At 46.9% G+C, this 142,353-nt stretch overlaps 3 protein-coding genes across 18 annotated transcripts; 1 reads left to right on the forward strand and 2 right to left on the reverse strand.

The window, feature by feature from the left end:
* Positions 1-16,525: 16,525 nt before the first annotated feature.
* Gak (cyclin G associated kinase) lies at positions 16,526-77,677 on the reverse strand. 9 transcript variants are annotated; one of them, XM_045161481.1, is made up of 29 exons: positions 77,452-77,676; positions 69,004-69,065; positions 67,977-68,036; positions 66,652-66,766; positions 62,854-62,996; positions 59,741-59,866; positions 53,282-53,371; positions 51,105-51,240; positions 50,601-50,713; positions 49,813-49,903; positions 47,928-48,051; positions 45,782-45,831; positions 44,928-45,076; positions 44,150-44,272; positions 43,126-43,259; positions 38,376-38,570; positions 37,922-38,039; positions 37,435-37,514; positions 30,830-31,023; positions 29,860-30,006; positions 28,590-28,786; positions 28,307-28,484; positions 27,736-27,906; positions 26,689-26,811; positions 25,009-25,125; positions 18,942-19,166; positions 18,586-18,731; positions 17,209-17,385; positions 16,526-17,139 (listed from the first exon to the last, which is right to left on the reverse strand). In XM_045161481.1, the coding sequence occupies exons 1-29, from the start codon at positions 77,594-77,596 to the stop codon at positions 17,008-17,010; spliced, it is 3,861 nt and encodes a 1,286-aa protein (XP_045017416.1). In that variant the 5' UTR covers positions 77,597-77,676; the 3' UTR covers positions 16,526-17,007. The 9 variants fall into 9 exon arrangements, with proteins under 9 accessions (XP_045017416.1, XP_045017415.1, XP_004656112.1 ...); XM_045161480.1 differs by having other exon boundaries at positions 28,307-28,786; positions 51,162-51,240; XM_004656055.2 differs by having other exon boundaries at positions 16,526-17,109; positions 28,307-28,786.
* Positions 77,678-77,845: 168 nt separating this feature from the next.
* Positions 77,846-99,518, forward strand: Tmem175 (transmembrane protein 175). 5 transcript variants are annotated; one of them, XM_004656053.2, is made up of 11 exons: positions 77,846-78,000; positions 87,259-87,438; positions 87,614-87,652; positions 91,120-91,217; positions 92,608-92,659; positions 92,992-93,027; positions 93,777-93,860; positions 94,182-94,346; positions 96,974-97,052; positions 97,341-97,476; positions 98,738-99,518. In XM_004656053.2, the coding sequence occupies exons 2-11, from the start codon at positions 87,286-87,288 to the stop codon at positions 99,402-99,404; spliced, it is 1,509 nt and encodes a 502-aa protein (XP_004656110.2). In that variant the 5' UTR covers positions 77,846-78,000; positions 87,259-87,285; the 3' UTR covers positions 99,405-99,518. The 5 variants fall into 5 exon arrangements, with proteins under 5 accessions (XP_004656110.2, XP_045017659.1, XP_045017660.1 ...); XM_045161724.1 differs by lacking the exon at positions 93,777-93,860; XM_045161725.1 differs by lacking the exons at positions 91,120-91,217; positions 92,608-92,659.
* Positions 99,519-99,844: 326 nt separating this feature from the next.
* On the reverse strand, positions 99,845-112,405 carry Dgkq (diacylglycerol kinase theta). 4 transcript variants are annotated; one of them, XM_004656134.2, is made up of 23 exons: positions 112,138-112,405; positions 110,466-110,545; positions 108,650-108,749; positions 108,290-108,375; positions 108,087-108,212; positions 107,693-107,846; positions 107,540-107,614; positions 107,358-107,458; positions 107,009-107,247; positions 106,837-106,927; positions 106,655-106,709; positions 106,369-106,430; positions 106,063-106,213; positions 105,637-105,675; positions 105,366-105,481; positions 103,435-103,586; positions 103,106-103,254; positions 102,826-103,004; positions 102,455-102,555; positions 102,217-102,363; positions 102,007-102,118; positions 101,777-101,929; positions 99,845-101,501 (listed from the first exon to the last, which is right to left on the reverse strand). In XM_004656134.2, the coding sequence occupies exons 1-23, from the start codon at positions 112,373-112,375 to the stop codon at positions 101,400-101,402; spliced, it is 2,808 nt and encodes a 935-aa protein (XP_004656191.2). In that variant the 5' UTR covers positions 112,376-112,405; the 3' UTR covers positions 99,845-101,399. The 4 variants fall into 4 exon arrangements, with proteins under 4 accessions (XP_004656191.2, XP_045017656.1, XP_045017655.1 ...); XM_045161721.1 differs by having other exon boundaries at positions 108,087-108,225; positions 108,290-108,329; positions 112,138-112,268; XM_045161720.1 differs by lacking the exon at positions 101,777-101,929.
* Positions 112,406-142,353: the final 29,948 nt, after the last annotated feature.

Below are 142,353 nucleotides of genomic sequence, written 5' to 3' on the forward strand. Positions count from 1 at the left end.
GACTCTAGGAGCTCCTCGGCACTGTCTGCTCCTCTTACTGAGGCTCCTGCGCTGTACCTGCGCAGATGACAGGGGAGGGGAGGGCACTCAGGAGAACAGACCCAGCATGCCCCTCCTACTAGTGTTCTGGCTGACCTTAGGTACTTGGAAGGCACTGTCTATATCGGCTCACCCTTCACCCAAAGGGTGTGGGTCCAGGACTGGTGCTCTGTGGCATGGTGCCACCTGTACCCAGATCGGCCCGTCCTGTATGATCAGTAAGGTAGCCAGTAGGACCTTTCTCAGTGACGGACATCATGTCTCGTTGGCCATTCTTACCTCCGGCCCTCCACCAGTGCGTCTGACCTCCTTGTAGCAACCCCACAAACCCCCTGGGCCCAGACTAAGCCAGTTCCACCTATTCCGCACATATCCCCAGCCCAGTGAGAGGCCCAGGCCCAGAGGATGGCAAGCTACTGCTGGCCTTGCAGTTCTGCCCCATCTCTTAGTCAGTTTCCCTCCCTTCCGCCCTCCTTTCCTTCCTCCCTAGTTCCTACCCCTCCTGCTTTCTCTCCCCCTCCTTTCCTCCTACCTTCTCTATCTCCTCTTTCTCTATATCTGTTCCTTTCTCTCTCTATTTCTCTCTCTCTGTGTATTTCTGTTTCTATCTTGTGTGTGTCTATCTCTCTGTTTCTCTGGCCCAAATTGTTTGTTTTTGGAGAATATCTCATGTAATGCAGGCTGGCAGCTAAGGATGACCTTGAATTCCTGATCTTCGTGTTTCCACCTCCAAGTGCTGAGATTACATGCTCAGTTTCCCTGTCGTAATTTCTCCCCCCCCCCCCGTCTTAATTTCTAAATCCATGCATCTATCAGCATTCCTCAGCTTTTACCTGTCCAGGAACTGAATTAGGAATAACAGCTCAGACTCTGATGAAGGAAATAGGCAAGGGTGGGGCTGGAGAGATGACTTAACTGTGCTTGCCTGCAAAACCAAAAGACCCAGGTTCTCCCCAGGACCCAAGTAAGCCAGATACATAAGGTGGCACATGTATCTGGAGTTTGTTTGCAGTGGCTGGATGCCCTGCCATGCCCATTCTCTCTCCCTCTCTCTGCCTCTTTCTGTCTCAAATAAATAAATAAATAAATATTTTTTTTTAAAGAAAGAAAGAAAGAGACAAGAGTAGTGACAATCTTAGGTTTTAGTGATGGAACCCTGGGACGGGGCACTTGTTGGGGCCTGAGAAGGCTTTCAGTATAGTGCCACCTTGGGGAAGAGAGCCCCACAACTGCCAACCCAGCTGGGGTGGACCACAGCAGAGGCTGGCTGCTACAAGCCAGATAGACTTCTGCTCTCACACTAGTTACTCTCCAGTTGCTGGGGAACAAAATCCCTGATCATAAACAACTTAAGGAAGGAAGGATTTATGACGGCTTACACTTCAAGGTTACAGTCGTCGGCAGGGAAGGCATGGCAGCAGGAGCTTGAGGCAGCTGGTCACATTCGTCATGATGAAGAAGCAGAGAGGGATGAATGCTGGTGTTCCGACAACTGCCACCTTTTTCTTTGTTTGTTTAAATGTTTATTTCCTTTGCAAGCAGAGAGATAGAGTGAGAGAGTATGGGCATGCCAGGGCCTCTTGATGCAAACAAAATTAGGATGCATTTACCACTTTGTGCATCCAACTTTACATGGGCCCCAGGGAACTGAACTCCAGACTGCAAGGTTTTGCAAGCAAGCACCTTTATTCACTGAGCCATCTCCCCAGTCCAGAACTCCAACCCATAGAATGGTGTTTACAGTTAAGATGGATCTTCTTACCTTTTGTTTTTCAAGGGGTCTCTAGCCCAGGCTGACTTGGAGTTCACTATGTAGTCTCAGGGTGGCCTTGAACTCATGGTGATCCTCTTACCTCTGCTTCCCTGAATGCTGGGATTAAAGGCATGCACCACCATGCCCAGCCTGGGTCTTCTTGCTTTAACCTAATCAAGATAATCTCTCATAGGTTTGCCCAAAGGCTAAGTTTTCTAGGTGATTCTGGGTTCTGTTAAGTTGATAATTAATATAAACTATCACAGTACCCTTGGAGCAATATGACAGGTTGTCTTCACCTGACTAACTGGTCATCTGGCCACACCTAGTGGCATATGAATTGGCCTGAGAGCAGGACACATGTCAAAGTCTCCAGACCCCTTGTGGTATGGAGGGTCCTGGGAATTTAGCAAGAAAATCTATTGAAGATCAGGAAGTAAGTTCCAGGAGTCCAGAGGACTTGGATACAGCCCTGTCCAGGGCCACTGGAGCATACAGGGGGACAGATGATAGTGGGACAAGGGGGAAATGGCCAGGAGGCCAGATAAGGAAGCCACAGAGTAGAAGGTTAGAGCTAGAGGGAGTGGGTCCCAGAGGTCAGCATAGGTACTGTGTGCATTTGTCTGAAAGCAAACCTTGGCTGAAGGACTTGGGCCAGCTCATAGGACAGGGGCAGAACCCTTGCTCAGTTGTGTCTTTGTGGGTGCTTCAAAGGCTCCATCCTCCCAAAAGCACAGAGAGGGAGATTTGGGAGGACCTCCTGGCATTGGCAGGAAAGCCCCCATGTATGATTGCTGTGCAGTTCAGGTCACTCCAAAGGACAAGAGGAAGGAGGGACCTCCTTTATCTAGCCCTACTCTGGACAGAGTAGTTGTCACTTGTAATAGCACCTCCTAGGAGCCAGAATTATTTCTGGGTGTTTCAGTCCTCGTATGGGGTCTGGTAGCAATAGGAGGTAATAGTGGGGAGCAAAAGGAGGGTCTGTGTCACATGACATCCGATCCAAGGCACTAGTCCAAGCACTTCAAACACAAACTTAATAATTCAATACCCTGAATAATTCAGCCTCAGGGCTGGTGCCATCTGTGAAGATACTTCCCACTGGGTCCCGAGATTATTCAAAAGAGCGACATGGGAGAAGCAAGACAGAGAATCAAAGTTGCTCATCAGAGCTGGGCAGCATTAAGGGAGCCTGGTGGAGGGGTTCAGGATGAAGGAAACCCTGGAGTATTAGAGATCTCTGTGGGCCTTCTGATGCTGTCACCAATTCTGGTGGTCTGTTCCCTTCCACCACCAGATAATAAAAGTCTAGCCCCTGGGGCCCAGCTGCCCAGTCAATGACTAGAAGCAAAGATGGTAGTGCTGTCCTCACCTGAGGTGACCTCTTGTGCTGCAGACCCACCCTGGACTCTACTATTCCAAAGTCTTAGGCTCCTAAAATTGTTCATCCTGTGAGAAACATGGCAGCTGCCACAAAGACCATGACCCTACCTCGCTCGGACCTAAAGTCTAATCAGTCAGGCTTGGGGCTTCCTAGGGAGCTTAGACAGGCAAAACCTAGGCCAGAAGATGCCTCTTTCTGGGTGTCAGTCTGGAGCATCTCAAGTCTTTCTGAAGGTTTGTGGGTTTAGGGTCCCAACCCTCAACAATAGTGGTCATTTCTTCCATCCTTTTGGAGAAACCTTAGGGTGCAGACCAGATAATCCTAAAAGACAAAGTATGCCCCATGGCCTCTTTGCATCCTCTAAGAAGTCAGTCCTGAAGACCTTCCTGTCCCCCACCCTGAACTTCCCTTCCACCTGCTCAGAAGCCAGCCTTGCCTACAGGCGCAGGGCCAGAACATACAGCCAGATCATAGGAGAAACACTTCTGGCCGCCCTGGGCAATACAGGCTTAGACTTCTGGCTGAGTGCTGCCCAGCGTGGGGGATTGAGGCCAGCTGGCTCCGGGAGCCCCTGCCTTTCTGCTACCATGGAGGCTGGGCACAGTCAGATTGGTTCAGCATGGCCTGCACCTCGCCTAGCCCTCTTCTGTTCCTAAAATCTGGACCCTAATCCCAGGCAGACCCTGGGCAAACAAAGAACTGGAAGTAAGACATGGGCACATGCTGGGAAGGTGCGGATCCTGGAAGGACAGAGTTCTAGGCTTGCTCAGGGACCTTGTTCCCAGCTGAGGTCTCACATCTAGCATGCCAAGGCAGCTTCAGGTCACACCCCATGAGGGTAGCAACTGGACAATATGAAATATTCCATTTCTCCTGAGATTCAAAGATGGCCCAGGCCAGGCCGCTTTCCTAGTCAGTGAGGCTGGGTCCGTGGTTGCCCATCCAACCAGGTCCCACCAGCGGCGAGGCAGAGCCCTGTGCTTCCCTGTGCTTAGCTTCGGGCAACTGTGTAACTTCCTTCAGTGGGGGGACTGAGCTGACCCCTGGGGAGTGGGCTTCAGGAGGAGGCACTCTCCAGACATGATGGCGGCTGTGGTAGGGGGGACGGGTAGGCCAAGACCTTACTGTAGGCCATGTCTCCCAATGCCAGAAGTACCCTGTGGGCCTCAAGGGACCTTGGAGACTAGGCTGGATGTGAGCACGGGACCCAGCAAGGGTGCATCTGTCTGATGGCCAGTGCAGTGGGCCAGAACCCTGGGATGCTGCCTCTTCTGGTACCTCATGCTGGCCCCACAAGATGCCAGTGGATGGTAGGGTGGGAGAGATGAGCCAACTTGTGCTCAGAGGACACATTTCCTTGAGCCCACTCTTCTCAGTGATGTCACAGGCAGGTATTTCTGGACTGCCACACACCGAGGAGGCAGAGGGAGACCCTCCACAAGCCTTTTTTTTCCTCAGGCAAGGTTGGCATCTCCTGGGAGCCTTTGGGCTTAGGCTTTCTTCTGGCTATTGGGCCTCATGTCCACATGGACATCAGTTTCTGGATTCAAGTCCCGTCATGGGAGGTGTGACCAGGGCAGAGTGGGGCCAGGTGGGAGGTAGAGAGAAGGAGCTTGCTCCATCCCACTGGAGGGAGGCTGTCAAGTAGACAGCCACAAAGCTTGGCAGTTTGAAACCAGTCAAGAGGGAAATCACCACAGTAACCAGCTGCTCTTCCCGCACTGCCACCACAGAGGAGAGCATGAATGAGAGCGGGCTTGTGTTTTGAAGCCCTGGTGATTGAACCCAGGGCCTCATGCTTGAGAGGGAAGCTACTCTACCAACTGGGCTATATCCCCAGCCCGTGGGTGTTTTCTTGTTTTAAAATTATTTATTGATTTATTAGAGATAGAGGGAGGGAGAGAGAGAATGTGTGTGCCAGAGCCTTCAGCCATTGTAAACAAATTTCAGATACATGCACCACCATGTGCATCTGGCTTATGTAGGACCTGGAGAATGGAACCTGGGTCCTTAGGCTTTGCAGATAAGCACCTTAATTACTAAGTTATCTCTCCAGCCCTAAAGTTTTAAAAAATATTTTATTTTTATTTATTTATTTGAGAGAGAAAGAAGGAAGAGAGAGAGAAAGAATGGGCACACCAGGCCATCCAGCCACTGCAAACAAACTCCAGATCCATGTGCCACCTTCTGCAGCTGGCTTACATAGGTACTGGGGAATTGAACCTGGGTCCTTTGACTTTGCAGGCAAGTGCCTTAACTGCTAAGCCATCTCTCCAGCCCACTAAAATTTATTTTTAATTGTGTCAATTAACTTTTTCATTTTTAAAAAGTATTTTATTATTTATTTATTTATTAAAGACAGAGAGAGAGAGAGAGAGAATGGGCACGTCAGGGCTTCTAGCTACTGTAAATGAACTCCAGACATGTGTCACCATGTGCATCTGGCTTACATGGGTTCTGGGGAATGGAACATGGGTCCTTAGGCTTCCTAAGCAAATAACTTAACTGCTAAGCCATCTCTCACAATTAATTTGTTTGTGTGTGTGTGTGTTTTGGTTTTCTGAGGTACGGTTTTGCTCTAGTCCAGGCTGACCTGGATTTCACTATGTAGTCTCAGGGTGGACTTGAACTCAAGGCAATCCTCCTACCTCTGTCTCCCAAGTGCTGGGATTAAAGGAGTGCGCCACCATGCCCGGCTCCCTCAATTAACTTTATATTGGTAAGTTTAAAAAAATTTTTATTTGTTTATTTATTTATGGGGGGAGAAAGTAGGCACTCCAGGGCTTCTAGCCACTGCAAACAAACTCCAGACGCATGCATCAACCTGTGTATCTGGCTCTATGTGGGCACTGGGGAATCAAACCCTGGTCCTTATGCTTTTCAGACAAGCACCTTAACTGCTGAGCCATCTCTCCAGCCCTTATTGATAATTTTTATACATGTATAAGACCTATTTTGGTTATAATCCCCCCATCTCTTTTTCTTGTCCCCCTCCTTATCTCTCTTCATTGAATTCCTTCTTCCCTGTGTGTGTGTTTTCCACTGTTTAATTAGGGTTACCTACATGAGTATAGGTGGGGGAATATTTATCAGAAAACGCACAATAGTGTCTACAACATTGCAGAAAATGTGTTCTCTCTTAGCTAGATATGATGGCATATGCCTTTAATCCTAGCACTCAGGATGCTGAGGTAGGAAGATTGATATGAGTTCAAGGCCAGTCTAGGGCTACAAAGGGTTCCAGGTCAGTCTGATAGTTCAGATTGTGAGCTCAGAGTGAGACCCTACTCAAAACAACAACAAAAAAAAATTGGGCTGAAGAGATGGCTCAGTGGTTAAGGTATTTGTCTGGAAAGCCTCAAGACCCAAGTTCAAGTCCCCACTTTGTGCCAGATGCACAAAGTGGTGCGTGTGTCTGGAGTTCGTTTGCAGCAGCTAGAGGTCCTGACACACCCATTATCTCTGTCTGTAACTCTCTGCTTGAAAAAAAATAAAGTTTTGAAAAACAAAATTAGGGCTGGAAGCCGGGCGTGGTGGCGCACACCTTTAATCTCAGCACTTGGGAGGCAGAGGTAGGAGGATCACCGTGAGTTCGAGGCCACCCTGAAACTACATAGTGAGTTCCAGCCTGGATTATAGTGAGACCCTACCTCGAAAAAAAAAAAAATTAGGGCTGGAGAGATGGCTTGGCAGTTAAGGCACTTGCCCGCAAAGCCTAGGGACAAAGGTTCAATTACTCAGGACCCAAGGAAGCCAGATGCACAAGGTAACACATGCGTCTGGAGTTGGTTTGCAGTGGCTGAGGCCCTGGCACTCCCATTTTCTTCCTCTCTCTCTCTAATATACAAAAATATTTTTAAAATCAATGTTTTCAAAACAAAAATATTTAAAAATGTTTTATTTCAGCAACCATTAGCTTCTACCTCCTCAGAGTAATGTAGGGTGAGTCTCATGCTGTCTTCCACCATCATGATAGAATGTTGATGGGTCCAACATTGTGCAGGTAACAGTTGCTATAAGGTTATTAATGCAATAGCTATGTCATACTGAAAAGACAGCATTCTACAGCCTGCTCCTTATCCTCTGGCTCTTAAATTCTTCCTGCCCCTTCTTTCATAATGTTCCTTCAATCCTGAAGGAAATGACATAGGTATCTCAGCACTGAGCATGGTCTTTGTTAAGACGAGATTTTTTTTTTTTTGGTTTTTCGAGGTAGGGTCTCACTCTGGTCCAGGCTGACCTGGAATTAACTCTGTCATCTCAGGGTGGCCTTGAACTCATGGTGATCCTCCTACCTCTGCCTCCCGAGTGCTGGGATTAAAGGCGTGCGCCACCACGCCCGGCTCAAGACGAGATTTTAATATCAATTTAAGCACAGAGTCAATAGAGGCTCTTAGGAAAAGGAGGGCACACACTCAAGTGTGAATGTAGGCTTCTCAAAAGAGTATTTTTACAGTAACCATATACACAATTTAAAAAATGTTTGTTCTTTTGAGGCAGGGTCTTATTCTAGCCCAGGCTGACTTGGAACTCACTCTGTAGTCCCAGGCTGGCCTCAAACTCACAGCAATTCTCCTACTTCTGTCTTCTAAGTGCTGGGATTTAAGGGGTGAGTCACCATGCCCAGCTCATATATACAATTTTTTTTAAATATTTTTATTTATTTATTTGAGAGTGACAGACACAGAGAGAAAGACAGATAGAGGGAGAGAGAGAGAATGGGCGCGCCAGGGCTTCCAGCCTCTGCAAACGAACTCCAGACGCGTGCGCCCCCTTGTGCATCTGGCTAACGTGGGACCTGGGGAACCGAGCCTCGAACCGGGGTCCTTAGGCTTCACAGGCAAGCGCTTAACCACTAAGCCATCTCTCCAGCCCTACAATTTTTTTTTGCACTTTTTTTTTTAATTTTTTATTAACATTTTCCATGATTATAAAATATATCCCATGGTAATTCCCTCCCTCCCCACCCCCACACTTTCCCGTTTGAAATTCCATTCTCAATCATCAGCCCTACAATTTTTGATATACATTTCAAAGGGTTGATACAGTACCTTTTCTTTTTCATACATGAGATCATAAGGTGGCCCCTAAGGTGCACTGTCTAGGAGTAGAGCTGACAAGGTAGTACCATAGGTCACAAGGGTTGCTCAAGTGAGTTAAAATATGGTTTTATGGATTGGAGAGATGGCTTAGAGGTTAAGGTGTTCACTTGCGAAGCCTAAGGACCCAGGTTCAATTCCCTAGTACCCACATAAGCCAGATGTACAAGGTGGTGCATGTCTGGAGTTTGTTTGCTGTGACTGGAGGCCCTGGCATGTCCATTCTTTCTCCCTCGCAAATAAATTATGTGTGTGTGTGTGTGTGTGTGTGTGTGTGTGTGTGTGTGTGTGTGTGTGTTTTGAGGTAGGGTTTCACTGTAGCCAAGGCTGACCTGGAATTCACTATGTAGTCTCAGGGTAGCCTTGAACTTATGGTGATCCTCCTACCTCTGCCTCCTGAGTGCTGGGATTAAAGGCGTTCGCCAACATACTCGGCTCAAAATTTCTTTATAAATCAATGTGTGTGTGTGTGTGTGTGTGTGTGTGTGTGTGTGTTACTGAGAATTGAATCTTAGGTTTTGTGCATGCTAGGCAATTGCTCTAGCACTGAATAACATTATCAGACTTCCTTTTTATATTTGTTCAAGGTAGGGTCTTGCTCTAGCCCAGGCTGACCTAAATTCACTTTGTAATCCCAGGCTGTACTTGAACTCACAGTGATCCTTCTGCCACTGCCTCCCAAATACTGGGATTAAAGGTGTGTGCTGCCATGCCCACCTAGTTTTTTATATTTATATTTTTTGTTTTTCAGGGGAGGGTCCGGTTTTAGCCCTGGCTGCCTTGGAATTCACTATGTAGTCTCAAACTCACAGAGATCCTCCTACCTCTGCTTCCAAAGTGCTGGGATTAAAGGCGCGAGCCACCATATCTGGCCTGACTCATTTTACTTTTTCTGTTGTGACAAGGTCTCACTACATTGTCCAGGCTACACTTCAGCTTAGTCTGAAGCTCAAGTAGCCCTTGTACTTTCAACAATGTTTGTTTCTCCTTCCGTAGCCTCCTGAGGGGCTGTGACAGATCTCCAACACCTGGCCTGGCATATATCAGTTTGGATAATTTAGGTCTTTCAAAGAATTTGTCCATTTAATCTACATTGTAGATTTCTGTTAAAAAATACTTTTAGGACTTAGTGGTTGAGACATTTGCCTGCAAAGCCAAAGGACCCAGGTTTGATTCCCAGGGCCCACATTAGCCAGATATTTTTAAAAATATACATTTAAAAATTTTTTTCAAGATGAGAGGGACAGACATACAGAAAGAATGGGTGAGCCATGGCCTCCAGCTGCTACAAACGAACTCCACATTCATGCACCACTTTGTACATCCATCTGGCTTTATGTGAATACTAGGGAATCAAACCCAGGTTGTTAGGCTTTACAGGCAAATGAGAAATCTGTCCAGCCCCCATAATGGATTTCTTTTGGCATAAATTTGCTCAATTGTTCATAATATCTGTTGTCCTTTTAGTGTTCGTAGGTTCTGCTGTGATGTTTCCTTTTTCAGTGGTATTTTTTTTGTACTCATTGTAGGCATGAATCACCTTTCATTCTTTTTTAAAAAAATATTTACTTACTTGCAAGGAGAACGAGAGACAGACAATGAGCATGCCAAGGCCTCTTGCCACTGTAAATGAACTTCAGATACATACACTACTTTGTGGATCTACCTTTATGTGGATACTGGGGAATTGAACACAGGCCATCAGGTTTTACAAGCAAACCTCTTTAACTCCTGAGCCATATCTCCAGCCCCTCTTTCATTCTTTTTTTTCTTTTTTTTTTTCTTGTTTTTCAAGGTAGGGTCTGGCTCCAGCCTAGGAATTCACTATGTAGTCTCAGGTGGCCCAAACTCACAGTGATCCTTCTACCTTAGCCTCCCAAGGGCTAGGATTAAAGGTGTGTGCTATCATGCTCAGATATATACATACATACATACACACACACACACACACACACACACACACACACATACATATACACATACACATATGGGTTTTTGTTTTGTTTTATTTTGTTGAGGTAGGTTCTTGCTCTAGCCCAGGCTGACCTGGATTTCACTATGCAGTCTCAGGGTGGCCTCGAACTCATGGCAATTCTCCTACCTCTGCCTCTGAGTGCTAGGATTAAAGGCATGCACTACCATGCCCAGCCTCTTTTTATCTATTTTGCAAATGACCTTTAAGTTGTGTTTACATTTTTTAAAATTGTAATTATTTCACAGAAGGAGAGAGTGAATGAATGAATGAATGCATATGGGCATGCCAGAGCCTCCTGTCTCTGCAAACAAACTCTGAACACATGTGTCCCTTTGTGTGTCTGGCTTTATGTTGGTACTGGGGAATTGAATCCAAGCAAGTGCCTTTAACTGCTGAGACTTCTCTCCATCCCCTGTTTACATTTTGATTGAATCTTGCCATTTGTTTTTCAAATTGTCTCCATTTATTCTTTTATAAAATTAAAAATTACTTATTTTGAGAAAGAAGCAGATAATGAATGTGTCAGGGCCTCTAGCCACTGCAAATGAACCCCAGACGTATGTGCCACCTTGTGCATCTGGCTTTACCTGGGTACTGGGGAATTGAATCCAAGTCCTTTGGCTTTGCAGGCAAGCATCTTAACTGCTAAGCCATCTCTCCAGCCTCTCCATTTATTCTTTCTTATTTTCTCTACTTCTTTTTGATTAGTTGACTACCTATGTCCATGTTTATCTCCTTGTGACTAGAGATTTTTTTTTTCAAAGTAGGGTCTCATTCTAGCCCAGGCTGATTTGGGATTCTGTAGTCCCAGGCTGGCTTCAAACTCATAGTGATTGACCTCCGGAATGCAGGGATTAAAGGCAGGCACTACCATGCCTGGCTAGTGACACCATTTTTTTTCAAGGACTCTTCAGGGATTTGCTTTACACAGCTTTAGCTCATCGGCTGACCTTGATGTGCTGTTTCTCTTTGTGTAGGAGGTGCTTGCAACAGTATTTCACTTTTATGTATGTCATAATTCTATAACACATTGCTATTGTTTTTGCTTTAGCAATTCTTTTTATTTATTTATTTGAGAGCGACAGACACAGAAAGAAAGACAGATAGGGCTGGAGAGATGGCTTAGCGGTTAAGCGCTTGCCTATGAAGCCTAAGCACCCCAGTTCGAGGCTCGGTTCCCCAGGTTCCACGTTAGCCAGATGCACAAGGGGGCGCACGCGTCTGGAGTTCGTTTGCAGAGGCTGGAAGCCCTGGCGCGCCCATTCTCTCTCTCTTCCTCTATCTGTCTTTCTTTCTTTTTTTTTTTTTTTAAATTTTTTATTTATTTATTTGAGAGCTACAGACACAGAGAGAAAGACACATAGAGGGAGAGAGAGAATGGGCGCGCCAGGGCTTTTAGCCACTGCAAACAAACTCAGGAGGCTGTGAGCCCAGTACAGAGGATAGACTGCTGGGTACTGTAGGTAGAGCCAACCTACAGGATCCCTTCGTTGCTTAAGTAGCATGCCAAACTGGATGCATACAACCTACTTCACCCTCCTAAGTTTCTGCCTATCCAGAGCCCCAGGCACACCCAGCATTCCCAACCCAGGACCCTGCTGCCAATCTGCTTCTGTTCACTCTTTCAGCCTGGGGAGCCAGGCTCCCAGGCCTGCTTGGGAGAGTGCTCACACCTGCATCCTCAGTGCTCTGAAACCAGTTCCCTTGAATGGGAAGACTTAGAACTTACCATGATGGTGTTTGTGGAGTAACCTGAGGGGTCCTAGCTCCACATGGCAGTGTGCTGAAGCCTTGCCAGACATGTGGGAGGAAGGTTACATGGTTGGAGTATTTAAGGAATGCAGCGTCTGCTGCATGACTGCGTCTTCATGTGCAGGTGCTTCTCGTAGCCCAGGGTGTGAGCCCAGTTTCCTTTTGGGCTCCAGTCCTCTTGGACGGAGCTTTCCTGTCCAGCAGTCAGGAATCCTCCCATGAGCCTTTGCCCACTCTCTGTGGTGACTCTCTGCAACCTGCTGCTTCTCAGTACAACTGTGGTTCATGTGCTGACTGAGGGCTTCCAAGGGGAGGAACAGATACACAAGGAGGGGCGGGGAGATGATCCAGCTCACTCTGGGGAAGAGGTGCCTGGTGGCTTTGAATGAAGATTGAGCTGCTGGAGGAATGTGGGGTCTGATATTCAGGTTTGGGGTGAAGAAAGGGGGATTGTGAGCACTCTGTGGAGTGGGATGGGGTGGGCAGAATGAAAGCCACAGACCCCAGGACACAGAAGTGGCCAGAGACAAGGCCTGGTCCAACCCTGGATAGAGGGGTGTCAGCAAAAGTCCTGGTTTCATGGCTCCAAGGACCCCCAGGTCCAGAACCACCCTCTTCCCATCACTGGAGGCTGTTTTCCTGCCTCGTAGGTCCATTTCACAGACCCTGGTTCTGGATCTGGGGTGACACTATAGGAACCCCTGTCCTGACACCCACCCCCAGCAGGGCCTAAACTGGGAATCCAGTGCTTGCCTGAACCTCATGAGGCCCTGAGCCTGGAATCCAGAGCAGCTTTGATGTGAAAATCTCTGCACCTTATTCAGGCTACTCATTATTTTTTAAAAGAGCTGAACCCTAAAAATAGCAGCAGTGCATAAGAAATGGGAGTTGTTACCCTCTGAAAACAGAGGCAGTGACAGAATCAGGCTTGTAGCTCAGGGCCAGGTTTGGTGGGGGGGCTCAAATGTCCACCTGTGGGACAGGGTAGGTGGTGACCTTCTCATTCAGACTCTGGGCCTGTGGTCGGCAGGGCTGAGTGGCAAGGCAAAGGGCCCAGATGCTGCTGAACTGGAGCTCTGAGCACCAAATGAGGCAGTCACAGAGCCAAGGCCACCATGGGGTGCTCCAGGCAGGACCAGCAAACTTCCAACTTTCCAGGACTTAGTCAACTCCACTCGAATCAGACCCACCTGGCACCCACCCTGGTGGTGGTACCTAGGAAGCCCAGAGCTGGTGTCCACAGGCAGCCACCTGGTCTTCCTCCTCTCTGGTCCTGCCTAGTGTCCACAGCTTAGGTGACATCTTCTGTAGGGGCCCTCAAGGTGACAGTGACCCCTCATGGAGCCAAGGCTATCCCTCTTGGGCAAGGACCAGCCCCCATGATATGCATGTTCCCTTAACATCCATGTCCACTCACTGAAGTCTGCTCTCCTGTCCCAATTCTCATGGAGGGTGTAATCTGCTAGGCATTTGGGCCCTCCAGTCTAATCCGTCTCCAGCCCTGTCATTACGAGGACCATTGGAACAGGCAGACCCTCCACCCTGAGGTGGTGCCAGGCTGCCTGTGCTGACCTATTGCAACTTCACCACCTCTTGCTTCTCCAACCAAGTTCCATTTGTGTGACCCTCACCTTCCAAGTCACAGAATGATAGAGGTCCTGGCAACAAATGGTGGATTTGAGGTTCTAGGTCAAATGTGCCTAGGAAAGCCTGTACCTAAGGACCTGTTGCGAGCTTCCTCCATTTTCCTGCACCTTACATTCATGACCATTTTCATTATGACCAAGTGGCTGCCATGCCTTGACGCAGGCATGAATAGCTCAATCCCATTTACTCTACAGGACTTGCATGTGTCTTTGGGTTCCACCTGGCACTAGCATCTTGACTTACATTCTGGGTGGAGGACACACAGGAAAACTCAAGGGCCTGTGGCACTGACCTAGCCACAGGATCTTGGCCACTATTATAGTGAGGATCTAGGGCAGTGAGATGATCCCTTAGGCTCCCATAGACAGACCCTGCTTACAGATCTTCAGGAGAAGCTAAAAAAGTCATGTCTGGCTGAAATCAGTTACTACGTCTGAGACAGTTTACCCTGTGAAGCTCCCATCCTGCTTGGATTTCAGCCCTGAAGCCGAAGGGGAACACAGGGGCTCTGAACCCGGTGTTTATACAGATCCAGTTTAACACTGACTGCAGCCATGGTATGCCTAAGTGCCATGACTGCCCCAGGAACCCTGGCTGGCTTCTCCTGCACACTTCCAGTGAACTACAAACAAAATAAAGCATTATAATGTGTTGGGCTTTGCAACCAAACCCTGATTCTGACATTAGCTTGAAATAAACCGGGGAAGATGTTTCCATGGTTAAAGGTGCTTTCTTCACAAGCCTTCCAACCAGAGTTCAAATCCTTAGTACCCACATAAAGTCTGGTGTAAAAGTGGTGCAGAAGCTTGTAATTCCAACATGTCTACAATAGGAGGCAGAGTCAGGAGAAGCTTAAGGGACAGCTAGTCTGGCCTTCCCAGTAGCTGTACAGGAGAAACTTTGTCTCAAACAGGTTCAAGAAGAGGACCAACATTCAAAGGTTGTCCTCTAAACCCCCCAAATGTGCACCATGGTAGCTGATCACACATACATACAAACAAACAACCCAGGAACATCCTGTCTTGAAGTCACTTTAAAAAATACTTTTTGAGTAATTTTTTAAAAATATATTTTATTTATTTATTTGAGAGAGATAGAGGGAGAGAGAGAATGGGCGCATCAGGGCCTCCAGCCACTGCAGACAAACTCCAGATGCATGCACCCCCTTGTGCATCTGGCTTACATGGGTCCCTGGAGAGTCAAACGAGATCCTTTGGTTTTGTAGGCAAACGTCTTAACCGCTAAGCCATCTCTCCAGCCCCTTGAGTAATTTTTATATTTGTAGTTGTTTATTTATTTATTTGAGACAGAGAGAGGGAGGGAGGGAAAGTGAGAATGGGCACACCAGGGCAAATGAACTCCAGATGCATGTGCCACTACGTGCATCTGTCTTAAGTGGGACCTGGAGAATTTAACCTGGGTTCTTAGGCTACACAGGCATGCACTTCAGCCACTAAGCATCTCTCCAGCCCTTGAGTGATTTATTATTATTTTTCTCTAGTTCAGGCTGACCTGGAATTTACTATGTAGTCTCAGGGTAGCCTTGCACTTATGGCCATCTTCCAACCTCTGCCTCCCAGGTACTGGAATTAAAGGCATACGCCACCATGCCTGGCTTAATTTTTTTTTTTTTTAATTAATTTCCAAGAAGAAAGAGCAAGAGAGAATGGGCATTCTAGGGCTTTTAGCTGCTGCAAATGAACTCCAGATGCATGCATCACTTTGTGCGCCTGTCTTTATATGGGTACTGGGGAACTGAACCCAGGTGCTTAGGCTTTGCAGGTGAGCACCTTAAGTGCTGAGCCACTTCTCCAGTCCCTGAAGTCACTTTAAAAAAAAATATTCTTTAGTCAGGCATGGTGACACACACCTTTAATCCCAGCACTTGGGAGGCAGAGGCAGGGGGATTGCCATGAGTTCGAGGCCACCCTGAGACTACATAGTGAATTCCAAGTAGCCTGGGCTAGAGTGAAATCCTACCTTGAAAAACCAAAAAAAAAAAAACAAAAAACTTTAACTATTTCATTTTTATTCATTTATTTGAGGGAGGGAGGGAGAGAGAATGGGCGTGCTACGGCCTCCAGCTACTGCAAATGAACCCTAAACACATGTGCCACTTTGTACATCTGGCTTATGTGGGTCTAGGGAATCGAACCTGGGTCTTTTGGCTTTTTAGGCAAACGCCTTAACTGCTAAGCCATCTCCCCAGCCCCTGAAGTCACTTTTGTTCTAATATGTACATCCTTTCTTCAGACCCAAATCCTGCTGCTCTTGTACATCCCCAATAAGCTGTACTGGCTGCCTGCCTCTAACCTCACAGCACTCTGGGGCTGTTCCTTTAATACCGGGCTATGTTGTTCTGAAACACAACTAGACTCTCACAAACTATACTCTTTGTCTGGATGGTCAGCCCAGTGACAGCATCTGGCACCTATCCTATAGCTGTGTGCAGTTTATACAGTGGTCATGTTACACTTGTGCTCACATCAGCCTGCCTGTTGCAGGTGACTTCCAGGTCCAGGCCATCCTAGAGGTCTTGGAGGCCAGCAGAGCAAGTGTCCCAGAGCCACATGGCCAAACTCTGCACCCCTGGCAGGTGAAAGGCATATCACTGACATATCAGTGAGCCTTGGCCAAAAGCTAGGATGCACAGCAATGGCATCAGGGCACAGAGAAGGTGGTGTCAAGTTCTGAGCCTTAAGGAGGAGACTCAATGCTGCAGCCCAGGATCCTCTCTGATCTGTCTCTGGAAGCTTTCTTCAGCAAAGTGCTCACATATGAAGATGCTGTCACTGCTGACCACAGTGGTCTGTTCACTCCAGGTCAACATCCACAGTGGGTAAGAAACTGAGGAAGAAATGGGCTACCAGGCGCAGTGAAGGAGTGGTACCCAAGCAGGAGATGGCAGCAGCCATCAGAAAATAGTTTAATTATGTACAGACGATTGGCATAATGATCACAGAGTGGGATGTGGATGCACACCCAGATTCGGAAACGTGACAGCAGCATAGTGCTAGTGACACCTGCTACTCAAGAGGTGGCAGCTGTCAGATGCTGAGCAAATCACAGATGAGGGCAGCTGTGAAAGGAGCATAGATCAGTACTTTCCTCTGGGATAAGAAAAAGGAAAAAGAAATCAACAAACACCCGAGTTGTGGAATGCTTTCTCTCCCCATTGTGGAATGGCATCTGTCCAGGAGGAATGAAGGGACTGGATTGGGTCATGGGAAGTAGATGGTCCAGGCCCTTAGGGCCATTTCACCTGCCACACCTGCTATAGGTCTGTGGCCACCCCACGGTCAGGCTGGCAACCTTTGCACTCCATGAGCAGCTTGTGCAGCTGTAGCCATCACAGACCTCAGAAGAGGGGCCGCGAGCCCTGGTTCTCAAACTCAGACCATGCGTCATTCAGCTCCATGAAGATCATCTTGGCATACTGTTCATATGGCTGCCCTGTGGCCTGTTGGGGATGGAGCAGGGTAGGCATGACCTATCCAACAGCATGTGGAATCAGCACCCTAGGACTGGCAGCCTGAGAACTGCCCCTCCACACACTCACCTTGTCAGGATGCACGACCAGCACTGCCCGGCGGTATTGCTTCTTCACCTGCCCTGGGGTTACCAAGTCAGCCATGCTCACGGGCGTCCAGCGGCTCTCCCCATCCCAGAGCACTGTGTGCAGCGTAGACAGCAGTGCACGGATGTTCCTCTCCTTGCCTTCAATCCAGTCCAGGAGCTGTGGAGACATCAGCATATGTTGAAATTCAGCCACAGGGAGGAGCTGCAATTTCACCCCACAGTGTGGGGAAATAAAGCAGGCAGCAGGAGAAGTGCTGAGGGAGATGCAGCTGCCAGAGGTGGTGGGGTACTGGTCATCCAAAGGTCCCTGGAAAGACACCACCTGCAGGTCTGGGGAGCAAGCTTCTGTGGAGGCCCCTTGAGGACCTATGCACCTTGAATCTGCCCACTTACCCTACCAAGAGTACAGGGCAGACATGGCCCCACCCCACCCTGCTCCACACAGCCAGGCCCCAATCAGCCCCTTCCACTTCTTGCACAAACCAGGTTGCTCAAGCCACAGTGTCACGTGGACAGAAGTGATTCAGCCAGCCATTCACAGGGACATAATATCTCATCCTTTAGCACAGCCTGCCCCTGACCATCCCAGGCACAGGGCTGGTTCCTACAGCTGTGTCCCTAAGGGCATGACTACACTTGTGTCCTAAAAAGCTGATCACACCCAAACCCACAGACAGTTCTAGAGTGGGATATTCTGGCCACTGAGCCATGCTGAGTCAGGACCAAAATCCAAAGAATGCTGTCCTTGCCAATCACATGAACATCCCCCCTCTTCTTTCTTTGAGGTACAATCTCTCTCTAGTCCAGGCTGACCTGGAATTCACTCTGTAGCCCTAAACTGGTCTTGAACTCACTGAGATCCTCCTACCTGTGCATCCCAAGTGCTGGGATTAAAGGTGTGTGCTTGACCATGCCTGACTCCCTCTTTGACTTTTAAAATTTATTTTATTTATTTAATTATTTGTGTGTGAGAAAGACAGAGAGAAATGAGTGGATGCACCAAGGCCTCTAGCCCCTGCAAACAAACTCCAGACACTTGTGCCACTGGCTTACATATGTACTGGGGAATTGAACCTGGGTCCTTAGGTTTCACAGGCAAGTGCTTTAACCACTAAAACACCTCTTGGTAGTGATGGGCACAAGTCTGAACTATGAATTCCTGCCAGGGTTTTGCCATTCTTGTGAGGAACCTGCAATACTCCCTGACCTCCAGTTCTCCTGAGAAGCACTGATGTAAACACTGAGTGTGAGTGCCTGGCTGCCCAGGAGTAAGGTGTGTAGAAACCTGGGTGGCCCTGATCCAGTGACCTTCAGGCTGCCAGTCTTTGGCTAAAGACACTGGCTTGTGGATCCCTACCTTTAGCTTGAGTGGGTCTGTGTCTCTGGTGAGGTCCTGCTTCCGCATCTCTGCCATGGTCTTTGGCCCCTTCTTGTCAGACTTGGAGAAGCCTTGATTGGGCAACAGATCTTCAAAGTCATTCTCTGAGACCTTTGGCTTTTGGGCTGGGAAAAAAACAGAAAACAGATGCTTTTTCTTTTTTTTAAATGAGAGAGTGAGAGAGAAAGAACTGGCACCCTACTTTCCTCTCACCTGTGGGGCGGCCACAGCCAGCAACACAGCTGAGGTGGCTGGGTTCAGAGATGAGGAACAGAGGGCCCCACCCACAACCCTCCAGGTGGCTGTGCCAACTCTTGGATAGGTACAGGACTTACCAAAGCTGGGCACACGGACACCCCTTTCCTCTCGACCTCCAATTACACTGAAGTTTGTGGAATAGTGAGACCGTGGCTGTGTAGAGGCTTTAGCAGCTGGTTTTGGTTGTGGGGGCCATGAGGTTCCCTGGGCTGTGGACCGAGTTGTTTGCCAGGAGCTGCTGCCCTTGGGAATGGAAGTGGACGTGGTTACAAAGCCCCCTGTAGGGAGTCCAGCAGTTGAGCCTGGGAAGAGAGCACAGGATACTTGAAAAGGTGCTCAGTCAAACGAGGGGCTACCCCTCCCAGGGCTGAAAGCACTGCACTGGAAGGTGAGCTCACAAACCAAGCAACTTGACACTCAGTCCATCAGTGACCCAAGCAGCTGGGAACAAGCAAATACTGTGTCAGCTAAGCACATTCTGGATCCAGGCTTGATGACAGGACAACCTTCACATCCATGTCCACAGGGGTCTGGTGTCCCCTTCTGCAAAGAGGGGTCTGAAGACTCCTTTGTGTGGGCACTGCCTTACACAGCCTCTCAAATGTGAATCTTTAACTTTTTGTGAGACAAATAGAATCATGAAAGCTATAAAACTAATGCTGCAAGGTCCAGAGCACATTTCCACAGCACCCCCAACCATGACATTTCCCCCACCAACCTAAGTGAACCACAAGACAGGCAATGGCCTCAGCCTCTCCAGAGAGCGGGAAGGTGTGAGTTGTTTAACTATATGTGCACACCACAGCACTCAGCCAACGGTGTTACAGAAGGGCAGCCAACAGCAGGGGACCTTGGCAACTGCCCCTTTCACCCATGATTATGCCCATCTGGGCTGATCCTTTTTATTGCTGAGAACATCTCATGGTGTATAAGGGACCACTGTTGACCCAAGCAGTTGGGAACAAGCAAGCACTGTGTCAGCTAAGCACATTCTGCATCAAGCAAACCTTAGCCTTCATCCACAGAACACTGGTATGGAGTCTTTTGTCCAGCAGTTATGAACAATGCTTCTTTAAATACTTGTTTGTGGATTTTGGCACAAATATTTATATTAATCTTTGCTTTGGGATAAATACTAGGGTCCTGTAGTGGCTAATGCCTAGTTTTAAAAGAAACTGACCAAAAGTGACCATCATTTGACATTCTTGCTAGTGTGTGCAAAACACTCAGTTCCCCAGGCACACAATGGCACTGCGTGCAGCACGACTGCCACCTGCGTCTTCCAGTGTCTGGTGATGCAGCACTGGTTTGTGTACTTATCAGTATCCCAGTGTTGTCACTGCTGGAACCCCTTCATGCCTCTTCTCATTTCTGCATCGGGTTGCCTCTTTTTTGCATTTTACTAGATTTATATATTTAGATATAAGCCCTTTGTCAAATTACTTTGGAAATACTTCCTGTTCATATTTGGTCTTCCCACAGGTAGGTCTCAGCCCTTCTGTGCTCTGGTCTGCAGGTGGTGCATGGCTTCACATTTGGTCTTGGATGAGCCCAAGTTAGCAGTAGCGAGGTCTGAAGTACAGTGAGTACAGCAATGATCTCTTTTCTTGCCTTTGTGAGTCCAGTGGCTCCAGCTATCTACTGAAGCTTTTGCACCTTTGTCTCCTTGTGTGGGTTTATTTCTTGGTTCTCTCTTCCAATCCATGTGCTGGCATCTGTTGCTCTGCCATCACCACAGTCCTGCTTTCTGCAGCCAGAGTAAAGCCAGAGAGAAGCTTCTTCCACTTCATTCTCCATTACACATTCTAGCCTGATTGTCTTTCCAAATATATTACAATGAGTTTGGCCATTTCTAAAAAATCCTAGCTGGGACTGTGGTAGGAACCATGTTAACCATACAGATCAATCTACAGAGGGCGAAGGGGCACCTCTCCATCACTCTCAACTCTTGCTGCTTCTGTATGTAGTGTTTGCATTGTAGTTCTGCCTCCTTGGAGTTGGGGGTGTGTGAGAAAATGGGCACACTAGGGTTTCTGCCACTGCAAATGAACTCCAGATGCATGCACCACTGTGCATCTGGTTTTACCTGGGAAATGGGAACTGAACTCAGGCCATCAGGCTTCATAAGCAAGCACCTTTAACCACTGAGCCATCTCCCCAACCCTAGGTTTACACTTTTAAAACGTTTTTGTTTTTTTGAGATAGAATTTCATGTAGCCCAGGCTCAAACTTGCTGGACACCAGGGATTGCATTGAACTCACAATTTTCCTGTCTCAGCCTCCTGAATGTTAAAAATTATATGCAGAAGTTACCAGGCCTAGCCTAACAGCTTCTATTAAAAATGTGAATGAGAGCCAGGCATGGTGGCACCTGCCTTTAATCCCAGCACTCGGGAGGCAGAGGCAGGACGTTCAAGGCCACCCTGAGACTACATAGTGAATTCCAGGTCAGCCTGGGCTAAGAGCAAAACCCTACCTTGAAAAACCAAACAAAGAACAACAAAACAAAAAGTGAATGGGTCAAGCCGGGGCGTGGTGGAGCATGCCTTTAATCCCAGCACTCAGGAGGCTGAAGTAGGAGGATTACCATGAGTCGAAGGCTACCCTGAGACTACACAGTGAACAGATCAGCCTGGGCTAGAGTGAGACCCTGCCTCAAAAAAAAAGAGCTGGGCATGGTGGCACATGCCTTTAATCCCACCACTTGGGAGGCAGAGGCAGAGGTAGGAGGATCATCGTGAGTTCAAGGCCACCCTGAGACTACACAGTGAAATCCAGGTCAGCCTGAGCTACAGTGAGACCCTACCTTGAAAAAAAAGGAAAAAAATGTGAGTGGGCAGCTGGAGAGATGGCTTAGTGCCCATGAAGCCTAAGAACCCATGTTCGAATCCTCTATGTCCCAGGTAAGCCAGATGCAGTGATACAAGTAAGCAATGTCGCACATGTGCACAAGGGGGAGCATACATCTGGAGTTTGTTTGCAGCGGCTGAAGGCCCTGTAATGCCTATTCTCTCTCAAAATAAGTAAATAAAAGTAACTGAAAGCCAGGTGTAATGGTGCAAGGCTTTAATCCTACCACTTGGGAGGCAGAGGTAGAAGAATCACTGTGAGTTCAAGGCCACCCTGAGACTACATAGTGAATTCCAGGTTAGCCTGAGCTAGAGTGAGACCCTACCTTGAAAAATCAAAAACAAACAAACAAACAAAAAAGTGATTGTAGCTGAGCATGGTGGTACATGCCTATAATCCTAGCACTCAGGAGGCAGATACAGGAGGATTGCAGTGAGTTTAAGGCCAGCCTGAGACAACATAGTGAATTCCAGGTCAGCATGGGCCAGAGCGAGACCCTATCGTGAAAAACACAAAGAAAAAAAAAAAAGTAATTGCTGCCATTTTAGATTTTCATCTCCTTGGGTCATTCCTTGTAAAACAAGCTACTACTACAGACTCTGTCAATCTTGTATCCTATGACTTCACTGAGCACAGTTCTAAAAGATTTCTTCAGATCTCGACAACCATGTCATCTGTTAGTGAGCAGTTTTACTTTTTTCCCTTCTTCTACATGTAACCTCTACTTCCTTTTCTTATGGTGGCAGCTGGGTCTCCCAGTGAGCTGAGGGTCAGAGAGTGCTCCCATTAGCCATGGTGTTAGCTGTGGTTTCTGTTCAGTTGCTGATGGACTTACTTGTAGGCTGCTTTCAGCAGTGCAGGTAAATCATATGACTGTTCTTTGGATGACCCCTTCACTGAGCCTGGAAGGCGGTCCAGCGTTGGGCTCCCAGGATGAGGAAGGGTGGTGCTAAGTAATTCTTTTAGGCATGGACAAATCCTTGTGTCTGTTCTTGAAGGAACTGGCTGGCAGCTTTCCTTTTTGGGCTGTCTGTGACTTGGCACTCCCACTTTGTAAAATCAGTTCCATCTCTTCTATGTTTCAAAACAGCCTATGTGGAACTGGCATTCTCTAAACATTTGTAGAATTTTCCCTGACCCACTGGGGCTTGGGGATTTCCTGAATCCATTCAAGTTGACAGAGTACCCAAAAGCTCTGCTTTGTGCTGCAAGTTCAGTGGTAACTACATGAAAGCCCTTGTCTGTCCCCATGCTGCTAGCTTCTAGCATTTATTTGCCTTGGCCCTCACCGCCTTCTAGACCAAGCTGACTCCTGATACTGCTGACTTGTGCTATAGCTTCCTTTGGTCAGTTTTAGATCAATTTTACAATTATCAATTTTACAGACTGTTTCAAAGAACCAGTCTCTTGTTTCTTTTGTCTTTTTTTTTTTTTTTAAGAGGGAGGTCTAAGGTAGGGTCTACTCTAGCCCAGGCTTCATTGGTTTTGTTATTTAATTTTTTTTTTTTTTTTTAAGGCGGCTCTCATTCTAGCCCAGACTGGCCTGGAGCTTATCTGAAGCCCCAGGCTGGCCTTGAACTAATGGTGATCTTCCTACCTCAGTCTTCTGAGCTGGGACTAAAGATGTGCTCCACCATGCCCAGCTTCAGGCTTACTTTTCCTAAAGCAAGCTCTTGACACTACGGGCCCCTCCAGTGCTCAGCAGTATGACCCAGGTTTCACTATGCTGTGCTGTATTCACTCAGTCCAGTGTACTACTGCTTCCTGGCCTTGTATCCTGATACACTTGCCATTCACAGTACTGTGTTCTTCCACATTCTTACTGTCACTAATTTCTAGCCTCACTTCCTGATGGCTAGCAAACAATTTCAATTCTTTGGTCCTGGTAGAGGCTCCACAGGTATGTAGTATGTGGAAGACACATGTGCTCTGTGATACCAGATGGACAGTATGTGTTGCTTACTCTATCTGTGATTTGACTTGACAACTTCTCCCTAAACTGCTGGCTTCCCTGGGACTGATGTTTGCCCAGTGCAGGCTACACAGGGACAAAGACCACAAAGGAATTACTTTGAAACCCACTGCAATCTGAAAACACAGTAGACCATTAAAAAAAAAAATCTTGCCGGGCATGGTGGCGCACACCTTTAATCCCAGCACGTGGGAGGCAGAGGTAGTAGGATTGCCGTGAGTTGGAGGGCACCCTGAGACTCTGTAGTGAATTCCAGGTCAGCCTGGGCTAGAGTGAGACCCTACCTCGAAAAAAAAAAAAAAATTCTCTAGGGCTACCGAGATGGTTTAGCAGTTAAGCGCTTGCCTGTGAAGACTAAGGACCCGGGTTTGAGGCTCATGGCCCCGGTATGAGGCTCCATTCCCCAGGACCCACGTTAGCCAGATGCACGAGGGGGTGCATGCGTCTGGAATTTGTTTGCAGTGGCTGGAGGCCCTGGTGCATGCATTCTCTCCTCTATCTGCCTCTTTCTCTGTCATTCTCAAATAATTAAAATAAACAAAAAAAAAATCTTTAAAGAACAAAAAAACTCTCACAGAATGTAATGCCTTGATAAGACAAGAATACTTCTTTCAACCTCCCTGAGAACAGAATGAAGAGTGAAATCAGAGAGGAAAAAGGACTGGATAAGGGCTGGAGGGGAGGGAGTGGAGAATAGCACTGGCAACAGAGATTCAAAGGGTCAGAGAACCAGAGACAATCACAGAACTTCCCAGAAGTGGGGATTGTCAGTGTTGAGAGGGGCTATATGGAGACCTGTAGCTACTCTACAGCAAAAGATGATGTTGCCACCAGAGCAAGTGGGTCACTAGCAACAAGCATTCTGATTATGTCATCAACCTGACACCCCAAGTGCCCTGCTGATACCTGAATGTACAAGGCATGTTTCTCTCTTTCCTCCTTAGAAGGTGAACCTGAGAATGTTCAGCTGGCAGAGACTAGAGGTACAGAGTGTGGGCCAGGCCCAAGGCAGCCATGGATGCTGCAACAGGTGGCATTCAACACTTGCAGGAACCCTGGCAACACACACTAAGGATATCATCCCATAGAGCCTCATCAGCACCCAGGCTGGTCCCCACTTCCTAGAGACACTACAGCCCACTGGTGGCCTGTGCACTCACTGTTCTGCCATGAGGCCAAGTGGTGGCACTTGTTCCAGCAACTTCTACTTTTAGCCTGTCAGTCAGCCAACATCTGGAATGGGAGGTAACATGAGTCCCCAGGTTCCAGGCACGAAGCTGAGAATGAGCTTTCTTGTGGCACACAGGGTCTGTCCTCATTACCTGGGAGGCTGGAGCTGAGGTCTCCAAGGTCAGCAAATGGGTCCAGGCTCTGAGACTTTGGCTGACTGGGCAGGGGAGCAGAAGGGACTGACTGACCCCCAGGAGAAAAGCGGGCACCTGAAGAAAGGAGTAGAGGCTTTAGTCTGGCATCACACAAGGGGACACATCCTGTGAAGCTCCTGTTCCTCCCGGCCCAGTACCCCAGGCTCTGCACAACCTTGAGGTCACCCAAAGGGACACAGAGCACACATGAGGAGGAGTGCCTCCAGGGTACATAATGAATACATAACTCTTTATGTGAACTGGTACCAAGAGCCAAAAATGTTTTCCTTGTTCTGACTTTATAGTACAACTTGCTAGATCTAAAATGTGAATATTCTTCATATGATATAAAAAGTATAAAACAGAATATTCTAAGTATAAAATTATGAAATAATTATAGCACATTGAAATATGAAATTGAAATGAAATGAAAATGAGGCCAGGCATGGTTGGCACATACCTTTGACCCCACCACTTGGGAGGCAGAGGTAAGAGGACTACTGTGAGTTTGAGGCCAGCCTGAGGCTACATAGTAAATTCCAGGTCATCCTGGGCTATAGCAAGATCCTACCTCAATAAACAAACTGAGCTTGGTGGTGCACACCTTTAGTCCCAGCACTCGGGAGGCAGAGGGAGGAGGATTGCCTGGAGTTTGAGGCCAACCTGAGACTATATAGTAAATTCCAGGTCAGCCTGGTCTAGAGCGAGATCTTACCTTGAGAAAAAAAGATAGGAAGGAAGGAAGAAAGGAAGGAAGGAAGGAAGAAAGAAAATAAATACATGAGGGGCTGTGGAGATGGCTCGGTGGCTAAAGGCACTTGCTTGCAAAATCTGATGGCCCAGGTCTAATTCCCCAGTACCCATGTAAACGCAGACACATAAAATGGTACATACACCTGGAATTCGTTTGTAGTGACAAGAGGTGTACCTGAACTCCATCTAATCTCACATAAATAAGAAATATTAAAAAACTAAAATGACAGCTATTCATATATAAACAGCTCTCATAAATCATTAATAAAAAGGAATTTCTGATGTGTAAAGGAATAAAGAACATGAAATAATTCTGACAATATATACAAATAAGCAAAAACATATAAAATAACAGCCTCATTTGTAATAAAACACAAATTAAAACAATCTACTCTGTAAATAGGACTGTGTTGGATGAGAATATGCTAGCAAGATGGAATTTTGGATGAACACAATAAGTTGAACGGAGGTTCACAAATGTGAGCCACTCCAGGCAGCCTGTGTGCCTGACAAGGCCATGGAGACATGGGAGACAGTCTCAGCCTTTCAAAGGTTTACCCTTCAGGGGTGTGGAGAGGCCGTAGGATCCAGAACATGAAGATGCAATGTGGGCAAACAAACAGGGCACTTAATGGCACCAAGGCACAGAACTATGTTCCAAAACACTTGCTACAGTGAAGAAGGACCAGCATGCAGGGCAGGAGAAGTGGGCACTGCTGCTGCATCTGTGCCCCCATCAACCAAGCAACAACCTTGTGGTTGACTATGTATAGGCACCTGTGTGCAAGCCCTGCCCCTTCCTCTTCTCAGAGGGACCCAGGAGACTCCATGGCTATAGCAGGTGTCATTCAAGAGCCCAGCCCATATTGGAGCCAGTGGTTGTACCTTCTGCTGCGGGCGTGGGGGCCATTCCAGGCACAGTGGCCTCGGCCCAGGCATCCCATCCTCCCAGCAGATCTGGGTGGCTGGATGAAGCTACCACTTTGCTGGGCTCTGCTGACAGATCCCCTGGAAGGAGCCAGAAGAAAGCAAACCTTGGCACGTTAACCTTTCCCACTCCACATGCTGCCCAGGAGCCCACCCCTTCAGCTGTCCCTGTGAGCAAGAAGCAACCCTGGTCCAGCACACAGCCTGACAGACCATGTGCTCCTTCTGCTGGGGCTGTACTATGCTTAGAAACCTAGTGACTGAGAACTAGTGACACTCTGAATGTTCAGGGCTAGGAACCAGAACAGGCTGAGCCCTCATTGTCTGACCTCTTTCCTGATGGCCCAAGGATACAGCACATAGCTACTGAGCTGACCAATGAGACAGAGGGGTCAGCAGCCATGGCTTCACAGGGCAGTCTTGAGAACAAGAACCTGCATATCACCTTCTGCAAGGGTACAGAGACCTCCCAGAGCATACTTTGGGCCACATGCTCCCTTTCTGGGAGAAAGAACCAAGTTCCCTCTCTAAGGGTTGGCTCCATAGTCCAGTATCTTCTCACGCCTTCAGCTCTATCTAAATGGGCCACAACTACTTCCCCTCCTCATGTTTCAGCCCTTCTGTTGCCTCTTAGTTAACTTCCCAGATACTTCAAATCCCATAGAATCTTCTGGCAGATGTCCCTTTCACAGCCATAGTCTTGGGACCTCAGGAAAAAAATAGCCATGTGCACTGTGGGGTTCAGAGCCTGTTCTAGGCTGGAGGTGATCTGGTGCTTGGGGAGAAAAAGGCATGTGTTCTGACCAAGGTTCCTGCCAGGCCTGAAGCAGTCCAGGACCAAGGGAAAGGTACCAAGGGGCAATAGACATGCTTGATATCCCAGAGCTATAGCACTCATATGGACTCCTCTTTCTCCCACCTCCCAGTAGCCTGAAGAAAGCCAGGACCCAGGACCAAGCAGAAGCCTGTGGCTCTTATGTACAGACCCACAGTGGCCATACTCACCCAGGTGCAGAAAGGCAGTGTTGCAGGATGGGGGTGGGGCACTGTGAGTAGAGGGGAAGGCAGGTGAGGCTGTTGCACAGTCAGGGTTGAGAAACTCGCCAAAGAGATCAGGCTTCGAGCAAGGCTGGGTGCTGGAGTTCGAGGATAGCAGTAGTGGGTCAAATGGGTCAGCTAGGAGACACAGGCAGGGCAGGAACAAGTGTTATACCACAGCCCATGCCTTGAGGGCCCCACTCCACTGTCCTTCTCACAGGCCTCCATTCTCCACAGCAAGGTGAACTCAGACCACCTAGCTACCCTCCCAGGGATCCTTGGTCATCCCAACGCCCTGCAATTTGACAGTCCTAGAACCACAGCATCACCCTGAAGGTCGAACTGGTGACCTTGGCCTGTGGACTCAGGTGCCAGTAGGAGTTGGTTCAGGCACAGGCAGCTTCTCCAGAGGGTGACTGCCTCCCTTCATGTGCCTAGGCAACAACGATGCTCTTTTTTTTTTTTTTTTTACATGATGAGAATGGCTACACTGCTCATTTATCGTGAAGCCAATTCTCTGCAGAACTGAAGTGCATACCAGCAGTAGAAACTCCTCCTTGTGGGGCGCTCTGTACACCCAGAGGAGGAACTGGGTTTGCCAGGAGAAGAGGGGTCTCGCCACCAAGCAGGTCATCAGGGGGTCTCACTTGAGCAGTGTCAGATGGCCCAAGAAAGCAGCTTAGCAGGTCAGTATTGCTGGAGGGGACCCCACAGGCCTGTGAGGGAGCAGTAGGTCCTGAGTCCGCCTCAGAGTGCAGACCCAGGAGGTCAACACCCTCTTCCTGCTGGGCAGGCTCCTGTGGGGCAGGTGGTGCACCCACATCAAATAGTAAGTCCTGCTGTTGAGCTCCAACTGCTAGGCCTGGTGCATCCTCGCCAGCCCCTGGCTCTCTGTCCTCACTGAGGAATGGAGGCTCCTCTTCGTCTGATGCTTCGCTTCCGTCTCTGTCAGCAATCAGAACAGAACGACTCTCCTTAGGAGAGGTATTGTCCACACCTGTCTCTGGTTCTTTCTCCTCTGTAAACAGAAAACAAAACCACAGATTGGTAGATCCACAAGCTGGGATAGCTGGAGGCAAGGGCATGAGCAGGTGTCTCAACAGGGCCCAGGTGGCAGCCAATGGTCAGCATCAGTACCACCATCTTGGTGGCCATCTGAGGCCTCAGTGCATGTGTCCCAAGGCTCAAGCTGCATAAGACCACCCAATGCCCTAAACCCTGTGCTACACTGCCTGCAGACAATGACGCAGGCCTTCCCTGAGTCCAGCCTTCAGCAAGGTCCATCTCCTGGCCTCTCAATGTTTGGGGGGAGTGCTCAGGGAGTTATAGTCTTGCAGAATATCTTGGCTTACCATGGCACCCTTTGGAGAATAGCATTGTTGAGTGGCAGTGGTTTCTCTTGGGATATAAGCTAGGGAGGAAATGTGGTAGGTGAAAGGTCAAGGTGAAGGCTCTTAGGTGTCTGGGTTGTTGGCAACCAAGCTATGAGCTTTGTGGACGGGCTTGGGGATATGGTAGGGACTAGGGTCTATGAGGGATGTGGGAGCTCCCAGGTGGGGATGAGACTTCCCTGATGACTCAGTCATCCCTCTGTTCAGGGTCCTCTCTTGATCATCGAGATTCCCTGGGCCTATTAACAAGACCATCTACAGAGAACCTTGGCTACAAATGACTTCAAATCAACAATGGGCACCTCAGCCTTTGTGAGCGCACATACACACGAGTATCTTAGTTTGTGAGCCATTAAGACCCAGGAAAAAGGATAAGGGTGTAACTTAGTGATAGACCATTTGCCTGATACGGGTGAGATTTTGGGTTTGATCACTACTGCCACAATTTCCTTACCCCAAAACAGGCTATTTTGTGTGCGGGTCTGCAGCCCCTCTGAGGAGATCGCAACTCTGACCTTCCTGTCCCCATGCAGTCTGCTCTAGGCATCTGTACTCAGCACATGGCCTCCACAGGATGCCACACTTGTGTGGTGGACCATCTTGATGCCTGTGAGTGACTGGTGGTGATCAGTGAGCTCGAGGCCACACAACAGACTGGACCCCGTGGAAGGGTGGGTGGTTGAGCACGCCCTACTCCTACCCTGCCAGTCCAGCGTGTGCAGAAAGTGGTTGGTGTCCGTGCTGCTGCTCTGCGGTGAGTCCGATTCTGTGATCTCAGCCTCTGGAGAGCCCGCCTCAGCGTCATACTGAGCTGTGGAGCCCGGCTGCCGGGGGAGCTCCGGCTTCCCTGCCAGGAGAGTGCTGGCATCAGGCTCCCTGTGCCAGCCCACAACCTCGGGCAAGGCACAGCTACAGCAGCAGGCCAGGCCACGTCACGCCATAGGGACACCCGTACCAGCCACCTGAGAACAGCAAGGTCCAGCTTCAAGCAGATTTCCACTGTCCTTCTGCTCAAATGCTGCACCGATTCACAAACACACAGCACAGCACACATGCATGGACACACAGAGAACCCTTTCAGGCATACTTAACAACCCTCAGCTAAGAAAATGTGAAATGTGCACACCCAGACCATGGGGAGAGCATGCTGGGCAGCAGGCTGCTGGGGTACTCTACTTTCATTGCAACTGCTCTGAAATAAGCAGAAGACACCAAAGCTGGAGGTGGGGTGGGGGATTACTGCCAAGAACTACAGGTCCTGCAGCAAAGCATCCCACCCTCAAGATATTTAAAATGGTCCAAACTCCCCAAGTGGCACAAACCTAACTCACAGTATGACATAGTCCAAGCCTCATGTTGATCCTAAAAATAGAGCCTGGGTTCATGCATTCACAGAGTGATGTCATCTCACTCTACAGCAGAGGTTCTGCTTTTGCTCAGCAGATAGAAGTTTCCCGTTGGGCTTAGGTTGGGTGGCTCAGGTGTGGGGTGTGGCTTGTAAATCCACTCAGGATCATGGTGGTGGGTGCCTTCCTTTCCTAGTGCCATGGCTGAATCTTTATCCAGCAGTGATAGTTGGGTGGGTATTTTGTTTTGTTCTGTTTTTGCCATTTCCTATAACCCCCCAACTGAATCTCTGTAAGTACCCTGGGAACCAGGAATCATCTTACCAAATTTAGACAGGATATCCTGCTGCTCCTCTCTGCTGGAAAACAGGATCTTGGGATTTAGGCCCCTCAGGCTAGCATTCTCCCAGGGAGGGGCTTCCCGACTGGGCTTGTCCCTGGATTCCACCTCCACTTCCAGGTTCACCTGGAACAGATCTGGGTACTTCTCCTGAATGTCACATGCATCTAAGTCATACCTGCAGGTACCAAGGAGACATGGGTAAGAACTGGCATGGTGCTTTATAAGTCCTTTACAATCTATAAAAGTCACGAAAGACTATCGGCTGGTAAGGAAGCAGGCACACAACCATCCCTACCCATGAGATACCTGATACCCACCAGCAGGGCTGGTATGCCCCAGCATCACTGCCCAGTTCCCATAGCATCAGGGCAGGCTTCCCCTGGCTATTAAGGTTAGACAAGACTAGGCTGAGTACTTGAGTTCCCTAAGTCCACAGGAGGCCAGGTGCTCAGAGTAACCAGAGCAGGCAGCACAGCTGCCAGCCAGACTCCACAAAGCAGGGCCCCTGGCTCCACCATCCTCAATCCCAAGTGAACATGCACTGTGCACACTAATTTGGTTTAGATCAGGTGTTTTGAAATCTCAATACATTGTTTTTTTTAGGTAGGGTTTCAATCTAGGCCAGATTGACCTGGAATTTGCTATGTAGTCTCAGGGTAGCCTCAAACTCATGGCGATCCTACCTCTGCCTCCCAAGTACTGGGATTAAAGCTGTGTGCCACCATACCTGGCTTCTTATAATTTTTGTTTATTTTGATTTTGACACAAGGTCTTGCCATGTAGCTCAGGCTGGCCTTGAACTCACAGCAATCCTCCTACCTCTGCTTCATGAGTGCTGAAATTAAAGGCATATACTACCATGTCCAGCTTTTAAACATTTTTTTTTCTGTAAAAATATGTCCACCTTGGCAAAAACTTCTAACTACCATCAGATATTCATAAAACCAAGACCTCTGGGTTCAGGTGCCAGACACTTGAGAGCAAGACTTGCTGTAGGCCCAGGGAGGCAACCCAGTCTTCCTGTGCCTGCTTGACTACAGGAAGCAGGACAGGCATGGAGGAGTGGAGGATGTTGCAGTGTCTTCAGACATTACTGGAGCAGCTGCCTAGGGTACAGGGGAACACTGGGGGGAGGGCGAAGGGCAGGGAGCAGGCAGCAACTTTGGCCATTTTCCTGAGTGCTCCACATAGCTCTAAGGAATCTAGTGTCCACATCAGAGCCTGACACCCTGGCTGCATATCCTCATTCTCTTGTGCGCCATCCTAAGATCTATATGTACCAGCAACACTACCCAACACACTGTCACCAACAAAACTTAGGACAGGCATACAGCAGTGGGGGCTTGTTCTCAGGAGACCCAGATAACAAGAGCGGCCACCTACTTCTAGCCCTGAGGGCTTCTCTGTGTCTGCGCAAGGCTGCAGTTATTAGCACCATGGTGCAAGGAAGGCTGGAGAGGGCAGGAAGGGTGGCGGCTTAGGTGGTAAAGCAATGGCTGATGTTGCTTCTTACTAAAAGAGGTATACAAGTGAGACTGTGATGCTTACAACCCCCAGTTCACTCCTTCCTGCCTGGGATACAACTCTCTGCACATGAGAAAGCACAGGACACAGTGAGATGGCTCTGCTGCTAGATTTTCTTCCCTCCACCTGAGAGATCATTCCAGTGGCTGCACCTCATCAAGCAGGAACAGCAATGTGTGTGGCTGGTGTTTGCAGGAAGAAAAGGCCGAGACTTGCCATCAACGAGCAGAATGAAGGGATAAGGTAGGACTCACACAGAGGACCACATAAGCTTGGCAGACTCGGTCTCTGGGACAGGTTAGCACCAGCTCTGGACACAGCTCATCTCTAACCTCCCTGTCCAGCTAGCCTTGAGACAGTCTAGCCCATCCAGCAGGGCAGTGAGGGCATAATGAGGGTCTGTGAGCCACAGGGCAGGAGCTGGGCTTCAGTACACAGTTCAGAGACCCAGGCCTACAACAGGGCAGTGAAGGGGCTTTTCACATGTATGGCTGATAAACAAAAATGCTTTTGTTTTTTTGAGGTAGGGTCTAGCTCAGGCTGACCTAGAATTCACTGTGTAGTCTCAGGGTAGCCTCAAACTCATGCTGATCCTCTACCTGTCTCCCAAGTGCTGGGATTAAAGGCATGCGCCACCATGCCCAGCAACATTTTGTGTCACGACTGTAAGACAGAGCACTGAAAAATCTCTGGGACCCTCAATCATAGGACACATCAGGCCTGCTGTGTGCCCTATCTCCAGAATGATACACTCAGGTTCATCGGATGGTCTCTGGCTCTGATGCTCCAAATTCTACAATTGAGGTTCAGGTGCCTCTGCTGAGCAGTCCTCCTGCACCTGGCCTTGCTGTAGGTGTCTATAACCAGTACACTCAGATAAAATTACAAATGGGGTCTTAGGTGCCTCTCAAACTTGTGTGACTGAGCACGTCAAACAAAACAAGTATCTTCTCAGAGTCTGCTCAAGTGTATGAAACTTGGGTCAATGTATAAAGCTCTCCCAAATTCTAAGTGATATGTTTATTTTTCTCTGCTGGCCAACAAAAGAAATTATATACATGTAGGTGTATCTTGCTACATGTTTTGATGTTCGGTTTTGGTCTGCTGCCCCACTGGTCCTTGAGCGTGCAATGCTGCATTGTCTGCTAAAGCACCTCATCTGGTCTTTACCACTGGATGCCTACGGTGAAGACGACAGTTGATGTCTGTGTGGTAGGCATCATTTCACCACCTAGGCTTTTCTAGTCTTCACATATATGTCTTTAAAGTGTCACTTTGAAAAAATACACACATGAGGTTATTTGTTTGATTAGCCCAACAGTGGCATCTCTCACTGGGAGCATGCTGTCACACACAAGAAGTGAGCCTGCTAGCGCGTTGCTTGCTGGCTATTTTCTCTCCTGGCTCTATTTCTTCTCCACTTTTTTTGTTTGTTTGTTTGTTTTTCAAGGTAGGGTCTCACACTAGTCCAGGCTGACCTGGAACTCACTATGTAATATCAGGGTGGCCTTGAACTCACAGCGATCCTCCTACCTCTGCCTCCCCAGTGCCAAGATTAAAGGTGTATGCCACCATGCCTAGCTTCTTCTCCACTTTTATCTAGACTTATCAAACACAGTGTTACATTTTTCTTCTCTACCAGCTCTTATTGTCCTCTTATGAATCACAACACACACCTTTGTTCTGATGGGTCTGAAACCAGCACTACAAACTTCTGGGCCTTCAGAGGCTGATGAGGGAGCACTCCACTGGTTACTGCTCTCAACTCTGTTGGTACTGCTGTCATGTATTTTACTACAAACAGATCTTAAGACCCATTGCAATACATCACTACTGATGCTTGAGGTAGTCATAACTCACTCAGTTTTACCCATGTGCTTCTCAGTCTTCCTCACATTTTTCCATGGTTTCAGACTTGCTGCAATTGCCCTTTAGTACTTCCTACAGCACAGCCATTTGACCACAAACTGTCCCACCCCACTTTTCTAACACATCTCAAGTGGATCGTAACCTTTAAGAGTAGTTTCCCTGACTATAGAATTCTACACACACTATCATTCATAAGCTATCAGTCACCCAGATGATTTCTAGCCTCTGTTCTTTTAGATTACTCCCAACTGTCAGCCTTGTCACTAAGAAAATCAGGACAACCCCCTCACCAAACTGTCTTTGGCTTTCAGTAACTTAACAATGTCCTGCAGCAGGGGTTTCTCTTCTGTGTGGTGTGTGCTGTCCCAGAGCTTAGGAATTCTGCTGATCTCCAGGTCCTAATTGGCTCTCTTCCGGTCAGCATGTCTCTCTCTTCAGATCCACTGTTTTCCCCATCTCCTCTGCGCAGACTGGAGTCATTCCTTTTTTCTTTTTTTCGAGGTAGTGTCTCGCTCTAGCCCAGGCTGAACTGGAATTCACTACGTAGTCTCAGGGTGGCCTTGAACTCACAGTAATCCTCCTACCTCTGCCTCCTGAGGGATGGGATTAAAGGCACGCGCCACCACGCCCGGCTTGGAGTCATTCTTTATAATTCACTGTTTGTTCTGCTGCCAACATAGCTCCTATGTTCTTCATTTCAGCCATGGTACTTTTCAGTTCTAGAATTCACACCTGTCTCATCTTCATATGCTCCAGGTCAGTTTAAACCCCCCACCTTGCCCTCTCTTTTCATGAATATGCTGCCTGGGTTCATTTTCTGATGTTAACAGACCACCATGACTGATCTACAGAGAATAAAGGCTTATTCTGCACATGGCTTTGAAGGAAGTTCAAGACTAGTGGCTATATCTGGTGAGGGCTTCTGACTGGCAGCAGCTCTGCAGAGGCCCTAGACAGCACTGGTATCACATGACTAGAAAGAAATGTCTGAATCCAGGCTTCACCTCCTTCACATAAAGCCACAGTCCTAATGGATGGGGTTCTACCCTCATAACTTCATTTAGCCTCTCAAAAGCCCTATATCCACATACTAGGTTGTTTGAAATTCCAGCCCAAAGTATTTTGAAAGAAAGTATTTTGAAATACTTTTCCAATTATTAGGTGATTAAATCTCAGCATGAGTTTTGGTAGAGACATTCAAATTATGGCAGTCCTAATTATTAGGAGCTATGAACCAAACCTCGGCCACGTTAACAGAAACCGCCATACAGCAAGTTAAGTTTCTACTTCCTCACCTAATATTCAACTACCAGAAACAAAGGGATCGTATGCTTGGCTGATTACTCCCCCATGCTGCCGGTAGCTGATGAAGAAACTAAGGCATTGCGGCTTAACCAGTAACTCTGTGATCTTTGGCCTGATTACGTCTCCTTCCCCCTACAACCTTATATAAACCTACATGTAAGAATAAAATCTCAAGGCCTTGACAAACACCTAGAATGGTCTCCTTCTTGTGTCTGTTTGCCTTTTCCCACTCAGGTTAACTTCCCTTCAAGTCCTTGTTCAACTCCCCACTGGCTGGGGCAGCTAATCATAGCTATTAAAAGTTCCTGCTAGCCAGGTGTGGTGGCACACGTCTTAATCCCAACACTCGGGAGGCAAAGGTAGGAGGATTACCGTGAGTTCGAGGCCACTTTGAGAATACACAGTTAATTCCAGGTCAGCCTGGGCCAGAATGGGACCTTACCTTGGAAACCAAAAACAAACAAACAAGTTACTGCTTATTGTGGTTGGGAAGATGGCTCAGTGATTAAGAGCACTTATTGTGCAAGCATGAGGACCTGTGTTCAATCCCCAGCACCCACATAAAAAGCCAGGTGTGGTCACCCATTCCTGTAACCTCAATGCTAAATAGGAGTGCAGGAGATAGGATTGTTGAGGCTTACTAGTCAGGCAGTAGTCAGGCAGTATAACTGAAAAATGATGTGCTCAGTTTTAGCCAAGACTGCCTTAGGGAAATAAGGCAGAAAAGCAGCAAAAGAGGACACCTGATGCCCTTCTCTGGCCACCACACAAGTATGCACTGGGCATGTGCATCTGCACACATCTATGCATACACCATATACACATATACCACACATATTCCACACACTCCTCAAAAATAAGTTCTTGTTTATTAACTCCAGACCTTGCACTTATATTTTTTGTCTTCAGGCATTTGATCTTTTGAAAATGTCTCCCACTGTGACTGAAAACTATAGAAGCTCCCTGTTTGCAACAAATGAATAAATAAAATAAAGAGTGGGACATCTGTAATCCCAGCACTTGCAAGGCTAAGCAGAACTACAATGAGTTTGAGGTTTGTCTTGGCTAGTGAGTTGTAGGCCAGCCTAGACTAGAGTGAGAGACCCTATTCAACAAACAAAAGAAAAAAAGAATGGGGTACCAGTATGAAAGAGACATACACACATAAGTGTGTACAAAATGCCACACCACCTTAGAGGTTGGTGCTGTGTGTGCCCATAACAGGTCTTATCTAGTGCCTCCCCTTTTCACAGGAAGCAAAACCTAAGCATGGCAGATAGCACAGCATGGGACCCATCTTAGCCCCATAAAAGTGTCTCTGCTCATTCCTAGAATGTCTGTTCCTTTCTGTCCTGGGGCTGGTAAGTGTATGATGGATGGGATGCAGTGACCACTAGTCAAATCCATACAAACCTGTGTCTGAGAATGCGTCTTATTGCTTATACGCCATGCTGGGCCAGTAGTCTTGAGCTTCCCTTTCCAAATAGTGAGTGATGCTTACTGTCCACCATGGGCTAGGGCATATTGCTGGCATCTAACACCAACAGAACAGTAGCCTACAAATCCTATTAGCCTACAGGATTATTCTTTGAGTATGCTTGTTTATGTACTTATCTCTTAAAAGCAGACTGAGAGATGATATAAGAAATAGGTTTGAGCCAGGAATGGTGGCACACATGTTTAATCCCAGCACTCAGCAGAGGTAGGAGGATCGCCGAGAGTTCAAGGCCACCCTGACACTACAGAGTGAATTCCAAGTCAGCATGGATCACAGTGAGACCCTACCTTGAAAAACCAAAGGGGGGGGGGGAAGGTTTTTTTTTGGTGTTGTTTTTTGTTCTGGGTACCCTTCCCTCTCCAATAGCAGTACAGGGCAATACCAACATACTTTGCAAATTTCACGGTGGTTGCATTCCGAGGCACGAACCCGGTGTGGAACTGGATCTGAAACATCTTCATGGACGCCATCTGCAAGAAGGCCAACAGGAGACCCACTGAGGGTGCACCCGGACCTCAGATCAGAGTTTTTCCCCAAGACCAAAGCTGCTAAATGGAGTGTGACTATCTGCTTTTCTTGTACACCACTCAAAGCACAGGGGACAGACAAGGAGCCATGGCTGTACCTCCTGCCAAATGCTGGGAAAAGCTGAGAAAATACCTGCCCAGGGACCAGAGCAGCTCTTGAGCTATGATGGGAGGAACCCTAAGGCCCAACACGGCAGCCCTCCATGAAGACTGCAGCCCATGCTCATAGTGAAATTCTGGACCTTTCAAGGTAAAATTTCCTCTGCCCTGAGCCCTGGGAATTGGCCCTGGCTCTTATCTCTGCAATCCAGCATCCAATCCTCACAGTGAGCTGCTACAGCAGCACTCACCTTGGCCTGCAACCTCCCTCCCAGGGTGGACCTGGCATGGTAAATGATGATGAGCACATCCCCTTGTACTGTGATGCCCAGGGGGATAACCGCCTTGCCATCCTCAATTTTAAATTCCCTAGAACACAGAGAGAAGTTGGTTTACATACATAAAAAAGAAAAAAAAATGTTGCAAAAGTTCTAAGAAGTCTTAAAGTACCAAACATCCAAATCCAGGCAATCTCTTGATTTGTGCACCGAGTTATTAAGCAGGGTAGTTACTCTAAGAAGCCACTCTCCTGCATACAATCATTGACCACTGGGAGGCTCCCTTCCCTATCAGCCCAACATATAGCACTCACACCCAGAACATGTCAATTAAAACACAAAGCCTCTTCAGAGGTTCACCAAAGGACTCAAAATGTCAAGTGTGTGTATGGGGAGGGAGGGGAGAATACCCCATATCTGTACTCACTTCATCCTGTCATACTCCTGGGACGTGGTGGTCACTCGCTCATCCCCCACATAGACCTCACAGAAGGGACGACAGCCATTCCTCTGCTTGCTGAATAGTGGCACAGGGGTCATGATGACAGACTTCACCAGCATTGGCTTGCTATGTGGAGTGATGGGCTCCTCTGCCACCATGTCACAGACATACTCGATGTACCTGGGGGCAACCATTCATCAGTTAACATGTGTGTGACATGTCCTTGAAAACACATGCCAGACTGTTTTTCATTTCAAATGCATTTAATCTATAAACCTCCCTGGAAGGATAGCTGTAGTTGCTCTTCACACATTTTGGGCTTTATTTTCATTCAGCTTAAATCATTTTTAAATTTCCCTTGAGACCTCTGTTTTCACTTACAAGTTATTCAGATCTTTAATTCTGTAATATGTGAGAAGTTTTTCTAGCTTTCTGTTACTGTCTTTTAATTTTATTCCCATAGGGCCTGAGAACACATTTTGTATGTATGATTTCACATTTTCTGAGGTTTGTTTAATGGTTCAAAATACATTCTTGCTTGTTCAATACATACTTGAAAAAACATTTTCTATTAATAGTGAAATGTTCTAGAGCAGTAATAGCTAGCTGGCTGCTGATTTTCTGTCTACTTGTCCTAATGATTACTAAGAGAAAAATGTTGGAATCTACCCTACTGTAAATTGTTATTCTATTTTTTTTGGTAATAGAGTATTTTTTTTTTTTCTTTTTTAGGTTTTTCAAGGTATGGTCTCACTGTAGCCCAGGCTGACCTGGAATTCACTGTGGCATCTCAGGGTGGCCTCAAACTCGCAGTGATCCTCCTTCCTCTGCCTCCCAGTGCTGGGATAAAAGGTGTGTGCCACCATGCCCAGCCCTATTTTTTTTACTTATATTTGATAGAGAAAGAGGCAGATTCAGAGAGAAAGAAAGAGAGACACACAGAGAATATAGGCACATCAGGACCTTCAGCTGCTACAAATGAACTCCAGAAGCATGAGCCACCTTGGGTATCTGGCTTATATGAGTCCTAAGGAATTGAACCTGGGTCCTTTAGCTTTGTAGGCTAGTGCCTTAACTGCTAAGCTTTCCCTCCAGCCCTGGCAATAGAATTTTGTTACGCAGGCCAAGCTAGTCTTGAACTTATGATCCTCCTGCCTCTGTCTCCCCAATTCTGAAATTATAGGAATACCACCAAGCCCAGTTGGTATCTATTTTGTTTTCTGTTGACAGAGCTTCTTTCTTTTGGGGAGTATTTCCATGAGGCATCTTGTAGGAGGTGCAGGAAAAGCAGCCACCTGCTTTATCAGCTTGGGATATCACTCTTCTGTGGGCTCTCCTTGATGACCCAGGAGTCAGAATACTATGGCAGCCACAAGGACTTAAATCTGTGTCTGGGTGACAGTCAGCACAAAAAGTACATGCAAATGGAGGCCACCACATTTGAACCTGGAAGTAGAGCCAAAGTGAAGGAGAAACAGGCCTTCCTGGCGGTCAGAGGCTGAACCTTTACCCGAGCACACAGCTGGACCCCCAACTGCAGCCTATGTGGCCAAAGTAGGACCTGCCACTGGCGCATGAATGTTTTCAAGCCACTAGCTGTAGACCAACCTGCAGTGAGTAGATGACACAGTCTGTTCCATGTGCTGTTTTATACCTATCTCTCACAGGTCTGTTCCTACCTTTATCTGATGTACAGTCCCTGACTTTTTTTTTTTTTTTTTTTAACTTGAGAGAGAGAATGGGCACACCAGGACCTCCAGCCACTGCAAACGAACTCCAGATGTATGTATCACCTTGTGCATCTGGCTTATGTGAGTCCTGGGTCCTTTGGCTTCACAGGCAAATGCCTTAACTTGTAAACCATCTCTCCAGACCAGTTTTTGTTCTGAGGTCAGGTCTCACTCTAGCCCAGGCTGACCTAGAACTCACCCTGTAGTCCCAGGCTGGCCTGAAATTCACAGTGACCCTCCTACCTCTGCCTCCCAAATACTAGGGTTAAAGGCATGAACTTCCACACCTTTTGACTAGTGGTCTTGAGAAACTGGATTTAATCTTAATGCAAACATAGGTGGAACAGTGTTTGCTGCCAAAACTCCATCTGCTCTCAGTTTCATTTTTCTTCTGTTACTCATTGGTTAAAATAACCATTTCTATGTTTTCATTCTCTTTCTTTTGTTGACTTATTAATAATAGCATTTAAAACCATTTTTACCGACGGTGTGGGATTTCTAACATGTCTAATTTTCACTTCCCTTCCCTGCATGGGGCTTCCTTCCCTCTGGCTCAGGTTCTTTGTGTTCACGATAGAGTAGACTGACTTGCAATGTGGCTTTCACAGGCATCTGCTTTCAGTCCTGTGTCCTCAAGGCTTGAGCCTGTGGCTATATCTGCTGTGACACCTGGAGATATCGACTCAAATCTTCAGTGTTTTACTCACTATATTTAGCCATTTGCAATTGTCTAGGAGCTTCTAGATCTCTGGTGTATGTGTGTGTGTGTGTGTGTGTGTAAGTGCACATGCATATGCATGTGTGGAGCAAAGGATAATCTTGACTGTTGTTCCTCAAGCAACATCTTTTTTTTTTTTTTTTTTCATTTTCTGAGGTAAGGTCTCACATTAGCTCAGGCTGATCTGGAATTTACTATGTGGTTTCAGGGTGGCCTCAAACTCATGGCAATCCTCCTACCTCTGCCGCCTGATTGCTGGGATTAAAGGCGTGCACCACTATGCCCAGCAACATCTACTTTTTTTGAGATAAGTCCTCTCACTGGCCTGAACTTGCCTATTAAGGCTAGACTGAGTGGCCAGCTAGTCCCAGGGATCTACCATCTCCACCTTCCTAGCCCCCAGTATTGGGATTACAAACACACACCAGTAAGGCTAGCTCTTTTTATGTGGGTGCCAGGGATCAAACCCTAAGACTTCATGCTTGCAGGGCAAGCACTCTACTGACTGAGCTATCTCCCCAGGACAGACCTTTGGTCTTCTGCTGGTTTTCAGTTGAGCCAAAAAACTGCTCATCTTTGAGCTTACTGACTCGCACCTCACCTGAGAGGAGGCCATGGAGAAGTCTGCTCTTCCAGAGTTGCTCCTGCCACTGCATCACTCTACTGATGTGGCACCTCATCTTGATCTCATGCATTCTCTTCACTAAGGTCTTTGGCAGACTTGTCAGTTATTTTAAATTTCCCTCAGAGGTCTAATGTGCTGCTTGGTCCTATTCATTCTCTAGAAAGAAAAGGGTCAGCAGGGTACATGCTTCCCAGCTCCTCTGGCCTATCCTGTAGAGATTGTGGAGATTATCTATGTCTGTTCTAGCTCCCTGGGCCTTCTCTTGTGATACCCAGTCACATCTTCAGGTAAGTGCTAGTATCTGCCAAATGCTCTGTAGATGTGTGACCTGCTGATGGCTCAAGGGTTTGAAAAAAGCACAGATGTGAAGCTGTCCCAGATGCTACCAGGACAGGAGTGATGCTTATCACTATGCTCCAAGTAGTCCAGAACTCCTAGAGGAGTTCCAGAGGCACTTTCTGTCTTGACATCTCTCAATTGGCAGGCCCTGACACAAGGAATACAGGAACATGATTGGATGACAGCTGAAGATGGTAAAATGTCCTTCCTGCCACCTCTTGCTGAGGCCACAATGAGGGTGCAGCTGGATGAACACTCCCCTAGCATGGTCTGAGGGACAGACTGCTCCCATGATGCTCTATACAGTGGGTGCTGAGCAAGTATAAGATGAGCTTTGTTCCTGGGGATCCATGCCCTATGGGGAGAGCAACTACCATTTCCACTGCCAATAGGTCCCTTACTGACCCTGTCCCCTTGCTCTTTCTAACATTCACTTTAGCTTCTGGTCTTGTGCTCCACCCTAAGGTCTCTGCCATTCCCATCAAAACCCATATCCTTATAAGACTAAGTCCGTAGAGGTCACTTATGTTGGGCACTGCCTCCAAACCTGGACATCTGAACGGTACTCATACTATAGGATAACAGGCAGAGGTGAACATCTGTGGATACAGCCAGCAAATGCAGTAGACCCAGAGATAATGGAATGGTGAAAAACTGGGTGCATTCTCAAGAAATTGCTTCTTAGTGTGACATGATTGTTCACACTTATAATCTCAGTATTTGGGAGGCTAAGGCAGGAAGACTGTCACGAGTTTGAGGCCAGCCTGGGCTACACAGTGATTTCCAGCCTAAGCTATAGAGTAGAATCCTATGCCAATAAAAAAAAAAGGAAAGGAAGAAAGAAAAAAGAAAAGAAAAAACATTGCTTCTTTAAATGGCAACAGGAGTAGTACAAGACCTAAGTGTCTGAGTAAGTCTTACAATACATTTCTGTGGCCTTCAGCAGAGGGTAGTTATTCATATCTGCACAGCATCTAGGGTTCACAGGGCATTCCCACATGACCGCCAAAGCCTACAAAGGGCCTCTTCTGAGGCTCAGAACTGGGTCCTAGAAAGTGTGTGGCCACACCAAGCTCACATTTTCTGGAAAGTCTGGTGCCCATGAGCTGAACAGGGTATTACTATCAAAGGTCAGGACCCTCCACAGCTCAGGAATGTCAACTGCAGCCTGTCCCTGTTGGGTCCCCATGGGCACAGATCTGTGCCTGAACCAGAAACAGTGGTATTAACCCAACCTCTGGAAACTAAAGGCCTGGCTGTAACAATGCTTATCCAACCCAGGTATGGCAGCAATGCCTCAGGGCCAACAAGGATCACCTATACCTTTTGTGGGATGGCCAAATGCCTGGTGGGCAGCGCTTCATGCTAAACATGTACACAGCAGCCTCTGCAGTGCTGAAGAGGCGGCAGAAACACAGGAAGGCACAGACTGCCACAGCAGATGCAGCTCTCCCATCCTAGGACAAACAGATAGGTTTCCTTTATCCACATCCCATACACATACAAGATGAGGGCTCATGACAGTCCTGGTAGAGCTAATTGCCCATGTGGCTAAGGGAGGGACTTGTTGCTGGGTGTCATTTGAGGATACATTTAGGAGTTTACATAAATTGGCTTGGTGCTACAATAATTCAGAGTCCAAGTGAGAACAGTCATTAGCAAGTGCACAGGGCAGGCCAGCTTTTCCACTGTCACTGCCTTCACCCAACTTTAGCTCAGATAGCTGACTTTGCCATAAGCTCTTCCAGAGACCTCTAGGCAATTTTATTTTATTTTTCTTAAACGGTAGTGGGGACTCAGCCTAGGGCATTATGCATACTAGGCAAATGTTCTACCAAATACATAAGCTATATCCTAAGCTCTCTTTCCACTTTTTATTTTGACATAGAGTCTCTTTAAGTTATCCAGGCTGGCCTTGAACTTGTGATCCTTCTGTCTCAGCCTCCCAAGTAGCTGGGTTAGCAGGCCTGCACCTGGCCTATCGTTTTGCTACAATATTTACCAACACCTGCAGTATAGCAGGGGTAAGCTCTGAGTGTACTGCCTGTCACGTGCTGCACCACATGTAAGGCATCCAAATCTGTCTCCTTCACTCTGTGGGTGACAAAATCTAAGGAAAACCTCACTGGTCTTGTCTAAAGAGGTGCCAAGCCATGAGTCCCTAGTGGGAAGTGACTTCTGTGTCAGCTGTGGGAGTCAAAACACTCAAAGGGGCCTCGGAGACTATCAAGTAGTCTATGCTCACCAGTCTCAAAACTCCAGGACAAAGAACTGACCAGAATTCCTTATGATACCTACCCAGGACCAATGCTGCTTTGGTCAAAAGTGTGCAGTCAGTGCCACTCACCATGCAATGCACAACACAGATGTTCCTGTGGTCTTCCCGGAGCCAGGAGTGCATGTTTCTGCAAAGGGTGTATAGGCTATGGAGGTGTGGTGCCCGCCTGGCTGCCCAGCCACACTCAGAAACCTGTGGGGAGAAGGTCACACTCAGCTAACACAGCTCTTGTACAAGCACCATAAACTAATCTGGAATCTTTTTTTTTTTTTTGCCTTTGTGTGCCCACAGCATGGTCCTTTTGAGGGACTTCACAGATAGGGTAGCCTTGGTTTCTAAGTACCTTACTTAGTGGGATTTTCTTGCAAAATATTCCTCTTGGCTATGAGTGCCCAGTGCCACCTAACTGACACACTGATGCTGCAAAAACAATCACTCCTTTATGTGCTTTGGGTCAGTTTAGATATGTAAAAAGTCCTGGACTGTCTGGCATTACTGAACCAATCTGTGTGGCTGGCTGGCCCGGGAGCTTAGCAGCAATGAAGAGAAGAAGAAAACACTCTGGTTTCTTAAAAAGTAGTAATCCTCCCAAGATTTCCAACTCAAAGTTTGTGTGCTACAGAGCCACTTTTTGAAGACACTCTGTTCCCCCAGACCCACTTGCATCTCTAGCCTTAGCCTCCCTGGGAACCTGTGTTGTTCAGAGCCAACGTCCACCCCCTACAGCTGCCTGGTGTGGTCCAGGTCAGCCTACTGCTACATCTAGCAGTGGACCCATCACCCAAAACTGGACTGAGGTGGAAGAATGGGAATGGCTAAAGTCACAAAATAACTTGGGGTTACTTACTCGATTGTGAAACTTGGATGCCCGGTATGTCCTTGGAGACAGGTTGTAGACAGCATAGTGTCCTGGGTGCTTAGCATCCAGAAACAATCGCACATCCTCTATGTTATTTTTAATTGCTGACTCCACGCCTTCTGCTGGGAACGACATCACTGAAACACAGTAGGCCCAAGTCAGCTTCCACTCAAGGACTGAATACCCAGGACTGTGCTCACCTCCTGGTCAGGCAGCTGACCATATGCAGAGCCTTCTCACCCTCCTATGTCTCCCAGCCTGGATGGTGAAAGAGGTATACAGATACACCACATGGGAAATCTCACCAAACCAACTGCAGGGACCTATGGAGGAGGCTACTAGATGACTTCAGCATCTATGATTAGCTTTTTTTTTTTTTTTTGCTGTTTTTGAGGTAGGGTACCATGATAGCCCAGGCTGATCTGGATCTCACTCTAGTTCCACACTGGCCTCCAACCCACAGGAATCTGCCTACCTTTGCCTCCTGAGTGCTGGGATTGAAAGCATGTATCACCATGCCCAATCCGCTTTTTGATTATTTTGTCTAAATATCTATTTGGCCCTCATCAATCCCCCTGAAACCTCAGAGTTCCAGTCATGCCAGAAGCTTGGCTGACACTAGCCTGCATGCCTCATAGGCCAGAAAGTATGCTGGACACGGCCTGCTCACCACTCCTCTGGTGCAGTGCCCCAGGCCACATTTTTGTGTGGGTTCACAGCTACCCAGGAGGGAGCTTGGCTCCCTGGGCTCCCATGTCGGCTATGTCCACTGACATCTGCTTAGCATCTCAAACCACAGGAAGAGTCAAAGTTGCATCCTACGGCCTGGCCCAAAGACATACCGGCAATCCTGGATGTGATGTAAGATATATCCAGATCACCCTTCGCATAGCTGGAATTAAAAGAACATTCAGTCACTACAGGGAACATTCAGCAGTCGTATCACAAGAGTTTTAAGTGGAACCTGAGTCCTGGGACACCAAAGGGACCTCATAGTAGGCTGTGTTCACACAAGAAGCAGTGTAGACACATATGTATGTGCATGCGCTCAGGCTTCTGCAATACCTGTGCTGTGTGAGCTGACAACTAATGAAAGGGGCACAGACCAATACCTGCAACATGGGACAGTAAGAGCTCGAGCTATCTTGTTTTCTGAAGTGCTCTTCAAGGAGGCAACCCATGGGGTTGTCTTAAGAGGCAATAACAAGGGCAGGGATGTTGTGGACAGTGCTCACTCATCCTACTGTCTCTAGTAGGTGGCCCAGACAGAGTGGTCATTAGCTTGAGGACACAGCATACCATCTTCCTCAAGCAGGCTTGAGGAGAGCAAGCAGATATCACTGGAGGGCAAAAAGACATTATCCGAATGTCTGAGATGCATCTCTGCTGGTGGCCACAGCCAATTCCTAGAAACCCACCATCCCCTACACTGGTACACACACTGATAAAAAATGCAGGTGACTATAAAGGAACTTGACAAGCTTATTCTGAAATCCATCTCAAGAAAGTTATGCCATAACCCCAAAACACCTTGGGGTAGGGGAGGAAAGGGTGGTGGATGGTGCAGCAGAGCCCCTGGGAGCTGCACACTAAGACTAGACAGTGAGGCCAGGACAGAAAAGTGGAGACAGAGCTGGGTCAGCCACACTTGCCATCAGCAGAGTCAACAAGGGGTCAATGAGAGTCCCACATAAAAGAAAGACTAACACAGACTGTAAGGCATTGAAGTGAAGCATGTTTACAGGCATCTCAACATTTAAAATCTTCAAGAACCCAAAAGTAAGCAAAGGATGCAAACATGCAACCTAAGGTGTGAAACGGATCCAGCCAGCCTTCAAGGAAGACACAAGCACCCCAGTTTCAGGTCAAGAACAGGCAAGCATATGTCAAGACACCTTGTGCTGTACAGCAACTGCTCATTTCATTTAGAAACCCATACACACCTCACCCCAACCTCAAACTCAGTAGGGGATGGTACCACGGATTCTGGCAAGTTAGCTCTGGGCACAGGCACAAGGGTGTGTGCATCAGGTCTGTTCCCCACATAGAAAGGGACAGCCCAGATGTTGGCTGGTAAGTTACTAGGCCTGAGGTACTTACTTTTGTCACCTGTCACTAGACCTGGGCCTTTTTAGTGGAAAAGCCAAAAAAAATTAAGGCATTTGTTGTTATTCATAAGTCAATTTAATGCACACAGGGGTTTTTGGAACTCTTGTAGAGTGTAGGCATGCATCCCAGGCAGAAAGCACATGTGCATGCATGTTCACACACCTGCAGCCACACAATGTAGCACGTGGGTGCACACTCCCTCAATGGCACATGTATACACACACATGCTCATATACACACAGGCACATCTGCGGGGGGGGGGGGGCTGTGGACACTGTGGACATGAAACAATCAAGGGTATTTTTTATCAACTATAGGAGCGTGGAGAACGTAAGCACTGTGCTTTCTGCAGCAAAAGCTGCTCCCAGGCAGTACAGGTGGCCACAGCGATGAGAGTCAGTGAGGCTGCCCAGGCACCTGTCACAGTCAACTCCAGAAAAACTGAGAGGGCACTTCAACATAGCATCACATTCTAGAGCACTCCCAAGGCTGGGCCCCATGGGCCACCACTGCAGCAGGGCTCCCCAGTCATGATAGGGCTTCCTTAACTACATGCTCACACCCACTATGGGCCAGGTTTTATAGTGACTATTTCAATGAGGAGCCATGATGGAAGATGTCACCATACCTTGCAACTGTCTCATGCATTTGACACCAAAGAAAAGGAACAGTATCATTGTGCTGGGCACCAGCAGAGCTAAAGAGACTCGAACCAGTGCTGCACAAGGCCAGAGCCCCGAGTAGGGTTCTAAGGACAGGAGCTTCAGGCATAAGGCTCAAGTCTGCCTCTGGTCCTACCCTGGTAGACAGGGATGCTGTCCCACTGTCTGGGAAGCTCTACACAGGCAGAGAACAGACCACGGCAGCCCTCATACTTACTTAGCAACAGACTGGATGACTTTGGAAGAGGTGTCCTTGAGGTTGGTGAAGAGCCGCTCTGTTCCACCCCGCAGGATGTCGAGAAACCCACCATAGTGCTGGTCATATTCTGCCAGAGCCAGGCCTATGGGAGATGGCCTCAGCAAGTCAGGGGCATGCCCCCACTGACTCCATCACCCATCACTGCCCCCATTCAACCACTGGTGAGCCAAGCCTCACACCAGCAGGTCCAACTGTTGTTCCCATCCTTTCCAGAGCTCTACCCAGCGCAGAGGGTCTGAATGTCATCGGCTCAGGTTTTGAATACTAGATTCACAGCTGCTGGCACTATAAGAAGGTTGTGGAACCTTTAGGAAGTGAAGCCTTACTGGAGAAGTATGTCACTGGGGGTGGACTTTGAGGTATCATAGCCCAGCTTCCTGGCTCCACATCCTGCTCTCTGCTTCTTGACTAGTGAGACTCAAAGCAGGCTTTCTGCTGCAGCCTGCCATGCCTTCTCTGTCATGATGACTCTCCCGTCGAAAGTAAGTCAAATTAAACTCTTTTCCTTCCGTAAGTTTTCTTTCTTTCTTTTTTTTTTAATGGTCCTGGGGATTGAACCTAGGATCTCAAGCATGATTGGCAAGTGTTCTACCACTGAGCTATATTGCCTGCTACATAAGCTACTCATGATCAGGTACTTTGTCCCAGCAATGAGAAAGCAACTAATATACCCAGGGAACAGCTGATGTCAGCACAACAGATCTGGAGCTCTATGGAATGGTTTCAATATAGCAACTAAAAGCCATTGATACCTGCTCTATGTCAGAGTGGAGCAAACAAAAGTGGACCTTGAGACCACAGGGTCCTGGAGTAAACCCCTCCCAGGATGTGGCAGTGAAGTTGTTGTAGCTCCAGGAGCAGCAAGCTTGCATAGCACGACGCAGAGGTAGGCACCCCAAGAACCCACTCCCCAGAAAAGACACACCTGCAACTAAACCACACATACTGGGCACAGAGTGAAAATCTAAAGTACCAGGATGCTGGGCTGGCCAACTATTGAAGACAAGAATCTCTTCTCCAGGAAACAAAGATCTAGAGAAGGACCAAAGTTAGGCTTTGATAACCCAAAAGGGAGAGAGCCAGGCCAATGGTCAGTATATAACCACATCTCTGTCTCAGACTCTCCTCACTCCCCTCACTGGTGCCCTCCAGACATCTACTCTCTACTTCCTGTAGAAGGTCTCTCTATAGCTGGGTCCACTCTAAGCATTGTCAGGCCAGCCCTCTCCCTCAACTCAACTGCACCCTAATTCCTATAGGCACATTTGTTTCTCCTTCGCTGCCCCCACCAGGTACCTTTAGTGCTTTGTGACCTTAGATATCACCTGCTAATCCTGCCAAAAACAAGCCTGGCCCTTTGTCCCAGCTTTTGGGAGGGTCCTTGGGATGACCTCTGTCCAAAGGAGGGTAATTTCCTCATGATCTTGGGCAGACAGTTCAGGCTACAGTGTAACCTCTGGAGGAGATAGAGACAGTGGTCAATCATGTTCCCAGTATAGCCCCAAAGGGCAGCAAAGTTAGTCCCTGCTTGCCTGTGTGTTGACAGGATTCCTGTCAGGCAAGACCTTTGATGGCTCCACCCTGGTCTCTTCTGGACCTTGCTACAGCACCCTTCCCCTTGGCTGATATGAATTCAAGTTCGGCACTGCACTTTGAGCACACTTGCTCAGCAGAGCTATGAGCACAGGCAATGGTAAAGCCTGTAGTGTCTCCATTTACCAGGTTACAAGTCTCATAGGAGCAGGATTTGGTGTCTGGCCTGATATGTGCTGGGTGCCTGGAGCACAGCAGAAGGATGGACATCCTTGCGGGAGCAGAGGGATGGGAAGGTTGGGGAGCTTACCTCCACTGTACCCACTGCTCGCAGGACCCCCAGGTGGGGGTGGTCCTCGGGAAGGCCCTGGGTTCCCATAGCCTCCATTTTGCTCCAGCAGCTGTAAGAGCCAAAGACATGGCATGAGTTCTCTCCAAGAGGTACAGCTAGTTTGCATCTACCTTAGGTACCTGTATCCTCAACCTATTAGTCCCAAGTGGCAGCCAATTCAGTTAGGCAGCCATCTACCTACTTCACTGTAATGTGCAGTAAGTTCCCAGACATCTAGGCAGAGCATGGGTCACACTTCACAAACAAAACTTCCACTCATAGCTTTGAAATGACACTTAGTATATAACCCGGGAAATAGCTGTCAGTCATCACTCACGTCCTGGTCCTATTAGACACATCCAATCCTTATGAACATAGATTCTGCTCCTCTTCCTTTCATTTCTTCCCAATCCACTGACATCCCGAGCAGATGTATTATGCCTGCAGCCCAGAATGCTAGCACCTGGGGTTGTGGTGCTGGATAAAGCTCTTTTGTCAGCTACTCAGGCCAAGTGTGCAATTCTCTGGAAGCTCAGCCCAGAGCGCACTGCTGTCTAGGAATTAGTTGGCCCGCCAGAAGAGGTTTCATGGGTGCCATAAGTGGCACAAGAGTTCCTAGGTTACACTGGGCTTCAGAAGTGAGCTCTTCCCTGACAGCCACGAGCCTGAAGGACCTATGACACCATGTTAGATCAACTAAGAAGCCTGTAAGTAACACCAGGAATGAGCGTCTAGGTAGGGCCAATACAGCTGCACAATGCCCTTACTTCTGTGATGGGGGCCTTGGGGTTCACATTCCTGGCTGCAGCAATCTCCTGCAGCTGGCGGACCACCTCAGCAATCGATAGCCGCTCCTCTGGGTTGACCTTCAGCATGGCACCTGAGGCAAAACACAGCAGCACACAATTGGCCCCATGTCACCTCCATACCTGTGCCTGAGCAGGACAGCACCACCTGCTCTTGTAGAGGTTACAGGCCAGATGCCACACTCACTTTACACACAGGGCTGACTTCAGAAGCAAAGGAGTGAATGACAGAGCCACCACAATAAAACTGAACAAGATAATTAAGAAGGGCCATTCAGAGCATCCATAAGCTCACCAAAAAGGTGGGCAAGTGGGGTGTTCCACTGCTAAGCTTCCACCAGGATGCTGTGACAATAGCAGCAATGGAAGAAGATGTTAAATAGCGTTGCCCATGGGTAAGTAGCACCTAAAACCTGAAAGGGTTCCCACGCCACCACATCAAGCAAACTCACAACAGAAACTTACGAATGAGGTCATGGAAAACTGTGTAACGAGTATCATTCACAGGAATTGAGTACTTCCCATTAACAATTCGAAGTTTTGCTCCATCCTCAAAAGGATGCTGTCGGAAACACAGCAGGTACAAGATGCAGCCAAGGGCCTAGGGGGAGAGGATACGCTAAGCAAGGGTGTGAGAAAACAATGGCAGGTGAAGAGTGGGGGCCAGTGGGGGAGAGAAGAGGCTGATTGGAGGCCTGGGGGTCCTTTGGAGGGCATTGATCAAATTGCTAATGTTTGTTTGGATGGAGTCACATTTTGATTGTGACTTAAAAATGTCCCCCACCCCCCCAAAAAAAGTCAATCTGGCTAGGTGGGTCAGAGATGGTGCTGCTCTTGGGAAGCCTAGTTCTTCCCTTCTTTTCCCACCATACCACAAAGAGCTGTCTAGCTCATAGCAGTAAGTCCCATGCTCTTGTTTTCAAATTGAAAGACTCCCTCCAGAGTTCCTACTCATCCGCCAGTTTTGGGAACAGGTAGACACTTTGAGGACTTCGCCAATGAAGGGCACACCAGATTCAAGGATGAACTCCATGCAAGCAATTCCCAGCACAGACTGGGTAGTGTGAAGGGCATGGAAGCCAGCTGAGGATTCCCACAGAATCGACCTTTCTTTGGTTAGTTGTACCCACCATACCAAATGGCATTACCAGGCTTAGGAATTGGGAGTTACTGATACATTGGGACTCTATCTAGACAGGAGCAACAACATAAAAGGAACACCCAGATGGAGCATCTTAGCTATGTCTTTGCACCCAGAAGTATGCTGAGGACCACTCCAGAGTGGGCAAAGACTCAAAAAGCTAATGAAGATGTGTATACATCCCCATTATCCCAAATACAGTGGGTCCCAAACTGAATCCTACATGCAAAAATGTGCCCACGGCCGGGCACGGTGGTGCACGCCTTTAATCCCAGCACTCGGGAGGCAGAGGTAGGAGGATCACCAGGAGTTCGAGGCCACCCTGAGACTACATAGTGAATTCCAGGTCAACCTGAGTCAGAGTGAGACCCTACCTCGATAAAAAAAAAAAAAAGTGTCCACAGTGGAGTCAGCAATGGCCCCTACAAACCTCAAGTATGCAGGTCCTTGACACAGAGGACTAGGTACTCAGCGGAGAGGGGGAGGTGGCTGATATCATCACTGTCCATGTCCTTAGGTGAATAATGACAGTCTTGGCCACAACAAGCAGGGCCTAACCCAATGTAGACACAGGGCTTATGTGTGATACTGTGAAATAATATAATTTTCTTCCTATTTCCTAGCATACAACTCCTAAAATCCTTAATATGAATGCTTGCTGGCCAACCCTAGGTAGCTTCAGGATGGGACTGGTCACTGGAAAGATTAAGCCAAGGTCAGGATCATAGGGTTAGAACTTTTAGCCCTACCCCCCAACTTCCGGGATGGTGGTGTACTTTAGTGGGGCAGGGAGGCTCTCCCCTCCCTCCCACATGCTCTGTGTATCTCTCCATCTGTACCTTTGTGACTTTTAGAGCAAACTAGTCAACATCTGTGTGTCCCTGAGTTCTATAAACCACTCTAGCAAGCTAATCAAATCCCAGAAGGGGTTTGTGGGAGCCTAGGCTTTGTGTCAGTAAAAACCACATGGGGCTGCAAAGAGCACTTGAGAAGGGTTAGATTTTACTGTTGGGGTCTGACAGACAGCATAGACTTGGACTAAGGATGTCCCAGGGGCATCTCTGAGGAACTGACTTCTTGCTATATGTGGGGACCTACCAGAGCTTCTGATGTCACACAGGTCTCTTTTATCCACCATGGGGGTGTGAGTAGAGTGGATGCCTGTGGTATTTAGGACATGACCCTAGAGAGACGCAGGGGACCCTGGACATTGTTAGCTGTCAAGAGACATGCCGGATCAAGGCTCCAGAGGCAGGATAGGTAAAGAAGCTGGTCATGCTGCCTTGTTACATCTTTGCAGCCTCAAGGCCATGCTTATACCAAACTTGCTTTAATTCACTTCTACTAGAAGCAGCCACAAGCAATGCTTCTGAAAATGAAGACAAAAGGAAGGGGCAAGGGAAAGGTAAGAGGGCTTAAAGGACACAAGGGTCCTCTGGGTTGTGGCTCCGGCCATGGCCTGACTGACAAGGTAGCAGCAAGAGAAGCAGTTGAGCCTCACCCAGATGTCCTGCTTCTCGCCGATGGGGAAGTTGGAATACAGGTCTACAATTTCTGGCGTTCTGTACATGGGTGTAGTATTTCTTGTGATCTGAAGAAAAATACAAATATTTCAGGGAAAAGTTACACAAGCAGTTTTTGCAATGATGCCCTAGGGCTTTCTGAGCTTTACTGCAGGCTAAATTAACCTGTCCTACTGTGCCTGCCTGTACACTGCTGCGCCATTTTCCTTACAGAGCTCATCTCTCAAGGCCCTCCAGGCTTTCAAAAAAGAGCTACATGGGCCGAGGTGATGGTCAGTGGGTAAAGTGCTTGCCGTCCAAACATGAGCAACTAAGTTCAGAACCCATGTAAAATATATAGCATGGAGGTACATCCCTGTAATTGTAGAGCCAGGGGAGGTAAAGCTAGGGAATCTCTGGACTCACTGGCTAGTTCATCTAGCTAAACTGGTGAGCTCTAGGTTCGGTGAGAGATGCTGTTTCAAAGGACAAGATACACAGACATTAAGTAAGATGTCCAACGTTGACCTCTGACATCCTCCCATACATATGTGCTCTTGTACATACACACACACATGACAAGCATACACACAAGTATAGACACCATGTAAACAGATAAGCACAACACATGCATATACAAGAAGAAAAAAGGAGAATGGAGATATGACTAAGCAGTTAAAAGCGCCTGCTGATGGCCTGGGTTTGATTCCCAATACCCATGTAAAGCCAAATGCACAAAGTAGCAGATGCAGCTCAAGTTGCATATGCAGCAGCAGAAGGCCTTGGCACACCCATTCTCTCTCTCCAATAAATAATTAAAAAAAGAAAAAAGATAAAAAGAACCACACCTAAGTATTTTACTACTGAGCCATTTTGTTTGCTCAAGGTAGGCATGTTGCACCTGCCACAAGAAACTTCCTTCTAAGTGTACACAGAGGCTGGCCAACTTATACAAGTGAGTAAAGAGACACTGTACTAAAAGAAGCTTCCAGATGAATTCTAGTAGGGGACATAAGGCTCTATAACACAAGAAATAACCAACTCTTGGGCTGGGGAGATGGCTTAGCAGCTAAGGCACTTGCCTGCAAGGCTGAAGGACCTAGGTTCGATTCCCCAGGACCCATGTAAAATAGATGCACAAGATGGTGCATGTGTCTGGAGTTCATTTGCAGTGGGTAGAAGCCCTAGCATGCTCGCTCTCTCTGCTTCTTTCTCTCTCAAATAAATAAATAAATAAATAAGATAAAAAAGTGATAAAAAAAAAAAGGGCTGGAGAGATGGCTTAGCGGTTAAGTGCTTGCCTGTGAAGGACCCCGGTTCAAGGCTCGGTTCCCCAGGTCCCACGTTAGCCAGATGCACAAGGGGGCGCACACATCTGGAGTTCGTTTGCAGAGGCTGGAAGCCCTGGTACGCCCATTCTCTCTCTCTCCCTCTATCTGTCTTTCTCTCTATGTCTGTCGCTCATAAATTAAAAAACAGTGATAAAAAAACTAAAAAAAAAAAGGAAATAACCAAGTCTATCAGTTTGTCAGGTTTAAAAACTGAGACCCCCCATCCTTACCCTAAGTCACACACCCACAAAAATGTGCAGTAAACACCCACACCACCCCCAATATTTCAATTCAAACAGGAAGAGTAAGCCAACAGACTTCAGTCACAGAGCAGAAGGGTGCCAGTGCCTCAGGCAAGCATGACTTAGGAGATGCAAACCAACTCGCTAAGCAAGAACATCTGTGATATGAGTATTCCCAAGAGTCCATGAGAAATGCAATACCAATCAGGCCTGAGCATAGGTGTAAAACTCCACAATTCCAGGAGACAAGAAGCCAGGTGAAGAGTGGGCAAGGGACCAGGGCACAGGCACTGTACACTGGGGAACAACTGGCAGAGGCCATCAAGCAAGGTGAGCCAATGTACTTCTGTGACCTGGTTGTGCGACATAAAGCTGCACACTATGACTATGCTGTAGTGTATGAGGCACACTTCCATTGAAAACTCTATTTGCAGGGCTGGGTGAGATAGCTCAGTGGGTCAGGTGCCTTCCACGCAAGCATGAGGTCCTTAGTTTGAATATCTAGTGCCCATGTAAAAGCTGACCATGGTGGCATGTGCCTATAATTCCAGTGCTGGGGAGGTGGAGACAGGTGAATCCCTAGAGCTTGCTGGCTAGCTTGTTCAAACTGATGAGCTCCGGGTTCAGTGGGTGAACTCTGGTTTCAGTGAACCTATCTCAAAAAATAAGGTGGAGCCAGGCATGGGCACACACCTCCCAGCACTTGGGAGGTAAGGTAGGAAGATCCTTATGTGAGGCCAGTCTGGGACTACAGAGTAAATTCCAGGTCAGCCTAGGCTAGAATGAGACCCTACCTTGGAAAAAAAAAATTAAGCTGAGCATAGTGGCATATGTCTTTAATCCCAGCACTTGGGAGGCAGAGGTAGGAGGATTGCCATGAGTCCATGGCCAACCCAAGAGACCACATAGTGAATTCCCGGTCAGCCTGAGCTACAGTGAGCATTCAACTCAGCAAGGCCACTTCCAGGAGCCCATCCTGAAAGTCTGTCCAACACAAGGACAGACTGCATATGACTGTTCATGCAGGACCATCAGTGGCTGAAACAGCCCCTTCTTTGCTGTCCCATCCTACCCCACAGTCTGAGCAACAGGTGCAATGGGAGCCGGACACAGCTATGGAAACTGAGTAAACTGAGTGAGCCAAGGGAGACTCACTTCAGGAGCAGTCAGGAAGTGGGAGACAAAAACCCAAGAGTACCACAGAGTAGGAGGGAAAGGGAATGGCACTCAGGCATCTGGTCTTTATCTCCTGGTCTCTCATCTCCTAGAGTCCAGGAGTTTCATGCCTTCCCTCAGGCCCTGGTTGGTACTGCTTTTCACGGCATTCTCTGTTGCCCTTGGAGAGGCTGAGGAGGGAAACTAAGAATCAAACGTCAAGACACTGTGAAGAAGAGGTGCAACTGGCAACTGCTCTGGAAAATACTGTTAATAATAAACCCCAATGTGTTTGAAATGAGTAAGAACAACATTCAAAGAGAAAATAAACATGGGAACTTCTGGACACTATGTCTGACAGAATAACCAACAGGGGCAGAAGTGAAGGTCAGATCACCCCTGAGCTCCCAGTGGGTTGTTTCTGAGGTAATAGGCCCATGTGATCCCGAGGCTGCCTGGGACATGGTGGGGCTAACGGTTCAGCTCTCACAAAGGTGGACACTGGGGCACAGGTGCCATGCAGACAGGTGGATTGCTGTTTTGAGATGTGGATGCTTGCTTACCCATGTGGCTGTGTGGACTACTCAGAGGGCATGGACACACAAGAAGAGACGAGAACACCTGTGCCCCGATTGTGGTCTGGTCTCTACACTAGTTTCACTCCAAGGTGGCAATGCTTCTCAGGGAGGCAGCTCATCCCAGAGCCAGGGAAAATTAGGCATGTGGTCACCAGAATATCTTATATTCTAAAGTCATAAGTGTTCCAAAATGATGGTGTATGAGTCTGTTTTCTATGGTTAATAACACAATACCACAGGCTAGGTAGGCTGTAAAGACAGGTTCACTTTAGTTCATGATTCTGGTCCAGGGTCAAAAGGCCACATCTAGAAACAGCTTTCTTGTTGATAACATCGTGAGGCAGCACAGACCATCACATAGTAGAGTCAGGAAAATGTCCGTGGGTCTTTCAGCTTTTCATCCTTGGAAAGCCACCAGAGTTCAATCATGGGGTTCCATGATGGCCTATCTACTGCTAATACCTCCTCAAAGGTCCCATCTCTAATCTAATCATCACAGCTGGACTATGTTTTCACCCTGTGAATACGTCATGATGAGGATTAAGCTACAGTATGAGTCTAGAAGAATCAAGCCACATTCAAACCACAACAGATGGTAAATGTCAGAAGAACCCAAGAGCCCTGTGAAGCAAATCTGGGACATTTTTGCACCAAAATAAGTAAAGACACACTGAATCGTGACCACAGGAAAAATAATACTCAAATCCTTGTGAATAACAACAACACGAGCAGGTGCTGGGAGTGCAGGTGCACTCCCACTTTAAACGTGTGCAGAGCGCCAACAGGGGGCGACAAATATCAAAGATGGCTTAAGAGGCATCATCACCACAGTAGCCAGGAAATGTGAGCCTGGTTCCATGTACAACAGGGGACACACCACATGCAAGGGATGGATGCAGGACTGCCACTACTTATCACAGGTGGGCAGGGCATAGGAAGCAGATGACAGAACAGACACTGTACTGGAAAGACAATCTGACCTAAATAGTCCATCCAGAACAGGGGTGACTGACAACACTGCTATCTACTGAAACTGAATCGTTCACAATGGGCTATAGGGTAGGATGGGACACTGCCTGGCAAGGGAAGGGATTACTTCCTGAATGCTCACCAGCCTTCTTGGACTTTACGTTCTGAAAACCCAGCTAGAGAACCAGACTACACTCTACTGTGTGGAGCTTTGCAGGACCTTTGCAAAAGTGAGGACTCACAGGCATATGGATGATCCAAGAAGCATGGCTTTGGATGTGATAAAAGACCTTTATGGAGCCCAGAAACCATGTCTTTGACAAAATAGGGCCTGTTTTGTTAAGGAATAAATATAAGTGTTCCCCACAGTAAGCATGCCAGGGTAGCTTGCCTTCCACCATGGCAGCAGCCTAGAACAGGTGTGCCCTCCCAGTGAAAGGCTCTGAAACAGCTTCATCTGGCACACCTGCCAGGACAGAGAGGCAGGGCCATCTTTCAGACTTATGGTCCCACCACAGCACAAATGTCTGCTCCTCACATCTTATGCACCTGCACACCCAGGACTTCCCTATTACCCCGCTCCGTATTGTTTTTGCACATAAACTCTATGAAGCATCAGCTGCTGAGGAATGGAACACATGCTATGAAGGTGCAGCTCATCTTCCTACAGGTATAGGAGCCACCTGGACTGAGCTGCCAGGTCTCTCAGTAAAGTATGCTTCTAAATGATTCTTAAAAAGAACAAAAACTAGCCAGGTGTGGTTGCACACACGCCTTTAGAGATAGGAGGATCGCCTTGAGATTAAGGCCACTCTGAGACTGCAGTGTGAATTCCAGGTCAGCCTGGGCTAAAGTGAGACCCTACCTTGAAAAAAAAAATGGGCTGGAGATATGGTTTAGTGATTAAGGTTCTTGCCTACAAAGCCAAAGGACCCAGGTTCAATTCCTCAGGACCCACATAAGCCAGATGCACAAGGTGGCACATATGTCTGGAGTTCATTTGCAGTGGCTGGATACCCTGGTGTGCCCATTCTCTCTCTCTCCCTCCTTGCTTCTTTCCCCATCAAGTAAATAAATAAAAATTACATATATAAAGAAAAAGAGCTGGGCGTGGTGGCACATGCCTTTAATCCCAGCACCCGGGAGGCAGAGGTAGGAGGATTGCTGTGAGTTCGAGACCACCCTGAGACTCCATAGTGAATTCCAGGTCAGCCTGGGCTAGAGTGAGACCTTACCTCAAAAAAAAAAAAAAAAAAAAAAAAGAACAAAAACAAGCTGGGCATGGTGGCACACACCTTTAATCTCAGCAGTTGGGAGGCAGAGGCCACCCTGAGAGTACATAGTGAATTCAAAATCAGCCTGGACTAGAGCAAGACCCTATATTGTAAAACCAAAAAACAGAAAAAAGAGCCTGGCATGTGCCATGCCTTTAATCCCAGCAGAGGTAGAAGAATCACTATGAGTGGATCACTGTGAGTTTGAGGCCACCCTGAGACTATATAGTGAATTCCAGGTCAGCCTGAGCTAGAGCAAAACCCTATCTTTTTTTTGGGGGGGGAGGGGTTCGAAGTAGGGTTTCGCTCTAGCTCAGGCTGACCTGGAATTCACTATGTAGTCACAGGGTGGCCTCGACCTCACAGCAATCCTCCTACCTCTGCCTCCCAAGTGCTGGGATTAAAGGCATGTGCCACCTCGCCCGGCAGCAAAACCCTATCTTGAAAAGCCAAAAAAGAACAAAAACACAAATGCCATGTTTGGAATAAAGGAAAAGCTATGGAAATGGGTGGTGGTGAATTCTAACACAGCACTGTAACTGCCTTCATATTGGAAACTGCATGTAAAATAATTACAATGGCAACATTTATGTTATGTGTCTTTTACGATAATAGCAAAACTGCAAGAAATGAAACAGGATTAAGATAGTTGAGAGTGAGGCTGAAGCTGAGGAGCCTAATATAAAGTGAATCACCATTCAGGTTGAGTCTGTGGTCATAAACCAACACAATGCAGCTATGAGGAAGATGTTGCCCCCAGGACCTGGTGCCAGGAAGTCTGCTGGCATCTTAATTTATAGGAATGTACTTAGGCTTGCACCCAAAGAATGAGAGAACATAAGAAGAGCACGAGGGAAAAGGAACTGAGGAACTGCTTCCTAAGAGTCCATGCTCCGGTGCCAGCCTCACCTCTTCCTCCACCATTGCTCGCTTCTGGGCGCTCCAGCTGTAGTCAGGATAATGGGAGATGGTCGTGGCACTGCCAAAGTCACACAGCTTAATGGTTCCCTGGTTACTAAGCAACAAGTTTTCAACCTGAAAAATTCCAGAAGACAATCCTTATCATCTTAGGGCACAGACTAAGCCTGGACCTCAGCAAAGACAAAAGGAGCATTAGATATGATCTCAGCAAATTCACTACCCAAAGTACAGGCTGCTGGCTGCCAGGGGCAACCCCAAGGACTTGACAGGCCTTATAGCATCTCAACTACACACATTCTGCAGTCCCCAGAAAGCTGAGTGGAAAAAGATTCTAGACGCCAGCAAAGCAGATTTCTCAAAGGAGAAACATGCCATGTCTTAATTTCTTCCTGATTAGAAACAATGTATGACACTAGGTATGATGGACATGCCTGTAACCTTACTACTCAGGATAAAAAAAGGCAGGAAAAGCAGGGCATGGTAGCACATGCCTTTAATCCCAGCACTCAGAAGGCAAAGGCAGGAAGATCGCCATGAGTTCAAGGCCACTCTGAGACTACATAGTGAATTCCAAATCAGCCTGAGCTAGAGTGAGACCCTATCTCGAAAAACAAAACAAAATGAAACAAACAAAAAAAAAGGGGCAGGAGGATTTCAAAACCCTGAACTCAAAAGAAATGGGGGGTTTGGGCTGCAGAGATGGCTCAGTGGTTAATGCACCTGTCCAATACCCATGTAAAGCCAGATGCACAAAGTGACACATGTATGCATCTGAAGTCTATTTGTAGTGGCTAGAGGCCCTGACATGCCTATTCTGTCTCTCTTCTATCTCTGCTTGCAAAAAAAGAAAAAAAGAGAGAGAGAGAGAGAGAAATAAAAAAGAAAGAAAGAGTCAGGTGTGGTAGCACACACCTTTAAAACCAGCACTTCGAGAAGCAGAGGTAGGAAGATCACTGTGAGAGGCCAGCCTGGAACTTCAGAGTGAGTTCCAGGTCAGCACGAGCTGCATTGAGACCCTACCTCAAAAAAACCAAACCAGGGCTGGAAAAATGGCTTAGTGGTTAAGAGCTCACCTGTGAAGCCTAAGGGCCCCAGTTCAAGGCTAATTCCCCAGGACCCACATAAGCCAGATGCACAAGGTGGCGTAGATGTCTGGAGTTCGTTTGCAGTGGCTGGAGGCCCATTCTCCCTCCCTCCCTCCCTCCCTCCCTCCCTCCCTCTCTCTCTGTCGCTCTCAAATAAATAAATAAAAATACCCCCCCCCAAAAAAAACTAAAACTAAAACAAGAGATGGACGGATTTGCTCAGTAGTGAAAACCTCAACCAAGTGGTATTCAGGCTGGCGTTGTGAAAGCAGCCATAACTGAAGAGCTCAGCGCCACTAAGAGTGACCTCTGGCACTGTGCCAAGCAACAGAAAAATCACCTGAGGGCAAAACCCCACCATGGGAGGATCTGTCTTGTGAAAATCCAAATTCATTTGAAGGAAAAAACCTAAAATGAAGGGGTTTCTTGCTCAAACACAACCTTATATAGAAATGTTTTGTCAAGGTCAGCCTAGAAACATACAGAAGCCACCACAGCTGTAGGTGCAAGGGGACCAGGCTTCATCTCAAACTGGCAGCAAAACTTGCCAGTGTCATCCACCTGGTAGGTTCTAGAGGCATGAAACATGCAAGATTAAGGGTGTCATAGAGTACTACACCATGGTTCCAGAGAACTGCTGAGGCTGGGGTTCATATTCCTTCAAGAGGCCACTTGTGTGAAGTTATGAAGGTGAACCTTATTTGCAATGGAGACCTTAGGGTGTTGGAGATACTAGGACCATGGAGTATCTTTTGGAAAGCTGCAGGCATGGAGTGGAGCTGTCCTAATAGAGAGGCTACAGGAAGCAATACAGGAAGGAGACTATCCAAGCCCTTTGGAGACTAGCTTACCCCATAACAAGTCTCAGAAGCTGGGCATAGTACTACAGGATTTGGAGTTTGCCTTGCTGGGTTTCAGACTTACTTTAGTCTGATCTATTCTTGCTAGGACCTTTTCCCCTTATGGGGATTGGGAATGTTTACTTTGTGTCATTCTATGTTAACAATACTAACTTGTTTTTATAGGAGCTGCTAACAGTTGAAAGATCCCCTGAGTCTCAGAAAAAGACTGCTCTTATAGCTTTGAATAGTGTTAGGACTATTAAGTCTTTGAGGACTTTTAAAGTTGGACTGAACCCATTTTGCATTATGAGATGGCCATTACCCTATGGGGAGAAAAGGGCAGAAAGCTATGGTTAAAAAGTGATATATTTGAGTTAGGTGTAGCAGCACACGCCTTCAATCCCAGCATTCAGGAAGCAGAGGTAGGAGGATCACTGTGAGTTCGAGGCCACCCTGAGACTACATAGTGAATTCAAGGTCAGCCTGGGCTAAAGTGAGAAGCTTCCTTGAAAAAAAAAAAAAAAGTGATATACTTGAGTTTGAATTTGAGTTTGACAAGGGGTAGACTTGTGATGGTTCATCACTGCTTGTTAATTTGAAAGAATTTAGAATCACCACAGAAACAAATCTCTGGGACTGTCTATGAGGGATTTTCTAAAATAGTTTAACTAAACTGGGAGGACTCCTAACTGAGAGAACACAGTTCCACAGGCTGAGGGTCTCAGGCTGAATAAAAAGAAGCAAACAAGCCAAACATTAGCATTCAGCTGTCTCTGCTTTGACTGTACAATGACTTCGACCAGCTCCTTCAGGCGCATGCTGCTGCGCCTTCCCTGCCACGATAGACTGCGACCTCAAACTGTGAGCACTCAATTTTAGTAAACCAATCCTTCCTAAAGCTGCAGCTTCTCAGGTATTTGGTCACAGCAACAACAAAGTAACCAATACATAGGTCAATCAGCATGTGGGCAGAATGCACAGCCACTGGGCATCCATCCTCATCTCACATCTCACACAAAGTTGATTCCAAGTGAGCAAAAACCCAGTACAGGAAAGACTCAGAGGACTGGTAGAGTGGTCCCAAAGCTTCCCTTGCTAACAAGGTCTGGCCTCAAGGCAGGGGAGCAGGATGTGAAGAGATGGACCCAGTCAGCACTGAGACCCTGGCTGGTACCTTGAGGTCCCTGTGGATGATGGGTGGTTTCTGCCTGTGCATGTGTTGCACTGCTCTGCACGTCTGGTAGAAGATCTTCAGGACAGTGTCACAGGGCAGAGGGCCTTTACATTCAACTCTCTTGAGAAACTCCACCAGCTGCCCTAAAGGAGACAAGTGAATTTAGTCACCAGGGCTCGTAATACTGCACACTGCCTGGCAATAGGTTGGGTTCAGGCTCTATTTGTGGTGGCCCAAGTGTGTGTGGCTTTTCTGAAGCTTCAGTAAGGTGTGTTCCCACTGACACTCCAGCTGTTCCTTCAGCTGCAGAAAGGTAAGTACAAGGGTATCCCTGAACCTCTGGGCATGGGGAACCTCTTTTTCCCCAGTGAAAGGGCAGGAGGTGGCATGGAGAAGTCCTGAGACAAAAATAATCAAGGAACAGAGCCCTGGACTGACACACAAAACATAATCAGGCAGCTAGGGAGGCAGAGGAAGAACAAAAGATCCACAAACACACTAGTGCCACCTAATGATTGAGGAGAAGCTACAGAGAAACAAGCAACATGAATCCTAAGAATCTTATGAAGCCGTTAACTCTCCTTAGATACCAGATGACTATTTACCAGTTCATGCAACATATTTGAGACTGTGTACAACTGCAACCATGAAGACTATGACAGCTGGGTGACTCCAAGAGGCCTGCAGTGTCTGATACCACCTGGTTGTTCTTGGCTTTGGCCAGACCAATGAAGCCAGGGATCATCATGGGTCAGGCCAGCTGAGGACCTGGTGGCCAACCTGTACACTCTTATATGTCCTCCAGCCTGCCCAGACTCAGCCACTGTTTTCATCCTGGGTTTGTTGTTCCAGTCATAGCTGTAGGTTCACTATTGTCTTTGCCTTCTCCTTAGCTGAGAGCCTCTGCACTCAGCTCTCCCTGCAAATAGCCCCCATGAGGCGCTGCTCAGTCTACTTTGGCTCCTGCTCAGCACGAGGGCCATAGTCACCAGGCCCCAGTTAGCAATCAGCAGCTACTCTCTCTCCCATGCTCAGTGATCTGTCTCTCTTCTGCTCCCCAGGTACACTACGCTCTAGCCTTGCTAACCTTCCCTACACACACACACCTGTCTCAGGACCTTGACCTCCCCTCCCCAACCCCGTTGTTCCCTTCTGCTCACCTCTTTCAGTTTGTGGACAATACCCTCTTCACAGGCCTTCCTACTTCATCTGAATATGGACCTCTTTCCCTGCCCTCATTTCCTCACCAGCACTAATATTACCAACTACCCAGCCCTGGGCTCTGACTTCAAGTGAGTCTATTTATTTTTCCTGGACACTATATGGCCCACAGTGTCTGCACACATGGCCAATAACAAGTTTGAGGAGGTACAGCAGACTTGAGATCCTGACATTCAAAATGTCTGTCTCCAATTTCACCGTAGGTCAGCCTGGGGCCTCTTGGAATTTGACTTCTGAGCAGACATTCCAGGCTTATGCCCACAGCCCAGCACAGACTATTGTGCTGTGGCTCCACCCTAGCTCTTAACTCAGAAGGACCAAATCTCTGCCAGCCTCCACAACCTCTGCCTTACAGGTGTGCATCAATCAGGAGAAAAAGGTAAAGTGTTAGCCAGACCCTGCACCAGGGAGTGAGATTAGAGGTGCTGACCTGAGCTCTGTGACTACAATGCTGGTTTTAATTGGCCCATATTCAATAGCTCATTCTTGATGAGAATAAAGAGATTTTTATTTATTTATTTCAGACAAGGTCTCACTATGTAACCCAGGCTGCCTCCCTAATGCACCAGACTGTGTACACCAGCACTGCAGTGTGAGAGTCCATCTGATAACCAGGATGATGACTGTATGTTATATCCAAACTGAGTCACGGGGGTTTTCTAGGATGTACTACTGACACTGTAGTGAAAAGGTGATTCACACAAAGAAGCTCTGGCCTTGAGCCTGGCATGGTGACCCAGGCCTGTAATCCCAGCGCTCAGGAAGTTAAGAAAAAAGGATCAATGCAAGTTCCACAACAGATTTGGCTAAAATAAGACCCTGTCCTGTCATTAAAAAAAAAGTTCCTTTTTTGTTGCAGCTCATCTTTAAATGTTCAGTAAGAACACAAGAAAAGGACAAATTAGCTATGAGAAATGCTAAGAGTAGAAATCTCAGCTACCCACTGAGCTTCTTTCAAGGCTCCAACAGGTTTAAGATTTCAAAATAAAAGACTAAGAAAAAAAATTTTTTTTAAAAGCTGGGCTTGGTGGCACACACCTTTAATCCCAGCACTCTGGAGGCAGAGGTAGGAGAATCACCGTGAGTTCGAGGCCACCCTGAGACTCCATAATGAATTCCAGACCAGCCTAGGCTAGAGTGAGACCCTACCTTGGAAAAAACAAACAAATAAACAAAAAGGCTAAGAAAACAAAGCCATCAGCCAAATATCCACTTGAAGCATTAATCTAAGAGCAGAGATGAGGTAAGGTACATATGAAGGAGAATGCCCAAGGCTTCTAGCCCTGTAGAAGCAGTCTGTACCCCAAATGCAACCCCTTGCCTCTGCCAACCAAATGCTCACATGTGACCTACACAGACCCTGACTTCTCCCACTTAGCACAGGGACTCCACCAGCTCACTTGTGGCTGCCAATTCCACATGCTCTACACCACTCTGAATGAGAGACAAGTCATTTCTGCTCCCCCCAAACTGTCCCATAGCCCCCCAGCCCTCTAATCTGTTCTCATGTGCTAGCTCCCATTGCCCTGTGCCCACTCCACCCATCACAAAAGCTTTGCTCAAGACCACTGACAGACTGGCTTATGGGCAGCAGCTCTTGCATGATTGGGCTTTGCCTCAGTCTCCCCCACTGCTGGCCCGCCCAACTCTAGGCCTCTCTCTTCTCCCAACACTCACTGCTCAGATACGCACAATCTGTCATTTGTATTGTGTCTCTTGGAGAAGTGTTCTCTCAGCAAGGCCAAGCTGAGAAGGGCACAACATGTGGCAGACACTCAGCATTTCTATTTTACATCCAGAGTATGGGATCTGGTAAAGCCAGGCTTGCCTTAAGCATCACCTGCAGTCATTCATGCAACCACTCTGCCCTCGAGATCCTCTCACGGTGCTTCCTCATCCACTGAACTCTCTGTCCTGCCAACGGACCTAGGAGGCTTCTTTTTTTTTCAATTTTAATTTTTTTTTCTTTTCACAATTTTTATTAACATTTTCCATGATTATAAAAAATATCCCATGGTAATACCCTCCCTTCCCCTCCCCCACACTTTCCCCTTTGAAATTCCATTCTCCATCATTCCCCATCTCAACCATTGTACTTACATATATATAATACATATATATAATATCAGCCTATTAAGTACCCTCCTCCCTTCCTTTCTCTTCCCTTTATATCTCCTTTTTAGCTTACTGGCCTCTGCTACTACGTATTTTCCTTCCTAGGAGGCTTCTTGACCTTGATGAGGTCATGCATACTAAAGGCTTCCTCTGTTCTCCTCAACTAATGAGGACACAGCACACAGCCAGGAGTATGTGCCTGTTTATCCTTCGCAGTTCACACACTGAGAGTCTACTGCATGACAGCCTCTGCTGTCTTAGGAGAAAGATGTGATGAGACCCTGTTCTTTCGGAACCTGCGACTTGTGAAGGCCACACACAAGCTTATCCAGATGATGAGAAGACCAATGGATGGGTGGATGGACCTTTCAGTTAGGACCATGGTACCTTGAGAACACCCTAGGAATATTTCATGACTGTTCAAACATGTCAGAAAGCAACAACTTAGACTCCAAGGCAGACCTTTACAGAGTTCGGTAAGCAGGAGGAACTCAGCTTGCCCAGTATCCGATTCCTCTTTTCCTATGGATGCTGCAGAGCAGAACTGGACAATGTTGGGGTGGCCGGAAAGCTTTTTCTGCACGTTTCTTGTTAAAGGAGAATGTGCATAAACAGGTTCACAACTCTGCACTTAAAAATAAATGTTCACAGTATTAAGACAACATACTTGTGATACCAGAACTGCCATACATCTCAGCCTGGCTGAGTGCCTAAGCATCTGAGCAGAATGAGGGAAGGAGAGGTGAGGACAAGGGGCCAAAGGCTATGACAGAAAAAGCTAGCAGAGAGATGTGAGCAGCCATTCAGAGGATCTCAGGGGCGCCACAGCAGAAAAGCTGTGAAGAGTGACTATGTTCACTCTATCCAAAGCACAGGCAGCAGTGGACTCTCAGAAGACAGAGCCTGAACAGAAAGGAAAGCAGATTCTCCTAGCATTGAAGGCCAGGCCCCTTGCTCCAGGAGGAAACGTGTAGTAGAGAACAACAGTCAAGAAAAGCCCATCAGCTGCCACCTATGCAGGGGAAGGAGTTCAAGCAAGATGGCTGTCAAGAAGCCACATCAAGGGCTGCAGAGATAGCTCAGAGGTTAAAGGTGCTCACTTGCAAAGCCCGATGGCCCAGGTTCAAATTCCCAGTACCCACATAAAACCAGATGCACAATGTGGCACATGCATTTAGAGTTTGTCTGCAGTGGCTAGAAGCCCTGTTATGTCCATTCATTTTCTCTTTCTCTGCCTAAAAATAGTAAAAAAAAAAAAAAAAAAAAAAAAAAAAAAAAAAGAAGTCGTCACATTGAGCCTGCAGGTATGGTGGCTATCTACATCAGGCTATCAGAGGAACATCACTCTCCATATGGCAACTGCCCATCTCTTTGGCATGGTGACCTCATGGACAGAAACAGTAACCCCCTTCCCAATACCTTGGAGCCTTCACTTTGACTATGGAAGAACAGGAAAAATGCCTTTTCACTAGACATGGTCTATAGCAAGTCTGATGAAAGCAAATGTGCCAGGGGTGGTGGCGCACGCCTTTAATCTCAGCACTTGGGAGACAGAGGAAAGGACCACTGTGAGTTTGAGGCCACCCTGAGACTACATAGTGAATTCCAGGTCAGCCTGGGCTAGAGTGAGACCCTACCTCAAAAAACCAAAACCAAAACAAACAAAAAAATCTAATGGCTGATTTGAACACATCAAATGAAACATCACAGAAGCCTCCTGGAAATCTGATGTAGGCCAACATCTCCTTATGTTATGGTGATGATGCTCAGTCCCAGGAAAAGGATACCAAGAAGCAAACTTCCTGAATGATGGCTCTGTTCTTTTCCTCTTCATTGGACAGTAACCTCTGTGAGGGAATAGCACACAAGATTGAAGACTGTTACCTTTCGCTTTACAAATTGCCTTATCTTAGACAAACACCCCAGGGAACACAGTACACCCCTTTACCTTCATTTAACATCTTTCCTAAGAGAAGCTTAGAGATTCTGACCTTTATGATCCAAGGGCATAAGAAACAAAATAGGCCAGGGCAAAACAAGCCAGACAAGAATATAGGGGAGACATTCAGCAGATGTGGGAATATGATGTGGATAGCCAAACCGGGGCCTAAGAGCCCACTGTCCCTTTCTCTACCAGGTGCCCAATGAGGCAGAGCTGCTCTACTGGCACCCAGGTCTAGAGACCCTCTCCTACCACACCACCATGACCCCTTGAACATGAATGTGCACTTGTGTGGCTGAAATCTACGGTGAGCCAATCTAATGCCTCTCTCCATGGCTGACCAGCTCCTGAAGTGAGACAGGCAGCTCCCAAGGATCCCACAACCCAAGCTGGAAATATGGACTCTGAGAACATGGAGTAGATTGAAGACAGATGAACAGACTGAAAGTGATACAGATGGAGTGACAGAGATCTGTCTTTGAAAAATGCCTTTACAATAAACCTAAACCCACTGTGGTGGTTTGATTCAGGGGACCCCATAAACTCAAGTGTTCTGAATGCTAGGTTCCCAGCTAATGGAGATTTGGGAATTAACACCTGCTGGGGGCAGTGTATTGTTGGGGTTGGGCTTATGGGTGTTATAGCCAGCACCCCTTGCTAGTGTTTGGCACACTCTCCTGTTACTACTGTCCACTTTATGTTGGCCAGGGGGTGATGAACACCCTCTGCTCATGCCATTGTTTTCCCCTACATCATGGAGATTCCCCTTAAGCCTGTAAGCCAAAATAAACCTCTTTTTTTCCCACAAGCTGCTCTTGGTTGGGCGATTCCTACCAGCAATGCAACCCATGTAAAATGTAATTCTTTATTACCTTTAATGCATACTCTCTGCCACTTCCCAGATCTTGAGCTTCATAAACAAATGCAAACCCTCCTGAAAATTAAAACAGGAGTCAGTGAGTGCTATGACTTAAGTTTAAAAATACTTGTACTAAACATTATAGGCCATTGCCGAGGCCCTTGGTTTCCCACCAGGAATAGATGGTAAGACCCTACTGCTGAAGACTCCACATACTTGGGCTGCAAGGCCATTGAGAAATCCTGCTGGATCTGAGCTGATAACCTCCTCCATGTAGACCAGCTGACAGAAAGCTGGAAGAAGCCATTCTACATGTAGTTCAATGGGAGAAAGAGATACCACCAGTAAAGATACTCAACAGTAAACACTACAAGCCTTATAATTGGCCAGCCAGGCCAAATGAGCCAACGGGTGCAATAGTGGCACATCTGTCATGGTGGAAACCAACTGCCCTCCAATTGGACTGGAGGCCCGCTCCATGGGGGTGGGGGAGAGTACATCTCTGATACTGAAAACTTAAAACAGGGGTAGTCATGAGCCCTGGGGGTGTAACATCTGCTGATGTCTGGAAAAATGTATATACTATGCTTATCAAACTGCCCAGTAAGCACTTCTCTTAATATTCATACCCTTATATTAATGCTACTGTCACTTTGGGTAGAGAATCTTCTCTTTTCAGATGGCAATGACCTTGGGATGACTCAGAAGGTATCATAGTGCTAGAATGAAGCAACTGGAATACTGAGTAACATCTCGATCACACCTTCCAAGGCTCAGGGTCTAATGCGGAAGAGGTGGTGGAAAGAATGTAAGAGCCAAAGGAAGGGTAGGACTCCTTACAACATGCTCCTCCAGACACAAAATGGCCTGGATATCCATGACCTCATAGTGCCTGACACTACCTCACAAGACCATCATAAGAGGAGGAAAAGATCATGACATCAAAATAAAAGAGAGACTGATTGAGATGGGGAGGGGATATGATGGAGAATGGAATCTCAAAGGGAAAAGTAGGGCGGGGAGAGTATTACCATGGGATATTTTTTTATAATCATGGAAAATGTTAATAAAAATTGAGAAAAAAATTTAAAAAAATACTTGTACTACCTGGGTGTGGTGGAGCACACCTTTAATCCCAGCACTTGGAGGGCAGAGGTCGGAGGTTCACTGTGAGTTTAAAGCCAGCCAAGGACTACAGAGTGAGTTCCAAACCAGCCTGGGCTAGAGTAAGATCCTATCTTGAAAAAAACAAAAATCAACAACAACAAAAAATAGTTTCACTAAATAAAGTACACACCAGATTATGGCCATGGACAATAATTTGTTCCCTACCAAAATAAATAAATAAATAAATAAAGGCGGGAATGGAGAGATGGCTTAGCCGTTAAGCACTTGCCTGTGAAATGTAAGGACTCAGTTAGAGGCTCCATTCCCCAGGATCCACATAAGCCAGATGTACAAGAGGGCGCACATGTCTGGAGTTCACTTGCAGTGGCTGGAGGCCCTGATACACCCATTCTCTCTCTATCTTGCTGCCTCTTTGTCTGTCTGTCACTCTCACATAAATAAATGAAAATTTAAAAAAATTTTAATGTACTTTAACTTATGCCTTTTACACATACTGTTCCAAGATAGGGAGAAAAAGACTAATTCAGATCAATGAAGGGAAAGAAATAGGGTAATCTGCAAAACCCAAAGCTATTACTCTGAAAACAAGTGAGAAAACTGATTAATTACAGGAGTTATCAAACACTGAGGAAACCTGATGCAATGTGCCAACTCTTAGAGGAAGAACATAGACACTGCTGCCCTGCTGTCCAGACCGAAAAGAACATGCTAATTTTATTCATAGAGATGGCTTAAAGCACTCCAAGATTTATTTATTTATTTATGTTTTTCTGAGACAGGGTTTTGCTATGTAGATCAGGATGGCCTTGAACTTGCATTCTCCTGCCTCAATCTCCCTAGTGCTGGGATTAAAGAGGTATACCACCACATCCAGTTTTATTTATTTATTTGTTTATTGGAGGGGAGAGATAGAGGAAATGGGTGCACCAGGACTTCCAGCCACTGCAAACAAATTCCAGATGCATGCACCACCTTGTGCATCTGGCTAACGTGTGTCCTGGAGAATCTAATGGGTCATTTCACTTTGCAGGCAAGCACCTTAACTGCTAAGCCATCTCTCTAGCCCCACATCCAGTTTTTAACAACTTTCCAATTATAAAACAATATCAGCTAGCCAAATCCAACAATATAACAGGAACTACACATAAGTAGAGTTGGCCTAACACTTGAAAGTCAATTAAATTCTGTAGTTTTTAGGTTTAATTTGCTTGATTTTTTTTAAAGCTTATTAGTAGAAAATCTCATCAGAAAATTTAAAACTACCAGGGGTCGAATACCTCTCAGGGAATTGTTGCCCCCTGAGGTCCCCAAAACAATACAGGCTATTGCCAAGGCTCTTGGTTACCCTCCAGAACTGGATGGTTAAGACTCTACTGCTGAAGATACTAAATGCTTCAGATATAGGGCATTGAGAAGTCAAGCTAGAACTGAGCTGGAAGCTTCCTCCATGCTGACTAGTCATAGTGCTGGAAAGTGCTATGCAGCCTGCTGGAGGAGAAAAGTCATCAGTGGTCTTCAGTAGCAGCACACCTTGCAGGCTACACAAGTGCCATCTAGGGAAAACGTGCCCACTAGTCTAATAGTGGCATGTTGGTTATGGGATAACTAACAGCTCTCAGATTGGCTTTGAGGCCCATCCCAAGGGAATTCATGCCTGATATTGAAAACCTAGTCAAAAGCCTACAGTTGGGAAGGTGGTAAGGTCATAAGCCCTAGGAGGGAAGCTACCACTGTTGCTTAACTACATGGATATATTATGTCTACCAAACTGCCCTCTAAATGCTTGTTTATGCCTGTATATTAGGGTTACTCTCATCCTTGGTTAGAAAAGTTTCTCTTTTAGATGATGCTGAGTGCTGAGGAAACTCAAAAGTCATCAGAATGCTGAGAAGTGACAGAACTAAATGAGACATCTGTATCTCACTCTTCAATGGCTCAAGAACTATAGCAGAAGAGGTGGCAGAAAGAATGTAAGAGGCAAAGGATGGGGAGAAGTGTTTTGAAATGCTTTCTTCCAGTCACAAAATGATTGTTGTATTTATGACCTTACCAGCAGCTGTCATTATCTCACAAGACCTGCATAGTACTGGGTCCATCAGTAGGTTGTTGTGAATGATTGGGCAGGGGTGAGAACTACGTTAAAATAGAAGAGAGAATAAGAAGAAAGAAGAGGGGGTTCAGTGAAAAGGAATGGAGGGGGAGGACAAAGGAGAGTGGTGGGAGGGAATTACAGAATTTTTAAAAATAAATTTTAAAGAGCTGGAGAGATGTCCCAGTTATTAAGGCATTTGCATACAAAGCCTAAGAAGCCAGGTTTAATTCCCCAGTACCCACGTGAAACCAGATGCACTAGGTGGCACATGTGTCTGGAGTTCATTTGTAGTGACTAGAGGATCTTGTGTACCCATTCTCTGCCTCTTTCTCTCTCTCAAATTAAAAAAAATAATAATTAATTAATTTTAACTTACTAGCAAATCATTACTAGAAAGAAACTTCTGGGCTGGAGGGATGGCTTAGCAGTTAAGATGTTTGCCTACAAAGCCAAAGGACCCAGGGCACACATGTCTGGAGTTCGTTTACAGTGGCTGCAGGCCCTGGTGTGCCCATTCTCTCTTCCTTTCTCTGTCAAATAAATAAATAAAATAAAATATTTAAAAAAAGAAAGAAAGAAACTTCCTCAAGCTGATAGAGTCTCTAAAGGATCAACAGCAGCATTGTTAGTGGTAAAATGAGGTCAAGAGCAAGGAAAAGGTGCACATTCTCACCACTGACACGGAACCTCCACTCAATGCAATTAGATAAGGAAAAAAATACGCAGGGCATCCAGATTACTAAAGAAGAAAAAAAGATGTTTTTATTTTCAGATAATGTGATCTTATATATTTAAAAATATATTATTTATTTATATGAGGGAAAGCACATGAGAGAGAAGCACACACATGGAGGGAGAGAGAATGGGCACACCAGGGCCACTAGCAACTGCAAATGAACTCCAGACCCATGTGCCACTATGTGCATCTGGCTTACCTGGGTACTAGGGATGGGTTCTTAGGCTTCACAGGCCTAAGGTTAAGGTCAAGCGCCTTAACCACTAAGCTACCTCTCAAAACTTTTTAAAATTTTTTTTCAAGGTAGGGACTCATTCTAGCCCAACGTGACCTGGAATTAACTATGTAGTCTCAAACTGGCCTCAAACTCACAGAGATCATCCTATCTCAGCCTCCAGAATGCTGAGATTAAAGGCATGCACCACCATGCCCAGCAATAAAAATTTTTTGTTCTTTTATTCCAAAGTTTTAAAAAAAAATATTTATTTGTTAGAGACAGAGACAGAGAGAGAGAATGGGCACGCCAGGGCCTCTGGACACTGCAAACGAACTCCAGACACATGTGCTGTCACGTGCACCTGGCTTACATGGGATTTGGAGAATCAAACCTGGGACTTCAGACTTTACAGGCAAACACTTTAACAACAATGCCACCTTTCCAGCACTTGTTTCTGTTTTTTATTTGTTTTTTTCAAGGTAGGGTTTCACACAAGCCCAGGCTGACCTGGAACTCAGTAAGTAGTCTCAGGATGACCTCGAACTCACAGTGATCCTCCTACCTCTGACTCCTGAGTGCTGGGATTAAAGGCATGAGCCACCATGCCCAGCCATTTGTTTCTGTTTTTATGAGGTAAGGTCTCACTCTAGTCTTCCAGGTGGCCTTGAATTCACAGCGATCCTCCTACCTCTGCCACCCGAGTGTTAGGATTAAAGGCATATACCTACACATCTGGCTAATAAAAAAATATGTATTATTTTTTTTTTCAAGGTAGGGTCTCACTCTAGCTCAGGCTGACCTGGAATTCATCATATAGTCTCAGGGTGGCCTCAAACTCACAGCAATCCTCCTACTTCTGCCTCCCAAGTGCTAGGATTAAAGGCATGCAACACCATGCCCTGCTTGTGCCCTTTTTTAGTTTTTGAAAAAATATATTTGCTGGTCTTGGTGGCGCATATCTTTAATCCCAGCACTTGGAGGCAGAAGTAGAAGGATCACTGTGAGTTTGAGGCCACCCTGAGACTATATGATGAATTCCAGGTCAGCCTGAGCTAGAGTGAGACCCTACTTTGAAAAAAAATTAAAAAGGGGGCGGGGGCGGGGACCTGGAGAGATAGCTCAACAGTTAAGGCACTTGCCTGCAAAACCAAGGGACGCCGGTTCAGTTCCCCAGGACACACATAAACCAGATGCACAAGGTAGTGCATGTATCAGGAGTCAGTTTGCAGATGCCCTGGCCCATTCTCTCTCTCTTTCTCTCTCTCAAAACATACCCCCCCCACACACAAACAAAACCAAAACCACTTGACTGTAAAACTTGGTCTTAATAAACTGACAATCTAATTAAACTGGTATTTGACTATAGAATATTGTCCTGAATCACTCTGGGAGCATCTCATGAAAAGAAGTCATGCCTTGAATTATCATTCTAAAACCTTAAGAATTCTGAAGTTGTAAACACCTACATCCAATCATATGGGCTTTTCTCATATTCTTACAAGGTAGCTCAATGCACTGTGGTTGCAGTTCAGGAAACTCATCTAATATAATCTACTACAGATTTCTACCCTGTTTCATTTCTGAAAAGCTTTAAACAACACATCAAAAGGAGGAAATCGGGCTGGAGAGATGGCTTAGCGGTTAAGCGCTTGCCTGTGAAGCCTAAGGACCCCGGTTTGAGGCTCGGTTCCCCAGGTCCCACGTTAGCCAGATGCACAAGGGGGCGCACGCATCTGGAGTTCGTTTGCAGAGGCTGGAAGCCCTGGCGCGCCCATTCTCTCTGTCTCCCTCTATCTGTCTTTCTCTCTGTGTCTGTCGCTCTCAAATAAATAAATAAATTTAAAAAAAAAAAGGAGGAAATCTATGGCTCACAATTATACTGGTTATATTTATCTCCTGGCTGGCCCAGAGAGCAGAGGGAACAAGTTCCTCTGCACAGGGACACTTCCTGGTTCAACGTCCTGGGTGCTGTGGGCCTAGGCACGCTTCCTGCTTTACACAAGTCTCCTCCCACCTCTTCTGGCCTCCTGGCCCTCAAGCCGTGACCTAGAATGGGATACCCTGACCCCTCCAGTCCTGTAACTATCTTTCACTGACCCCTTCCTACAGGCCTCCCAGCTATCTTAGAACTCTCCACGTTTACTGTACTCTCCCACCCCAAGCTGCTGTCTTCTCCCCCAGCACTTGAGCAGGTTTTTTGTTTTGTTTTGTTTTGTTTTCCTGAGGTAGTGTCTCGATGTAACCCAGGCAGACCTAGAATTCACTATGTAGTCTCAGGCACCATGCACTATGTGCATGTACCATGTACTGTGAATAAATCAATCAAACAATCTCCCTCCTTCCCCCTCTTTGGTACTGGGGATTAAACCCAGAGCCTCATACATGCTAGGCAAGTGCACTACCTCTAAGCTAGATGCCTGAAATTTTTTCCTTTTTTTTTTTTTAATGCGTATTTGTGTGTTCATGTGCTGAGTATAAAGAGACTTGTGCCACATCACACATGAAAAGATGTGAAGACAACTTCTGGGTGTCAGTCTTTGCCTTCCACCTCAGTTTAGGCAGGATCTGTGATTTTGACCACATTTCACAAGGCTAGTTGACCCACTATCTTCCAAAAGACTTGCCTCCCATGTCATCATAGGCATGACTGGATTACAGAAGCTTCCCACAGCTTCCAGCTTTTAATGTGGGGTATGGAGATCCAAACTTGTGTATTTCTGCCAGCAAGCACTTTATGCATGGAGGCATCTCCCCAGACCCTCTTTTAATCTTTTCAGATGGGTCTAATTTGACCAAGCAGGCCTTGAACTTGAGATCCTCCTGCCTCAGCCTACCAAGTAACTGGGATTACAGGCCTGTGCCACCAGGCCTGAACTGAATTTCTTGATGAAGAAAACTGCCTCGTATTTCAGAATAAATGAACTCATCTGGAGTGACTTCTGTCATTCTAACAGGGAGAATTTCACATATGAGAATGTTCATGGAGGTACCAACCCCATCTCTGAAAGAAGTGTTGGAGGTTTGCTCAACAACTCACATCCAAATCTGCTTACAACCACAGAGGAGAAAAATGTATGACAATGCTGCAGCCAATACATCCCTTCAGTCCTTTTTAAATAAAGAATATTGAACCAAAACTTAAGAACAAATTAAAAAGAAACACTTTAGGCTGGAGGGATGGCTTAGCAGTTAAGGCATTTGCCTGCAAAGCCAAAGGACCCAAGCTTGATTCCCCAGGACCCGCATAAGCCAGATGCACAAGGTGATACATGCATCTGGAGTTTGTTTGCAGTGGCTCGAGGCCCTAGCGTGCCCATTCTCTCTCTCTGGCACTCTCAAATAAATAAATAAATAAATAAACAAACAAACAAAAAATAAAAAGAATATTGAACTAGCTCCAGTCCTAACATATCACCTTGACAAGAGAATCCTGAGAACTACTGCAGTCCTAGATCAGAGTGCCATTTCTCTCCCTGAGCCACAAGGGCAGAAGACACTGTGTTTAGCATGTAAACTTTTCAGCTGGTGAGACCAAGGCATCCCTAGGCAATGGTAAGGTAAAATAAAAGCCCAGGAGAGAATGGGACTCCACACATGCCAATAACAGACTGTGGGAATGAGGAGGCCAGTCACGAAGCTCCACACAAACACAAGGCTAATGGGAGTGCCCACCCAGCAAGGTTCTTATGGGTCACAGCTACTGGTTCTTAAGTTATAAGAGGTCCCATACAAAAAAAAGATGTCCAAGGATAAGGCACACACTCAGGTTGTAAGAAGAGAAACTGACACCATGGGACAGGCAAGGTAGGATTGCCATGGACTGCAAAGCTCCCTAGAACTCAGCAGTGCCACTGAGCACTGCCATTTCAGGACCCAGTCTAGTCCCCCTTGTGCACAGCAACCCTGCATGCGATATAAAGGGTAGCATGCCCACAGAGTGGTTGTCTTCACCTTCTGACTCCACCCTTCAGCCTTTGGGACCCCTCCTCCATTGGCCTCCCACAACCTATCACAGCCTGTACCCCAAATAAAGGATGTCTCTCTAGTCCCAGACCTCATTAGTTCTGGCTGCCAGCCCAACCCCTGACCTAACTCTAGGCAAGTTAGTGTTTCAACCCAGACAGACAGAGCTTGTCTCCAGCAGTCACCTCTGGAGGCCATGACCCACAGGATCCCTTCCTGGCCAAGCACTGACTTGACCCACACCTGCTGACCCTACCGCTGGCCCCAGCGGTGACCCTCCCAGCTGACTCCACTCCCAGTGGCCTGGCGACACCTCGCGCCTCACCCTCAGCGAGGACCCGCCGCACCCGCAGGCGCAGCTCGCCCAGTTCCACCGTCTGTCCCACGAAGTCGCTCTGATCGCGGCCAGCAGCTCCGCCCAGAGAACCAGGGCCCGCCAGAAAATCAAGCGCCGATTGTAGCAGCGACATGGCGGCGGCCGATGGGCGGCAGCGGGAGCCGGGCCGGGGATCAGCTCGGCCTCCGCGCTGCCGGGTCAGCGGCAGCCGGCAGACCACCCGGCCATCTTCCGCCCGCGCCGTGACGTAACGCGAAGGCACGTAGCGTCGCCCCGTCCCCACCCCTACGCGGCTGGCGGAAGGGCTCACTCTCACTTCCGCCTCACAGGCGGGGCACTTCCGGCGGGGCGCTCGCGGACCCTTAGTACGGGAGCCGTGGCGCGGAGGAGGCCTGGCTGCGCCGCTCGGCTCTCTGCCCGGGCCCCCGGTCCCGCCGTTCCCCGCCGGCTCGGGGCTCTGCGGCGGGGGCTGGGGCGTTGCGGGACGTTGGGTGAGGACTGCTCCGGCGTCCACCGCTCGCGCCTGATGCCTCCAAGGTAAAGGAAGCCAGGGCCCCGCGGGGTGTGGGGGTTCCCCACTGCCCAGGAGCGGGGAGGGCTGTGTTCTCGGGTGAATAGAGACCACGGACCCGGACACACATTCTTGGGTTTTGGCCCACACAGTTGCAGATAATCTAGTTGCTACCAATAGAAGACTTAAAAACAAGTTTAGGGGCTGGAGAGATGGCGTAGCGGTTAAGCGCTTGCCTGTGAGGCCTAAGGACCCCGGTTCGAGGCTCGGTTCCCCAGGTCCCACGTTAGCCAGATGCACAAGGGGGCGCACGCGTCTGGAGTTCGTTTGCAGAGGCTGGAAGCCCTGGCGCGCCCATTCTCTCTCTACCTGTCTTTCTGTCTGTGTCTGTCGCTCTTAAATAAACAAATAAATTTAAAAAAATGCGGGATCTTCAATTTAAAAAAAAAAAAAAAAACAAGTTTAGGCCTACTTTCCCTACCCGTGTAGAAAATGCAGTTCTAAACCGGGCGCGGTGGCTCACTCCTAGAATCCTGGCACTCACGAGGTAGGAGAACCGACCTAAGTTTGAGGCCAGCCTCAGCTAGAGGAAGACTCTTGTCTCAAAACCACTGGACTGGAGAGGTGGCTCAGTGGTTAAAGGCGCTTGCTTGCAAAGCCTATTGGCCTAAATTCAATTCCCCAGTGCCTACGTAAAGCTTGATGCACAAAGTGGAGTATGCGTCTAGAGTTTGTTTGCAGCAGCTAGAGGTCCTATCGCGCCCATACTCTGGTTCAAAAGTAAATAAATGAGCCGGGCGTGGTGGCGCGTGCCTCTAATCCCAGGCAGAGGTAGGAGGATCGCCGTGAGTTCAATCCTGAGACTACATAGTGAATTCTAGGTCATCCTGAGCAAGAGTGAGACCTTGCCTTGAAAAACAAAACAAAAATAATAATAATAATTTTTTTAATGAAGAGTTTTAACCACCCCCCCCCCACACACACAAAGGGCTGGATTGATTGCTTAGCGGTTAAGGCGCTTGCCTGCAAACCCTAAGGACCTAGGTTCAATTCCCCAGTGCCCATGTAGGCCAGCTGCACAAATTGGCACGTGTCTTTCTCAGTGGCTGGAGGCCCTGGTGTGCCCATTCTTATTCATTTTCTTTCTCTCCCTCCCTCTTTCCCTCCCCCCCAAATAAATAAATAATGTAAAAAAGAAAGTCCAATCTGAACATTGGACCCCGAGTACTATGCAGTACCAATCACCTAGAGTTGCCTCCTCATGAGGTGTGAGAGGAAGTCATGCATATGCCTTACCACAACTATCACTGTCTTCTTACCTTCCTGGTCCCTAAAGCCAGGTGAAGTTGGAACCCCTTGTATATAGAGCATGTATTCTTGAACTAAAAAGTGGATTCTAAGCCGCGCATGGTGGCACCTGCCTTTAATCTCGGTACTTGCGAGGTCATGGTAGTCCATGAGTTTGAAGTCAGTCTGAAAATAAAGATTTTGCTAGAGCAAAATCCTGCCTTTTAAAAAAAAAAAAGAAAAGTGGATCTTAGAGCCCAAATCAACAGTTTACCTTTTCCATCATCTGCTGTTAAAAACAACTTTTTGAGCTGGGCATAGTGGTGCATACCTTTAATCCCAACACTCAGGAGGCAGAAGTGAGAGGATTGCTGAGAGTTTGAGGCCACCCAGAGACTACATAGTTGAGCTATGTAGTCTTAAAAAGTACCCCCCCCCCGCCAAAATCATATTAATGGAAGGTGTTAATGAAGAAGTGAACTGTAAAGGTGTATAAAGGAGCCCTATACTTTATGCTCAACTTGTCTGTAAATGTAACACTACTCAAAAAAATAGAACAGGGCTGGAGAGGTAGATGGCTCAGGGGTTAAGGTGCTTACCGAGCAAAGCCTAACGACCGAATTTGATTCCCCAGTACCCACGTAAAGCCAGATGCACAAAGTGATGCATGCATCTGGAGTTCCTTTGCAGTGGCTAGAGGCCCTGGCACATCCATATTCATACATTCTCTACCTCTGTGCTTGCAAATAAATATTTTTAAAGATATGTATTTATTTGAGAGAGAGAATGGGCATTCCAGGGACTCCAGCCATTACAAATGAACTCTAGACGTATGCACCACCTTGTGCATTGGTCTTTATGTGGGTACTGGGGATTCAAACCTGGGTCTTTCAGTTTAACAAATGCCTTAACTGCTAAGCCATCTCTCCAGCTCAAATAAATAATTATTTTAAAATAAAAACTTGAAGGAATGGAAAAGCAGCCAAGATTGGAGGAAATCTTTGCACATTGCATATGTGGTAAAAGAGTTCTATCTGACTATTTGTAAAGAAAAGGACTGGTGGGGAATGGTGGTGCACGCCTTTAATCCCAGCATTTGGGAGGCAGAAGGATTGCAGAGTTCAAGGCCACCTGAGACTACATAGTGAATTCCAGGTCAGCCTGAGATAAGAGTGAAAAACCAAAGAAAGAGAGAGAGAGAGAGAGAGAGAGAGAAAGAAAGAAAGAAGGAAAGAAAGAAGGAAAAAAAAGTACTCCTGGACTCCAGTCTTCGAGGGTAGTTCCAGACTCCAGGATGGTAGAGAAGGCTCTGTGATGTCTCAGCTTCTTCAGGTTTGCCTTCTCGAACTCTTGTACTTTGCTGCACACCAGGCTGTCACTGTTACATGCACAAGCATACACAATTCATTTCCTGCTTGCCTTGCATTCTTACAAGACAGAATTCCAAGAAAGATTAAATGTGAGCTATTTGGAACGATGCCTAGTTGCTTGGTAAATGTATCCTGTCCTCATGTCACTACCATCTTGTGGAAGTGTTTCAGACTTTCTTGCAGTCTCCATTTGAGGATGTTCTCCAGCAGTCCCTAAACTTGTGTTTGTCTGGTGCTCACTGCAGTCAGGTGTTATCTTTCTTGGGTCTGCCAGTACAGCAGAGTGCAGCCTAGAAGTATGAGCCTCCAGTTCAGTTTTACTTGAATGTCCAGCTTTATTTGTCCTTAAAAAAAAAAAAAAAAGTCTTTCAGCTGGGCATGGTGGCACACACCTTTAATCCCAGCACTCGGGAGGCAGAGATAGGATTGCCATGAATTTGAGACCACCCTGAGACTACCTAGTGAAATCCAGGATAGCCTGAGCTAGAGTGAAACCCTACCTCGGGGGTGGGGGGGGGGAATCTTTCCAGCTGGGTGTGGTGGCACACGCCTTTAATCCCAGCATTTGGGAGGCAGAAGTTGGAGGATTGCCCTGAGTTCAAGGCCACCCTGAAACTACATAGTGAATTCCAGGTCACCCTGAGGTGGAGTAAGACTCTACCTCAAAACAAAACAAACAAACAAAAAACCTGGTATATAAGATGGGCATGGTGGCACACGTCTTTAATCTTGGCACTCAGGAGACATAGGTAGAAGGATCACCAAGTTCATGGCCAGCCTGGGGCTACAGAGTGAGTTCCAGGTCAGCCTGGACTAGAGTGGGACCCTACCTCAATAAAGTAAAATTAAAAAAAAAAAAAAAGAAAGAAAACTGGTGGGGTTGGAGAGATAGCTCAGCGGTTAAGGCATTTGCCTGCAAAGCCAAAGGATCCCAGGTCAATTCTCCAGGACCCACATAAGCCAGATGCACAAAGGGACACAAGCACCTGGAGGTCATTTGCAGTACTGGAGGCCCTGGTGTGCCCATTCTCATTCTCTCTCCTTATCTTTCTCTTTCTCAAATAAACAAGTAGAATATATATATATTTTTTAGAGCTGGCATGTTCTGAACATGTAAGTGATAGATGCTGGGCATGTTCTTTGTAACTGGTAAGGTACACTTTTTTTCTTTTTTGCTATGTAATCCAGACTGGCCTCAAATTTATGATCCTGTCTCTACCTAATCCGAAATACTAGGATTACACGCATATACACCATGTCTGTCATTTAAGCATTCCCAACTTTTTGCATTTAAAAGAGTAAAGTTTATATCAAAGTAAGAGGTAACAAAAGCATGCTCACTGGACCTGGTGGTACATGCCTTTAATTTCAGCACTTGGGAGGCAGAGGTAGGATCGCTGTGAGTTTGAGGCTACTTAGTGAATTCCAGGTGTCTGGGCTAAAGCAAAACCCTACCTTGAGAAAAAAAATATTTAAGAGAGAGAAGAAGATAGAGAATGGGTACACCAGGGCCCCCAGCCACTGCAGATTTCAGACACATGAGCCACCTTGTGCATCTGGCTTTATGTGGGTACTGAGTAATCAAACTTGGGTTCTTTGGTTTTGTAAGCAAGCACCTTAACCAGGCTGACCTGGAATTCACTATGTAGTCTCAGGGAGGCCTGAAACTCACAATGATCCTCCTACCTCTGCCTTCCTAGTGCTGGGATTAAAGGCGTGTGCCACCACGCCCGGCTATGAATTTCTTTTTAAAGTGAAACAGTATTCCCTGTTGTAGGTGTAGATGTATGTACACGTATATCTTTTTTATCTATTTAACTACTTCAGTGCTTGGGTTGCTTCCTTTTGACAGTAAGTCTTGCTTTCAGTTCCTATGAATACCTAGAAGTGGAATTTCTAGACCTTGTGGTAATTCTACTTTTATTTTTATTGCTTGTTTGTTTGTTTTCTGAGGTAGGGTCTTTCTCTAGCTCAAGCTGACCTGGAATTCAGTATGTAGTCTCAAGGTGGCCTCAAACTCATGGCAGTCCTCCTACCTCTGCCTCCCAAGTGCTGGGATTAAAGGTGTGCACCCCCATACTGGCTTGTTTTCTTTTGTTTTTGTTTTTGTCTTTCAAGGAGGGTCTCACTCGAGCTCATGCTGACCTGGAATTCACTATGCAGTCTCAGAGTGGCCTTGAACTCATGGCGATCCTCCTACCTCTGCCTCCTGAGTGCTGGGATTAAAGACATGCGCCACCATGCCTGGCTTCTCTTTTTTTTAACTTAAATTTTAAAAAGTTAGTTTATTAGAGAGAGAGAAAGAGAATGGGCGCACCAGGACCTTCAGTCACAGCAAGCAAACTCCAGAAGATGAGCCACCTTGTACATCTGGTTTACATGGGTTCTGGGGAATCAAACCTAGGTCCTTTGGCTTTGCAGGATAGAACCTTAACCGCTAAGCCAATCCTCCAACCCTCTACATTTATTTATTTATTTATTTATTTTGAGCAACTGTCATACTGTATTCCACAGTGGCTATATCCCAGCACAGTTTTCATAAAGGTTCCACAGTTTACCACATTCTCACTTGTTACAGTTTTATTATTCCAGCCATCCTGAAAGTTTACTGTATCATGGTTTCCATTTGTTTTTCACTATTGTAGCCTGTTGTTCATCATCTTTTCATGTGATTACTGGCCAGTCACACACAACTTCTTTGGCAAAATATCTGCTCACATCCTCTGCCCACTTTAAAAAAATATTTTATTTATTTGAAAGAGAGAGAACGGGCATGCTAGGGCCTCTCCAGCCACTGTAAACAGAACTCCAGATGCATGCATCACCTTGTACATCTGGCTTACACTGGTACTGGGGAATCAAACCCTGGTCCTTAGGCTTTGCAGGCAAGAACCTTAACCACTAAGCCATCTCTTCAGCCCCTTTGCCCATTGGTTTTGTTTGTTTTGTTTTGTTTTTCAAGGTAGAGTTTTACTCTAGTCCAGGCTGACCTGGAATTGAACATGTAGTCCCAGGGTGGCCTCCAGCTCATGGAATCCTCATACTCTGCCTCCTGTGTGCTGGGATTAAAGGTTTGTGCCACCATGCCCAACTTGTTTGTGCTTTTTTTTTCTTTTTTTGGTTTTTCCAAGGTAGTATCTCACTCTAGCCCATATTTATTTGAGAGAATATAGGCATACCAAGAGTCTCCTGCTGCAGCAAATAAACTGCATGTGTCTGCATCTGGCTCTGAGTACTAGAGAATTAAACCTGGGCTGTTAAGCTTTGCATTTAAGTGCTTTTAACCTAAGCTGAGCCACCATCTCCACCCTGACCCCCAAATTTTCTTCTAAAAAGATTTATAGTTTTAGCTATTACATTCAGCTCTTTGATCCATTTTTGAGCTCCTTTGATGTTTGGCATAAGTAGGATCCAACATCATTCTCTTGCTTGTAGATATTCAACTGTCCCAATACCATTTATTAAAAAGACCATTCTTTCTGCCATTTAGTAATCTTGGCCCCCTTGTCCAAAAAAAAAAAAAAAAAAAAATCATTTGAAGCCAGGTTTGGTGGTACACACCTTTAATCCTAGCACTTGAAAGGCAGAGGTAGGAGGATCACTCTGAGTTCAAGGCCGTCCTGAGACTACATAATGAATTCCGGGTTGGCCTGGGCTAAAATGAGACCCTACCTTGAAAAACAGGGGGTGGGGGGATCATTTGACCATAAATGTATGGGCTTATTTCTGAACTCCATTATCTCTGTGCCAATACTGGGAACAGAATTGTTTTTCTGCTTATGAATAGGTGAGCCAGTAGGGGTAGTATATAGCACACAGTGGAAGTATGACAGAAATAGAAGTGTGTAACAACCTTCCCAGCAACATAGTGAAGCTTGGGTAGAGGACGTTGGAATGAAAGGGCCCCTCAGGGTATGCCTACATGTGCAAGGCATTCTGGAGATGACCAATGGCAAGGTCTGGGTTCGAGAAGCTTGGTTGGGACAGCTGGGAATAGTATCCTTGAGCCTTAATTATGGCTGTGGTCACACACTTGTGGAGGGACTCAGAATTGCACCACAGAGGAATGCTTTCCACTGCAAAAACAGCCTTAAACAAAAGTAAGCAGGAGGGCTGGAGAGATGGCTTAGCGGTTAAGCGCTTGCCTGTGAAGCCTGAGGACCCCGGTTCGGGGCTCAGTTCCCCAGGACCCACCTTAGCCAGATGCACAAGGGGGCGCACGCATCTGGAGTTCATTTGCAGTGGCTGGAAGCCCTGATGCGCCCGTTCTCTCTCTCTATCTGCCTCTTTCTGTCTCTATCTCTGTCTCCCTCTCTCTCTGTCACTCTCAAATAAATAAATAAAAATGAACAAAAAATTTAAAAAAGTAAGCAGGAAATGTAACTAAAACCACATAGCCACCTATGTACCACATGCTATTCTAGAGCTAATGGATCTGTTCACATTTTTCTCTTGCATGACTGCATCATCATGAAGAAGGAAGATAGTGTAACACTATGAATATTTTTAATTTATTTATTTGAGAGAGAGAGAATGGGCATGCTAGGGCATTTAACTGCTATAAACGAACTCCAGACGCCTGTGCCACCTGCTGCATCTGGCTTACATGGGTTCTGGGGAATTGAACCTGAGTCCTTTGGCTTTGCAGGCAAACAGTTTTACTGCTAAGCCATCTCTCCAGCCCTGATTTATTTATTTATTTATTTGAGAAAGAAAAGGAAAGAAACTAACAGATACACAGAGAATGGGCACACCAGGGCCTCCAGTTACTGCAAACAAACTCCAGACACATGTGCCACCTTGTGCATCTGGCTTATGTGGGTCCTGGGGAATCAAACCCAGGTCCTTTGGTTTTACAGGCAAATGCCTTTACTGCTAAGCCATATGTTTCTCTTCTCAGCATTAAAAAAAAGAAAAAATTAGTCAGGCACAGTGGCCTACACTAATCCTAGCACTTGAGAAGCAAAGGTAGGAGATCAGAGTGAGTTCCAGGTCAGCCTGGACTAGAGCAATACCCTACCTCATAAAACCAAAAAATAGTGCTGGAGAGATACCTTCGTGATTAAGGCACTTACCTGAAAAGCCTAAAGAACCAGGTCCATCTCCCCAGAATCCACGCAAGCCAGGCACACAAGGTGGTGCAAGTGTCTGGACTTGTTTTGCAATGGCTAGAAGCCTTGATGTACCAACTTTCTCTCTCTCTCTCATTAAAAAAAAAAAAAAAAATTAAAAGGGCTGGAGAAATGGCTTAGCGTTTAAGGCACATGCCTGCAAAGCCTAAGGACCCTCGTTCTACTTTCCAGGTCCCACATAAGCCAGATGCACATGGTGGCACATGCATCTAGAGTTCGTTTGCAGTCGCTAGGGGCCCTAGCGTGCCCATTCTAACTCCCTCTCTCCCTCTCTTTGTCTCTAATAAATAAGTAAATTGTGTGTGTGTGTGTGTGTGTGTATTATTTATTTATTTTGGTTTTTCAAGGTAGGGTCTCATTCTAGCCCAGGCTGACCTGGAATTCATGATGGAGTCTCAGGGTGGCCTCAAACTCACGGCAGTCCTCCTACCTCTGCCTCCCGAGTGCTGGGATTAAAGTCGTGCACCACCACACCTGACTAAATAAATAAATTTTACAAATCTTCAAAAAAAAATTTAAAAAGCTACTTGTGGTGGCACGTACATTTAATCCCAGCACTCAGGAGGCAGAGGTAGGAGGATTGCTGTGAGTTCGAGGCCACCCTGAGACTCCGTTGTGAATTCCAGGGCTGGAGGAATGGCTTAGCAGTTAAAGCATTTGCCTGCAAAGCCAAAGGACCCAGGCTCAATTCCCTAGGACCCATATTAGCCAGATGCACAAGAGGACACATGTGTCTGGAGTTCATTTGTAGTGGCTGGAGGCCCTGTCGCCCATTCTCTCTCTCCCTCTTTCTCTGAAATAAATAAATTGAATATAAAAAAATAAATTAAAAAAAAATACAAAATGTGTGTGTGCATGTGGCCATTCTTGCAATACTGCTGCTCCCTATCTCCTGATTGCAGGTGGAGACTCAGCAAACACTTCCCAGTGGTGGCCCCTCTTCCCATGTTCTGCAGCTGCTGAATGGCTTGCATCTCTCCCACTGTTATGCATATCACAGTCCAAAGCATTCAGCTCCACGTGTCCTGAGTACTCTCTGGCCACCATGTCTGTACCTCAGCCCTCTGTTCCTGAGGCACTCCTACCCTGAGGTTATTTGAGTTGACATCTCACTTGTCTTCAGACCTATTCCTGAAACTTGAAAACATCCCTGGTCTATACCTCAGCCAAGCATGCACTATGAACTCAAGCCTGATGAAAGCAGTTCATAGGGCAGAAAGTGATATTGGCATTGGGGATTCAGGCCTTCTTTTGTAACAGGGTCTGCTATCTCTACCCTGTTTCATCAGTGCCTTCCCCTAACAGAAATCAAGACAAAGTGTGTCTGCCCTAATCACAGAGCTCACTAGTGAAGTCTGATGTTGATATTATTAGCCTAAGGTTGGAAATTTAGGGGAACTACCTGGTGAAGTATCCCTATTCTACTCCCCCACACCATTGTCACACTAACGTGGCCACCTGGAAGACCCCACTGCCATGCTACATTTCTTTATAGGCTTTTGTGACTACCAGATAGCCCATCATGTCTGAGCCCCTGACCCAGGACCAAGCAGTGATTGCTGAGGGAGATGCACTCCCATGCAAGCGAGATGAGGATGCCAGGGAGAGGACTCAGAGCTCCCACCGAATGCTGGGCTTCAGTGATGCATTGCTGTCCATCATTGCCACTGTCATGGTCAGTATGAGGCCCACCTCAGACCTACCCTTGGTTTCTGTAGCATCCTTGGGCACCCAAGCCCTTCAGGCAGGTGGGGACTGCCCAACACTGGTCAAGAGCCCACCTACCACTACCTCTAAGGGTGCCCAGCCTAAGAAATGTATCTTGGTTCCTTTTGTCTTTGTTCCTTTAGATTCTGCCTGTGACCCACACAGAGATCTCACCAGAGCAGGTAATGTGACAACTCTGCTTTGTGCAATGGGCCAGTGAGAAGACCTAACCTGGGCTGGAGGAACCAGCCTCACACCCTGCATGCAGCACAACTCAAGGCAGGGTGTGCATTGAGAGAGTGGAGCAGGATAACTGTGCTGCTCTTGACAACACACCCTGTGCTGCTGTGGGTGTGAGGGCTTAAGCCCAGGTTCCTACAGAGGGGGCTTTCTCATGCTGAGTGGACCACAGGCAGCGGTACCTTCACTGGGAGGGAAGCTTCCTCAGTGGAAGCATGTCCACCCCAGACCTGTGCCACACCATCCTGGGGGAGTAGGAAGAGCTTTTTTTTTTTTTTTAATTTGTTTTTGTTCATTTTTTATTTATTTATTTGAGAGCGACAGACAGAGAGAGAAAGACAGATAGAGGAAGAGAGAAAGAGAATGGGCACGCCAGGGCTTCCAGCCACTGCAAACGAACTCCAGATGCGTGCGCCCCCTTGTGCATCTGGCTAACGTGGGACCTGGGGAACCGAGCCTCGAACCGGGGTCCTTAGGCTTCACAGGCAAGCGCTCAACCGCTAAGCCATCTCTCCAGCCCGGAAGAGCTTTTTTAAAGTATTTGTTTATAGGCAACATTATGTGAATTTTTATGAGTTAGCAGCAGGTGGCTCCTTAGAAGTGAAAAGACTGGAAGAGATGTGGACAGCTTTGGATGCCTCTCTCAGTCTCCTCCATATGCCATCATGCTAGCCTGATAGGTGCTGTGAGTTCTGGAGTAGTGAGGATGCAGTTGCACCCAGCAGGCTCAGCCACACTGTGGTTTGGCATCAGCCATACTTAGAGCTGCTGAGGTTTCACTTTTGTACTATAGAGAGATGGTTACAACACTGCTGTAGTGACATAATTAAAATGCTTTTAGGGACCTAAGCATCAGACTACACTTGTGTTGTACTCCAGTTTGTTCTGAGGGAAAAGTGCCTGCCAATGGCTGCTTAGGAGAGTAAGGTCTCTTGTGGGCCAGCAGCATGCTTAATTCAGCATGTCATGAGATGCTTGCCTAGGCACAAATTCAGAACAGGGTTGATGTGAGGTGCCAAGACCAGGAACATGGGAAATCCCAGGAGCATTTCCCAGCAGGAAATTGCTGCTTGTCAAAGGTATGTCCAACATGCTGGACCATTTGTCTCTTATGATGAGGGTCATCTTGAAGACTGACTTTTCAGTGCTAAGTCTTTGTGTCCTTAGAATGGATCTTAGAATGTCTCTGAGAGTCTGTGGGATGCACCCAGATAGGACATTTGTGGAAGGAAGAGGGGCTAGTAGGTGCTGGGGCCATGCACACCTCCCAGGGCATAAAGGTCTTTACAGCTGTGCTCACTCTGTTAGTGAAAAGAGCTGTGGAATTTAAATACCCTAGTTCATACTGAATTCCAGGTCAGCCTGGGCTAGAGTGAGACCCTACCTCAAACAAAAAAAAGAAAAGAAAAAAAATGACTTCATTGCCACACCTGATGGCATATGCCTGCAATCTTAACTACTTGGAAGGCTAGGGCAGGAGGGATTGTGACTTCAAGGGCAGCCTGGGTAATTTAGGAAACCCTGTCTCAAAATAAATAAAAATAAGCCAGAGCCGGGCGTGGTGGTGCACTCCTTTAATCCCAGCACTTGGGAGGCAGAGGTAAGAGGATTGCCATGATTTTGAGGCTACCCTGAGACTACATAGTGAATTCTGGGTCAGCCTGAGCTCGAGTGAGACCCTACCCTGGGGGGAAAAAAAAAAAAAGCCAGGCAGGGTGTGGTGGCACAGACCTTTAATCCCAGCACTCAGGAGGGTGAAGTAGGAAGGTTGCTATGAGTTTGAGGCCAACCTGGGCTACAGGTGAGTTCAGATCAGTCTGGACTAGAATAAGACTACTTCAACCCTCTCTCCCCCAAAAAAGTAAATTTTGGGGCTGGGGAGGGCTCTCAGTGGTTAGTGCTTACTTGCAAAGCCTCCTGTTCAACTCCCCCATACCTACATAAAGCCAGATGCACAAAGTGACACATACATCTAGAGTTTGTTTGCAGAGGCAGGAGAAGGCCCTGGTATGCCCAAACACATACAGATTCACCCCCCCCCAACCCGTGCTGCTCAGAAATGGGCAAAACTACCTTATGCCGGGCGTGGTGACACATGCCTTTATTGAGAAGACAGAGGTAGGAGGATTGCCGTGAGTTCAAGGCCATCCTGAGACTGCAGAGTGAATTGCAGGTCACTCTGGGCCAGAGTGAGACCCTGCCTCGAAAAAACAAAAACAAAAGTAAAACCCCTTCTCATGAGTTCAAAGATAAGAATTCTGCTGATTGACATTTTCTGCTGACATACTAGGCTCTGTATCTGTTCCAGCTGCAGTCCCTCAGGCAGTATCCACCTGTAATCCCTCTGTGAACTTTTAGAGGTGTTTCCATAGCTATTTGGAATTATTAGCCCAGGAAGTGCCCAGTCTGACACTGCTGTGATTTAAATGCTCATGCTTCTCTAAAATTCCTGTGTAGAAACTGGGCATGATGGTGCACATATTTAATCCCAGCACTCATGGGATAGAGGCAATTGGATCACTGTGAATTTGATGCCAGCCTGGAACTACAGAGTGAGTTGCAAGTCAGCCTGGGCTAGAGTGAAACCCCTACTTGAAGGGGAAAAAAAAAAACTCATATGGGACTTTTTTTTTTTTTTTTTTTTTTGCTTAAAAAGTATTTTTAATTGCAAGCAGAGAGAGAATGGGTGTGCCAGAGCCTCTAGCCACCGTAAATAAACTCCAGATGCATGTACCACTATGTGTATCTGGCTTTTGTCAGTGCTGGGGAATTAAACCAAGGTCCTTAGGCTTCGCAGGGAAGTGCCTTAATTGCTAAGCCATCTCTCCAGCTTTTTTTTGGTTTTTTTGAGGTAGGTTTTCACTCTAGCCCAGGCTGTCCTGGAAACCACTCAGTAGCCCAAGCTGGTCTCAAACTTACAGCGATCTCCTACAGGAGCTCAGCTTCCTGAGTGCTAGGACTGAAGTCTTGAGCCACCACACTCAGTTACATGTTGAAGCCCCAGGGGGAGGCAACTAGTAAGTTTGTGAAAGGTCTGGAGGCCCTTTGCCCTTCTATCCCTTCTGTTGTGACTGTTAGAATCCCTAGATTGACTCCATATAGCAGACCAGAAAACCAGTACCCTTTGCCACTTCAGGTGATGGTATTGAACCCTGTGGCAACATGCTTGGCAAAAGACCTCAAGAGCTGATATTTCTTTGGGAAAACTGTCTGCAAAACATACCTCTGAGGGGTGGGGGTGGAGCCTGTACAGTGGGCCAGACTGGGAGCAGACACACGCTGAGTGCATTCAGAGGCTTGGTGCTTGATTCTTCATCCCGTTCAGCTCTGGTGTTAGGCCGTGCCTTGAAATGGCATAGTCAGGTTACATGTGTAACTTTGTCCTAATAGCAGTGCTCTTTCCATACAGCAGTTTGACAAAAGTATACAGAAACTTCTAGCAACCAGGATCGCTGTCTACCTGATGACATTTCTAATTGTAACTGTGGCCTGGGCAGCACACACCAGGTAGGGGCCAGGCTTTCTGAAGCAGGGTCCTCCTAGTCCTACTTGCTTGGGGCAGGAGGGGGACACTGGGCAGCTGCAGCACTGCAGAGCATGCTTAGGATGCAGAAAAGTTCACAGATTCTGTTAAGCATTTGCACTGCCCTTGAAAATTCTGCAGACTGGTTTTACATTTACATATTTATTCTTAGCAAAATGATGGACAGGTGGCCCTCTACTCGCTACACTCAGGTGGTTCTTGTTGCCACATGCTTCAGAAACTCACAGCCTGGTGGATACCTGTTGAGCTGTGCTCTTGGCTTGGCTTCCTTGTACCAGCCTCATTCACTCATCAGGGACCACACCCCCTAAAGCACATCAACAGATGGGCTTGGGCCCAGGAAGCCTCTGAGAAATTTCACTTCTGCTCTGCATCCTGCTCATACATGGTCCCAATGCCAGCAGAAAGCTAGCAGAGCTACCATCTCTGTCTCAAGGGCTATGGTCTTTCCTGTTTGCCTTGTTAGTGAAGACCTCAGCTTGTGAGCTTATGTCATAGTGCCACCAGCTGAAGACAGCTCCCAGGCTGGGAACAGCAGCTCAGCTGAGCCTGATCCATCAGAAGACCATGTCTTCAGAGAAGATGGGTAGCATCCCGAGCTGAATCAAGGCCTCTTGGGAAACCCCGTGGCATGGGCCAAGTGGGAGGAGAGACTTAAAGGCTCTTGGCAGGCTAGTCTCATGTTCCTAGTGATGGATGATGCTCTTTTCCATTTTCTGTTTACATTGTAGTTTCTGTTAAATAGCCAGTTTCAACAAGTTTAGTGATGAAATCCCTGGGGAAGGGGGTGGGGTGGGGATAATAACAATGAGAAAATTCTTTCTTCAAAATGGATTTTAGATGTGAGGCCTGAAGAACAAATGTACTGTATGATGGACTCAAGCTCTACATTTTCGGAGGGTATTTCCCAGAGCATGGCTGGGCATGCCTCCTGGAACAGGCAGCTCATAGGCCAACTTGCTTGTCCTGCCTTAGTAAGGCCTTCCCTGATGGAAGTCAAGTCCCCAACTTCTGTGCATAAGCCTGCTTCAAGAGGCATTCTGTGAACTGCCCCCAAGAGCACCCGTATGGTTCCTGCAGATTGCTTCTATTTAAAGCACAGTGCTGTAATTAGGAGTGGAATAATAGGAAGAGCATGTGGGAAGGCAAGTGCTTCCCATAGAACTAATGTTTTCTTTGAAATTGCTAAACTCTATATACTAGGTAATACTTTAAATTTGGCCAAAAAACATCTTTAATGACTAGAAAATACTAGAGAAAGTTTTTAACTAGAAAATACTGGAGAAAGTTTTATTAATTTTATTGGAATCACATTTGAATGATGGATCCATCTTTTGCTTTTCCCAACTTTAGATTATTCCAGGTTGTTGGGAAAATAGATGATACACTTGCCTTGCTCAACCTGGTGAGTTATTCCTATCCTTTTAACTGTAATTTAGCCTCTTACCCTGGAAGAGGGAGAGGATATGGGTCCTTGCAGCCTAGAATCTATCCATTCTAGGCTGCCCCTCAGATGAACCCTGGGTGTCCATCTGTCCCAGATGGGCACTCGCTTCTGCAGGGTCTGAGCTTGGCTTCTGAATCACCAGCCCAACAACTAGGGGGGAGGCCTGGTGCCTACTCTGGGATGGTGGGGGCCTGTGGCTTTTTGCTACTGTCCTGGGGTGCCCTCTTCCTCCTCCTCTCCAGGCTTCATGGTGACTGTGACCTTCCTCCTTCCTTCCCTCCTCCCTCTAGGCCTGCATGATGACAATTACCCTTCTACCCTACACAGTAAGTAATGATGATCACCCCCCACCTCCTTGAGCACCACCTGTGTGTGACTAGCCTCAGAAATGTAGATAATAGTTCAGGGCCTTAGTCACAGACTACAAAGAGAAGAGAGGGTTCCAAGGTATGGAGCTAGTGGTTGGGGACTGACTGGGGCTTTGAGCTGAGTAGAGAAGGAAGCTTGGGGCTCCTGGAAGCAGAGGACACTGAGGAAAGGACCCCTGATGCCCCATGCTCCCACCTGTTGCCCTCCATGACCCCTATCAAGAAGGCCAAAGGAGTATTTGTAATTCTGATTGGGCCACTGACCCAAGCATGCAGGGCTATGACACAAACTTCAGATAGAGGATTTTGTGTGAGTTGGTGACATTGGCTTTTTTTTTTTCCCTCCTTTTTGGTTTTTGAGGTAGGGTCTCACTCTAGCCCAGGCTAACCTGGAATTCACTATGTACTTAGGTTCAGGGTGGCCCCAAACTCACAGCAATCCTCCTATCTCTGCCTCCTCAGTGCTGGGATCAAAGGCGTACACACCACCACATCTGGCTACACTTCGTCATTAAAGGCCTGAAGTGCAATGGGCAAATTGCTCTGCTAGAGGGCTATGGACAGACCCACCCCACACAGTTGTTCCCACTCTAAGACATTCTCCTTCCTGGTGTCCAACACAGAGACAGTGAGGCACATTGAACCCCATCTCAGGGTATGGGAACTCTGATTGCCTTCGGGGTTTTTCGTGGGGCTTCTTTTGACAGTTTTCTCTAATGGTGACATTTCCTGATGTGCCCCTGGGCATCTTCCTGTTCTGCGTGTGTGTGATTACCATTGGGGCCGTGCAGGTATGGCTGGGACCCATCAGGTGTGGGAATTTGATTACCATAGGGCATGCAAGTGGTTGTTAGTGTCTTGACCTTCCTTATTCCAATAATCCCAGGTTCTGCCTGTTAACACTTGGGGCTGTGGTATGTCCTGGGCTCTGCCTTGTTGACTAGAAGCTAGGAAGGGCCTCACCTCAGGTTCTTAGAATATCCCAGTGTGGGAACCTACATGGGTGTGGGTCCTGGGTCCCCTGAAAATGTGTACATTTTGCTCAAGGGTTGATTGGACATGGTGCTTCCTCTGCCTGTCAAACAGTGCCCTCTTGCCTGTCTTTCCCACAGGCGCTGATTGTGAGTTATGCCTTCCACTTCCCACACCTGTTGAGCCCACAGATCCAGTGCTCCCCACAGAGAGCTCTGTCAAGGCAGCGCATCCTGTGCCTTGTGCTCCGTGGCCCAGCACTATGCCTTGTTGCGGCTGTCTTCTCCCTTTTCTTCTACCCCATGGTGAGTACTGGGAGCCTCTGCGGGGAGCTTAGCCCAATTGAAAAAGTTAAAAGAGGAGCTTTTTCAAGGAGGACTAAGCTGGCTTGGGCAAGGCCAATTTGAGTGCTACTGAAACACATAGAACTTTCAAAACAAAGCATCCTAAGAATTGTGGAAAAGTGAGTAATGTTGAGTCTTAAATGTTTAGTAAGCATGTCAAGAGCATTGCAGGCTTAGAGCAGAGGGGCTGATGAGGGCCTCTGGCTGGTGCAGAGGCCCTCCTTAAGGTAGGTTGTTTACTTTGACATGAGAACACAAGGTGTAGGTTGAGAAGGTAGGATCCAGAGCCGCAGGCTGGGTGGGGCAGAACAGAACACTGTCTAGGAAGCACTTAGCCGAGCAGGTGAGGTGGAAAAGCAAAGTGGATATGTCTAGTGTGAAGTCAGGAGCCTTGCTAGCTTGTTGCCTTGGTTTCTTCAGAGATTGATTGTTTTGGTTTTTCGCGGTAGGGTCTTGCTGTAGCCCAGGCTGACCTGGAAGTCACTGTGTAGTCTCAGCCTCCAATTCATGGTAATCCTCCTCTGCTTTCTGAGTGCTGGGATTAAAGATATGCACCACCATGCCCTGCCACTCAGAGATTTTTGATTTTTTTTTACTTGAGAGAAAAAGCAGTGGAGAATGGGTACACCAGGGTGTTCAGCCATTACAAATGAACTTCAGACAAGATCATCAGGCATGTTCAGGGTGATACGGTCGTAAATGCAAACTAACTTCAGAAACATGCACCACCTTGTGCATCTGGCTTACATGGGTTACCAGGGAATAGAACCTGGGTCCTTTGGCTTTGCAGGCAAGTGCCTTAGCTGCTAAGTCATCTCTCCAGCCCCACTTAGAAATTTTGTTGGATGTTAGTGAAACAGAAAAGAACAGACGCAAAGGGACAGTGGCACAGAACCACCTGGAGGACAAGTGGGACAGGTGGCCAGCAGCACAGGCTGTGTCGTGTTCTCAGAGTTTGTCTGTTAGTGCGTACTTTGAAATTTCATTCCTGTACTTGCCCAGAGACAGCCATATAAGGTGGAGCCAGTTTGCCCCTTGTTCCTTAGTTAATTAACACTTGGGCTGCTTCTGCCTTAGGGCTGTTGTGAGTGGTGTTTCTGTGAATAACTGTATTCCAAGTTGCTGTATCATGTGGTCATTCTGCTTTTTCTTTTCTTTCTTTCTTTTTTTTTTTTTTTTTTGAGAAATTAGATGCTATTTTCCAAGTAGCTACACTATTTACATTCCCAAGAGATATGCAAGAGGTCCCACTTTCTCCAAGTCCCAACAAAACCTGTTACATTGTGACTCAAACCATCCCAGTGGGGTCATTGTGATTATAATTTGTTTTCTTTGAAGAGTTTAAAAATTTTAAAAAAAATTTTTTTAATTATTTTCTATTCAGCAAATACAGGCAGTTTGGTACCATTATTAGGCTCATCCGTGACCTAAACACTTTTTTTTTTATTTTTAAAAATTTTTATTTATTTATTTGAGAGCGACAGACACAGAGAGAAGGACAGCGAGAGGGAGAGAGAGAGAATGGGCGCGCCAGGGCTTCCAGCCTCTGCAAACGAACTCCAGACGCGTGCGCCCCCTTGTGCATCTGGCTAACGTGGGACCTGGGGAACCGAGCCTCGAACCGGGGTCCTTAGGCTTCACAGGCAAGCGCTTAACCGCTAAGCCATCTCTCCAGCCCTTTTTTTTTTTTTTTTTTTTTTTTTTTTGGAGGAAGGATCTCTAGCCCAGGCTGACCCTGGAATTCACTGTGTAGTCTCAGGGTGGCTTTGAACTCATGTCCACCCTCCTAACTCTGCCTCCCAAGTAGCACACACCTTTAATCCCAGCACTCAGGAAAAATCCTACCTTGAAAAAACAAAACACAAAAAAATAGATAAATAGAAGTATTTATTCATTAGAAAGAGACAAATGGGCATATCAGGGTCTCTAGCCACACAAGCAAACTAAAGCCTCATGTACCACCTTGCTCATCTGGCTAATGTGGGTCCTGGGGAATTGAACCTGGGTCCTTAGGCTTTGCAGGCAAGCGCCTTAACTGCTAATCTATCTCTCCAGCCCTTAAATACCTTTCTGTGGCCTGTTGATCATTTGCATATTTTTAGATGCATGGCTTTCTAAATATGTCCCCATTTATTACCTGGGGTGTTTATCTCTCTCCTCCCCACCCCCAAAGGTAAGGTCTCACTATAGCCCAGGCTGACCTGGAATTCACTATGTAGTCTCAGGGTGGCCTTTAAGTCAAAGCAATCCTCCTACCTCTGCCTCCCGAGTGCTGGGTTTAAAGGCAGTGCCACCACACCTGGCTTGGGGTATTTATCTTTTGTTGGTGAGCTGTGACTGCCCTTTATGTATTCTGGACCCTGAATTTTTGCCAGGTACATGACTGGTAAGCATCCCTCCACCTCTGTCCTACCACAGTGTTGTCCTCTCACTTGGAACATGGTTCATTTCCACAAAGGACAATTCCCTAGCTTTTCTGCTGTCACTATGGCTGCCCTACCCTTTTGAGTTGAGAGGAAGAACCAGGCATCAAATGATGAGCAGGCTGTGCCCAAAGGCAGACCCTGACATGTTGTGTCTTCCCACAGTCATATCTGTTGATGGTGACTGTCATCTTCCTCCCTCACATCAGCAAGGCCACCAGCTGGTGCAAAGACAAGTTCATGGGTAGGTAGTCATGCTCACCTCTACCCTGAGTATGCCTGGGAGTGCCACCAGGTCTAAGGCCACTTCCAAAGGACCACTGGATATGGGCAAGCCATCACTGTGTGGGGGCTCAGGCCTTGTCCTTTGGTTTGTAGTCCTGATTCAGCTCACTGGGCCCCAGCCGCTTCCTGCCCTTCAACATCCCTGCCTTGTTTTCCTCTCCTTGCCTGCATGTTCCCAGTCCCATGGTGGCTATGCTGGCCCACCAGTCCCCCAAGCAGGCCAGCTGCTACTCTGGCATCTCCACAGGCCGCATGGAGCCTCCAGATCACAGTGTGCAGCCCTTCAGCTTTGACCTACATGCACCTCTCAGCAAAGAGCGAGTAGAAGCCTTCAGTGACGGTGTCTATGCCATTGTGGCCACACTGCTCATCCTGGACATCTGGTGAGATCCCAACTCTGCTGTCCTGGCCCATTTTCCAGGTGGAAGTATATCTCTGGGTCCTACTGTCTTGTCCTAGGAAGTCTAGAAAGGTGTCATGCAGTGCCAGCCTCCTCTTGGGTACAAGGGAGAGGGGTGCATCCCAAGGAGGGCAGGGCTTCCAAGAATGGAGCCTCCCCTTCCAGTAACTTCCAACCTGAAAGCACAAGTGGAGGCTGGGCACCAGGAAGAGGCACTTTGTAAAATTTTTGTTTTCTCAAGGTAGGGCTCGCTTTAGCCCAGGCTGACCTAGAATTCACTGTAGTCTCCAGGTGGCCTCAAACTCCCGGCAATCCTCCTACCTCTGCCTCCCAAGTGTTGGGATTAAAGGCATGTGCCACCATGCCTGGACAATTTTTAAAATTACTTCATTTATTTATTTGAGAGAAAGAGAAGCAGATAGAGTGGGCACACCAGGGTTTCTAGCCACTGCAAACAAACGAGACGTATGCATCACCTTGTGCATCTCTCTCTGTGAGTACTGGGGAATCCAACCTAAGTCTTTGGGCTTCACAGGTGAATGCCTTAACCGCTAAGCCCAAGAGGCACTTCTCCAGGGCCATTTTGTGCTTCTCATCCCAGACCTGTGCTCCAAGGGCCCATGAAGCTCCCAAGGTCTCAGCCCTCTCCCGTGTCTTTTCTAGCTGATTCTTGCTTCCTTTGGTGCCTCTTCTGCATGGTCTGGCTCCATTGAAAACCTGTTGGAGCCCTAATCTGAATGCTTGCTTTTATTTCCAAGTGTCTCTTTGCTTTTCAGTCTTAACCTTCTGCCTATTGTTCCTCAGTCACTTGCCAGTGCACTCATTTCATTAAACATCTGTATGACAGTCAGATTCTCCTGAAAATTCGTGAATTGTTATAAAATAGAAGTAAATGTTTATGAGTACCTGATTTCTGAGGTCTAGGCTTAAGAAACTTTCCAGAATAATATATATGCCTTTGCCTGTAATATTACCTGTAGCCAGGGCCTGGATGGCTTACCTCCAACCAAGAGACTGTGGTTGGGGCAGGAGCTAGTTGGCAAAGAATATACATACAGTTAAATTAGCATTTTGGGTGAAGAATGGAGGTAACTAGTGTGCTCAGTATATATAAATACAGTGTAGGAAACATTGGCATGGTAGTGTGCATGTCATCTTAAATTGACTTTGTGATGCTTGGCCTATCCCCTGGGCTTAGCAACTATGGGGGGCTGTTAGAAATGCCATTTATTTATGCTTCCCAGTGAGGACAATGTTCCGGATCCTAAGGATGTGCAAGACAAGTTCCACGGCAGCCTCGTGAGTGCCCTGGGTGCCTATGGGCCACAGTTCCTGGCATACTTTGGTTCCTTCGCCACAGTGGGTCTGCTCTGGTTTGCCCACCATTCACTCTTCCTGCATGTCCGAAAGGCCACACAGACCATGGGGCTGCTCAACGCTCTGTCCCTGGCGTTTGTGGGTGGCCTGCCGCTGGCCTATCAGCAGACATCAGCCTTCGCCCGGCAGCCCCGTGATGAGCTCGAGCGTGTGCGTGTCAGCTGTGCCATCATCTTCTTGGCTAGCATCTTCCAGTTTGCCATCTGGACTGCTGCCCTGTTGCACCAGGTGGAGACGCTACAGCCAGCTGTGCGGTTTGGTGGGCAGGAGCATGCGTTCATGTTTGCCAAGCTTGCTCTGTACCCCTGTGCCAGCCTGCTAGCCTTTGCTGCCACCTGCCTGCTGAGCCGGTTCAGCACAGCCATTTTCCACCTCATGCAGATCTCAGTGCCCTTTGCGTTCCTACTGCTGCGCCTCCTTGTGCGCCTCGCCCTGGCAGGTCTGCAAGTTATACGAAGCCTCCGGCCACAGCACCCCCAACCCGACCAGGGTGAGCCCGAGGCACAGTCCCAGCTCCTGCCTGCCCCCTGCTAGCACCAAGAAAGCTATACTTGCCATCCTAGGCAGACTGAAGGGGGCCACATGGCCACGGGGCTGTGGTTTATTGGCTGGTATTGTTTCTATTGTGAAATACCAAGATATGTTTGATGTTTGTGTTTTTGCAGTCAGAAATTTCATGGAGCCCATTTTTATTACTCTTCCCACCCACTTTACTCATTCCAGTTGTTGCCATTGAGGTGACCTATCTCTGATTAACCTGAACACACACTGGGATCTTACTTAAATCAATGACCCAACCAGATCAGAGTCCCATCCCAACTACCTGTGCTGTCCTGCATGTGGCCACACAAAGACTACTGCTTTGCCTGGGCTCCTAGGGTGGTGGTTCCTCTGAATCAGCTAGTCAAGCAGGGAAGCTGCTGTCTGGCCCACATCCCCACACACCGGTTGAACAAAACCAAGAGTAAGGCAGCTAGAAGACAGCAAAGCCCAGACTGTATTTGTCCTGGGTATAAGTTAGATTACATTCAGGTAGTGATAAATTATAGACAGGACAAACCACACACATGGGACAGTCTCATTTAAATACAGAGGACAAGCCACAATGACCATAATTTATAAACAATTCCTACAGATTGAAATCAATGTGAAAACACCACAAAGGACTGGTTTTGAAGATTTCAAATGATGTAAACACGAGGAACAGCTACACTGAGACCACAAGTGGTTGTCCAATGCATTTGTGCAGCTTTGGCAAAGCAGAAAGGGGTGGTACCTGGGTGCAGGCCAGGTAGGATACATACCCTGGGCACACCACAGCCATTTCTGAGAGTGGTACAAGCCCAGTGCCAGCAGACTAAAGGGAAGGATCTGGACCTTTGGTTGTCTCACAATACCTATAACAGGATTTGTGGGGGGAGGGGGATGAGAATGGGGAACAAGGTTGGTGTGAGCCTAGAGTCTTGCACTAAGTAACCAAGCACTCTACTCCTGAGATACTTTCCTAGCTCCACCCCATGTCTTTAAAACCGTCTTGCTTTGTAACACAGAAAAGCCTCCAATTAACGGCTTACAGGCCTGTTCCACCTCCAGGGTATGAAGTACATCAGTGAATTCTTGGGCATGTGGAGGAAACAGCTTTGTCTCATTCTGTGAGCATGGTGCTCCCAGCAAGGCTGGTCAGCAGAGATACCTAGTGGACATAGGAGCCAGAGTGGGAGCTCTACAGCTATGCAGAACTACAGACTGCTGGCTGGGGAGCAGCATGTGTATAAAGTGCTACAGTCAAGTCTGAGGGCATTCAGACCACTCTTAGACCAACAAGTGTCATTTGCAGGCACCATCCAGCCCCACATATGGTCCCTTATGAGTACCCACTCCCAACTGCTGCTGCAATGGTGAGGCCTCAGAATAGACAAAAGGTTCCTTGTACCCAGGTGCAGTTTGTCCCCTCAGGGCCTTAGGGAAGGACTGCCAGACATAACACACTGCCTAGGCTTTGCAAACAATAGCTGCCATCTGTGAGGCCAATAAACGACAGGGTACTGTGTATACCCTACCATACCTCCCCTGTCGTGGGGATGAGGAGCTGGCAACATTGTACATCTGCTAGGCCAGGGCTGCACAGGGCTAGCTTCCCTGGAGCATTTAGGTGCACAAAATGAGGTCAGAGGCCCATCTGGATGGCCTGCATCCAGTGCTGCCAGACCCGAGAGCTTAAAGGAAGGGGTGTCCCCTGGGCTCTGCCTCCTTTCCCTAGAACTTCCTGTGATTGACAAGGAGATAGAGCACCAGCCTCAAGCAGAGGGCAGGCGAGCCAGAGCCCCATGCTCACCAACAGGCTGGTTCTAGGGCAGAGCAACAGCCACCATCTACCTAGCAGTTTCCATGTAACAATAAGACAAGGGCTGGAAATGTCTCAGGCTCCAGGAAGATGCTGTGGTTAGGGCTATAACTTAAGTCCCCTGCCAGTGAGCAGCTAACTTGGAACAGAGATAAGATTGAGTCTGACCCCTTATCTTGGCCCCTCTACTTAGTGTTGCCCTCAGGAACAGGCAAGTTGTCCACTCGGGTATCTTTGATGGCTCCAGCCTTCTTGGGCTTCTGCTTGGCTTTCCTCAGCATGTGAACCTATTCCAAAAGGGGGAAGGAGTCAGAGAACCCATGGTGACAGCCCTAGCCTAGGACTCCAGGAGACTGAATTTCTTCCAGAGAAGGGAAGGACCTGTTAGAGCTGCCTAGTGGGTGGTATCTTCAGCCCTGAGGGCACCTTCTCTCTACCAAGAAGGAATGCTCTTGAAATGTTGGATGCCCTCACCGGGGCCTCATGATCTCCAGGGTCTGAGGAGGCTAAGGCCTGTGTCCATTTAGCCCCCAAAGGACATCAACCTGCCCTGCCCACATACCTTAGGGCCAGCAGCAGAGATGATCATGTGCCCCGGGGCCTGAACCCAGGGCTCACCATCCACCTGCACTGGAATAGCCTTGAGGAGAGTGACACGGAAGTAGGAGCCCTGGGCGATGCGGATTCCTGAGCGCAACCCACCCTGTACCTGTCCCTGAGCAGGGAAGGAGATGTGTTCAGTGGGGCCCAAGGAGCACCACAGGGTCCACCTGCCAACCCACCAGTGCTCACCATGTGCATGACACCTGTCACACCCACCACCTCCAAAAGCCCGTCGTCCATGCGCGGTTTCTCAAATCTTGAGTCACTGTCAGAGCCCCACAGGTCAGCCCCTGAACCCCAGCTGCCCCAAGAAGATGGAGAGATACACATAAGTTAAGCATAGGGCTAGTGCCCAGCCCAAGCTATGCAGGGTCCATCCCAGGAGCCCAGCCTCTGCACCTGGGGATGTTGATGAAGATGAGGCCCTCAATACTGGGCAGCTCCACTTCCTGTTGCTCCACCTGCAGTCGGATCTCTTTATGCAGGCTGCGAGAGTGGCTGATCTTCTGCAGCCCTACACGCACATACACACCCTTGTTGTGGAACCTGCCGGAGGAAAAGTAGACACCTGCTATTATCAGGTAAAGAACACTGGCTTCCGAGAACGGCTGGGTCCCCAGCTCTGCCCTCTAGATACCTGCTTGTGAACTTGCCAGGCTCCTCCTCCCGTGCCAGGTGGAAGTCTAGGCTGAGCTCTGCGTCGATACCAATGCCACAGTAGTTACTCATCTGAACAATCTGGAGACAGGATGTCAGCAGGATGCGGCCAGTTCCTGTGTCAGCTACCTCTAACCCTACTCTGATGTTGTCACAGGGGTGCCTCTGCTCAAATGCCATAGCCCCTCAGTGAGGAATGCCCTCCATAGGCTCTGGAGCTAGCCAGCTACTGCTCTGCCTTGGGTCTAGTCCAGAGAGATGATGCTGGTACCCTCAAGTGGCTGGGAGGAAGAGAGCTCATCAGCAGGAGGAGGGTCACATGCAAGAGCTTAGCAGATGTCACATAGGTACCTTGGGGGGCTCTGTGTCCACCACACTGTTCTCCATACTACCAGTCTCACGGGCATCCAGGAGAATGGTCCAGCGGTCCATAAGCACAGAATCAGCCTCATCCACAGACACCAACATGGAGAATGGGTCCTCACCACTATAGCCTGCCCCCCAGCGGAGGACTCGGCCAAGGTCATTCCCTGGGAAACAAGAGAGAGCAATGACCCACAAATCACAATGAGGCTGGAGCAAATTTGGTTAGGGACAGCCCTGAGGCCTGCAGGTTGATGGCTGAGCCCACCTGTTCCCAGAGGTAGGATGGCCACAGATGGCTCCGGGCAAGCAAGATGGTGCCTTGTCTCCTCTAGGGCAGTGAGCACCCAGCCCACAGTGCCATCCCCACCACATACCAGCACCCGAAAACAAGGCACCTGGGAAAACATGTGGAACCTGCAAGGAAAACAGTGTTCAGTGGAACCTGGCCACTGATCCTTGCTCTGTCCAGCCCTTTCCTTGTCCATCTCTGGCCACATGGAAGATTTGAAGGTTCCAGCACAGTCCCAACTGGAATTCTCACTAGCAACATAGGGATGCGGATGCTCCTGTATGTCAGGAAAATCCCAGACTCACCCAGGAAGAGGTCCCCCGTTAGTCAGCTCAAAGACCTGATGTGGGTTTAACAGCTTCCGGAAACTGTAGAGCAGGTCTCTGCCCTTGAGGCCCCCACTCTTGGGGTTCACAAACACGAGGAGGGGACAGCAGTCAGAGGGCAGCTTCGTGTGCTACAAGGTAGAGGGCTGAATTAGGCTAGGGTCCCCATTGAAGCTGCCAGAGTCCAACCCAAGATCCTAAGCCAGACCAGTCCCTACTGAGGAAGCTGTGCCCTCACACTGAGGCCCAGTGGTCTATGTTCTATATCCCTTCCTGCGGGTCACCCACAGCCTGGCAGCTTCCTGGAGTGCTAGGCACAAAAAGGCCAGGGCCAGGGCCATAGCCACTGTGACATGTCAAGGTATCATACAAACCCACTTGGCCACAAAGCTAGACCCAGAATGGAAGCCCACAGGATCCTGCCTGTACCACCAGCCAGATAGACTAAGGCCTGGCCCTTGAGCAACTATTATCCTCTTTGGAGGTCAGTAGCTACCGGGGGGGGGGGGGGGGGGGGGTTGGAGTGACAGCTTAGTGGCTAAGGTGCTTGCCTTGGAAGTCTGGGAACTCAGGTTCAATCCCCCCGCCCCCAGTACTCACATAAGCCATTATGCACAAGGTGACACATGATCTGAAGTTCATTTGCAGTGGCCAGAAGTCCTGGCATACCCATTCTTTCCCCCTCCCTCCCCTCTTTCTCTTAAATAAATAAATAAAATATATTTTAAAAATAGCTACCAGAGTCCCACCTGTCACATGGCAGCCAGAAGGGCTCAGTTTATAGAGCAGCCACAAATCCCTCATTGGCCATAAGACAGAACTCATCTCCCCACACATAACCCCAAGAAACAGTGCCCAGAAGTCTAGACACAGTGGGCTGGTTCAGGTCCCTATAATGGGATGGGTGACAAAAGACAGACAGGTCAAGTACAGACACAGGGTGGGCAATAGCACACGGGCTAGACCGTGGCTGGGGCAAGGACACACTTGGGCCGGAGGACCCACCGGGAAGGCAGAGCCACCTGCACTCACCACTTACCCACTCGCCCCAGGGCGGGCAGCTAACAGGAAAAAGAAAGCAGGTGTTGGCCTCATACCCAGCTCTGCCACAGAGCAAGTGAGGTTAGGGCTAGGGCTGACAGACAGGAAGCTTTAACCTGTGCCCTTAAGATGAGGACAGCCACCTCCAGGACAAGATCAGGTGAGCAGGGGTGTTACCTATTCCTGCTAGCCTCCCAAACTCATTCTCTAATTTTGCGTGGACTTGGGTCAGAGGTCAAGGGCTAGAATTCAGGGTCCAACCAACTATGGGCACTCGCAGAGGCCTGTGGGATCTACAAGGGTGAGAAAGGGCTAAGAACTAGTCTGCTGTGAAAGTACTGGATAGGGCACAGACTCTTGCACTCCACAAGTGCTGTGTTCACAGTGGACTTCTTCCTGGCACTGCCAGATCATATGGGCAGTACCTAGTTAGAGAGCTCCACCTACTGGCCAAAGGTCAGTGTCCCCAGGCACAGAGCTGGGGGTGGGGCCAGCGGCATACTGAGAGAGGAAAGGGCATACTGGTATATGGTCACAACTCTCTCTGGCCCTTCATAGTCATGGGGACCCACCCTGTTTATTTCATGTTCCAGAAGCTGTGTTTTATGATCTTCCTAGTAGGGTAGAGTCCTGTGGTGGACTGGGTGGCCATTTTAGTCCCAAGTATCAGGTCTAACCCACTGACCAGCCTTAGACTCTCTTAATCTAAACTGGCCAGCCTTGCCCTTCCTAGACTATTCTAAGGTATGACCTTGGTCTCACCAACCAGCCCCAGCAAACTCAAGGAAGACACTGGAGGAAAGCCATCTGGCAGTTAGAATGCACCTCTTGGGGGCTGAGAAGCTGGCCTGGGAACCATAATGACTCACCAGTACATCTGGAAGCACCAGTGCAGTCAGTGGCCGGCCATGCACCGCTGTGTCCCTGACCAGCATGTATAGCCGTTCAGCCTCTGCGAAACAAGTGACATCCAGAACCACCGCACCTGCCAAATATGAGCCAAGGCTCAGGGCGGGCCTGTCCTGTGTACCCCGCCCCCAGGGCACCCAAGTCAGGTCATGTTCTGGGCAACTGCCAAAGGCTCAACCAGTGCAAGCTCTTCTGCCCTACTCCAGGAACACCCACCAGGCAGCCGCTTACCTTGTAAGGAGTAGACATGACTCACGGACACCACAGCAGCTGCAGAGACAGGTTGCAGTCAGGATGACATGCCAAGGCTCAGCCCTGACGTCCCTCCTGAGGACTTCCATATCCAGGGTACAGCCACCTTGGCAGCCCTGACCTGGTTTTTGGGGCCAGCATCCCGGGAAATGTTCATGCCCTATTCCTAAAGATGACCAGGCACATCCCCCATGCCCAAGGGAGCAGAGACTAAGCGTTTTGGGCAACACCACACAGAGGGGAGCCAGACTCGGAGGAAGTGCCATGGGCTGGCCTGGCATAAAAACTGAACTTGGGCTTCAGATAGCATGTAAAGGGGCAGGAAGACCCAGGCTTAGCACCACACCCCCACTGCCCAGTCTGAATCCTCTCTCAGCCAGAGTCTTAGCTGGTCTAAGGTCACACCTTTGGTGGCCATAGCCTCATGCAGCAGGTTGCTGTAGTCCTGAGGGGACAGGCCAGGAGGCAGGCCACCCACGAACAGGGAGACATGTGGGGCCATGGGCTTGCTCTCAGCAATGTAGAACCGCGTCTGGCTCACCTGACGCACAGATGTCTACAGGGAGAATAAGAACAGGGCATATTGGGCAGTAGTGCCAGCACCACTTCCTGGCAGGTGAGTGCCCAGCCTCAGTGACACTCCTCTACAGGATGTGGCTGAGAGCTGACAGCTTACAGTTTCTTGGGAACTGTTGTCCCAAAACCACTGACCTGTCGGATGTCCCAAAGCCGGTCTAGCAGGGGCTCCTCATCCACGAGCACTGTCCGCTGGACTGTAAGGTTGAGGGCCAAAGCCTGTCAAAAGTGTGCTCCTCTCCACGTCTGCAAACAGCTGCTCTGAGGCACGTGGAGATGCAGGTGGGACTGGGAAGGACTGGGTATGATCAGTCAGAAAGGCAGGGTCTGGCCCTGGTGTCCTGGTGACCTTAGAGGACCTCCCAAGGCAGCAGGCCCAGGCCTGCTATATGCAAGGACCTGAGGCACACAGCCCACTCACCTTGCCTGCTGCCCATGAGCACCTCAACCAGCTGGAAGCTCTCTGGATCCTCAGCCTGTATAGCAGTGAAATGTCAGGCCTATGGCTGACCCCTCCCACTTCCTCAGAACACCCAGAGGGACAGTGGCCTGACCACTAGGTAGGTGAACCCCAACTCAGGAAGGACTGAACAGTGTACATACCTGGCGTCCAAACAGTGGGAGGACCTCTTGCACCACTGTCCGTGCTATGCTCTGTGGGGTCACACGGATGGACACGTAGGCTACACCCACCCTGTGGGGGAAAGTCTTGAAGCTTGGGCCTTTGATTCCCACATTCTCCCTCCCTCAAAAGATCCTGTGCCTTAGGTCTCACTTAAGCCAGCCAGGGTAGATCTTCAAAATCTCCTGAGCACGGGGCAAAGAGCGGATGACCCAGGCCTCAGGCATGGAATCTCTGGGCCCAGAGCTTCTGTTGGTCTCTTCGTCAGTGGTCCCACCATTCCCAGCCTTCCCCAAGGCCTGGGCATCACCAGCTATTGAGGACAGGGGCAGTGCTTGAAGTTCAAAGTCCCTAGGGTCCTCACTGACATGGTAGGCTCGCAGTGCTGCCTCCTGCAGAGGGTGGGGAAGGTATTGGGAGACCAGGTAAGCAGGTGACTCCAGGTATGGTGGCATTGAGCCTTGGAGACATCCCAAGCTCTTGCCTGCATGCTCATCCTTACCAGCACCTCCTCATTCCTGGCCAGGCGGGACACTGTGACCAGGCGGAACTGATTTTTCCTCATGGAGTCATTACCATCAAAGACCTTCAGGATCTGTTTACCTGGGGGAGGGGGAGATTGCAGCTGAGAATGCCAGGGGTTTGAGGTAGGGTGGAAGGGCGGTGGCTAGAAGGGATACTTACTTGATTCTGTAGCTGCCAGCACCTCTCTGCCTGCACCTGTGGTAGCACTTCCATCTAGGCCTTCATCCCCATCACCTGCAAGACAGACAAGGGCCTTGTACTCAGCACCTGGCCCAATAACAACAGACTCCCAGGCTGGATCCCCCTCCTCACCAAGCTCCAGGGTTATGGTCTCAGGTATTCGGAAGCAATGCATCTTGCTGAAGTTGCGGGACAGCAGGCGCACACATGCAGGAGGCAGGATCATGGAACGCAGACGCCCAAATGTGCACTCAGGGGCAAGCGCTGTAGAGCACACTGAGTGGGCCTGGGGGGACATGATGTGTAAGCCTGGAGCCCTGGGCAGGAAGCTGGCCAACTCTACCTCTACCAGGATGGGCTACCAAGATGGTGTGCAGAAGCACTCCATAGCCACAAACAGCAGGATGCAGACCACTTGAAAGGAGTCCTCCCCATGTGCCCTGTCATGGGGCCCAGCCCCACTTAGATGCTGCACCCCTCTTGTCCCACATTCAAGGGTCCTACTTCCCATCCCACCCGTGCCCACCTGTACACCACACCACTCGCAGCGCACACCAGCCAACACATCCGAGGAGCCACAAGTCTTCCTGCAGACTTCACAGCGTGCGCCAGAAGGCAGGTTTCCCTCCCGCCAGTGATGGTGGTATATGTCCTGGGGAGGGGAGCTGTCAGTGGCTCAGTCAGTCACGCCTACTGACCCTACTCCTATCCTAGTACCTGCACACTCACATAGTCCTGGTGTCCATCCTGATGGCACTGACGGCAGTCGCTGCAGGCGAAGGGCACACAGTCGGGGTGAACGTGCAGCTCACACACTGGGGGGTGGGCAAGGTTAGGGGTCTCTTGCCACACCCCTGCCCTCCTCATCAACCTCTCATGTGGAGTTGGTCCTAATCCCAACTCCTGCCAATCTGGACCCACTTCCTTTAGTCTGACTGCTTCTTTTCCAGTTACATCCCTGTAACTTAAGCCCCCCCAACAGCCCTTCCACCCATGTGCCTAATAAATTGCCGGCTATGCAGGGCAGCAGAGACCAGGCCCCCTGGGTTGAAGGGCTCAGGCCCAGGGGGCCACAGGACCCCGTGGTACCTTCACACCGGAACGCGGGTGCCTCCAGGCCCTTGCGGCAGACTGCACAGAACTTGCGCTTGTAGAGCCCAAGGGGCCCAAAGCAGTGGGCTACAGGGACCTGCAGGAGCAGAACAAATCTCAGAACTGGACCTGCCTAGTCCTTCAGCTTCCACCCTGGTGGCCCTGCATGGACCGGACCAGCAACTGCCTGTTCTGACAGAGGGCAGCTCCCTACCTCCCTCTGCATCCTCACAAGTCTGCAGCTAAGGCTAATCCTGCTCTGCCACCGAGATGGCCCGTCATGGGTCTGGCCTGGTGGACTGTGGTCAGGCAAAGGGCTCTCTCAGTTCACACGCACAGTCATGTAAGCACAGGTAACGGAGGCACATGTGCCACTATTCCTCTCTCCCCAGGCCAACGAGGCTTTCAAATGCCAGGTACCTGCCTCCTCAGAGTCAAGAGCTCTCAACATCCCCAAGTCTGCCCTCTGGGAAGCAATCACAGTGACTGTGAACAAGTGATAGCAGGTTGCCTTCCCATGAGAGCACATAGGAGAGATTGGGCTTTTACTCTGATTTATCCTTATCCTCAGACTTAAGTTAAAACATGCTCACTAAGGAAAACAGCCCAGGAAGATAGCACAATTAGAAAGGCAATGGTGGCCATGTATTTTTTAATGTCTACATCCTCCGAGGCATCACCATGCATATATTTAAAATCCTACTTATGTTTATCTTATTTGATAAAGCAAGATATAAAAGAAGAAGGAAGGAAGGAAGGAAGAAAGCTTTACAAAAAAAAAAAACCTATAGCCTCAACATGTCCACAGGAGTCCCACCCTGGTTGGTCTAGCATCCTGAGTGCCACCACCAGCCGTTAGCATCCTTGGGTCCTTCCATGATCAGACCTGGTAATCAAGTCCCTATCATCCACCCAACACTGCAGGGCAGCCAGCACAACCACATACAGTTCAGCAGCAGGAGAGCTTTTTGGCCCTGCTTCCCATTACCTAAACACACAAGCCCACTTCACATGCAGTCCTGCACTCTGAGCGCCACTCACCTGCACCAGCAGGTGGGTCCCACTCCCCAGCCAAGGAGGAGAAAAGGTGGGAGAATGGGAGTGTGGTAGGGGCCTGTAGTATGTAGAAGGTGAAGCTGACAACTGATAGAGAGACCTCAACACTATCAGCATTGTCATTACTCTCAGAAGGCCCTGTGTCTCATCAGGAGCTCACTGCACCATCCAGAGCCCTGTGGAGGGAGTTCAAGGGCACGAACCTCCTTCAGCTCCAAGGTTATGAGCTGAAAGTGTGTGCCACCATGCCTGGCACCTTCTGTTTTTTGTTGTTGTTGTTTTTTTTTTATATATAAGCCTGTTATGTTGAGACCTCTAAAAGTTTATGTGCATTTGTGAGAAACAACCCAGAGATTCCCATGTGTTCTTTGCTGTTTCCAAAGGTGATACCTTCAGAGTTGGTCAATATCACTGTCAGGGTGCTGACAGATATGCAGATCAAGCAGAGCATCCAGCCTCTAGAATCCCTCATTTAGCCCTTTTGTAGCCATACCTCTTCCCAACTTCTGAACTCTCTAAGCTGTTCCTCCAGCTTCCTCATTCGGATCATACAGTATGTGCCCTTTGACAGAGGCTTTTCTCTGCAGTTCCCTGGAGATCCACCCAGGGGGCTCAGCTCAACAGCTCCCCTCCCCCTACCCTTCTGATTGCAAGCAGGGCTCCCCTTTGCTGCTGAACCAGAGAGGCTAACCTGAAAATACAGAGGACAGCTAGGGGTCAGCACTCGATGACAGCCATGTACACTGCCTCCACTCACCCTTATTAGGCTGGCCGCGATGCTCGTGCATGGGGTCTTCACCTGCTTCAGGCATTTCTCATGGGACATGAAGTTGCAGACTGTGGGGAGAATTATGGAGTTGGCCTCACCTTGCTGGACAGCCCCCATCTGGCCCAGAAAGTAAGAGGTCCCAAGACTCAGCCTTGGACAGCAGGACCAAGGGCCATACCAGGGCATCAGTAACCCACAAAAGGGCCACTCTGCCAAAACTGATGGGGGCAGTTCCTACACTAAGTCAGTTTTTTTGTTTGTTTGTTTTTGTTTGGTTGGTTTTGGTTTTTTCAAGGTAGGATTTCACTCTAGCTCAGGCTGACCTGGAATTCATGTAATCTCAGGGTGGCCTTGAACTCACAGTGGTCCTGTTTCCTCTGCCTCCCGAATGCTAGGATTAAAGGCATGTGCCACCATGCCTGGCTCCTCTGAGTCAGTTGCTGTGGCATCCGAGCCCTATCCCACTAAGTGGCAGGGAATGTTCCTGCCATCCCATCATTGTGGAGGTAGGTGACAGCACCATGGGCTCTGTCTTCTATTGCCTTCTTTCACCTGTGCAGTGATGCCAAGGGACTGGCCTTCTACCTGCAGCCCTATATATCCCACCTTTGTGGGGTCCTGGGGTCTAGCTTCAAACCTGGAGCTTACTCAGCTGACACAGGCACAGCCTCCATCTCAATGGGACTCTGATATTACCTACCAGTGGATAGACAGAGCAGTGAAATGTTTCTGATCTGACAGAGAAAAGAGAGTGACCATCCCTATGCCACTGGTCAGTCTTAGAGGTCAGGACAACCTTGCCATCCCACTGGCAAAAGGTATCTTTGTGTGAGGGACCCTAGCCTGAGTTGTCTGCTCAGAACAAGCGTGCCACTTTGAGCAGGGCAGGAGCTACTTAGCCAGTCTTACCCTCACCTCCTGGCCTGGACACACTGTCCAAGACCCATACGCACCATACATTCTGGGGCAGTGGGCCTCTGGGCCAGCCTACTCAAAAGAAAACCAAAAGAGGGCCCGTCTGGGAAGTTCTCAAGGGGTGCCGTCAGCCCGCCCAGCCGGCTTGGCAGCTGGGTGGGAGCTGTGTTGGAACATGCCACACCTGGGAGGAGGTCCAGGCCCGGCTCCTCACGCAGCTAAGCCTGAGCAGAGCTATCATTAGGTCCCTCAGTGCAGGCGCACACACTTAAGACAAGGATGACCTGGACACATGGCCTAGACCAGCTCTGCTTGGCCTCTCCTGCTGCTCCAGCAGCTGGAGAAGCCAGACATGGGGGCCCCACCCGCCTCTGGACCAGCTGTCTCTACTCCTAGGCCCTGTAACTACCTCGACACGCACTCGCCCCACGCAGCTCCTTTGGCTTCCACGGCACCACACTGTGGCGACCCTGACCTCATCTCCTACTAGGGTACCAGGGAACCCAGAGACCCCAGGCCAGGAGGGACCAGCCCCAGGACAGGGCACGGACATCCTTTCTCCCCACCCCCGAAAGCGGGCGCAAACCTCCACAGGAAGGTCCTGTTCAGAGGACAAGGGATGTCTCCAAGGCCACCGCGGGGAGGAACAGGGCTCAAAGGTCAGGGCGGCTGCATTCCCCCCCACCCCGACGGAGGGCTGGGGCTCCTCCCCGGAGCAGCCTCGGGCCGCGGGGCGGGCGCTCACCGTCGCACAGGAAGCCAGCCAGACCCCAGATGAAGTCGGAGCAGAGGTGGCAGAAGGTGGGCTTGGTGAGCGTCACCTTGCGGAAGCTATGGCCCGGCGTAGCGTGGCCACCCGCCCGCTCTAGCTTCAGATGTGCGCGGCCTCCGGCGCCCAACACCGGGCTGCAGGCCGGGCTGCCGGGGCTCGGGGAGCCGCTGGCCCGCCAGGCCTGGGCCCCGGGCTCGGCTGCCGCGGCCATCCCCAGCCCGAACGCCCGAGGCCCCGGCGGCGGGAGGAGACCCGGTCAGGGCTGGGCAGAAGCCCACAAGCAGCGCCCGCTCCGGGCTTCCGACTGCGCCGCCCACTGCGCAGCCTCGCGTGGGCGGGGCCCTGAGGCCAGGACGGGCGGAGCCTCTCGATGGGCGGGGCTGTGTCATTTGGGGCGGGGCGTTTTGCAGGCGAGGCCCTCTCGGTCGTGGGACCTAGGCAGGCCTCCTTGTGGACTGTATGGAGTCCAGCTGGGACAAAGGCCAGGCCTTTCTTGCTGAGTTGTAGAGGTGGCTTAGTGCAGCTTGGATCTGCCATGGAGAGGTGGCACTGCCCGGGTGGCTTGTAGGGTCCAGCCCTCGGGCCCTAGTTAGACCTCAGTCAGGACCCAGTCGGCCAGAATTGGGGAGGAGGGCAGGTGAAGGTTGCTTCTGAGGGTTGTCCCTCTCCATAGAGTCCTGGGAAGCAGTCCTTAAAATAATTTCGTGGGTGTGGCGTGGCTGTCCCCACTGGTGAGTCAGGGAGAACCTTGTGGGAACAACCATAGCTAGCTGAGATCTTAAGCCAGCCTCCTCCAGCCGGCTCCCTCTCCACCATGGTAAGACTCCCCCCAGTGCACAGGTTTGGAATATGTCTCTTGAGGACCAGTATGCAGCAGAGAGGCAATCCTAGCATCCATGACTTTGTGTTGTCCTGATGGTGCTGGTGACTTTAGAGGCCGTGAGTCAGTCACCCTGCCCCCACTGTCAGTCTTCCTTCTGTGGACCGGGCCTGGGTAGGAGTTGAGGAGGCCTCACTAGCATGATGGATCAGGGAGCTCCTGGCCTCCAACCAGGTTCCCACTAGCCACAGAAAGGACCTGGAAGGCCAATGCAGCAAGGTAATGAAGGTATGAAGGGAAAGGAAACACTGGCAGGGGCACAGTGGGCAGGGGTTGACATCCCCAAGGTCAGGCAAGGCAAGGCTGCTGCAGAGAAAATGCCTGGAGGATGTGCCAGAACCTTTAGGAGGGAAGCAGGAAGGTAGGACTGTGTCTAGGAGAGAAGGTGGTCTAGGGCTTCAGAACTGGGTGAATGACAGGTGCTGATCCCTGGGAAGCTGGGAAAGACTTGGTCCTTCATCACTGCATGACTCTTCAGTGAAGCATTGGCTGTGGGCAGGTCCAGAATGCTAGAGATGTAGCCTGCTCTCCTGAAGGTGCATCAGGGGCACACAGGGGCAGAGCCTCACTGAAGCCCATTGTCAAAGACCACAGTGAGCTGATGTCTAAGGAGAAGCAGTAACCAAGGACTTTTCTTTGTCCATTCAGGAAAAAGTAGGAATCATGGAAGCCATCTCAAAGAGGAAAACCCATTTCTGACCATTCCTGAAGAACTCTATTTTCTGATCCAGCATGATGAACAACAGTTCGTCCATCAAACCCTCCTAGAACTCTGTGTCTCACAAAATAATGAAGAGCTTGTTGTTAAAGATGTCTTAAGACTTTAGTGGTCTGATGTGGGGGATCTTGCTTATAATCCCAGCACTCAGGATGCTGCAGTAAGAGGATTGCCATGAGTTCTAGGTCATCCTGGGCTAAAGTGGGACCCTGCCTCAAAAAGAAAAACTTGGGGTGGAGAGATCGCTTAGCAGCTAAGGTGTTTTCCTGCAAAGCCTAAGGACCCAGGTTCAAATCACCAGTACTCACTTAAACCAGCTACACAAGGTGGCACATGCATCTGTAGTTTGTTTGCAGTAGCTAGAGGCCCTGGCATACACATATTCTCTCTCTTTCCCTCCCTCCCTTTCTCTCTCTCTCTCTCATAAATAAATAAATAAATAAATAAATAAATAAATAAATAAATAAATAAATAAAATCTTACCTTGGGGAGAAAAAAATACTTTAAAGACCTGCCTGAACACAGCCAATGAAAACCTTATCTCCTAGTGTCAACAGCAGCTCTGGAGGCTAACCCCTCTGGTTCAGGCTCCTGAAGACTATTGGCCCTACTGATCTGGGGGATTTATCTCTTTTGTTCCCTTACTCACTGTTGTAGCTCAGACTCTCTAACCCAACCCCATGTTTAAGCAGCAGACCTTTAGTCTTGGAGGCTGGAAGTCCAGGGTTAGTATGCTCCCTGAGGAAATCAGTGTAGCATTATGGCAAAACTATAGCCCTTAGCCAGGTGTAGTGTCACACGCCTTTAATCCCAGCACTCAGGAGGCAGAGGTAGGAGGATCGCCATGAGTTCAAAGCCACCCTGAGACTACATAGTGAATTCCAGGTCAGCCTAGGCTAGAATGAGACCCTACCTCAAAAAAACAAAAAACAAAAAACAAAAACAAAATAAACAAACAAAATACTATGGTTGAACAGCCTAACCCTCACTGCTACAGAATACCCAGTAGAGACTGGGGCTTTATGAAGATGATTGAGTTAAGTGAGGCCAGTGAGATGTCTATAATCCAACAGCAATAGTGGTCTTACAGGAAGGGAAAACATGGACACAGACACACCACAGGGAGAACACCATGTGAAAATGCAGGCAGAGGCTGGGGTAATGCCAAAGAACACTAGAGACTTCCAGTACCCCATGAGTTGGAGGGAGGCCTGGGGCAGGTTCTCTCACTGACCAGCCTTACAACATATCCAGAACTGTAAGGCAATGTATTTCTTTGCTATAAGCCTTAAGTCTATGATTCTTGGTTATGGCAGCTTTAGAAACATAGATAGGCTAGTTAGCTATACTAGCCTCCATGAACTGGCAGAGATGGAATGAGTATGTATATAGTAATGATAATTGGCCTTTTCCTGTTACTGTTTTGTTGGTGAGCTCCATGGAAATTGAATTAATTGCACAGTAAATGCTGGTACCCCACTGCATGTATTCGTGTGTGCTGCTGTTAATGGTCTCAGGTTTTTATTTTTATTTATTTATTTATTTATTTTAATTTTTTTTTAATTTATTTATTTGAGAGCGACAGACACAGAGAGAAAGACAGATAGAGGGAGAGAGAGAGAATGGGCGCGCCAGGGCTTCCAGCCTCTGCAAACAAACTCCAGACGCGCATGCCCCCTTGTGCATCTGGCTAACGTGGGACCTGGGGAACCGAGCCTCAAACCGGGGTCCTTAGGCTTCACAGGCAAGCATTTAACCGCTAAGCCATCTCTCCAGCCCTATTTATTTATTTTTGAGACAGAGTCTCCCTCTAGCCCAGGCTGACCTGAAATTTACTATGTAGTCTCAGGATGGCCTTGAAATCGTGACAATCCTCCTATCTTTGCCTCCTGAGTGCTGAGATTAAAGGTGTGCACCACCACACCTGGCTACTAAGAAAATAGGACCTACAGCTGCTGCAAACAGACTCCAGATGCATGTGCCACTTTGTGCATCTGGCTTTATGTGGGTACTGGGGAATTGAACTTTGGTCAATAGGCTTTGCCGGCAAGTATTTTAACTTCAGAGGCATCTCTCCAGCCAGTCACAGTATTAAATAATGCTTTAAGAAGAGTCCATCCTTATGTCTGGATACCTCATGTCCAGATCTCTACATGTGGCTGAGTGGCATATGATGTGGTAAAACATGCTATACTCACTTTAGGAAATAATACCAACTGGTTTTCCAAACATCCATACACAAATTAAAGTGGATGTGGGAGACTTTCTCTGCTCCATACTTCTGCCAGCTCCCAACATTCAGAGTTTGCATTCCAAACTCTCTTGTTGAGTAGCTAGGGAAACTTAGTGTGATCTGACCTCTTCTGATGGCACTGGGGCTTCACTGTCTGTTGTCTGCTACTTCCAGCTCTGTTGTAAGGCCCTCAAACATCTTGTTATCTCATGCTGAGTCTCATGACCTTGTTGGCTCATAAGAGCAGATTAGATGCTCCTCGGGGTCCTCTGATCACTCATAGCTAGTGCTTGTTACTTGTAGTAGTTTAGTTCAGATCTTAACCATATGCATGGGCAGATCATAGTGGACCCTGAAGGGAACACCACACCACTGCCCTCACAGAATAGTTAGGTTCTTCCAGCCTGGTCAATCTATGACCTCATTTTCTATGTGCTTTTACTTAAGGATGCCTTGTTTAGTGTGTAATGCACTTTTGCCTGTGAACATCCTGTGCCACATTCATGCCCAAATGAAGCTGCTCTAATACTTGCCTCTTCTCTGTAAGGATATCACAGCCCAGGGAACATGAGATAGCACTCAGCACTCTATGGGGGTCATTTCTGTCACCAGCAGAGGCATGAAAATGTGGCAACAAAGAGACAGTGAAATGCTAGATGTGGTGGTGAACAGCTCTAATCCCAGAACTCTGAGGCTGAGGTAGGAGATCACCATGAGTTCAAGACCAGCCTGGGCTACAGAATGAATTTCAGGTCAGCCTGGGCTAGAATGAGACCCTGATAGAAAGAAAGAGAGAGAGAGAGAGAGAGAGAGAGAGAGAGAAGGAAGGAAAGAAGGAAGGAAGGAAGGAGGAAGGAAGGAAGGAAGGAAGGAAGGAAGGAAGGAAGGAAGGAAGGAAGGAAAAAGAAAAGAAAAAAGCAAGCCAGGCATGGTGGCAAATGCCTTTAATTCCAGCACTCAGGAGGCAGAGGTAGGAGGATCACTATGAATTTGAGGTCAGCCTGGAACTACAGAGTGAGTACCAGGCCTGCCTGGGTTAGAATGAGACCCTACCTTGAAAAAGGAAAAAAAAAAAAAAAAAGAGGCAGAAAGAGAGAGAGAGAGAGAAGGAAAGAAAGAAAGAAAGAAAGAAAGAAAGAAAGAAAGAAAGAAAGAAAGAAAGAAAGAAAGAAAGAAAGAAAGAAAGAAAGTTTCTAGTATAAGCTGAGCTAAGAAGCAGCTGTGGCTTGCTCCAGTCAAGCAGGAACCTATACGTCAGTCACTCAGAGTTCTCTTTCTTCTGAATATGTCCTTGAATGACAGCAAAGCACAATGACTGCTGATTTGGGAGACACAAACACATTTAGCAAGTTTGCAGATTCGGGATCTGTGAATAAAGAGGTCCAAATATGTCATGCAGGCCACACCTTCCCCACAGCAGGGCAGTCCTCTACAATCAGAGGCTAGAAGTCCTTCACTGTCACCAGTAGAAGTTGCTTGTGATGTTCCTGGCTCCATGTTTGGAAGACTCCCTTCTACTGAGTGCCCATGAGTCCTTCTGCAGGTCACCATGTGTTCCTACCAGAGGGGAAGGGTAGTTTACTAGTTTACTGAACATCCTTTTATATCTCAAAGCAGACAGGATGGATTGGGATCACCAGCAGTCCAACTACCCAGTGCTATTAAAGGACAGCTCATCCCCACAAGACTGGTGGTTGGTGGACTTCCAGTTAAGATGGCAGCATAGGAACCATGCCAAAGCAGCCTAGGGGAGAGAAAAAACAACAGCAGCAAAATATACTCTTCTACTAAAAAGAGAAGGTGTATAAGAAATTATCAACCACAGCAGAGAAATAGGAGAGACGCAGAGTGTCTAGAGACACAGAAGCAAGAAGAAGCATCATCAATAGTAGCAACACCAGATTTGCACAGCTGCACCTCCAGGCACAGCCTGAGCCACAGGAAAAGCTAGGTGAGGGGATTTTCCACTCACACCAGCCTCCTTACAAACTCAAGAAATACCAGATTTTGATTAGCCCTCCCTCCACCTTTCCTTTACTCAATCTCTTCCCCTGACCTCACTTTGGGCCTTTTCACCCCCATTAATCTATTCTTCTACTTACATATATACAATACCAACCTATTAAGTACCCTCCTCCCTTCCTTTCTCTTTTCTTCTCACACTTTCAATAATAATTCTTTTTATATGTTTTATTTATTTTTATTTATTTATTTGAGAGGGGGAAAGAGGCAGAGAGACAGAGAGAGAGATAGAGAGACAGAGAGACAGAGAAGGGACACACCAGGGATTTCAGCCACAGCAAATGTACTCCAGATGCATGTGCCACCTTGTAAATCTGTCTTACATGGGTCCTGTGGAATCAAACTGAGGCCCTTTGACATTGCAGGCAAGCACCTTAACTGCTAAGCCATCTCTCAAGCCCCATTCTTCAATTTGTTGCCTCCATGAAACTCACCTTTCTACAAGGGATGGACACTATCTTAGGGTGAAAGTTTGGAAAATGGTGTTTCTAACAACTGGGCCTAGAAAACAAGCAGGGGTCGCTGTCCTAATATCTGACAGGGTAGACATCAGACCAACATTAGTTAGGAAAGATAAGGAAGGTCACTTTACATTGATTAAAGGAACTCCAACAGGAGGACATTATAATCCTAAACATGTATGCACTTAACATGGTGGCTCTCAATTTCATCAAACAAATGCTATTAGAAATAAGGTCACAAATACAGAAAGCTGGAAAAAGTCACACTGCATGCAGTTCAATGGGAGAGAGAGAAATCACCAGTGAAGATACCCAACAGTGGACACTGCAACCCTTATATTTGGCCAGCCAGACATATTGAGCCAATGGGTGCAACAGTGGCATGTCTGTTATGGGGGAAACCAGCTGCCCTCTAATTTGATTGGAGGCCCACTACATGGGAGGGAATACATCCCTGATACTGAAAACCTACAATAGGGGTAGTCATGAGCCCTAGGGGTGTAATGTCTGCTGCTGTCTGGCTAAATATATATACTATGCTCGCCAAACTACCCAGTAAGCACTTCTCTTAATGTTCATTCCCATATATTAATGCTACTCTCACTTTTGGTTAGATAAGCTTCTCTTTTCAGATAGCAGTGACCCTGGGATGACTCAGAAGGCACTATGGTGCTAAGAAGTGACAGAGAAGTGCTCAGCACTGAAATATCTTTATCATACCTTCCATGGCAGGTTCCATTGAGAAAAGGTGGCAAAAAGGATGTAAGAGCCAAAAGAAGGGTAGGATTCCTTGTAACGTGCTTCTCCAGACACAAAATGGCCTATATATCCATGACCTCACAGTGCCTCACACTATCTACACAAGACCATCATAATAAGAAGAAAAAAGCATGACATCAAAATAAAAGAGAGAATGATTGAAAGAGGGAGGGGATATGATGGAGAGTGGAGTTTCAAAGGGGCAAGTGGGGGGATGGAGGGAATTACAAGGGATATTGTTTACAATTATGGAAGTTGTCAAGAAAAAATAAATTAAAAAAAATATGGTCACAAATAACACCAAACACAGTTGTAGTGAGTGACGTCAACACCTCACTATCATCAATTGACAGGTCATCCCAGCAAAAAATAAATAGAAATGAATCTGGATTAAATGAGGTCATAGGCCGGGCGTGGTGGCGCACGCCTTTAATCCCAGCACTCGGGAGGCAGAGGTAGGAGGATCGCTGAGAGTTCGAGGCCACCCTGAGACTACATAGTGAATTCCAGGTCAGCCGGAGCCAGAGTGAGACCCTACCTTGAAAAACAAAAAAAACAAAAAAAAAAAAACAAAAAAAAAAAATGAGGTCATAGAACAAATGGACCTAACAGATATATACAGGACATTTAATCCAAATGCTGCAAAATGCACATTCTTTTCAACAGCCCATGGAACATTCTCTAAAATAGACCATATATTAGGACACAAAGCAAATCTACAGGAAAATTGAAAAAATTCCTACACTTTATCTGATCACAATGAGATCAAACTACAAATCCATACCAAGAAAAGCTACATAAAATTATGGAAACCAAACATTATACTACTAAATGATGAAATCAAGAAGGAAATCAAAAGATTCATAGAATCAAATGATAATGAGAACACAAGATACCAAAACCTTTGGGACACAATAAAGGCAGTCCTAACAGGGAAATTTATAGCTTTAAGTGCCTATATGAAGAAATTAGAGCCAGGCATGGTGGCACACACTTTTAATCCCAGCACTCAGGAGGCAGAGGTAGGAAGGATTGCCATGAGTTCAAGGCCACTCTGAGACTACATAGTGAATTCCAGGTCAGCCTGGGCTAGAGTGAGACCTTCCTCAAAAAACTTAAAAAAATAAAAAAGAAATTAGAAAGGTCACAAGTAAACAACTTAATGCTTCACCTTAAGGCCATGGAAAAAGAAGAACAAGGCAAACCAAAAATCAGGAGATGGGAAGAAATAATAAAGATTAGGGCTGAAATTAATGAACTTGAACACACACACACCCAAAAATCCAAAGAATCAATAAAACAAAGAGTTGGTTCTATGAAAGGATAAACAAGATAGATAAACCCTTAGCAAATCTGACCAAAAGAAATTAGAGACACAAATTAATAAAATTAGAGATGGAAAAGGCACCATCACAACAGATGCCTAAGAAATTCAAAAAACCAAGAACATATACTCCACTAAGTTTGAAAATCTGAAAGAAATAGATGATTTCCTTGATTTATATGACCTACCAAAATTAAATCAAGATGAGATTACCAATTAAATAGACTAATAACAAGTATGGAGTTCCAAGCAGTTATAAAAAAAATCTCCAGACTAAAAAAAGTCCAAGCCCAGACGGATTCAGTGGTGAATTTTACCAGACCTTCATAGAAGAACTAACACCAATTGCTTCTTAAGCTTTTCCATAAACTAGAAAAAGAAGGAATCCTGCCAAACTCCTATGAATCCAGCATCACTCTGATACCAAAACCAGACAAAGATAGAACAAATAAAGAAAATTATAGGCCAATCTCCCTCATGAATGCAAAAATTCTCAACAAAATATTGGCAGACAGAATACAAGAATATATCAGAAAGAACATTCACCCTGACCAAGTAGGCTTTATCCCAGAGATGCAGGGATGGGTCAACATACACAAATTGATAAATGTAATACATTATATAAATGGACTGAAGGGCAAAAATTACATGATCATCGCATTATATGCAGAAAAGCATTTGACTAAATGCAACATCCCTTTATGATAAAAGTCCTACAGGGACTGGGACTAGAAGGAACATATCTCAACATAAGAAAGGCTATTTATGACAAACCTACAGCCAACATATTACTAAATGGGGAAAAACTGGAAGCTTTTCCACTAAAATCAGAAACAATACAAGGGTGTCCACTGTCCCCACTTTTCTTTAATGTAGTGCTATCAGTCTTAGCCATAACAACAAGGCAAGAGATACACATAAAAAAAAGATATAAATTGGAAATGAAGAGATCAATTTATCATTATTTGCCAGTGATATGATTCTATACATAAAAGACCCTAAGGACTCTACCAGCAAACTGTTAGAGCTGGTAAACACCTATAGCCATGTAGCAGAATACAAACTAAACACACAGAAATCAGTAGTCTTCCTATATGGTAACAACAAACACACAGAGAATGAAATCAGAGAATCACTCCCATTCACAATTGCATCAAAAAAAGTAAAATACCTTGGAATAAACCTAACCAAGGAAGTGAAGGATGTCTACAAAGAAAACTTTAAAACACTTCAGTGAGAAATTGCAGAAGACATTAGGAAATGGAAAGACATCCCTTGTTCTTGGATTGGGAATTTTTGCATCTATGTTCATGAGGGAGATTTGTCTGTAATTTTCTTTTTTTGTTCTATCTTTGCCTGGTTTTGGTATCAGGGTAATGCTGGCATCATAGAAGGAATTTGGTAAGATTCCTTCTTTTTCTATTTTATGGAAAAGCTTAAGAAGCAATGGTATTAGTTCTTCCCTGAAGGTGTGGTAAAACTCAGCAGTGAATCCATCTGGGCCTAGGCTTTTTTTAGTTGGGAGATTTTTGATAACTGTTCAGATCTCCATGCTTGTTATAGGTCTATTTAAGTGATTAATCTCATTTTGATTTAAATTAGGTAGGTCATATAAATCAAGGAAATCATCCATTTCTTTCAGATTTTCATACTTTGTGCTTTTATAGTATGTCCCTATGATTTTTTGAATTTCTCTGGAATCTGTTGTGATGTTACCTTTTTCATCTCTGATTTTATTAATACATGTCTCTTCTCTCTTTCTTTTGGACAGATTTGCTAAGGGTTTATCAATATTGTTTATCCTTTCAAAGAACCAACTCTATTTCATTGATTCTTTGGATTGTTTTTGTTGTTGTTGTTTCTATTTCATTAATTTCTGCCCTAATCTTTATTATTTCTTCCCATCTCCTGATTTTTGGTTTGCCTTGTTCTTTTTTTTCCAAGGCTTTAAGGTGAAGCATTAGGTCGTTTACTTGCAACCTTTCTAATTTCTTAATATAGGCACTTAAGGCTATAAATTTACCTCTTAGGACTGCCTTCATTGTGTCCCAGAGATTTTGGTATGTTGTGTTCTTATTATCATTTGACTCTATAAATTTTTTGATTTCCTTCTTGGTTTCTTCATTGACCCATTCATAAATGTGTGTTGTTTAATTTCCATGATTTTGTGTATGCTCTATAGCCTTTGTTGCTATTGATTTGTAGGTTGATCCTATTGTGGTCAGATAGAATGCAAGGAATTATTTCAATTTTCCTGTATTTGTTAAGATTTGCTTTATGTCCTAATACATGGTCTATTTTAGAGAGTGTTCCATGTGCTGCTGAAAAGAATGTATATTCTGCAGCATTTGGATGAAGTGTCCTATAGATATCTGTTAGGTCCATTCCTTCTATGACCTCATTTAGTCCAGATGCCTGTTTATTTTTTCCTGGGATGACCTCTCAATTGATGAGAGTGGGGTGTTGAAGTCACCCACTACCACTGTGTTTGGTGTTATCTGTGACCTTAGTTCTAATAGTGTTTGTTTGATGAATTTGGGGGCCCCCATGTTAGGTGCATATATGTTTAGGATTGTAATGTCCTCCTGTTGGAGTGTGCTTTTAATCAATATAAAGTGACCTTCCTTATGTTTCTTAACTAATGTTGGATTGAAGTCTACCTTGTCAGATATTAGGATAGCAACCCCTGCTTGTTTTCTAGGTCCATTTGCTAGAAACACTGTTTTCCAACCTTTCCCCCAAAGATAGTGTCCATCCTTTGCAGAAAGGTGAGTTTCTTGGAGGAAACAAATTGAAGGATCCTGCTTTTTAACCCAGTCTACAAACCTATGCCTTTTGGTTGGGGCATTGAGGCCACTGATATTAAGAGATAATATTGAAAGGTGTGTACTCATTTTTGCCATTTTTTTGTAGTTCTGGTTTTATCTTTGCTCTCTTGTGTTAACTAGTATTCGAGTATTGTTTGTTTTTTCCCAGTTCCTTATATGTGTGCTTTTCTTTTTCTTCAGCATGGAGGATTCTTTCAAGTATTTTTTGTAGAGCTGGTTTTGGCTTCAAACACTCCTTTAGCTTGTTTTTGTCATGGAATGTCCTTATTTCTCCACCTATTTGAATGGACAGTTTTGCAAGATAAAGTAACCTTGGTTGACAATTGTTATCTTTCATGACTTGGAATACATCACTCCATGCCCTTCTGGCTTTTAAAGTTTGTGTTGAGTAATCTCCTGTAATCCTGATAGGCTTGCCTTTGTAGGTAACTTGATTTTTCTCTCTGACTGCTTTCAATATTTTTTCTTTGGTTTGTGTGTTTAGTAGTTTGATTATAATATGGCGAGGAGAGTTTCTTTGCAGGCTTTGTCTGGCTGGTGTTCTAAAGCATTCCTGTATCTTCATTGGCACCTCTTTCCCAATTTGGGGGAAGTTTTCTTCTATGATTTTGTCAAAGATGCCTACTATGCCTTTGGAGTGAAATTCTTCTCCTTCTACTATGCCCTGAATTCTTGTTTGATCTTTTCATAGTGTCCCGAATATCTTGAAATTCCCACTCATACTTTTCTATTAGTTTTGTCTTTCTCTTTGTTGGACTGTATTAGATCTGCCACCTGGTCTTCTAGCTTAGATTCTGTCCTCTCTTTCATCCATTCTACTGGTGAGATTTTCTTTTTTTTTTTTTTTTTTTTTTTGAGGTAGGGTCTCACTCTGGCTCAGGCTGACCTGGAATTCACTATGTAGTCTCAGGGTGGCCTCGAACTCACGGCGATCCTCCTACCTCTAGCTCCTGAGTGCTGGGATTAAAGGCGTGTGCCACCATGCCCGGCTTGCTGGTGAGATTTTCTACAGAGTTTTTTATTTCATTAACTGTGTTCTTCATTGCTAGTAATTCTGACTGATTTTTTATTATTTCTATTTCCTTATTTATGTCTGGTATTGACCTCTTTATTTCATTAAATTGGTGTCCTATGTTTTCTTTGATTTCTTTAATTTCCTCTTTGATCTCTTCTTTGACTTCTTTGAAAATATTTATAATCATTCTTTTGAAATCTTTCTCAGGCATTTCCTCTAACTTGTTCTCACTGGAAGTCATTTCTGATATGTTAATACTTTTTGGTGGATTTATATTGTCTTGATTTTTGGTGTTTCTTGTGTTATAATGTATATATTTTTGCATCCTGGATTATTTAATGATTGGATTTTCTAGTTAGCTGGGTATTATTGGATGTGTCAAATAATCTGATGTTATATAACTTCAGGGTAGGAGCTTAAGGCATTAGGTGTGGCTCTCAAGACTCTCAGAGTATTTATCCATGAGTAGGTATTAAGACAACCAGATCCTCTAACTGTCCCTTAGGGTGTGTGGTGCCCCACCCACACCTTTAATCCTGACAACAAGGAGGTTAACATTTCTGATCTGTTGAGGGTTCCAAGTCAGCTTGTGACCAGGTGAGAGCCTTCCCTGGTGTAATCCCAATTACCTCTGCTCCTGCTTGGGTCCCGCTGTCAGTTCAAGTTGCCGTGACCGGGTTCCTGGACCGCTGCTCTATTCGGTGGAGCTGGGCACTGGTGGTGGGGGAGGGGAGGCTGCCGATGCTGCTCTAGTTCTCCCGCTGGTCCACGTGTTCTTCTACCTTGTGATCTGCTCCTCTGTTGTTCACTGCCGCTCTCTTCATGTTTCTTGAGTTTGCGGAGAGCTCCGGTATGAGTGGAAGCTCCCCTCGCCTGGCTTTTCCTGTGGCTCAAGGTGAGCCTGGCGGCTTTTTGGTGCACCACTGCTGCCACCACGATTGGCGGACCTGCTGTTGCTGCTTCTCCTGGCCTATGTGGGCTCTGGATGCTCTGGATTTCTACTTCTCCACTGCCATTTCAATTTCCTGTACAACTCACTTTTTAGTAAAAGTGTGTATTTTGATGAGTTTTTTTTGGCTCCCCCCCCCCCAGGCTGCTTTGGCATAGTACCTATGCCTCCATCTTAACCAGAAGTCTGTTCTTGGATTGGAAGAATCAATATTGTGAAAATGTCACTTACCAAAAGCAATCTACACATTTAATGCAATCCCCACAAAAATTCCAATGGGAGGCTGGAGGGATGGCTTAGCAGTTAAGTCATTTGTCTGCAAAGCCAAAGGACCCAGGTTCTATTCACCGGGACCCACATTAGCCAGATGTACAAGAGGGTGCACATGTCTGGCATGTTTGCAGTGGCTGAAAGCCCTGGCATGCCCATTCGCTCCTCCCCCACACTTTCTCTGTCAAATAAATAAAAATAAAATATTTTTTTAAAAATTCCAGTGGCAAGGCTGAAGAGGTGGCTTAGCAGTTAAGCACTTGCCTGTGAAGCCTAAGGACCCAGGTTTGAGGCTCGATTCCCTAGGACCCATGTTAGCCAGATTCACAAGGGGTTGCATATGTCTAGAGTTCATTTGCAGTGGCTGGAGGCCCTGGTGTGCCCATTCTCTCTCTACATTCTCTCTCTATCTCTCCATTTCTCTCTATGTCGCTCTCAAATAAATAAATAAAAATAAACAAAAAATTTTAAAATTCCAATGGCATTCTTCATGGAACTAGAAAAAACAATCCAAAAATTCAATAACCCATGATAATTCCCTCCCTCACCCCACTTTCACCTTTGAAACCACACTCCATCATACCCCCTCCCCATCTCAACCAGTCTCTCTTTTATTTTGGTGTCATGATCTTTTCCTCCGATTATGATGGTCTTGTCTAGGTAATGTCAGGCACTGTGAGGTCATGAATATCCAGGCTATTTGTGTCTGGAGGAGCACGTTATAAAGAGTCCTACCCTTCCTTTGGCTCTTACATTCTTTCTGCCACATCTTCCACAATGGACCATGAGCCTTGGAAGGTGTGATTGAGAGATTTCAGTGCTGAGCACTCCTCTGTCCCTTCTTCTAAGCACCATGGTGCCTTCTGAGTTATCCCAAGGTCACTGCCATCTGAAAAGAGAAGCTTATCTAACCAAAAGTGAGAGTAGCACTAATATACAGGTATGAATATTAAGAGAAGTGTTTACTGGGAAGTTTTGTGGGCATAGTATATACATGTAGCCAGACACCAACAGATTATACACCCCTAGGGCTCATGACTACCCCTGTTGTAGGACTTCAGTATCAAGGATATATTCCTTCCCATGGAGCAGGCTTCCAGTCCCATTAGAGAGTGGTTGGTTTTCCACATAACAGACATGCCATTATTGTACCTGTTGGCTCATTTGGCCTGGCTGGCCAAATTTAAGGCACCCAGTGTCCACCGTTGAGTTTCTCCACTGGTGATCTCTCTCTCTCCCCCATTGAACTGCATGCAGCGTAGCTTTTTCCATCTTTCTGTCAGCTCCAGCAGTATTTCACAGTGACCTTGCAGCCCAAGTATGTGGAGTCTTCAGCAATAGGGTCTTATCGTCTATTTCTGAGGTAGGGTCTTGCTCTAGCTCAGGCTGACCTGGAATTCACTATGTATTCTCAAGATGGCCTTGAATTCTCGGTGATCCTCCTACCTCTGGCTCCCAAATGCTGGGATTAAAGATGGGAGTCACCATGCCCGGCTGGCTGGCTTTCTTTCTTTCTTTCTTTTTGGTCTTTTGTTGTAGTTGTTGAGATAGGATTTCACTCTAGCCCCAGGCTGACCTGGAATTCACTATGTAGTCTCCTGCTGGTTTAAAACTCACAGAGATCTTCCTATCTCTGCCTCCCAAGTGATAGGATCAACAGTGTGCACCATCAGGCCTGACCACTTTATCTTTTTATTTATTTATTTATTTTTGAGAGAGAAAGAGAGGCATATTGGGAGAGAAAGAGAATGGGCTCTTCGGGGCCTCCAGCCTCTTCAAAGGAACACCAGATGCACGTGCTACTATGTCCATCTGGCTTACATGGGTTCTGCAGAATCGAACCTGGGTCCTTTGGCTTTGAAGGCAACTGCCTTAACCAGTAAGCCATCTCTCCAGCCTGGAAGCTGTTTTCTATACCAGGATGTCTGGCTCTCTCTAATGCAAAAGAAAGTGTCTGGGAAGAATGTGGTCTCTGCTAAGATCCAACTTGTGTTTCCACAACTCAACTTCCCCTTGTCCAGGCCCCCAAAATGTCCACCACTTCCCCAGCACCAGACAAGCCAGAGGGGAAGATGGAGATAGTGTGGGAGCATGGATCATGATTGCCTGTGGTCACCATCCTTAGTGAATTTTATTCTATTTTATTTTTTTTAAATTTTTTATTAACATTTTCCATGATTATAAAATATATCCCATGGTAATTCCCTCCCTCCCCACCCCCACACTTTCCCATTTGAAATTCCATTCTCCATCATATTACCTCCCCATTACAATCATTGTAATTACATATATACAATATCAACCTATTAAGTATCCTCCTCCCTTCCTTTCTCCACCCTTTATGTCTCCTTTTTACCTTACTGGCCTCTGCTACTAAGTAGTTTCATTCTCACGCAGAAGCCCAATCATCTGTAGCTAGGATCCACATATGAGAGAGAACATGTAGCGCTTGGATTTCTGGGCCTGGGTTACCTCACTTAGTATAATACTTTCCAGGTCCATCCATTTTTCTGCAAATTTCATAACTTCATTTTTCTTTACCGCTGAATAGAACTCCATTGTATAAATGTGCCACATCTTCATTTTCCACTCATCTGTTGAGGGACATCTAGGCTGGTTCAATTTCCCAGCTATTATAAATTGAGCAGAAATGAGATGAGTCTTTTGGATATATGCCTAGGAGTGCTATAGCTGGGTCATATGGTAGATCAATCTTTAGCTGTTTTAGGAACCTCCACACAGATTTCCACAGTGGCTGGACCAGATTGCATTCCCACCAACAGTGTAGAAGGGTTCCTCTTTTTCCACATCCCCACCAACATTTATGATCATTTGTTTTCATGATGGTGGCCAATCTGACAGGAGTGAGATGGAATTTCAATGTAGTTTTAGTCTGCATTTCCCTGATGACTAATGACGTAGAACATTTTTTTAGATGCTTATATGCCATTTGTATTTCTTCCTTTGAGAACTCTCTATTTAGCTCCATAGCCCAGTTTTTGATTGGCTTGTTTGATTCTTTATTATTTAACTTTTTGAGTTCTTTGTATATCCTAGATATTAATCCTCTATCAGATATATAGCTGGCAAAGATTTTTTCCCATTCTGTAGGTTGCCTCTTTGCTTTTTTCACTGTGTCCTTTGCAGTGCAAAATCTTTGTAATTTCATGAGGTCCCAGTGATTAATCTGTGGTTTTATTGCCTGAGCAATTGGGGTTGTATTCAGAAAGTCTTTGCCAAGACCAATATGTTGAAGGGTTTCCCCTACTTTTTCCTCTAGCAGTTTCAGAGTTTCAGGTCTGATGTTAAGGTCTTTAATCCATTTGGATTTGGCGAGAGAGAAGAATCTATTTTCATCCTTCTGCAGATATATATTCAGTTTCCCAACACCATTTGCTGAAGAGGCTGTCTCTTCTCCAATGAGTATTTTTAGCATTTTTATCGAATATCAGGTGGCTATAGCTACTTGGGCTTACATCTGGGTCCTCTATTCTGTTCCACTGATCTACATGTCTGTTTTTGTGCCAGTACCATGCTGTTTTTGTTACTATGGCTCTGTACTATAGGTTAAAATCAGGTATGGTGATACCACCAGCCTCATTTTTGCTGCTCAGTATTATTTTAGATATTCTAGGTTTTTTGTGATTCCAAATGAATTTTTGGATTGTTTTTTCTATTTCCATGAAGAAAGCCTTTGGAATTTTGATAGGGATTGCATTAAATGTGTAGATTGCTTTAGGTAAAATTGCCATTTTCACAATATTGATTCTTCCAATCCAGGAACAAGGGATGTTTCTCCACTTTCTAGTGTCTTCTGCAATTTCTCGCTTGAGTGTTTTAAAGTTCTCATTGAAGAGATTCTTTACTTCCTTGGTTAGGTTTATTCAAAGGTACTTTATTTTTTTTTGATGCAATTGTGAACGGGAGTGATTCTCTGATTTCATCCTCTGTGTTTTTGTTGTTAGCATATATGAAGGCTACTGATTTCTGTGTATTTATTTTGTATCCTGCTACATTGCTGTAGGTTTTGATCAGCTCTAACAGTTTGCTAGTAGAGTCTTTAGGGTCCTTTATGTATAGAATCATGTCATCTGCAAATAATGATAACTTGATCTCTTCCTTTCCAATTTGTATCCCTTTTATGTGTGTCTCTTGCCTTATTGCTATGGCTAAGACTTCCAAGACTATATTAAATAAAAGTGGGGACAGTGGACACCCTTGTCTTGTTCCTGATTTTAGTGGAAAAGCTTCCAGTTTTTCCCCACTTAGTAATATGTTGGCTGTAGGCTTGTCATAAATAGCCTTTATTATATTGAGATATGTTCCTTCTATTCCCAATCTCTGTAGGACTTTTATCATGAAGGGATGTTGGATTTTGTCAAATGCTTTCTCTGCGTCTAATGAGATGATCATGTGATTTTTGTCCTTCAACCCGTTTATGTAATGTATTGCATTTATAGATTTGCATATGTTGAACCATCCCTGCATCTCTGGGATAAAGCCTACTTGGTCAGGGTGAATGATCTTTTTGATATATTCTTGTATTCTGTTTGCCAATATTTTGTTGAGAATTTTTGCATCTATGTTCATGAGGGAGATTGGTCTGTAATTTTCTTTTTTTGTTCTATCTTTGCCTGGTTTTGGTATCAGGGTGATGCTGGCCTCATAGAAGGAGTTTGGTAGAATTCCTTCTTTTTCTATTTCCTGGAAAAGCTTAAGAAGCAATGGTGTAAGCTCTTCCTTAAATGTCTGGTAAAATTCAGCAGTGAATCCATCTGGGCCTGGGCTTTTTTTAGTTGGGAGATTATTGATAACTGTTCGGATCTCCATGTTTGTTATAGGTCTATTTAAGTGATTAATCTCATTTTGATTTAATTTAGGTAGGTCATATAGATCAAGGAAATCATCCATTTCTTTCAGATTTTCATACTTTGTAGAGTATATGCTTTTATAGTATGTCCCTGTGATTTTTTGAATTTCTCTGGAATCTGTTGTGATGTTACCTTGTTCATCCCTGATTTTATTAATTTGTGTCTCTTCTCTCTTTCTTTTGGTCAGATTTGCTAAGGGTTTATCAATCTTGTTTCTCCTTTCAAAGAACCAACTCTTTGTTTCATTAATTCTTTGGATTGTTCTTTTTGTTTCTATTTCATTAATTTCTGCCCTAATCTTTATTATTTCTTCCCGTCTACTGATTTTGGGTTTGCCTTGTTCTTCTTTTTCCAAGGCTTTAAGGCGAAGCATTAGGTCATTTACTTGCAACCTTTCTAATTTCTTAATATAGGCACTTAAGGCTATAAATTTACCTCTTAGAACTGCCTTCATTGTGTCCCAGAGATTTTGGTATGTTGTGTTCTCATTATCATTTGACTCTATAAAGTTTTTGATTTCCTTTTTGATTTCTTCATTGACCCATTCATCATTTAGTATTGTATTGTTTAGTTTCCATGATTTTGTGTATGCTCTATAGCCTTTCTTGCTACTGATTTGTAGTTTAATTCCATTGTGGTCAGATAGAATGCAAGGAATTATTTCAATTTTCCTGAATTTGTTAAGATTTGCTTTGTGTCCTAATATATGGTCTATTTTAGAGAATGTTTCTTGTGCTGCTGAAAAGAATGTATATTCTGCTGCCTTTGGATGAAATGTCCTGTATATATCTGTTAAGTCCATTCCTTCTATGACCTCATTTAGTCCAGATGCCTCTCTGTTTATTTTTTCCCAGGATGACCTGTCAATTGATGAGAGTGGGGTGTTAAAGTCACCCACCACCACTGTGTTTGGTGTTATCTGTGACCTGAGTTCTAATAGTGTTTGTTTGACGAATTTGGGAGCCCCCATGTTAGGTGCATATATGTTTAGGATTGTAATGTCCTCCTGTTGGAGTGTGCTTTTTTTTTTTTTTTTTTTTTTTTTTTTTTTTTGGTTTTTCGAGGTAGGGTCTCACTCTGGTCCAGGCTGACCTGGAATTAACTCTGTCATCTCAGGGTGGCCTTGAACTCACGGCGATCCTCCTACCTCTGCCTCCCGAGTGCTGGGATTAAAGGCGTGCGCCACCACGCCCGGCGAAATGGAGTGTGCTTTTAATCAATATAAAGTGACCTTCCTTATCTTTCTTGACTAACGTTGGAGTAAAGTCTACCCTGTCCGATATTAGGATAGCAACCCCTGCTTGTTTTCCAGGCCCATTTTCTTGAAACACCGTCTTTCAACCTTTCACCCTAAGGTAATGTCTATCCTTTGTAGAAAGGTGAGTTTCTTGGTGACAACAAATTGTAGGATCCTGCTTTTTAACCCAGTCTGCAAATTTATGTCTTTTTGTTGGGGCATTGAGGCTGTTGATATTAAGAGATATTATTGAAAGGTGTGTATTTATGTTTGCCTTTTTTTTTTTTTTGTGGTTCTGGTTCTACCTGTGCTCTCTTCTGTTAACTAGTATTTGAGTATTGCTTGTTTTTTCTAGGTTCCTTATATGAGTGTTTTTCCTTTTCTTCAGAATCGAGGATTCTATCAAGTATTTTCTGTAGAGCTTGTTTTGTCTTCAAATACTCCTTTAACCTGCTTTTGTCATGGAACATCCTTATTTCTCCGTCTATTTGAATGGATAACTTTGCAGGATAAAGTAACCTTGGTTGACAGTTGTTATCTTTCAGAACTTGGAATATATCATCCCAAGCCCTTCTGGCTTTAAAAGTTTGTGTTGAATAATCTGCTGTAATCCTGATGGGCTTGCTTTTGTAGGTAACTTGATTTTTCTCTCTAACTGCTTTCAATATTTTTTCTTTGGTGTGTGTGTTTGGAAGTTTGATTATAATATGGCAAGGAGAGGTTCTTTCCAGGTTTTGTCTGGCTGGGGTTCTAAAGGCTTCCTGTATCTGTATTGGCACCTCTTTCCCAATTTGGGGGAAATTTTCTTCTATGATTTTGTTGAAGACACCTACTATGCCTTTTGAGTGAAATTGTTCTCCTTCTACTATGCCCTGATTTCTAATATTTGATCTTTTCATAGTGTCCCGAATATCTTGAAATTCCCACTCATACTTTTCTATAAGTTTGTCTTTCTCTTTGTTGGCCTGTATTAGATCTACCACCTGGTCTTCTAGCTTAGATATTCTGTCCTCTCCTTCATCCATTCTACTGGTGAGATTTTCTACAGAGTTTTTTATTTCATTAACTGTGTTCTTCATTGCTAGTAATTCTGACTGGTTTTTCTTTATTATTTCTATTTCCTTATTTATGTCTGTATTGCCTTCTTTATTTCATGAAATTGGTGTCCTGCATCTTCTTTGATTCCTTTGATTTCCTCTTTAAGTTCCTCTTTGACTCCTTTGATTTGTTCTCTGACTTCTTTGAACATATTTACAATCATTCTTTTGAAATCTTTTTCAGGCATTTCCTCTAACTCGTTCTCATTGGAGGTCATTTCTGATGTATTAATATTTTTAGGTGGATTTATATTGTCTTGCTTTTTAGTGTTTCTTGTGTTATAATGTATATATTTTTGCATCTTGGATTAAGTTAATGCTTGGATTTTCTAGCTAGCTGGGTATTGTTAGGTGTATCAATTGATTTGATGTTATATATTTTCAGGGTAGGAGCTTAAGGTGTTAGATGTGGCTCTTAAGACTCTGAGAGTATCTACAAAGGTGCTCCTAGGGGTTGAGTTTCCCTGCTATGGGAGTACTCAAGTAGGCTGAGTGGAATAAAATACCAGTAGATTCTAAAAGTTAACTAAACACTGTACCCAATCAGTCAAAAACAGCCCCAAGTATGTATGCCAGAGTAGTTATTATAACAACCAGATCCTCTATCAACACAGAGGTTAAGATTTCTGGTCTGTTGAGGGATCCCAGTCAGCTTGTGACCAAGTGAGACCCTTCCCTGGTGCAAACCCAGTTACCTTGGATGATTTTGGTCTCAGTCAAGTTGCTGCCTGGGTCGTTGGGCTGCTGTTCTGATTTCTGGAGCTGGGCACTGGCTTTTCCTGTGGGGCAAACCAAGCCTGGCAACTGTGGCCCTGCAGATCAGCACCCCCGCTGCTGGAACTGTTGCTGCTTCTGGGTCTGCTGCTGCTGCCGCTCCTGGGTCTGCTGCCGCTGGGGCTGCTGGTACCGGTTCTGGAGCTGCCGATGTTGCTGCCAAACTCTGCTCCTGCTTGGGTCCCGCTGTCGGCTCAAGTTGGCGTGGCCAGGTCCCGGGAAGCTGCTCTGTTCACTGGAGCTGGGCTCAGGCGGTGGGGATGGGGAGGGAGCCGCAGCTGCTCTGGTTCGCTCGCTGCTCCATGTGTTCTTCTACCTCGCGGTCTGCTCCTCTGCTGCTCACTGCCGCTCTCCCTTCATGTTTCCTGAGTTGCGGAGAGCGCGGTGTGAGGGGAAAATCCCTCACCTGGCTTTTCCTGCAGCTGGAGCCGAGTCTGGCGGCTTTATGGTGCACCCGCCGCCGCGGCGGTTGGCGGAGCTGCCGGGGGCCGCTTTTGCCGGCCTGTGAGGGCTCTGGATGCTCTGGATCTCTCCTACTTCTCCGCTGCCGCTTCAGTTTCCTATACACCTCACTTTTTAGTAAAAGTGTGTATTTTGCTGAGGTTTTTTGGTCTTTTGCCCCCCAGGCTGCTTTGGCGTGGTATCTATGCCACCACCTTAACCAGAAGTCTTAGTGAATTTTAGATATGTGTCTATGTGACCAAGGTCCCTGTGGACCTGCAGTGTCCCCAGGTTCCTCTGTCCCTCTTTGCCAGTGCCTGGCTGTGTTTGCATTCTATATGTAGGACAGCACATGCCCTCCACAGCTCAAGATTCCAAGGGTCTGGCTTGTTTCCAGAGGTAAAGGCACTTGGCCTTTTTGGCTCCTCCAGTCTGCTTCTGGCTTCTGGGCCAGCATCCACCTTCAAAATTTGGCAAGTTCCAGTCATGAAGCCATGCAGACAGCTGCTTGGAAATATCTACAGTCTATATTCCCTGAGGAAAAGGCCTCAACACTCAGAGCAGGCTCTGGAGACCACAGTTTTGGTTGGGACAGAAGTAAGGGGAAGTGGCCCAGAGCCTTTATAGGGTTTTCAGGGCAGGAGTGTGTCAGGCAGAGGCTTTAGGATCAATGGCCTACACAATTTCCCTATACTGTAGGGAAGACCCAGCTGTCCACTTGCCTAGAGGACTAGGGTACAGATGTCTTCTTGGTATGAGAATCTGGTAAAAGAGACTGGTGCTTATATTAAAGGGAGTCAGTTTACTGCCTGGAGTTAGCCAGCTTGGAGCAGGTTGGGAGACTGTCCAGGATGAAAGGCCCAAATACCAACATCAAAAATATAGAAGGATGGGCTGGAGAGATGGTTCAGCCATAAAGGCACTTGCTTGCAAAGTCTGATGGCCTGAGTTCAATTACCCAGCGCCTATGTAAAGCCTGACACACAAAGTGGCATTTGCAGTGGCAGGAGGCCCTGGTGTGCCCATATTCGCTCTGTCTGCCTCTTTCTATCTCCCTCTCAAATAAATAATATAAATAATAAATATTTATAAATAAATATATTTTTTAGGACTGGAAAGATGGCTTCATGGTTAAGACTCCTGCCTGCAAAGCCCAAGACCAAGGTTTGAGTCTCCAGTACCCACGTAAACCAAATGCACAAGGTGGTGCATGCACCTGGAATTCATTTGTAGTGGTTGGAGGTCCTAGTGTACCCGTTCTCTCTCTCTCTCTCTCTCTCAAATAAATAAAAATAAAATAAACACTTAAAAATAATATAGAAGGTGAAGCCAGGTGTGATGGTGTATGCCTTTAGTCCCAGCACTTGGAAAGCTGAGGTAGGAGTATCATTGTGAGTTCAAGGCCAGCCTGGAGTTTTCAGCTTGAGTTCCAGGTCTTCCTGGGCTAAAATGAGACCCTATTTGGGAAAAAAAAATGAAATAACAACCCACAAAAGAATACAGAAGGCAAAAAAATATAGTTCATGTAGGCATGGCAGACAAATGTGGAGGATTTATCCAACTGGAAATAGAAGTCAAACTTTGGTTAAGAAAAATCCCAAAATTTTGTATATGAGAAAATGAGCAGAAAGATGATTGATTATGCATGCTGGAGCCTTCTGGTCTTCAGCAGGGACAGGGATGTCTCTTTACCTCCCCTTCTGCTCAGCCAGAGGCAGGACTAAAACCCCCATCCTAGGAAGTTTAAAATGGGCTGAGGTGGGAAGAATCTAAAAACATGGACACGAGAAGAGCAAATAAAAGTCCACTTTTGCCTCTTCTTTTACCTGGATAAAATTAAGGTGATGCCCTGTGAGTTACTACAGCCTGATGGTGTAGTCCTACCAGGGTACTAAAATCCACTCCACCCACAACTTTTCCTTTTGGTGTCTGCACAGCACTCAGGGCAGCCTATCTGTGCCTGGTTTGTGTGGGGGCAGGGGATGTAATTCTTGGGGCTACCATGTAGTGTAGCCTTGTGAGCATCACACACCCTCCTTTTCAGGAGCAGGTGTAACATTCCATATAAGTCATGATCCTCCAGGGAGACTCACTGGAAATGTGCACTGCAGACATCCAAATTCAATAGCTTTTAGTTCTATTTACAAAATATTTTTTTTATTTGCACACAGAGAGGGAGGGAGAAAGAGAGAGGGAGAAAGAGAGAGGGAGAATGGGTGCAACAGGGTCTCTAGCCACTGCAAACGAATTCCAGATGCATGTGCTACTTTGTGCTTTACGTGAGTACTGGGGAATCAAACCTGGGTCATTAGGCCTTGCAGGCAAATACCCTAACCACTGAGCAACCTCTCCACTCCCCCTTTAGTTTGTTTTGGGTTCTGCTGAGAACATATCCCTTGTTTATAAATCTTATTCCTAAACCCAAGTTTACAGGTGTCCTCATCAGTACCCTAGAGGATCTGTACCATGGTGCCTTTTGTGCCTCTCCTCTTGCCTCCTGAGCCCTGACTCAACAGCTGCTTTTAGTATAAGAACCACTCCAGCTAGTTTAATCCCAGTACTTGGGAGGCAGAGATAGGAGGATCAGCATGAGTTGAAGTCTCCACCCTAAGACTACATAGTTAATTCCAGGTCAGCCTGGACAAGAGTGAGACCCTACTTCAAATAAAAATAACCACTTGGTCAACATAGTCTTACATACCCATGGGGCTTCCTGGAGACACAGACCCCCAAACACACCAGCCCTGGCCCTGCCATACATGCAGACCCTTACAGACCTTGGGCCTTGCCTTTCCCTGCCTCCCACAGACAGGATCCCTAACATGTCAGAACCAAACCTGGGCTCTCTGGAATGTCTATTGAAAAAGCTTCCCCTGTCCAGTCCCCTCCCAGAGAGGCAAGGGTGCCTATGGATTCACATCTTCCTCAGATCTTCAAACTACATCTGACAGTCTTCCTGAAATTCGTGGAGTGAATGGCAATGGGAGCTGGTAGAATGCAGGTAGCACTGTGACTTCATCAGTGGTGCTTAGGGAAGAGCTGCTGACATTCATCTTCTGGCCAAGAGGTACCCAGTACAGGATGGGGCCTGAGAAGTTCATACCTGGCCACATGCCAGGCAATCTCTTAGCACATGATACTGTTGCAGACACATGATCCCATCTGCACATACACTGCTTGGCCTTAAAAGCAATCTCCTCCAGGGTTGAGAACTGTGGGAACCTGTTCACCATACCCCAAATACATATTCAAGTGCACACACTTCTTTCTCTCTCTCTTTCTTTTTTAAGAAGCCATTCTGCATGCAGTTCAATGGGAGAAAGAGAAATCACCAGTGAAGATACTCATCAGTGGACACTGCAAGCCTTATAATTAGCCAGCCAGGCCAAATGAGCCAATGAGTACAATAGTGGCACATCTGTTATGGAGGAAACCAACTGCCCTCTAATTGGACTGGAGGCCCGTTCCATGGGAAGGGAATACATCTCTGATACTGAAAACTTAAAGCAGGGGTAGTCATGAGCCCTAGGGGTGTAACATCTGCTGTTGCCTGGCCAAATGTATATACTGTGCTTATCAAACTGCCCAGTAAGCACTTCTGTTAATGTTCACACCCTTATATTAATGCTACTCTCACTTTTGGTTGAGGATCTTCTCTTTTTAGATGGCAGTGACCTTGGGATGACTCAGAAGGCATCATGGTGATGGAAAGAAATGACCGCAGTGCTCAGTACTGCAATATCTGTATCACACCTTCCAAGGCTCAGGGTCTAATGAGGAAAAAGTGGCAGAAAAATGTAAGAGCCAAAGGAAGTGTAGGACTCCATACAACATGCTCCCTCTAGACACAAAATGGCCTGGATATCCATGGCCTCACAGTGCCTGATACTACCTCCATAAGACCATTATAAGAGGAGGAAAAGATCAAGACATCAAAAGTAAAAGAGAGACTGATTGAGATGGGGTGGGGGTATGATGGGAAGTGGAGTTTCAAAGGGGTAAGTGGGGGGGGGGGGGAGGGTACCACCATGGTTTTTTTTTTTTTTTTTTTTTTGGTTTTTCGAGGTAGGGTCTCACTCTAGCCCAGGCTGACCTGGAATTCACTATGGAGTCTCAGGGTGGCCTTGAACTCACAGCAATCCTCCTACCTCTGCCTCCCGAGTGCTGGGATTAAAGGCATGCACCACCACGCCCGGCACAGGTATTTTTTATAATAGTGGAAGTTGTCAATAAAAAAAATTAAAAATTTAAAAAAAAAGAAAACTTTCTGAAGCAAATTTTAGCAACCCAGACCAATAACCTCAAAAGCCTCCAGACCCTTCAACCCAGAACTGTTGCTTACATGAAGTCAAGTAAGGTAATGGTTATAGAAGTGTGCCAATACGTACACCAAGCATGTCTGCTGCGGCATGGGGAAGGATTAGCACAGGATTAGCCCCAGTGAGGAGAGCCACAGAGCCAACACCAAGGATTGCAGAAATGACAAGGGACCCCTCTGAAACCATCAGCAATGTAAAGACTTAATGGCATACATGAGCCATTTTTCACAACTGCTTTCATTAGAAATCTTTAATACTCCGTATGAAAAAAAGATGTGGTAGATATACTAAAATATTTATATGTAGCCACTCACAGGCAGTGGGAATAATAAGTGTAATCATTTCTTGATTACTAGGCTAGATTGACATATTTTCAAATTGAGCCTTGGAACGGCTGATTTTTTGTTTTGTTTTGTTTGCAACCACTGAGCAACTTTGGGGGAGTAAGAAAGAAAACAGGAACCCGGGCCTAGCACAGTGTGGCCACAGGCTTCTCTGAGGCCAGTCCAGGGCCGAGCTCCGAGTCCCAGCCCGCCTTCCTTCTCTGCAGTGTTCCAGGCCATCCACCGAGTCAGGGCTTGGGAACAGAAGCTCAGAGCCATGTTCATACAATTACTAATGACTACACCTATCTATAAAAAGAAGGTTTTTTTATGATTTCTATCAAGTACAGCAAAGCAGGAACGCATCATTTTTTGGGAAACAAATGGAATACAAAAAAAAAGAAAGAAGTTGAGGGTGGCGGTAGAAATAAAGATGATTCTATTTTTGTTCTCTACATTCCTCTCTTCCAACCTACAGATTTGCCATTAAGGTAATAATTTTTAACTTCAGAAATGTCACCAGTGGGGCAGAAGTGATTTATGTCAAAGGGCAGGAGGAGATTGATGGAAATGGGACTCCACTCTGAGAGGTTTGTATTGCCTGACTCCAGAAAAGGGAGAGTAGGAAGCCTTTTATTATGTGAATAGGTTTAGCTTAATGTTTGTTGTTGTTTTTGCTGTGCTCTGCTTTGGAGAAATAAATTAAAGGTATTAATCTGAAAAAATTATTTTTATTTATTTATTTGAGAGAGGGAGAGGGAAAGAAGCAGAGTGAGAGAGAGAGAGAGAGAGGGAGAGAGAGGGAGAGAGAGAGAGAAAGAGAGAGGAAATGGGCATGCCAGGACCTCCAGCCACTACAAACAAACTCCAGATGCTTGTGCTACCTTGTGCATCTGGCTTATGTGGGTACTGGGGATTCAAACCAAAGTCCTTTGGCTTTGTAGGCAAGTGCCTTAACCACTAAGCCATCTATCCAGCCCCCAAATTCACACACTTCTCTATGTATCATATGGCTACAATGCCAACTCTTGCTAGGGTACTCCACCTTCCCTTCCTTCAGGACAACCATGGTCTGCTGGGTCCATGTGCCTGGTTTATTCAGTCCTAGGTATAGGTTTTGGGTCAATCTTAGGTTATGGCAGCCTCCTCTTCTGTGTCATATTATCTGCTGTCTTGCTATATAAGCACATGGCTTTGTCTAGACCCATTGGATAATCTGGGATAATCTCTCATCTCAAGATCCTAATGCAATTATACCTACAAAGTCCCTTTACTACACAAGGTAAGGGCCTATCTATACATATACACATGCACATGCACATACATACCACACATGATAAAATTTTTCCCTAACAAAATGGATGGTGATAAATGTTCTCACAGCATGTTTCCATGAAACATTTTTTTAAAATTTTTATTTATTCATTTATTTATTTGAAAGCGACAGACAGAGAGAGAGAGAGAAAGAATGGGTGCGCCAGGGCTTCCAGCCACTGTAAACAAACTCCAGAAGCGTGCGCCCACTTGTGCATCTGGCTAACATGGGACCTGGGAAATCGAGCCTTGAACCAGGGTCTTTAGGCTTCACAGGCAAGCACCTAACCACTAAGCCATCTCTCCAGCCCTCCCTGCAACATTTCTATTCAGTTTACATGGTTTTGAAATATTTGTGTGCCATATATATTTATGTATTTCTTACAGTGCTGTTAGGCATTTTTTTTCTGGATTTAGAATTATATGCAATCAGCGGGGTATGGTGGCACATGTCTTTAATCCCAGTAATTGGAGGCAGAGGTAGGAGGATCGCCGTGAGTTCAAGGCCACCCTGAGACCACATAGTGAATTCCAGGTCAGCCTGGGCTAGAGTGAAACCCTACCTCAAAAAAAAAAAAGAATTATAGGCTATATATCATTTGCTTATTTTCAGGACTTAGATTTCTTCTCCATCTTCTGGGCAAGTGCTCCTGTTGGAAAGTCAGTGTTCATTTTGTTTGGCTCTTGGAAGGCAATGGGGTTTCTCTCTGACTGCTTCTCATATTGCCCCTTTGTCTTTTTTTTTTTTTTTTTTTTTGAGGTAGAGTGTCACTGTAGCCCAGGCTGACCTGGAATTCACTATGTCGTCTCAGGCTGGCCTTGAACTCACAGTGATCTTCCTACTTCTGCCTCCCAAGTGCTGGAATTAAAGGCGTGTGCCACCACTCCTGGCTCTCCCCTATGTCTTTTGACCCAGCTGTTATATAATGAGGTGCTTATATATATTTTTTCTTTTTGTCTTTTTCCTCTTGGGGCTCCATATTATTGTATGAACATGTATGATGGCAATCTGAATAGGTAGGGCCTTGCTAAGCAAGTACTGTACCACTGAACTTCATACCCAGTCCTCGTTTTCTGAAACATTTTCTTGCTATGTAGCCTAAACTGGTTTAAAATATATGTTCCTCATGCCTCAGCCTCCTCAGTGCTGCACTATCAAGCAGGCCCTTCACACTACTACATCCCCCCCTCCACACTTTGTACATCTGGCTTTACATGGGTACTGGGGAATTGAATCTTAGGCTGAAAGACTTTGCAAACATGTGCTGAGGCATCTCCCCAACTCCATGTTAAGCATTTTTAAAATTAAGTATATACTTTGTATGGACACATCATGTGTTGGTCCCGTCAATTCCCTCCTCCCTGCCCCCATTCTGTTGAGGTCCCTCCTCAGCAGGATTACTAGTATTCCCCATGAGGTTGTGGGTTAGGAGTTGTGAGAGCAGCGGTCATTGTGCAGGGGCGGGGAGGTAATGTCTCTGGATATTCCCTCTCAACATAGTACATACTTTTTTTTTGTTGTTGTTGTCTTATGAATTTTGATGAATGAAATCCACAGATCTGAGGAGAGCCCTATTCCATGCCTCCTGCCTTCTGAGACCCTACCTCAAAAACAAAATCAAACCCAAAAAACAAAAACCTGTTTGGAGCTAGAGAGATGGCTGAGGTTAAGACGCTTGCCTGCAAAGCCTGGTGGTCCAGGTTTGAGTTCCCAGTACCCATGTAAAGCCAGATGCACAAAGTTGTTTTTTTTTTTTTTTGAGGTAGGGTCTCACTCTAGTCCAGGCTGACCCGGAATTCACTATGGAGTCTCAGGGTGTTCTCAAACTCACGGCAATCCTCCTATCTCTGCCTCCAGAGTGCTGGGATTAAAGGTGTAAGCCACCATGCCCGGCAACATAGTACTTCTTGATCCTGTAGTTTATTTAAATATTTTAAAAATCACATTCAGAAACCTAGTACTATAGGATTGGAGAGATGGCTGTGGTGGTTTGATTTAGGGGCCCCCTATAAACTTAGGTGATCTGCATGTTAGGTTCCCAACTAATGGAGATTTGGGAATTAACACCTCCAGGAGGGAGTTTTTGGGGGCAGGCTTATGGGTGTTATAATGTTAAATGTTATATATATATGGGTGTTACCAGTTTCCCCTTGCCAGTGTCTGGAACACTCTACTGTTGCTTTGGTCCACCTTATGTTGGCCAGGGGTGATGTCCACCCTCTGCTCATGCCATCATTTTCTCCTGCCATCATGGAGTTTCCCCTTGAGCCTGTAAGCCAAAATAAACCTCTTTGTCCCACAAGCTGTTCTTAGTTGGGTGATTTCAACCAGCAATGAGAACCACCTGACTGCA

Source organism: Jaculus jaculus, chromosome 11, assembly GCF_020740685.1.
Source record: "Jaculus jaculus isolate mJacJac1 chromosome 11, mJacJac1.mat.Y.cur, whole genome shotgun sequence".
Lineage (NCBI taxonomy): Eukaryota > Metazoa > Chordata > Mammalia > Rodentia > Dipodidae > Jaculus > Jaculus jaculus.

Bases quoted from the DNA above. Each gene is read 5' to 3' on its own strand.
- Gak (XM_045161479.1), bottom strand. From the start codon at position 77,596: ATGTCGCTGCTACAATCGGCGCTTGATTTTCTGGCGGGCCCTGGTTCT. The intron at 68,037-69,003 runs GTAATAAAGAAT...ATTCCCTCACAG, and splicing joins GCAGAGAGTATGCATTAAAG to AGGTTACTGTCCAATGAAGA. The intron at 45,832-47,927 runs GTAAGTATGAGG...TTTTAATTCCAG, and splicing joins GTCATCCAGTCTGTTGCTAA to CTATGCGAAGGGTGATCTGG.
- Tmem175 (XM_004656053.2), top strand. From the start codon at position 87,286: ATGTCTGAGCCCCTGACCCAGGACCAAGCAGTGATTGCTGAGGGAGAT. The intron at 87,439-87,613 runs GTCAGTATGAGG...TTGTTCCTTTAG, and splicing joins CCATCATTGCCACTGTCATG to ATTCTGCCTGTGACCCACAC. The intron at 97,477-98,737 runs GTGAGATCCCAA...TATGCTTCCCAG, and splicing joins CTGCTCATCCTGGACATCTG to TGAGGACAATGTTCCGGATC.
- Dgkq (XM_004656134.2), bottom strand. From the start codon at position 112,375: ATGGCCGCGGCAGCCGAGCCCGGGGCCCAGGCCTGGCGGGCCAGCGGC. The intron at 106,431-106,654 runs GTGAGTGGGCTG...TCAACCTTACAG, and splicing joins GCTCATGGGCAGCAGGCAAG to TCCAGCGGACAGTGCTCGTG. The intron at 103,587-105,365 runs GTGAGTCATTAT...TCTACCTTGTAG, and splicing joins TGGTGCTTCCAGATGTACTG to CACACGAAGCTGCCCTCTGA.